At 39.5% G+C, this 117799-nt stretch overlaps 7 protein-coding genes and 1 long non-coding RNA gene across 13 annotated transcripts; 4 read left to right on the top strand and 4 right to left on the bottom strand.

Moving 5' to 3' along the window:
* The first annotated feature begins 14016 nt into the window (after nucleotides 1–14016).
* Nucleotides 14017–18012, top strand: LOC122652723. The gene is made up of 3 exons (XR_006331637.1): nucleotides 14017–14071; nucleotides 16950–17023; nucleotides 17922–18012. It is a non-coding gene; the product is annotated as an uncharacterized LOC122652723 (long non-coding RNA).
* Nucleotides 18013–24272: 6260 nt separating this feature from the next.
* On the top strand, nucleotides 24273–30721 carry LOC122653095 (mitochondrial pyruvate carrier 4-like). Its single transcript, XM_043847023.1, has 5 exons — nucleotides 24273–24378; nucleotides 26635–26733; nucleotides 26848–26900; nucleotides 29655–29728; nucleotides 30645–30721. The coding sequence occupies exons 1-5, from the start codon at nucleotides 24273–24275 to the stop codon at nucleotides 30664–30666; spliced, it is 354 nt and encodes a 117-aa protein (XP_043702958.1). The 3' UTR covers nucleotides 30667–30721.
* Nucleotides 30722–30979: 258 nt separating this feature from the next.
* Nucleotides 30980–33273, top strand: LOC122653087. Its single transcript, XM_043847017.1, has 6 exons — nucleotides 30980–31353; nucleotides 31439–31546; nucleotides 31765–32089; nucleotides 32188–32240; nucleotides 32345–32384; nucleotides 32857–33273. Exons 1-4 carry the CDS (start codon nucleotides 30980–30982, stop codon nucleotides 32218–32220), a joined length of 840 nt encoding a protein of 279 aa, XP_043702952.1. The 3' UTR covers nucleotides 32221–32240; nucleotides 32345–32384; nucleotides 32857–33273.
* A 2202-nt stretch (nucleotides 33274–35475) lies between these two features.
* Nucleotides 35476–45028, bottom strand: LOC122649846 (B-cell CLL/lymphoma 7 protein family member A-like). 2 transcript variants are annotated; one of them, XM_043843096.1, is made up of 3 exons: nucleotides 44689–45028; nucleotides 36914–37084; nucleotides 35476–35895 (listed from the first exon to the last, which is right to left on the bottom strand). In XM_043843096.1, exons 1-3 carry the CDS (start codon nucleotides 44992–44994, stop codon nucleotides 35746–35748), a joined length of 627 nt encoding a protein of 208 aa, XP_043699031.1. In that variant the 5' UTR covers nucleotides 44995–45028; the 3' UTR covers nucleotides 35476–35745. The 2 variants fall into 2 exon arrangements, with proteins under 2 accessions (XP_043699031.1, XP_043699032.1); XM_043843097.1 differs by having other exon boundaries at nucleotides 36914–37069.
* A 3466-nt stretch (nucleotides 45029–48494) lies between these two features.
* Nucleotides 48495–56363, bottom strand: LOC122649704 (probable methyltransferase PMT11). 2 transcript variants are annotated; one of them, XM_043842944.1, is made up of 9 exons: nucleotides 55704–56363; nucleotides 54601–54750; nucleotides 54218–54488; nucleotides 53508–53618; nucleotides 52995–53154; nucleotides 50752–51009; nucleotides 50478–50600; nucleotides 48888–48965; nucleotides 48495–48719 (listed from the first exon to the last, which is right to left on the bottom strand). In XM_043842944.1, the coding sequence occupies exons 1-9, from the start codon at nucleotides 56361–56363 to the stop codon at nucleotides 48512–48514; spliced, it is 2019 nt and encodes a 672-aa protein (XP_043698879.1). In that variant the 3' UTR covers nucleotides 48495–48511. The 2 variants fall into 2 exon arrangements, with proteins under 2 accessions (XP_043698879.1, XP_043698880.1); XM_043842945.1 differs by having other exon boundaries at nucleotides 54601–54773; nucleotides 55704–55792.
* Nucleotides 56364–61724: 5361 nt separating this feature from the next.
* LOC122652228 (ultraviolet-B receptor UVR8-like) lies at nucleotides 61725–72144 on the top strand. Of its 2 annotated transcripts, none has more exons than XM_043845914.1 (11): nucleotides 61725–62082; nucleotides 62365–62438; nucleotides 62534–62618; nucleotides 62815–62946; nucleotides 63035–63271; nucleotides 63409–63648; nucleotides 63944–63987; nucleotides 68549–68731; nucleotides 70262–70352; nucleotides 71764–71807; nucleotides 71905–72144. In XM_043845914.1, exons 1-11 carry the CDS (start codon nucleotides 61872–61874, stop codon nucleotides 72025–72027), a joined length of 1464 nt encoding a protein of 487 aa, XP_043701849.1. In that variant the 5' UTR covers nucleotides 61725–61871; the 3' UTR covers nucleotides 72028–72144. The 2 variants fall into 2 exon arrangements, with proteins under 2 accessions (XP_043701849.1, XP_043701848.1); XM_043845913.1 differs by having other exon boundaries at nucleotides 63403–63648.
* A 444-nt stretch (nucleotides 72145–72588) lies between these two features.
* On the bottom strand, nucleotides 72589–83153 carry LOC122652226. Of its 2 annotated transcripts, XM_043845909.1 has the most exons (10): nucleotides 82733–83153; nucleotides 81688–81894; nucleotides 79910–80000; nucleotides 79768–79809; nucleotides 76255–76314; nucleotides 74546–75820; nucleotides 74353–74454; nucleotides 73486–73626; nucleotides 72870–72995; nucleotides 72589–72776 (listed from the first exon to the last, which is right to left on the bottom strand). In XM_043845909.1, exons 1-10 carry the CDS (start codon nucleotides 82828–82830, stop codon nucleotides 72687–72689), a joined length of 2232 nt encoding a protein of 743 aa, XP_043701844.1. In that variant the 5' UTR covers nucleotides 82831–83153; the 3' UTR covers nucleotides 72589–72686. The 2 variants fall into 2 exon arrangements, with proteins under 2 accessions (XP_043701844.1, XP_043701845.1); XM_043845910.1 differs by lacking the exons at nucleotides 81688–81894; nucleotides 82733–83153 and adding an exon at nucleotides 77217–77300 and having other exon boundaries at nucleotides 79910–80001.
* An 8980-nt stretch (nucleotides 83154–92133) lies between these two features.
* LOC122652227 (transcription initiation factor TFIID subunit 12b-like) lies at nucleotides 92134–115659 on the bottom strand. 2 transcript variants are annotated; one of them, XM_043845911.1, is made up of 9 exons: nucleotides 114880–115659; nucleotides 114003–114224; nucleotides 101365–102015; nucleotides 100803–100877; nucleotides 94898–94976; nucleotides 93714–93778; nucleotides 93487–93522; nucleotides 93162–93382; nucleotides 92134–92399 (listed from the first exon to the last, which is right to left on the bottom strand). In XM_043845911.1, exons 1-8 carry the CDS (start codon nucleotides 115525–115527, stop codon nucleotides 93200–93202), a joined length of 1959 nt encoding a protein of 652 aa, XP_043701846.1. In that variant the 5' UTR covers nucleotides 115528–115659; the 3' UTR covers nucleotides 92134–92399; nucleotides 93162–93199. The 2 variants fall into 2 exon arrangements, with proteins under 2 accessions (XP_043701846.1, XP_043701847.1); XM_043845912.1 differs by having other exon boundaries at nucleotides 114003–114231; nucleotides 114887–115659.
* Nucleotides 115660–117799: the final 2140 nt, after the last annotated feature.

Raw genomic sequence — 117799 nt, 5'->3', positions numbered from 1 at the left:
GCGAAGATGAACAACCTTGCTGTCCAAAATCTTTTCAGGCAGCTCTTTATAGGACATGTCGGCCGCAAGTTCTGGTAGTTCATGTGTCAATACATGGCTTGGATCATGGACATACTTCCTCAACATGGACACGTGGAAGACGTCATGCACACCTTCTAAAGATGGAGGGAGTGCTAACTGATATGCCACTGGTCCAATCCGTGCAAGGATCTCAAAAGGTCCTATAAATCTCGGACTCAGCTTGCCCTTCTTGCTGAAATGCATCACCCCTTTGGAGGGTGATACCTTAAGGAACACTTTATCGCCGATAGTGAACTCAAGGTCTTTCCGCCTCAAGTCTGCATAACCCTTCTTCCTGGACTGAGCCGCCTTGATCCGTTCACGAATCAAGTCCACCTTCTCGCATGTTGCCTGAATCAACTCGGGTCCAAGAATACGCCGTTCACCTACTTCATCCCAATATAACAGTGTCCGACACTTCTTCCCATACTGAGCCTCAAACGGTGCCATGCCTATAGTAGCCTGGTAACTGTTATTGTAAGCGAACTCAATAAGTGAGAGATGCTCGTCCCAGCTGCCCTGCATATCAATGGCACAAGCTCGGAGCATATCTTCCAATGTCTGAATAGTCCTCTCCGACTGTCCGTCAGTCTGAGGGTGGAAGGCCGTACTGAAACTCAACAGTGTACCCATTGCCTTCTGAAAACCACCCCAGAACTTAGATGTGAATCTGGGATCCCGATCAGAGATGATGCTGACAGGAACTCCGTGCAGACGAACTACATTATCAATGTACAAGCGAGCCAGCTTGTCCATCGAATAGGTAATCTTCATGGGGATGAAGTGAGCCATCTTTGTCAATCTGTCAATGACAACCCATATGGTATCGACACCTCTAGGAGTGCGGGGCAACCCGGTGATAAAATCCATGGTAACATGCTCCCACTTCCACTCTGGGACAGGCAATGATTATAAGAGGCCATGAGGTCGCTGTCTGTCCGCCTTCACCTGCTGACAAGTAAGACATTTTGCCACATACTCAGCCACATCCCTCTTCATTCCACTCCACCATTAATATTCCTTCAGATCTCTATACATCTTCATACTACCTGGATGAATAGAATAAGGAGAGTCATGGGCTTCAGCTAACACTTCCTTCCTCAACTGAGGGTCACTAGGAACACATAGCCGCTGTCTGAACATGAGAACACCACTCTCTGTTAAAGTAAAGTCCAGTTCCCGCTGCGTGTCCCCCTTGATAGCCTCAATAACCTTTTGAATCTCCTCATCAGAAGCCGGGGCTGATTGAATTCGCCCTACTAGTGTTGATTGTACTGATAAAGCTGATAGAGATAAGGTAACACCTTCAACCAGTAATTCTAGGTCCATTCTTCTAGCTTCCTCAATGAGTTTCTCACTGACTACTAGTGATGCCAGTGATAAGGACTGAGATTTTCGGCTCAGTGCATCAGCTACTACATTTGCCTTGCCTGGGTGGTAATGGATAGTACAATCATAATCTTTCAACAACTCCAAATATTGAGCTCCTTCTGTGTAAAGAAGTATTTGAGGCTCTTGTGATCACTGTATATTTCGCTCTTCTCACCATATAAATAATGTCTCCAGATTTTCAGAGCGAAAACCACAGCGACAAGCTCCAAATCATGGGTCGGGTAATTCTTCTCATAGTCCTTCAATTGCTGAGAAGCATAGGCCACTACCTTCCCATCTTGCATTAGAACACAACCCAAGCCCATTTTAGATGCATCACTGTAGACTACCATCCCTCCAGTACCATTAGGAATGGTAAGTACTAGAGCGAAAACCAGCCTCTGCTTGAGCTCTTGGAAGCTCTTTTCACAGCTATCAGACCACTCGAACTTCACTCCCTTTCGGGTCAGTCGTGTCATAGGAGCGGAGAGCCTTGAGAAGTTCTCAATAAATCTCCTGTAATAGCCAGCTAGTCCCAGGAAACTACGAATGTCTGCCACATTCTTGGGTGTCGCCGATCAACTCATCGACTTCACCTTGCCAGGGTCAACCTCTATACCCTTACCGAAAACAAGGTGTCCCGAAATGCCACTGTTGTAGCCAAAACTCACACTTACCGAATTTGGCGTACAATGCTTCTCCCTTAGGCGTTGCAATACTAGGCGAAGATGGTCGCATGCTCCTCCTCGCTCTTGGAATAGACCAAGATGTCATCAATGAAGACAATGACATACTTGTCTAGAACATCGTGGAACACCCGGTTCATCAACTCCATAAAGGCGGCTGGGGCATAGGTCAGCCCGAAGGACATGACCAAGAACTCATAATGACCATAGCGAGATCTGAATGTTGTCTTGCTGATATCACTATCTCTGATCTTCAACTGATGGTACCCTAACCGGAGATCAATTTTCGAGAACACCTTAGCACCCTGTAGTTGATCGAATAGGTCATCGATCCTAGGCAAAGGATACCGGTTCTTGATTGTCAATTTGTTGAGCTCATGGTAGTCAATGCACAGACGCATACTACCGTCCTTCTTTTTCACAAACAACACAGGTGCTTCCCAAGGAGATACACTGGGTTTAATGAAACCCTTGTTCAACAGGTCATTCAACTCCTCTTGTAGCTCCTTTAACTCAGTTGGGGCCATCCTGTAAGGTGCCCTGGATACTGGGGCTGCACCAGGAATCAGATCTATCATGAACTCTGTCTCGCGATCTGGTGGCAGCCGCGTTAGATCCTCAGGAAAGACATCTGGAAAGTCTTTCACCACGCACAACTCTTCCAAAGGCCTGCCTTTGGCTTCAGTGTCTATCACAGATGCCAGATAACACTGACATCCCTCTGCCAACAACTTCTGTACTTGGAGGGCAGAGATGATAACCTTCTTGGGTCTCTCCCGCCTAGTACCCATAAACACAAACTCTTCACCTTCAGCTGGTTTGAACAGAACCTTCCTCTCTGAACAGATTAGACTGGCCTTGTGAGTTGATAGCCAATCCATTCCCAAAATCACATCAAAGTCTTTCATATTCAGCAGTACTAAACTTGCTTCGTGTCCGTGACTACACACACATACCGGGCAAGGATCATAAATCGAGTCAAGTTCAACTTTGCTTCCCGTTGGTGTACTGACTATCAATTTCTGGGCCATTAGCTTTGGTTCAATGGACATCTTCTTAGCAAAACTAGGGGACACAAAAGAGTGTGATGCCCCCGAATCAAATAAAGCATAAGCAGGCTGAGAGCAAACAAGAACCACACCTGACAAGCAACAGACGATCAATCATAGAAACAAAAGCTATAAATATGCACATCTTAAGAGTAGAGTGCATTACCTGTAATAACACTAGGATCGGCCTGGGCCTCTTCATTTGTCACAGAATACACCCGACCTTGAGATCTATGGTCCGGAGCAGGAAGAAGAGAACGCACAACTGCCTTGGCTTGGGGTGCCTTTTGTGTAGCTGCACCTGGAGGACCTATCATCCGAGGATGAGGACAGTCTCGAACCATATGCCCTGACTCCTTGCAATTGTAACATATAAGAGTCTCGGGAACCATAGTGAGGAGTTGATGTAGGCCTGGTGCTTGCACCGCATCTCACCTCCGGATCGGACCGGAAAGCGATGAGTGTAGGATCCTCTCTTTTGGAATTTTGTGGATCCCCTAGGTTCATGAGAGGTCATGGGCCTTTTACCAGCCTGAATGGCCCTGTAATTCTCTCTCTGCTGGTCCTCAATCACCTTAGCGGCCTGGACCGTCTCAGCATAAGTAGGGTACTTGTGCAGCACCACAGAAGTACTAATGCTAGGTCTAAGCCCCTTCTCAAACTTCCTAGCCTTCACATTCTCGGCCTTCATGTGTACCGGGGCGAAGTAAAACAGCTCCTCAAAAGCTTGCTGGTACTCAAGGACCGATTTGGATCCTTGAAAGAAGCTCATAAACTCAGACTCCTTCTTATCACGGAAGTTCTGAGGGAAGAAATTTTTGAAGAAGACTTCTTTGAATTGAGCCCAAGTTGCCTCTGGGTGAGTTGCCCAAAAATGGTCTTTAGAGGAGAGCCACCACGCATCAGAATCACCCCGGAGCTGGTAGGTAGCACACCGGATCTTGTCCGTGTCATTGCACTGTATCACTTCAAAGATCCTCTCAAGATCCCTTATAAATGTTGCCGGGAAAAAGGAATCATGGGCCATCTTGTAGAAGGTTGGAGGGCGATGTTTCTGAAATCTTTCCGACAGCCTAGCAGCATCTACCCAAGCCGGAGCCACTGGAGTGGGAGGTAGAGTAGGTGCTGGCACCTCTTGTGTCAAGGGAATTTCGACAGTAGCTTGAGCCAGAGGAACACTAGGTACAGTAGAACCCACAGGGGCAGGTGGGGGGAGGATTGACTTGTACAGGAGGAGGCATTGGCTGCCTTTCCCTAACAAAGTCTTGGAACATAGCAGTCATATTTTGCATAAATTGGCGCTACTCTTGTTATGCCTCCCTATGCTCTTGTTCCATGGATTGCAACCTATTGCTCAACAAAGCGGCAACATCCGCATTATTACTAACTGGCGGTGCTACCGGTAGAACCGTATTTGAAGCCTCGCCGGCTTCTTTCCTAGCAGGGGAACGGTTGGCATTTGACCGTGTATTAACCATGGTTCACACCTGGTTATAGTCAACACCCACAGTTATAGGCACAATAGTAATATTAAGCAAACCAACCAAAAATTGATTTACAAAAGTAAACACAGGGTACACGAGGGGTAAGGGAAGTAATAATGAGGGTAATAAGCATTAAAAACAAGTCGGTTAAGCAAACAGGGTCAAAAAACCCTTTCTGGCCGGGTCGGTTTTAGGTGCGGTTTCACTAGGCTGCATCCGAGTGTAAATCCGAGATTCACAGAACCAAAGTTTAGTCTCAGGAAAACCGCGGATTCATAATCGGTTTCATAATTTTGCAACCGAGTGTAAAACCGCATGGCCCAAAAATTAGAATCTCTAACTCGAAATTCTTTCAAACCCATTTCCTATTTCTAAAACACACCCTACGCTCTGGAGAAACCCAAAACCGCAATCATCCTTGCTCCATTTCCCTTCTTGGTGGATTTTTGGCACTCCAACTCACTCTTCAACAGATCCGATCGAGTTCAGGTATGACTTCTTCCCTCTCTATCGATCTATCTCTTTCTCCCTTCGACTTCTCTTATGGAGAAACCCCAAAATCGATTTCGGGTTTACAAGGTCTGGGGTTTTTTTGTTTTCTCCTTGCTAAATAGATGGATTATGGTCCATCCCTCATTCGTTTCCCATCATATGCAACCTAGTTGAGGTATTTCCCCCAATTTTGTACCTTCATCATGGGTTTTGGGTTGGATTTTGGAGAAATCCCAAAACCCTAACCGAAAATTTTATTTTATTTTATTTTATTTTGCCCAAATCAAGTTCGGTTTTGCTAGGTAGGCTTGGTGTATATAAATTTGGGTTGTCTCAAGCCATAACTAATTTACTTCTTGCATTTTGAACTCCAAGAATCACATCTGAAATTTTCTTTTAGAGATTCAAGCATGCCTCATGATCGAATGCACCCCTTGCTTGTTTGTATTTATCATTTCATATGAGGGCTTAATCCCAAACATAACATGGCTATGAATAGTTGTCCCTATGATTTAAAATCCATGCACCATATCTGAAATTTCCTTTCTTTGAAGTTCTAAGCATGATTTACTACAAATTAGCTCCATATATTGCTTGAACTAGGTATTTGGTATAAAACTTCATGTTTTAGGTATAATATGGCCATGTATTTATATTGTTTACTATGCCATTCAACTTCCAAACACAAGTCTGAAAATTCCTCTTTGGATTTCTTAGTATTTTTCTTATCAAATCAGTCCAATTTTGTTTGAGCTAATTGCTTGCATAATATAATGCTCTCCAAGCATAATGTGGCCATGCATTCCCCTTTTTCCTAACTCCTTAGACCATTCACAACCAAATTTTCTAGTAATTTCCTGCTGTAATTTGGTTAATCTATTGTAGGAATCAAGGTCTAGGTTCTAATTCCTTATCTCCTTTCATTGTATATCTGCTTAGGCCTTAATATCCAAGCATTGACTTAATATGTTTCTGTATTCTTGGCCTTCCTTGGTTGCAGGTTAGGGAAATAAATGGCTCCTAGAACAAGGCGTGCACGGGCCGAACAAGCTGCCCCAGCTGCTTTGGATGCACTATGGTTCCAAGACCTAGAGAAACAAGAGATGTACCAAGACTACTTCCGCTTTAAGAGTATCTTGGAGGGAAGAGATGTAGTACTGGAAGACCTCAAGGCCTACAAAGTAGGGCCGAGATTTGAAGCACTGGGGTGGTCCAACCTCCTCAACCTTCCAGAGCCATTTTATCCCAAGCTCATTCGTCACTTCTACTCCAACTTGCACACCGAGAACCTAGGCACGCGAGATTACCGGATCATCTCATATGTCAAGGGAGTCACTATTTCCTTCACAGGGGCACAGTTGGCAGGCATCCTCAATGTAGCTATTTGGGGAGAGAAGACCTACTGCGCACCATGGAAGAATCCCTACTCTTTTCTCAGGAGAGAAGCATACAGGGAATTATACAGGGAGATTACACGTGGGGCATTCGAGAAGAAAGTGCCTGAGACTTCTTTTGCTAAGTCTCCAAGGATATTGAGCCGGATTGTGCAGCACAACATCGTGCCTATAACAGGTCACCGCACCATGCCTTCCATCTTCGTAGGCTATGTGGCCTATCACCTCTACAAAGGCCTTCCCATCTGCCTACCCTACATTATCATGCGGACCATGGATCATGCGGGGCGAAATCCCAGGAAGAACTTAGATTTACCCTATGGGAGGTTGCTCACCACTATATTCTAGCATTTTGGAGTTGACTTGAGTGAGGAGGATCAAGACTTAACTAAAGATCCACCTCTAGATCGTAATGCAGTGGCGAGGATGCAAATTGTGATGGATGCATATAGTGATGGGGAGCCATTGGTCCCAGCAGAGGGTCACGGGCCTGAGCCTCAGGTACAGGAGCCTCCTCCTCAGCCGGCTGTACATGCGGCCTCTTCATCCGGCACTGCTCCTAGTGGGTCTGACATCGACAGAATTCTTGCAGCTCTGGGCCAGATGAGCACCAGCATGGCTCAGGGGTTTGAAGGAGTGAACACTAGGCTCGATGCATCAGACGGACGCATGGAGAGCTTCGAGCAGCAGATGGAGGACTTGCACTCCTACCTCCATGATGAGGGCACAGAGGATGAGCCCAGCAGTGATGATGAGATGGAGCAGTAGACCTCCTGTCCATTCCCACCATATTCTCTATGGACTCTTAGTTATTGTCTTTCCATTTAGTATTTTTAACTCTTTCTTGGTTGTAAGAAATTGAAGTCTACAGTTCAGCTGAATTTTTTTGTAATCACTCCTTTGGCTTATGGAAATGTATTAACAGCTGAAATTAAGGAATATATATATATATACATATATACACATGTCTTTCCTTCCACTGTTGTGCCTATTATTTGCTATTGTCTTCGGCTTTCTCCCTAAACTAGTCTTCTCCCTAGCATTCGCACACATTCCAATTATGCATTGTTGGAAGCTTTTAACTTAGCAACCTATTGTGGAGAGTAAATCACAAGTCCGCTAGACTGTGGCTGGTGCAGAGCATCTCGCTCTGCTACCACGCTGTCACGCCCCTATTCCAGCCAAGGAACATAATATCATATAAAGGGTGACTAGGATGACGCGTGTCATCCTACTAAACCGCCCGGATCACTGACACAGTATCCCAACGCACAGTCATAACCAATATTAACACAATATAATATTAGAATGCGAAAAAAGGGAATATTACATTCCAAGGATCAGTAGTATTGCGAAAGCGTATAAATCGAATAGTTACAAGATGTTCAAAGGCTAGATGATAAATACAGTAATTAGTTACATTTCCAATGACCATCTAATAACTATCAAAATGGTATAACAGTAAATATTTCAACATAGGCCTTAGCCTCAAAAGTAAATCAAAAAGGGATCAAGTCCCGAATATCCTCACGGCCCGTAGGCACAATCATCGCAAGGACACCCGTCGCCATGTTCCTCAAACACGGCCTCTGGTTCCTCCTCACCAATCTCATCGTATCCCGAGGGCTGAACTCCAAGTCCCGCGAGATATCCATCACCTGCATCATAATCTAAAAAGTGTGCGCACGAGGGGGGTTAGCTCCACTGAGCCAGTGAGGGGATGGGGATGCACAACACGCAATTCACATAGTCCAATGATGCATGCACATGTTAAGTCCATTTTTCCACCTAACAAACAACTAAGTCAATGGCATATGCTACTGTGACAACTCGGGAGACACTGTGGGTCACTTAACTTATCGCCACAATGAAACCTCAATTGTCACGTGGGACCTACGCCGATCGAAGCCTCCAAGACCACTCTGGCAGACATCCGATAACCAATACTACCATGATCGGCCTCTCCCACCTCCACGAATCCGGTATACTGATTACCCAACACCTAAACCCCTGTTGGTAAGGGTCGTAGCATAAGGGTGTGAAATCCTAGCCACAAATATACTACATGCAAATCCTATCGTCCCGAGAGGTAATCCGGGCGCATCAACTTTTCATCCGGTTTAGTGCCGTTACCAGACAAAGACGGCGCATACGATTCAACATGACATTCAACATAATTTTTCATAAATGTATATAGTATTCGGGTTCAAAGACCGTACCCACCGGCACCGAGACCCATCCAAGTACAACATCTCCAATCACATTATAACAATCATATATAAAATATGCAATATGCGCAAACATGCTTAATAATTATAATGATTACATAATATATAATAATATCAAGCCCAAACAACCAAACCCACTCACTATGTATATGCCAAGCACCAAGATTATCAGTTGTCGCCTCGATCAAGCAATAAGCCACAAGATGAATATATTAACCTAAACAAAGAGTGAAATAAGGTTAAACGAGCGAAGGGAAAGGATCCCCAAAAGGTCTCCCATAATCACTTAAGTATAAGGTTTCAGAAACAAAGTGGTTGCAGGAGTGGTTTCATGCCCAAATTCTGCAACCACATGTAAATCCTAGGAAACCAGGGGTTCAGGACAGTTTTAGTCAAGGTCGGTTGCAGATGTGGTTTCATGCCCAAATTCTGCAACCACATGTAAATCCTAGGAAACCAGGGGTTCAGGACAGTTTTAGTCAAGGTCGGTTGCAGATGTGGTTTCAGAAAAATGAAACCGCCCATAAATCCGAGCTTCCCAGGGGCCTTCTCAGGGAGGTAATTTCAGGGTGGTTTCTTGCAGGTCTGAAACCACATGTAAATCCTCACACCTTCAGGTCCAAAACCCGAAGGATCCCCCTCCAAGGACTCTATTTTCAAGTGGTTTTAAAGCATAAGAACATCTAGGAAACTCCATCCTAAGCTCATTAGGGTCCTAAGACCTCTCTAGGTCCATTTAATCACAATAGGTTCAAGAGAAGGAACCGAGAAGAACCTAACCTAAGCATAATAGGGTCCAAACCTCAAATCTCTCAAATGGAAATGAGAACCCTTACATTAGAGCTCATAATGGAGTGAAATAACTCCACCATAGCTTAGGCTTTAAGGCTCCATCGACTTCCTAGGTTCCAAGAGAGATCTAGGTCAATCTCTCCCATTACCCAACCCCTTTTAAAATCCGAAATAGAAGAAGGAAGAAGCTTCAATAGCTTACCTACCCCCAAGATGAGAGAGTTCCACGATTTATGGCCCAAGAGATGGGGTCTCCACCTTCCACCAAGCCTCTCCACCTTCCTCCTCCTCTTTCTCTCCTCTTTCTCTCCTCTTCGTCTCCTCCACGATTTAGGGTAGATGAGAATGATGAAGGAGAAGTAAATGTTCTCTCTCTCCCTCTTGGACTCATTTATAATAAATGAGTATTTGGGTACCTCTAGTCAAATGGGTCATGAGGTTTAATGGGTCGACCCATTAGTTCTATGTGGGTAAATGGATGGAATCACCCATCATTGGGTCAATAGGCTAAATGGGCATGCCCACAACTTTAATTAGGGAAAAGCCCATCTTAGATGGGTTCATATGAGATGGGTATAAGTCCCCAATGTACTTTCCAAAGGTAAGTGGGACCCGAACTTAAAATATTCCCTTCTCTCATGAAATAGCTCGAGCGGTTCAGGCCTGGACCCGCACTTCGAGGTCACCAAGGGAAGAATACATAATAAGACTTGAGGCTAGAACTTACTTTTCCCCTGTCATGGTTTATCACCCATGACCCCGAATAGCTTCGCCACGGCAATGCCAAGGTCATTGCTGAACGAATTATCCAACTGAGGTGACGGTCCAGGATGCTCTCTCCTAAACTCCTCGCTTCCCGGGCTGGTACTTGGAGGATAGTCAACGAAGTCGCCGTCAACGAACTTTCCCCACTGGCGGTTGAGGAATCTTTCCTCCACAGGCAAACCCGTACTGTGGTCAACGATTTTGTAGCTAGGTTTGACCATCATGGAGAACAGGTCACCAGCATACATGGCAGCGGTATCTACACGTCACGAGAAGAAATAATATTTAATTATATCCCGGGATACGGATATAACACTATGTCTTGGGAAACCTCTCCCTTTACTAAGGGAAAATAATCCCCACCATGCACTCTCATATTCCATGCCATGGATGATGGACTTCATATTCTACCTCCCCGTTAAGAGAACAAGGTTACTACATTACCCTTAAGTAGATTCCTCTATACCTCCTCACATAATAAGCAATGGGACTTAAACCGACATTTCTCTCTCTTATCTTGACCATGTGGGTCCATTAAATCCCATATAGATGAGACACTATTTTCTAACCTTTCATTGGTTGTAGTGTAAGATTCCTTCATTCATTGCCCATGCAGGAAACCAACTCCCCCACATTATGTACGTTGAGGCCCGTGGCGGGAAACTGAACTGACACCAATATCGGGAGGAGTTATTTGGACTTGATAAAATGTAATAGATCGCACTCTTTGGCACAAAGCGAGAGGTTCACGGCAGAAAGAGTAGACGGAGCGACCGAGAAACAAATAAGAGATATTTCATGGCGGCTTCTAAGCTTCAGGCGCTATGGAACCACCCCGCCGGACCTAAAACCAGTTCGTCTACTTTCTGCCATTGCTCTTTATTTTTATTTCTCTCTCAATCCGTTCATCTTTTCTCTGCGTTTATTAGCAATTTTATTTTTTTCGCTTTCATTTTTGTTTTGTTTTGTAACCCCGCCCTTAACGACTTAAATGGTTGCTGCTGCATCTTTTTCTGTTCATTTTTCGTTGTTTTTTCCATTGCGAGATTGGTCTTCTGTGGTCGTAAACTTATTTATTGAGGAATTTTCGATGGCTTCTTCTTGATTGATCGGTAGACTGAAGACTAGAGCTGATAATCGAAATATTTTATTTCATTAATGAAATGGCAGGTGATTAAGTTTTCGGAACTGGGTACATGAAATTTTATCAAAATAATAAACATATAATTTCGCTCAGCAAGTACAAATTAACGTGTTAAAGGCTCTGTTAATTGATTGTGTGTTTGGGATAAGGTTTAGTGAATTGAGTTCAGGAAGGAGAAATAGACTCTGTTGTGTGTGTTTGTGTGAGAACGGTATTAGTTAGAGACCTTCTCTCCAGCTGGATCTGGGAAGATTGAAATCTTCTTATAGCCCTTGGCTCATGGTCATGGGGAGGAGTATTTCTCCTAATGTGTTACCAAAAAAGAAAAATGTAAGGTTTACTTGATTTTTATAAAATTAAAATAGAAAAGTAAATTCTCACACTAAACTTATTGGCAGATGCAGGGCTTGGTTAATTAAACTTATTGGCAGATATAAGTCTTGGTTATGACCAAATATTGACAGTATGCTTGAATTACTTGACAAAATAGATAATAAATGCTCTTTAAATATCCTGCATTTCTACTTACCTCCTTGAGACCCCTAAGCATAGATCTTTTATTAAACCTGCAGAAGAATGATCAGTTTCTGAGCAGCCCCACACAAAGTCCTTCTTTCGTTTCTTGTATGTTCTAGTGTAAGATATGTTGATGTTTTAAGGTGCAGCGGAAAATAAAATTTATTCTTCTAATCTCATTAGAAATCAGGATCACACCATTTGCAAGAATAGGGATTCCAAAACCAAAATTCCGTTACATGGATTAGGTGAACAATTACCTTTAGTGTCACAAATGCAACACTGCCAAGGGATTGTAGCTTTCCTCAATACAACAGCTAAGAGGCAATGTACTCCAATTGCAACGCTTGCCAGTAATAGTTCAACACTTGAACTTGAGAGAGAGAGAGCTCTATCTTTCTTATGGAGAACCCATCTCCGTTTCTTGAAGATAACTCTTTGTTCTTTTTTTTTTGGTTCCAAAGAGTAGAGCTTCTTCACCAAGAAAAAGAATACTCTCCCTCTTTTTATATTATTTTATCAAGTGAAGAGTAGACAAGGGTCGATATATTTCGTGAGAGACCATTACCCATTCTTATTATATATATATATATATATATATATATTTGCCTCCTTTATCCTTTATTTGTTATTTTTAAATTATATTTTACCAAAAGAATGACATGGAGAGGTTGCTGCTCTCATCATTATCTCCAGTTGTCCATTTTATATTGATATATTAGTCAATCTCATTGACTAATCAAATGAAGACTCTAATAATGATAACACTTTATTAATTGATAAAAATCTAAATCTCAATCTCTCTCTCTCTCTCTCTCTAATATTAATAATAAAAAATAAATCTTGCGGCCATACAACACTCAACAACTGACATTGGAAAATGAATGATCCCAATGGGAAAACCTATTACAGATGCCTATCAGATAACATCGATGATTCCTAATTAAAGGCATTTACCAATAAGTACTTTAAGAGTGGATGTAACTCTTATTCTTTCCAAAGTTGAGGGTAGTTAACTCGGTTTGTCCACTTGACAATATCACATGGCAAACCTCTAGGCATGGAAATAATAGTTGTCAGTCTTGTCACAACCTAGGTTTATTGAAATGGCATACAGAGAATTTGAACTTTCGATTGGGTATCTCAAAATGTTTTCAAAACCTTTTTGAAAATAAATATTAATACATATTAATATTTTTGAAAAGTTTTTAAACATTTTACAAAACGTGGCACTGGATCCATATTTTCATCCAATCATGTTCAGATATTCTCTCTCTCTGATATTCATCAAATATGAGAGTGGATCCCTTGTTGATGATCTCTTTCGTCCACAGTCAAACACCATAAATCTAGCGCACCGATATATAATACAGGAAACATCTACCGCTGGTACACCAAAACCCATAATGCCTGGTCTCAATGATAAAGACCTTTCAGGTTTGGAGATCGATCGAACGACTACCAATGAGAATCTTGTCCTCAAACAACTGACAGTACTCCCTTTCAAATTTTCATAGACCAAATCCAATGTACACAGAATATGTACACTCAATTTTGCATCCCTGAATCAATATTCGTGAGCACACAATGCGATGACCGTATGAACAGAATGTCCAGTTCTATCCCTAGTCATGGAAAGATTCAAGTTAAAAACCTATGGACAAGTGGACAACCACAGCCCGTTAATGTCATGTAATCATAATCATAAATAAACAATTTATTTATGGATTTGATGGATACACTTCCAACAAGATATCCATGTTATTGCTTCTACATGTATGTGTAATGTACCATCTTCCTGATTGGAGTTCACTTCTGGGCCCCGACATGTAAATGGGTTATCAGCTTAGCAAATGTGGCTGACTTCTCAAAACCGCCTGAAATTATATCTTATCCTCAGCAAACAGGCAAGTAACATTCAAGATTCCTAAAAAATTCATAGCTTGGGGGGGGGGGGAATTGACTAAAAAACGGGGGAATTTACATCCAGTTTTATTTGTATCGAAGCTATCCTAAGTCCTGTCTTATGGTTTCCAGCGGTTACTTGCACTGGACTTATCTGGTCACGCTACAGCTTAGTAATTACGCCGGTAAGGTTGACTACTTGGAAAAAATAGTCCAGTTTATCTATGATGTTATGGTGCAATACTTATCAAATTTGTAGAGTTTGTTTACGATACAGTATTTGCAATGTTGTTGATTTCTTTCCATGTCATTGTACATAGGGAAGAGCTTTAGGCCCTACTTGGTACAACATGTCTTAGTTGCTAATTTGTTCAGTCAAAAGATTGTAACATGAGCTTGGTTTGCACATATCTTTACTTGTAAGGTTCATGTTCTCAGTTTCCGAAGAAATCTCAAGTCGATGGTGATTCTTTTCAAGATATGGTTCTAATTTGATACAAGTCTTTGAAGCTACTAAGCAGCACTTTGAAATTGACTAATTGGTTATCCTTTTTTGAATCATCGGTCAACATTTGCATTACTCTTGATGTTGAAACAATCTTGTCACTTTTATGTTCCAGAATCTCAAGAATTACATTTTTCCAAAAATCAATTTGTGCTCATCTTATTATGGGCATATCTATTGATTATTTTGATAGGAGTGTGTGAACCAGGTAGATGAGGATATGTAGGAGATCAGCTTGAATGTCTCAAAATATCTGGCACTAGAGAAAGTAAGTAAATAGTTATATAATGTTTAACTAAACAAATAGTTAAATGAAGTAGAAGAAAAATAATAAGTTTCATGTACTGACAAACATCCTGTTGGATTAAACAAAATGATATCCATGGGAGAGGGGAGGGTCAAGCAAGAAAACACCATCGAGAGAAAAAGGGGCAATTTAAAAATTTAATTTATCTACATAAATGTTCGATATACCAATACATGAAGGCATTGTTTCTGAACAGTTTCTTTGCCAGCTAGCGAGTAAGGTATGAACTCCACCTTTATCATATTGATTCCTATGAGACTGAAGATTTGAAAAAATTTAGCCTTCTTTCAAGCACTTATATCTTATAAGATTGTGGCCCAAGTGTTAGCCTTTTGCTTTAAGGAGGTGGTGAGGAAGGTGGTCAGGACAAATCAAAGGGCTTGTGTGAGAGGTGCACTAGCTCTGGATGGATTATTAGTTGCTGATGAGTACAAAAGTTGGAAAAAGGATGGTGTTCTGATTACAGAATGGATCTTGAAAAAGCTTTTGATCTTATCGAATTGCTCTTTTGTTGATGCTTATAGAGCAATGGACATTGGTGATAATTGGTATCGGGGATGTATGGCTTTGATTTTTTGGTTTGAGTCATTGTCTTGATTAATGAAGCCCTACATGAGTAGCTTCCTAGCAGTAGGTTTTTCTGATGAGTAGAGCACACTCACCTATCTTCATTTTGGTAGAGGTTCTGAGGTAAGTGTTGACTAAGTTGGAGAGTTGATGTCTTGATGAAGGAGGTCTACTGTATGCTGATAAGTGAAAATACTACAATTTCTACAGTGGATAAGGAAGGCTTGGGTGGGAAGGCAAAGGCTGAGGGTGGTTCTCTAGGCTAGGAAGCTATGGCGAGGGATGTGGCCTTTGAACCAGACAAGCTTGTGCCAGAGAACGGTAGGGGCATGGGATCTAACAAAATTCCAGGCAGATCTGAAGCTAAAAATACCGTTAGAGGAGGGGAGCCAAATAACCTTATTCTCATGAGAAGGGGGGGGGGGGGGGGGGAGGGATGACCAGATCTGGGAAAGGATGGGAATAGGGGGGGGAGGGGGGGACCCAAGAACCTTGAGAGATAAGGGAGGAGAGAGGGGCGGACTTGGGAATGCCGGAGGAGTAGATTGCCCTGGCCCCAAGGAGATTATAAAGAACCCCCATAGGGTGCCAGGGATCAAGCCAAAGGGAGGTGAAATTAAGCTTGTTGCCATTGTTATGAAGATAACCTTCCAACCCTTTGGTTAATCCCTTCGTTCCATTCTATTGTGACTTTCCAATATTGACCCTCATTTAATCAGCTACATTCTCACCCCATTTCAGTTTCTTGTCGATTCTAAAGTTCAAGTTAATTATGGAACTGCCAGCATATTCTCATATTGAGAATTTCATTGATTAGGTGGCCCATTAGCAAACCCTATTGAGTATTTTGTGACCCGGGTTCTGCACCAAAGGGTCCATGGAACCTAGGTGGTAAGGAATTGGCAGTGAAACAGTTGTAAATTTGTGTAAAGGGAGTTGTAGTATTTTGTGTATACTGGTTTCGTGTGTGTGGAACATAAAATTGCTGTTGGGACTGGTCCTTTTAAATCCTACTTCAAATTTCAAAGATCGTGAATGACTTAACTGTTTGGTTGAACATTGTAGAAGTTCTTGCAAGGAAGAAAAAGTATTGTGGAGATCCTAATTGCATGCTCTCATCTAGGAACATTTCGATCATCTAGGCTCCATTTGTTACAACGGAAAAATAGTTACTGGAAAATAAATTCATAGCTATGACATTTTTTATGGATAATTTTTATGTTATGCCTTCTTATTTTGTATTTTTTTTGTCATTTTTTCGGGGAGGGTATATGGGCAATGATTGATTGAGGAAAGGATCCAATGATACAATGGGCGTGGTGTCACTTCTTCTTAATGGAAAACTATATCGAGAAAGCAAATTTCTGAATTGCATTTCAATAAAATAAAATTTTCCTATTGGGGGACCTATAAAATATTTTCCCTCTGAAGGTAATTTTGTAAAATAGTTTGACATTTGAAACAAACCGAGCCTTAGGGAACAGTGTCCAGTACACACAAGGAGCTCAGCTTGTCTATTTATAGAACTTTGTGGTAATCCGTGCTTATTGTATTCCTGATGCACAAGCCACTCCATGTCACAACTCTTTTCAGTGCCTTATGAAAGAAACCTTATCTTCTTTATTCTCTTGTTTATCTGTGCCGTAAATTCTAATTGTTGAATTTATCAATACTGGTTTTGCAGAAAAATTGGAATCTTTTTAGTGTAAACGTTGCAATGGCTGCTACAGGCATTTACCAACTTGCACGCAAAGTTCAGTAAGATTTCACTTTCTGATTCCTTGTTATTTGTCTGCATAGATGGTTGTGTGATAAATCATAAACATGGATTAATTTAAGCCACTGAGGAGGAAAGGGTACCCTTTTTTTTGGATGATACAAAGGGTGATTGAAAGGGGAGGGGGGGAGACATGTTGAGGAATAGGAGGTTCGAAACCGAGACCTCGTGGGAACCAAGTGCTCTACCATACCGCATGAGGCTCAATCCAACTGTGCCAGCAGTTGTCCTCAAAGGGTACTTCTGCTTATGAGTTTTTACTTGATGGGCCAGCCACCTTGCTTGAAGGATATTTTGGTTGGATAATTGAACCTGCAATTCGATATCATTTTTAAGGAAAGTAAATGAGAATAAAGGGTCATAGGGTGTCCAAGAGATTGGCATTGATCATGGTGTTCTAGGTTCCCCGATTTCTGATACAGATCGGGTGTGTATCGGCCAAAAGTGGATCAACCCAGCCAAAAAGGTATGGATTTGTATCAGCTGATAGGTTTTGGTATTGCCAGAGCCATTACCGATACAGATCGGGTATATCAGCCAAAAATTGGATCAATCCAATCAAAATAGTTCAATCGGCATCCCGATCTGTATCGGTATCATATTCATATCGGACTTGACACAATATCGACTACTTAAACCCTCTATTGATCTGGTGTTCAGGGTCATTCATTGCAGATGTTAGTGAATGCCCCAAGGCAAGAGGTCACATGATCATATTTACCTTCAGGATCAATGAGGTGTCAACTGGAAGGTTGACGTTTATGATTGTTTACATTGCAGGATGTTTACTTGGCTTGAGAAGTTGAATACTTCTATCACTGCTCCAAGAATGTGGCTTTAAATTCTATAAATTCTGATCATCCCTTTATACTGTTTCAGGCACGATTACTTCTCTGAGAGAGAGGTGGATGTTGCAGAAGAATAATGACAAAAATATCTGAATTGCATCTTACATCTTAGATGTAGGCTCATATCAGAATATATGTTCAGAGAGAGTGTTCTTTGTTCTTCAGTATGTAACTATGGATTTGTTATTATTATTATTTCTTTCTTTTTTAGAAGACTTGGGTGTATGGGTGGGTGGGTGGGAGGGAGGGCGGATTGTAGAACACAGACTTCCTGGTCAGGGGCCCTTTTGAGTGCAGTCACTACCGGTTACAGTCATGACCATGGAAGCCTCAACCAACTGCAGAACCTTCATGCTTCTCTTCGTGTAGATGATGGTTTCTTTTGTAAATAAAATATAAGTGATGACATTTTTGGAATTTTGGTCGAAATTGTGAGGTTCTTGAAATGGTCTTGAGATTTTCTTGAAATGATGAAGACATGATCACGTTCGTAAACATATGCGCAAGTGAGAACCTACGATACATTGCAGTAATCGGGCAACATTTACTTTTTCTTTTTTAGGCCTTTCAGAACAACATGAAGAGGAATTCTATGTTGTTAGCAGTGGTAACACTCTCAAAGGCTTGGGAGCAAAATGCCAGATCAGCTTGCCAGTGCACTTGCATCTTCGGTTGCTGCTGCTTACAGCCGTTTTGCAATTGCATCCACTAGTAGTTCAGAAGGATATTGGAGAAAATGTAGAACTTCATTCCGATAATTCTGGATTGATAGTACATGAACCTGATCCTGATGATTTGGCAGTGAAGGAAAGTATGCAAGTTGACAATCCAAACGAAGCAGACCGTAATTTTGAGCTTGATCCTGATGATTCTCAGGGTGATAAAGTCATTAAGTCTGAATCCTTTCTAGGAACAAACACAAACAGGATCCCTTCTGAGCCTTATCCTGATGATCGTGAAGTTGTACAGTATGCACCTTAACTTAGGAACCTATGGAAAGTTTGTGGGCTCTAATAGCTATGAAGAATCTGATCCTGATGATTCTGAGGTAAATGGAATTGCTTCAAAATGTGGAATCACTGTTCAGCTACGTATGGATGATGATGAGGGAAATGGAACTTTGGACAATGGTATTCAGCATAAAAATTCCTCTGAGGAACCTGATCTAGTTGATTCTGAAGTTAAACAGAGCATCTTGGAATATGGAAATAATGATGAACCTGATCCAGATGGTTATAAAACTATTAAAAATGTAGAAAATGAGGTCCAACTGAGGAAAACTGCTGAGGAACCTGACCCTGATGCTTCAGGAGCCTGTTTGGAACATAGAAGCAGAAGTGAACTCGATGACTCTCTAGGCAATGGAATTATGCAGTTAGAGCCTGATCCTGATGACAATATGGAGAACTCCATGGGAAGTTCTAGAATTCAAGTTGATGAACCCAATCCTGATGATCAAGAGCTGCAGAGAATCCAAGACCCTGTTTCTGTTGTTTGTGCTCGTCTTCAGAAAGCCATACAGATGCTGCGATCTGAAGTTAACTCCACAGAGGCTACTTCTGTGCTCCAGACTCTGTTCAAGATCATTAGGTGAGTTTATCTAATTTCGCGTGATCTCTCTCCATTATTATATATCTATGTTTCATGCCTGGATATAGTTTGAGAGGAACTGACATATTTTCTGGCAAGAATGTGATTGAGAACACCCAGATGAGATGAAATTTAGGAGGCTACGGAAGGTAGTTCATCTTTACAATGGATTCCATTTTATTTTGTATTTTCATTCCTATCTTGAGATTTGGATTTGCAGATGCCAGGTTTCTGCCCTCATCTTATCTTGCAGGCCAATCTGATTGTTTTTCTATCGGTTTCATAAAATCCTACACCAAAGCCAAACCAATAAGGATTTAATTTGGCTTTTTGTTTTTCTGTTGATTTTGATACGTCCACCCGGTTCAGGATGGAAAAGTTTTTTGACACCCCTAGTCTACGTATCACCATAAGAATAAGATTCCCTTTTGCCAATCAGAACGTGGTAGTATGCGTCTTGAGGCAGTGATAGTTTTGTCCATATTAAAGGAATTTAAGCTTTCAGGTGTACTTTTAGCAATGTAATACTAGAATGAAAAGGAAAAGAAAAAAAAAATTTCTCACCAAGGATGCATAGAAATTATTTAAGAATAGGGAATAGGGAGAAAGAATGCCACCCCGTCATGCATTTGGGCGTGTACCTACACTCAGACACAGTCAAACACAAAATGATCAGCCCAGTCCCATGGAAAGCTGGGGTGTGCCGGTCATTCCGCACCCAACTATGTCTACCTGTTTGGGCGCAAGTACATGCCTAAATGCACGACCGTGTGGCATTCTTTTTCCCTTAAAAATATTTCAGTAAAGATAAGAGAATGTTAACTAGTCGTGTAGCCCCTACACTAGGATGGTAGTCAATGAAAGTAGGCAATGATGCATTGGTTGGGATATGATTTTTTATTTCACGGAGGGCTGAATAGTCATTTAGTGCACAAAAGCATTGGTTTGTGTCCAAACACAAGAAGCTAACCATTAAACTGGTTACCGTTCACTTTCCCTTTCAGTAATTATACTTTTTAATCATTTATAAATAGATAACCATGGATTGTTATGCGATTTGATGATTGTCTACACGATGAAAGGTTTCCTATTGGATTAATCTCAGATAGAAGCTCAGAGTTTGTAGGGCTATTACTTTTATACGAGATGGTTCTTCAACAAGAGGCATAGGGGAACAAGCCAATGATAGATATGAAAACATAAATAGGGGTAAAGAGGTCATTTCATATGAGAGAGTGAGAGAAAGAAGAAGAAATTACAGTCTCACCCTCAATATTATACAAAAAAGAAAGACAAGCGTCCTTACGGGTTTTAGCGGGTAAATGGGATACCCGTTGGTCATGCCAACATTACTTGTGAGTTGTGACTTGTTAGTAATGGAGATGTAAACAATGAGGTACCCAACTGGGTTTGGGTTTGAGTGTAAACAATGGGGTATCCATAGGGGTTTGGGTTTGAGGTCTTTACGTGCCGGCCTCCGAGCAAACCCAATGAAAAAATCGGATCATAATTATGTTGAGAAATGATTCTGATCTAGGTCATAGCCTGTTAGAAGTAAAAGGTACCTATTAGAAGAAGACTATTCACTAGTGAAATAGCAATGTCTAGACTCTGCCCTTTTATTGATACACCAAACAAGCTCCTCTACTTCTGTTGGAGTTGGAATCTCTCACTTTTTTATGTTTAGAATGCAAGGGGAGAAATAGAAAGAAAAATTTTGGAGAAGAAATGAGAGATAAACTCATCATTTATTTTAGAGAAAGAGGCTGGACACAGCCCTGGTGTACTTGTTCTTTCTCCTTTAAGATGACCCCTCCCCTCCTGAATCCCATGCCCCCCCCCCCCCCCCCCCATTGGTGTCACCCACTAGTTTATCACACGACTAAATATCTATTTCAGCAAATGAGCGATGGGCACATCTATTTGTCATTTACAATGGATTGCCATCCAAATTAGATTTTCTTAGAATAGCTTCCAATATTCTACATAAAAAGAGTATTGCATTAATAAAAAAATTGGGTTATATATGATATGCAATCTCGATCAAAATAGATTCTTGTTCTAGAACCCATTTTGAGATTCGGTTTTTCTATATTTTCTCACTTCCAAAATACGATGTAGACCCAAAATCAATTCCAATAATGCATTACCAAACACAGCCTTATTCAATATTGAGAATCCAATTTGATTAGAGAATGGCACAATGAAAAGCTTCTCTAAATGGTCCAACCATATTGAGCCATGTGAGGAACTACAACGCCATTCCAACCATGGATAGATAGGGGAACTCTAGGTTACTTACACCTCAAATTTGGTTGTAACTTATGTATTACAGTAACACATTTGCATTTTCCCTTTAGGATTCAAACCAACAACCAGTTTCCCAAACAACTGGAGGTTTGTTTTTACAATATTCATGGAAGAAAATATTTTATCATTAACAATATAACATCAGTGACTGAAAAAGATGTTCTGTTACCCCTCAACATCCCTCAGAAGACTATGCAATCATCCAACTAATTAAGGCTGTGTTTGGTATGCATTCTTGAAAAGCATCCTAGGTCGATGTTGCATTTTCGACGATAAAAACTATTTTTAGCATCCGAAAATGTAAAATCGACCTAGAAAGTGTTCCAAGAATGCATACCAAACACAGCCTAAATCAACTTGGCACTAGAATCCTAACTCACTATGGGCCAACTATCTAAAACCTTACCACACAGCAAACCCACAAGGATCAAATCGAAGAGTTCAAGTTGCATATTAAACCAGATATATATATGTTAACTGAATATTCATCCAATTTCTTATCTTGATGGCAATTCCTAAAATGGCATTGTTATGCGAGTAGCGGCCTGTATTTTTAAAGTATTTGGCTTGCAGCTTATTGGCATCAAGGTTGAAAGGAGATGATGCAGTATCGTAAGTTTCATTATTACGACCCGATTCAAGTTTAGAAAAGTAGAGAGAGAGAGAGAGAGAGAGAGAAAATCAAGCATAGGGGCTATGGACTCAAAATTTGCGTAGTCCAAAATCATAGGAAAAAAACGTGTGAAAAAACCCTAATCGCTATGATCTCTGCAACTTATCCCGCCGCTGCTTGCACCATCTCTACCCCTGCCATTTGCTCTCTCCGCCCCTGTGGCATGTAAGTTCTCCGCCCTAGTGGCATGTCTCCTCCTTGTGAGGTCAGGTTCAATCCACCAACCATGACCTTGGACGACGACGACGATCCTCCACACCCCCCTTACCACCACCCCTACCCACTCCATCGCCACCTCCATCGCCCTCAGCAATGCCCCCTGCTCATTGCCTCCATCCTCCACGCCGTTGCCATTACTATTCACATCCTCCACGATTTAGCCCTAGATGTACCCCTGTCCATGTCACGCTTTCTCACTGTCACGACCCCCTCCTCTCCCATCGCCACTGCCCCCTCCTCTCTCATCGCCACTAACCCCTCCCATTCCCCTTTTTCAGGCCAATGCTCCCTCCACCTACCCTTTTTTCCGGCCCATCTACCCTCCCCTTTTCTTTTTCTTTTTTTGTTTGTTGTTTTGCAGGTCACACCGGTTCTGGCGTTGGTGTCACCATGGCTATGGCCGACTTCGTTGCCCCTTTCGCTGTGCAGATCTAGTGGCATTGTCACCGTTCACCGAAGCTCCTTTCGACGGGATAGTGTGCCGGCTCGTGTGGGCATGATAGCACTGATCTTTTCGGCACTTGTGGGGTCTTTTCTTTTGGCACGAAAGTGCATGCGCTTATTGGTTGCTGTGTCGACAGCTCTGTTCATGGGGAAATGGCTTTCAGCCATCCCCTGCTCTGGATGGCTCAGTCTTTGGCATGCGAGACCGGGTCGATTTTCGCTCTGTAGTTCTAGGCTTTGTCTACCCAAACTACCTGTTTGTCATGCTACCTATCCTTTTTCGTATCTTTTTGTGTATCGTGTTTTTTCTGTTGGCGTTGGGCATGCGTGAATGAATAGCCCTGTTATCTATCAAAACAAAAAAAAAAGCATAGGGGCTATGTAGATTCCATCACACGACCTCTCCATCCCATTTCATGGACCCCATAGTCTCTCTCCACATTCGATGCCCCTTATACAAACCTTTTTCTGTAATACTTATTACTGGGAAACCACACTCTAGGGTGTGAGAAACCTCTCCCCTTTAATAAGAGAAAATGATCTTGAAACAGCAATGTACAGATTCCCTCACACACCCTCTCACATTCCATGCCATGGAACCCACACTCGCACCACATTAAATGCCTCTCATACAAATCATTTTAGGCAGCACCTATTAGTGAGAAATTGTAGACAGATGTCATGGGAAACCTCTCCCTTTAGTAAGGGGAAATAATCCCCACATGCACTCTCATATTCCATGCCATGGACCTCATATTCTACCTCCCCATTATGAGAAAAAGGTTGCTACACTGCCCTTAAACAGATTCCTCTATACCTCCTCACATAATAAGCAGTGGGACCTAAATCGACATTTCTCTCTCTTATCTTGTCCATGTGGGCCCACTAAATCCCATATAGATAAAGACACTATTTTCAAACCCTTCATTGGTTATAGTGTAAGATTCCTTCATACATTTGTCCATGTAGGAACCCAACACCCCCACATTATGTACGTTGAGGCCCGTGGCGGGAAATTGAAGTGACACCAACATCGGGTGAAGTTTTTTGGACTCGATAAAATGCACAAGGCGACACTCTTTGGCACAAGGCGAGAGGTTCACGGCAGAAAGACGGAGAGAGCGAGAAACAAATAACAGAGATTTCATGGCGGCTTCTAAGCTTCAGGCTCTATGGAACCACCCCGCCGGACCTAAAACAGCGGCTTCTAAGCTTTATGCGCTATGGAACCACCCTGCGGGACCTAAAACCAGTTCGTCTACTTTCTTCCATTGCTCTTTATGTTTATTTCTATCTCAATCCGTTCATCTTTTCTCTGCGTTCATTAACAATTTTATTTTTTTCGCTTTCATTTTTGTTTTATATTGTAACCCCGCCCTTAACGACTTAAAAGGATGCTGCATCTTTTTCTGTTCATTTTTCGTTGTTTTTTCCATTGCGAGATTGGTCTTCTGTGGTCGTAAACTTATTTATTGAGGAATTTTCGATGGCTTCTTCTTGATTGATCGGTAGACTGAAGACTAGAGCTGATAATCGAAATATTTTATTTCATTAATGAAATGGCAGGTGGTTAAGTTTTCGGAACTGGGTACATGAAATTTTATCAAAATAATAAACATATAATTTCGCTCGGCGAGTACAAATCAACGTGTTAAAGGCTCTCTTAATTGATTGTGTATTTGGGATAAGGTTTAGTGAATTGAGTTCAGGAAGGAGAAATAGACTCTGTTGTGTGTGTTTGTGTGAGAACGGTAACAGTTAGAGACCTTCTCTCCAGTTGGATCTGGGAAGATTGAAATTTCTTGTATGTTCTAGTGTAAGATATGTTGATGTTTTAAGGTGCAGCGGAAAATTAAATTTATTCTTCTTATCTCATTAGAAATAAGTATCACACCATTTGCAAGAATAGGGATTCCAAAACCAAAATTTTGTTACATGGATCAGGTGAACAATTACCTTTAGTGTCACAAATGCAACACTACCAAGGGATTGTAGCTTTCCTCAATACAACAGCTAAGAGGCAGTGTACTCCAATGGCAACACTTGCCAGTATTAGTTAGAGAGAGAGAGCTCTAGCTTTTCTTATGGAGAACCCATCTCCGTTTCTTGAAGAGAACTCTCTCTTCTTTTTTTTTGTAGGTTCCAAAGAGTAGAGCTTCTTCACCAAGAAAAAGAACTTCATATCCTTTACTCTCCCTCTTTTTATATTATTTTATCAAGAGAAGAGTAGACAAGGGTCGATATATTTCGTGAGAGACCATTACCCATTCTTATTATATATATATTTGCCTCCATTATCCTTTATTTGTTATTTTTAAATTATATTTTACCAAAAAGATAACATGGAGAGGTTGCTGCTTTCATCATTATCACCAGTTGTCCACTTTATATTGATATATTAGTCAATCTCATTGACTAATAAAATGAAGATTCTAATAATGATAACACTTTATTAATTGATAAATCTCTCTCTCTCTCTCTCTCTCTCTCTCTCTAATAATAATAATAAATCATGCAGCCATACAACACTCAACAACTAACATTGGAAAATGAATGATCCCAATGGGAAAACCTATTACAGATGCCTATCAGATAACATCGATGATTCCTAAGTAAAGGCATTTACCAATAAGTAAGTTAGGAGTAGATGTAACTCTTATTCTTTTTTTCAACCCAAAAAAAAAAAAAAAAAAACTCTTATTCTTTTCAAAGTTGAGGTAGTTAACTCGGTCTGTCCACTTGACAATATCACATGGCAAACCTCTAGGCATGGAAATAATAATTGTCAGTCTTGTCACAACCTAGGTTTATTGAAATGGCATACAGAGAATTTGAACTTTTGATTGGGTATCTCAAAATGTTTTCAAAACTTTTTTGAAAATAAATATTAATATTTTTGAAAAATTTTTAAACATTTTACAAAACGTGGCACCGGATCCAAATTTTCATCTAATCATGTTCAGATACTCTTTCTCTGATATTTACCCAATATGAGAGTGGATCTCTTGTTGATGATTTCTTTCGTCCACAGTCAAACACCATAAATCTAGCGCACCGATATATAATCCGAGAAACATCAACCGTTGGTACACCAAAACCCATAATACCTAGCCTCAACGATAAAGACCTTTCAAGTTTGGAGATCGATCGAACGACTACCAATGAGAATCTTGTCCTCAAACAACTGATAGTATTCCTTTCAGATTTTCATAGACCAAATCTAATGTACATAGAATATGTACACTCACATTTGTATCCCTGAATCAATATTCGTGAGCCCACAATGCGATGACCATATGAATAGAATGCCTAATTCTGTCCCTAGTCATGGAAAGATTCAAGTTAAAAACCTATGGACAAGTGGACAACCTCAGCCAGTTAATGTCATGTAATCATAATTATAAACAAACAATTTATTTATGGATTTGATGGATACATTTCCAACAAGATATCCATGTTATTGCTTCTACATGTATGTGTAATGTACCATCCATCTTCCTGATTGCAGTTCACTTCTGGGCCCCGACATGTAAATGGGTTATCAGCTTAGCAAATGTGGCCGACTTCTCAAAACCGCCTGAAATTATATCTTATCCTCAGCAAACAGGCAAGTAACATTCAAGATTCCTAAAGAATTCATAGCTTGGGGGGGGGGGGGGGGAATTCACATCCAGTTTTATTTGTATCGAAGCTTTCCTAAGTCCTGTCTTATGGTTTACAGCGGTTACTTGCACTGGACTTATCTGGTCACACTACAGCTTAGTAATTACGCCGGTAAGGTTGACTACTTGGAGAAAATAGTGCAGTTTATCTGTGAATGTTATGGTGCAATACTTTATCAATTTTGTAGAGTTTGTTTACGATACAGTATTTGTAATGTTGTTGATTTCTTTCCATGTCATTGTACATAGGGAGGAGCTTTAGGCCCTACTTGGTACAACGTGACTTAGTTGCTAATTTGTTCAGTCAAAAGATTGTAACATGAGCTTGGTTTGCATATATCTTTACTTGTAAGGTTCATGTTCTCAGTTTCCGAAGAAATCTCAAATCGATGGTGATTCTTTTCAAGATATGGTTCTAATTGGATACAAGTCATTGAAGCTATTAAGCAGCACTTTGAAATTGACTAATTGGTTATCCTTTTTGGAAACATCGGTCAACATTAGCATTACTCTTGATGTAGAAACAATCCTGTCACTTTTATGTTCCAGAATCTCAAGAATTACATTTTTCCAAAAATCAATTTGTTCTCATCTTATTGTGGGCATATCTATTGATTATTTTGCTAGGAGTGTGAGAACCAGGTAGATGAGGATATGTTGGAGATCAGCTTGAATGTCTCAAAATATCTGGCACTAGAGGGAGTAAGTAAATAGTTATATAATGTTTAACTACACAGATAGTTAAATGAAGTAGAAGAAAAATAATAAGTTTCATGTACTGACAAACATCCTGTTGGATTAAACAAAATGATATCCATGGGAGAGGGGAGGGTCAAGCAAGAAAACACCATTGACAGAAAAAGGGGCAATTTAAAATTTTAATTTATCTACATAAATGTTCGATATTTTTAGCCTTTTGTTTTAAGGAGGTGGTGAGGAAGGTGGTCAGGACAAACCAAAGGGCTTGTGTGAGAGGTGCACTAGCTGTGGATGGATTATTAGTTGCTGATGAGTACAAAAGTTGGAAAAAGGATGGTGTTCTGATTACAGAATGGATCTTGAAAAAGCTTATGATCTTATAGAATTGCTCTTCCGTTGATGCTTATAGAGCAATGGATATTGGTGATAATTGGTATCAAGGATGTATGGCTTTGACTTTTGGTTTGAGTCATTGTCTTGATTAATGAGGCTCTACATGAGTAGGTTCCTAGCAGTAGGTTTTTCTGATGAGTAGACCACACTCACCTATCTTCATTTTGGTAGAGGTTCTGAGGTAATTGTTGACTAAATTGGAGAGTCGATGTCTTGATGAAGGTCTATTGTATGCTGATAAGTGAAAATACTACAATTTCTACAGTGGATAAGGAAGGCTTGGGTGGGAAGGCAAAGGCTGAGGATGGTTCTCTAGGCTAGGAAGCTATGGCGAGGGATGTGGCCTTGGAACCAGACAAGCTTGTGCCAGAGGACGGTAGGGGCATGGGTTCTAACAAAATTCCAGGCAGATTTGAGGTTAAAAAGACCGTTAGAGGAGGGGAGTCAAATAACCTTATCCGAATGGGAAGGGGGGGAAGGATGGCCAGATCTGGGAAAGGATGGGGATAGTGGGAGAGGGGGGGACCAAGAACCTTGAGAGATAAGGGAGGAGAGAGGGGCGGACTTGGGAATGCCGGAGGAGTAGATGGCCCTGGCCCCAAGGAGATTATAAAGAACCCCCATAGGGTGCCAGGGATCAAGCCATAGGGAGATGAAATTAAGCCTGTTGCCATTGTTATGAAAATACCCTTCCACCCTTTGATTAATCCCTTCGTTCCATTCTATTGTGACTTTCCAATATTGACCCTCATTTAATCAGCTAAATTCTCACCCCATTTCACTTTCTTGTCGATTCTAAAGTTCAAGTTAATTGTGGAACTGCCATTACATTCTCATATTGAGAATTTCATTGATTGGGTGGCCCATTAGCAAACCCAATTGAGTATTTTGTGACCTGGGTTCTGCACCAAAGGGTCCATGGAACCTAGGTGGTAAAGAATCGGCAATGAAACAGTGGTTAATTTGTGCTAAGGGAGTTGTAGTATTTTGAGTATACTGGTTGTGTGTGTGTGGAACATAAAAATGCTGTTGGGACTGGGACTTTTAAATCCTACTTCAAATTTCAAAGATTGTGAATGACTTAACTGTTTGGTTGAATATTGTTCTTCAATCACTTTTCATGGTTCTTGCAAGGAAGAAAAAGTATTGTGGAGATCCTAATTGCATGCTCTCATCTAGGAACATTTCGATCATCTAGACTCCATTTGTTACAACGGAAAAATATTTACTGGAAAATAAATTCGTAGCTATGACATATTTTTATTGATAATTTTTGTGTTATGCTTTCTTATTTTGTATTTTTTTTGTCATTTTTTTGGTGAGGGTATATGGGCAATGATTGATTGAGGAAAAGGATCCAATCAAACAATGGGCGTGGTGTCAACCATGGTGTATGATTAAGCAACAGACCATCACTTCTTCTTAATGGAAAACTATATCGAGAAAGCAAATTTCTGAATTGCATTTCAATAAAATAAAATTTTCCTATTGGGGGGCCTATAAAATATTTTCCCTCTGAAGGTAATTTTGTAAAATAGTTTGACATTTGAAACAAACCGAGCCTTAGGGAACAGTGTCCAGTACACACAAGGAGCTCAGCTTGTCTATTTATAGAGCTTTGTGGTAATCCGTGCTTATTGTATTCCTGATGCACAAGCCACTCCATGTCACAACTCTTTTCACTGCCTTATGAAAGAAACCTTATCTTCTTTATTCTCTTGTTTATCTGTGCGGTAAATTCTAATTGTTGAATTTATCAATACTGGTTTTGCAGAAAAATTGGAATCTTTTTAGTGTAAACGTTGCAATGGCTGCTACAGGCATTTACCAACTTGCACGCAAAGTTCAGTAAGATTTCACTTTCTGATTCCTTGTTATTTGTCTGCATAGATGGTTGTGTGATAAATCATAAACATGGATTAATTTAAGCTGCTGAAGGGGAAAGGGTACCCATTTTTTGGATGATACAAAGGGTGATTGAAAGGGGAGGGGGGAGGGGGGAGGGGGGGAGTCATGTTGAGGAACAGGAGGTTTGAAACCGAGACCTCGTGGGAACCAAGTTGTGCTCTACCGTACCGCACGAGGCTCAATCCAACTGTGCTAACAGTTGTCCTCAAAGGGTACTTCGGCTTATGAGTTTTTACTTGATGGGCCAGCCACCTTGCTTGAAGAAGGATATTTTGGTTGGGTAATTGAACCTGCAAATCGATATCATTTTTAAGGAAAGTAAATGAGAATAAAGGGTCATAGGGTGTCCAAGAGATTGGCATTGATCCGTGGTGTTCGAGGTTCCCCGATTTCTGATGCAGATCGGGTGTATCGGCCAAAAGTGGATCAACCCATCCAAAAAGGTATGGATTTGTATCAGCTGATAGGTTTTGGTATTGCCAGAGCCATTACTGATACAGATCGGGTGTATCAGCCAAAAATTGGATCAACCCAATCAAAATAGTTCAATCGGCATCCCGATCTGTATCGGTATCATATTCATATCGAACTTGACACGATATCGACTACTTAAACCCTCTATTGATCTGGTGTTCAGGGTCATTCATTGCAGATGTTAGTGAATGCCCCAAGGCAAGAGGTCACATGATCATATTTACCTTCAGGATCAATGAGGTGTCAACTGAAAGGTTGATGTTGATGATTGTTTACATTGCAGGATGTTTACTTGGCTTGAGAAGTTGAATACTTCTATCACTGCTTCAAGAATGTGGCTTTAAATTCTATAAATTCTGATAATCCCTTTATACTGTTTCAGGCACGATTACTTCTCTGAGTGAGAGGTGGATGTTGCAGAAGAATGATGACGAAAATATCTGAATTGCATCTTACATCTTACATGTAGGCTCATATCGGAATAGATGTTCAGAGATAGTGTTCTTTGTTCTTCAGTATGGAACTATGGATTTATTGTTATTATTATTTCTTTCTTTTTTAGAAGACTTGAGTTTTCTGCAGAACCTTCACGCTTCTCTTCGTGTAGATGATGGCATCTTTTGTAAATAAAATCTAAGTGATGGCATTTTTGGAATTTTGGTCGAAATTGTGAGGTTCTTGAAATGGTACTTGAGATTTTCTTGAAATGATGAAGACATGATCACGTTCGTAAACACATGCGCAAGTGAGAACCTACGATGCATTGCGGTAATCGGGCAACATTTACTTTTTTCTTTTTTAGGCCTTTCAGAACAACATGAAGAGGAATTCTATGTTGTTAGCAGTGGTAATACTCTCAAAGGCTTGGGAGCAAAATGCCAGATCAGCTTGCCAGTGCACTTGCATCTTCGGTTGCTGCTGCTTACAGCCGTTTTGCAATTGCATCCACTAGTAGTTCAGAAGGATATTGGAGAAAATGTAGAACTTCATTCCGATAATTCTGGATTGATAGTACATGAACCTGATCCTGATGATTTGGAACTGAAGGAAAGTATGCAAGTTGACAATCCAAACGAAGCAGACCCTAATTTTGAGCTTAATCCTGATGATTTCGCAGGATGGTAAAGTCATTAAGTCTGAATCCTTTCTAGGAACAAACACAAACAGGATCACTTCTGAGCCTGATCCTGATGATCGTGAAGTGGTACAGTATGCACTTAACTTAGGAACCGATGAAAAGTTTGTGGGCTCTAATAGCTATGAAGAATCTGATCCTGATGATTCTGAGGTAAATGGAATTGCTTCAAAATGTGGAATCACAGTTCAACTGGGTATGGATGATGATGAGGGAAATGGAACTTTGGACAATGGTATACAGCATAAAAATTCCTCTGGGAGGAACCTGATCTAGTTGATTCTGAAGTTAAACAGAGCATCTTGGAATATGGAAATGATGAACCTGATCCAGACGGTTATAAAACTATTAAAAATGTAGAAAATGAGGTCCAACTGAGGAAAACTGCTGAGGAACCTGACCCTGATGCTTCAGGAGCCTGTTTGGAACATAGAAGCAGAAGTGAACTCGATGACCCTCTAGGCAATGGAATTATGCAGTTTGAGCCTGATCCTGATGACAATGTGGAGAACTCCATGGGAAGTTCTAGAATGCAAGTTGATGAACCAAGTCCTGATGATCAAGAGCTGCAGAGAATCCAAGACCCTGTTTCTGTTGTTTGTGCCCGTCTTCAGAAATCCATACAGATGCTGCGATCTGAAGTTAACTCCACAGAGGCTACTTCTGTCCTCCAGACTCTGTTCAAGATCATTAAGTGAGTTGATCTAATTTCACGTGATCTCTCTCCATTATCAGATAGCTATGTTTCATGCTTGGATATAGTTTGAGAGGAACTGACATATTTTCTGGCAAGAATGTGATTGAGAACACCCAGATGAGATGAAATTTAGGAGGCTACGGAAGGTAGTTCATCTTTACAATGGATTCCATTTTATTTTGTATTTTCATTCCTATATTGAGATTTGAATTTGCAGATGCCAGGTTTCTGCCCCCATCTTATCATGCAGGCCAATCCCCTTTTCCAATGAAATGTTGCAAATTATAAAGGTTGGTATCTTTTTTACTATTTTATGGTTTTGAGTTTCAAAATAATATTCATGATGATGGATCACACCCCATCAATATGATGGGGTTCAATGGCTTAAGAAAATGCTGGTTAGACAGATCTCAAATCTATGACTTTTCCATATGACCCATCCAAGAGATGACTGAATTGATGAATTTGTGCCATGGCTGTTAATTCTATTGAACCAGATGAAGCCAGGACAGTTCACCAGACTGCTGTAGAATACCTGTTTACATTGGATAAGGTGGTGGAAATTGGGGATCATGGACCTGTCTGTTATGACTCCAATTTAATTCCTGACTAATCAGGATTTAGACTTCCAATCCAAATTGTGTGAGTTTGAATCGAGCATCTCAGCTTGTAGAATCCAATCTGATGGGTCATGTTGGACGTTAAATCATGAATTAGTAATCCTTAAATGGGCTAATGGTAGTTTGCTTCTTATGTTTACAGCTGCTATGGAGGTTCTTTTCCTGGTGGGTTTCATCGAGGATGTTGTGTCAGACGAAGTCGGGACAGCAAAGACTTTTGTAGTGTTGAAGAGGAATGATCCTGGCTTACTGTGGCTTGCCAAGTCATCTTTAGAGAGATGTGTATTGGTTGCTAGTGTAGGAATTAAGAAAATTGGGACCTTAGGCTAAAGATGGCTGCTTTCTCATTATCATTCTCTCGTCTGTGTGCATGCGTGCGTTAGTATATGCTTGGAGCCTTGAATTGAAAATCTAAATAATAAATGCGACAGAGAAAAAGAGTGGAAGGTAAAAGACTGTGTCAATGGATTGTAAGAACATGAAGCGATTTATTGAGGATTGTAAGTCGTCTTTGACTGTAAATGAAAATTACTTGTAAATAAATGGGATTATTCTGTTAGTTGAGAGTTAGTTTCATTTGTTTATTGATGGTTTGAAGTTACTTTTTTATTTTTAGGAAAATGTTTAGTAGTACAGTTGGGCTCTGTATGACAACCTTTCTATGTTTTTTGAGTGTTTCTGGGTCCTGTACAATTTTATGTGTTTCTGTTCTGAGCGTTTCTGGATCATGAAATGCTGTATGGTAAAACTGAAAGCGAAAAAAAAGGTTTTTGTAAATAAGAAAACACACAAACCTGAATGGGAGAGTGTTTCAGGGAAGGATGGGTGTGGCTATCGCAGCCTCACAACCTTGTCTGATCTTAAAACCTCAACATAGGGAGAACAAAAGCAGCAGTTTTCCCCAAACCCGTTTCTGCAATCCCAATCACATCTCGTTGTAGCCCAAGTGGAAGCAGCGTCTTGTACCCTGCCCTATCCACAGCCTTCAAGAGCTCCAGACTCAACTTGCTCTCATTGCAATTTCGCATAGGCCTTGGAATCGTCGATCCCTTATAGGAAATATTGAAATCCTCCCTGAAAATTCTCCAATCCCTCTCCGTCATCTCTTCAAGCTTATTCTCTGCCAGTGTCGATCGACCCTCATATCGAAAGTATCATACGAATCCGCCGCCGCTTCTTTCTGCCGCTGCGCAGCAGCTTCCTCCGGCTTCTCCGCAATCCCTTCTTTCTTTTTAATCTCATCTCGCATCTCCTTCTCCTTCTTTGCAGCAAGCTTTTTCTGCTCTCGCCGATCCATTACAGCACGAAACCCTCTACCAAACAATAGTCGATTTCGTCTAACCGTCACGGGGAGGGAAAATTATCTCCTGCAATTTGCTGCCCGCTCCATTTTCTGCAATTCCTCTAATAGGGGGAGTGAATCCCACCTCGGGCAGTGTGTTCAAACAGGGGATAAAATGGTCATTTCAATTCCTTCACCCTAATGAAATGAGAGGAATTGTAGAAAATGTAACTGGCAGGGAATTGTAGGGGATAACAATTCCACGGGGAGAAGAGGGGAGGGAAGGGAAGGTAATAAATCCCATCTAAGATTCATGTATCTAGGTACCAGAGTATGAGAGCAAAGTCGAGAGGCATTGTTATGTTTTAATGGTAAATACCATAAATACCTTTAAACTTTTAAGTGATGCGTTTCACTGCATTTTTTACAACAAAATCGTTTCTAAATTTTCTCAAATGAGGTTAAAAAATGTACCAAGTGCTCGTTTGTTTTAAAAAAAAACAGAAAATCAAACCGGACATGCCACAAATTTTCACCTTGTTTCTGTTTAAAAAAACAGAATAGAAAAGCAGTGGAATCATTTTTTTTAACATTACCATATAGGCCAGAAGCTGTGGAGTCTAAGGCTGTGTTTGGTATGCATTCTTGAAATAGATTATGGGTTTAGAACACATTATGTAGTGAGAAAGTGTAGTCGTTACACACGAAGATCCAATCAAATTCCCTACTATGAAGTATGAACTGGAAAAGGAGGGTAATAAATTTCCTCAACTGTACCGAGAGCCTTACCAAAAGGCTTGTACATTTTTGCCACAATAAAAGGCTCCCGCCACAACGGGGTTTGGGGAGGGTCATAATGTACACAGCCTTACCCTTGCTTTTGCAGAAAAACTATTTCCAAACTCGAACCCGTGACTTCTTGGTCACAATGGAGCAACATTAAACGTTGCACCAATGCCTGCCCTCTATGTGTTTGATTTCTCTCACCCTAAATTGGGGTCTTGTTCAGGGATCTGAATCGACTACTGAAGAAGGCTTGGAGTAGTACCACAAGTTAGTGATGCCCCAATGCATTAGATAGTGTTTGGTATGTATTCGCAATCTCATATTGTAGAATGTATTTTTTTTTTAACTAGAATGAGAAGAGTGTTTGGATGTATGTTCAGCTAAAATGCATTCTTGATTTTAGGATTATCCCTTTTGGGTGAACAATTTTCCTTCATCCACGGAGGAGGAAACTTTCTCCTTATTCAAATACCAGCCTTCATCTAAATTCTTAAACAAGAGAACTGTAAAAGGGAGAGGCATTAACCTTCTCTACACCTATCTTTTATGGATGTTTTTCTCATCCGAACTGCAGTATAGCAGATCTGGCACTCAAAATTCTTTATGGTGTTCTCTGTAGCCAATCAGTGACTGGGCTCCCCCATTGTCTAAACAAGGCAGGCAAAGCAAATGGCGAAAGTGAAAAAAGAAGTAAATATTTGGCTCCACAGATCAAGAAAAAATTTCACCTTTTTATGCAAAGAATCTATGCAGTATGCAATCAGAGCAGCAAAGAAGCAATAAAGGAACAACAAATGAGGTGTTAATAAGATTTCAGGCAAGCACTTCCCCAAGAGACAATGTGGGAGCAGGGAAAGCCAACAATAATACTTTAGATGCCATGGATTGGCCACTTTCTGAGCTGTTTCCTGCAGTTAATGATTTGTTAATTTGGGATTAATCATCTCATGTCCCTACAGCAGCTCAGCTGACTCTCTCTGGTTGGCCGTCTTTGCTCTTTTCTCTTTTCGGATCAGCATCATGATCACCATCATGGGCTTTCAAACCCAAACTCAAATCCAAATTGGTTTCACTCAATTCTTGAGGTGCTGGTTGTTGATCCTTGACTGATGCCTGAAATTTAAATATACAAAAAAGCTTATTCAGGAACCTGTAGAATCAAGATTGGAAGTTATGTAGATTAATTGGAAAGTACCTCAGGAATATAACAGGATAATTCTTCAAAGATATTTGATATAGAGATAGCAACAACGTTAAGGGTGTTCCTTATTTAAACATGCAAAAAGCAACATTAGGAATAACAAGCTATCAATCTGGACCATCCAATAAATGTTAAAACTGTTGTCCCAGACATCAGTTTTGGGGGCCAAGTCAGTACGATTAAATTAGAATAGGGTTCAAATAGATGAGTCTGGGTACATGAGACTCATTACTGAAGGTATAGGTTTTATAATACGTGAGACCCATCGTCTGAAGATTTAGGTTTCATCTGTACCCTTTAATTTTAGTCTTTTCGCTAATGTCAACAGATGAGATAGAGACTGTAAAGGCAAAACTTGGTCGATGAGACTCTCAATTCTGAGCACCAAAAAATTACGGTTTTAAACCTTGGGATTCAATCAGGCAGATTGGCCAATCTGGATAGGGATCAGCCAATACTGCTCCCGCCAATACCCCTTACTGTATCAAATAATGGCCGATAACAGCTAATATTGGGCTGGATTGGGATTAACGTCCAAGAACACTCTGCTTCAAAGGACAACGGAAAGGGAAAGCTAAAAATGACAAAACAATTACTGGGAGGTTCTCATAATGGACACTGATGGAACTTTATTTAAAAATAGAAAGGAAGACAAGGCTGAACTTGTAACAAGAGCTGCCTAAATCCCAATCCGTATTTCTTGATCCTGATTTGGATTGACTCCAATGTCCAAATAGGATATACACAAAATATCCAATTCAATGGCAAGATTGATTGATACACGGAAAGATTTTCTGATCCTCCCAAAGGACAATAATACAATCCCTATCCAGATTAGGATTAGCTTGGACCATCAATCCAACTCCCATCCCTTGAACCATGCAGAAAGGAAAACAAACAAATATCAGAAAAGTTTTGCTTTGACTTTACCTGAGCTTCTTCCATTGGCACATCATTAATGTCAGGTTTTCCATTGGAACCATCACTCTTGGCCTCCGCCCCAGCAGATGGATCAGTGTCGCTTGGTTCGCCCTCCTCATCAGCCTTTTCTGCTGCTTCTCTATTCTGTTCCTCTAGTACAGCAATCTGCATTATCAAGTATTGAACAATAAACAAAGTCCAATAGTCATCACCACTACTTAACCACAATTCAACTGACGAGAAGAAATTACGAGCATCAGCACAGGTAGCAGTGTCATTAAAGATCCTCCCGAAAGGAAAATGTAAAATACAATCCAGCATTTTTCCACAGGAGTACCAAAAATCTCATGCTCCTTAACGAAAAAAAAAAAAATAAGTGCTTAATAAATTACCCACCACCTTTGGAAATTGGAGCCCTACAATATAAGTAGATGGATAACTGAAATCTGGACAAAGCAGTCTGGATCAAAAGCTCTAATGAGATTTGCACAGTTAATCTTCAGAAGAGAGGCTTGGCATTACTCCAATCAGTACTGGATTTGATCCAAATAAGGATCAGATTCAAGCTTGAAAGCATAGTTCGAAATTTCGATTGAAATACCAAAACTTCGACAAAATATTTCGGTTTTGATACTTGTCGAAATGAAATGGCATGCACGTTGAGGGGTCTTCAATGTTTCAGTTTTTTCACTGAAAGAACCAGATTTTAATTTCTACCATGGTCCAGTCAAAACCAAAATCTTAAATCTTGCTTGAAAGATGACATAAAAAGGCACATCATGGAGAAGTAAGGAGGGAACACACAAACCAAGGAATTAAGTATTGATACTTTTAAGTGTGTCAGTTCTATGGGTGTTAAGTGTATCAGTTCTCTTAGGGGTATTATTGTAATGGTTTTATTATTTAAGTGCAAAGTACACTTATGCCCAGTCTTTAAGTATTAAGTCTAGTCATTAGTTGCATAGTTCGAAATTTCATCTTGTCTCGCCATTTCGGGCTCATTGAAATTTCCGAAATTTCGGCGAAATATGGTATTTTTTCTGCCATATTTCGGCACTCTATCTCGGTGGGTTTTTGGCCATATTAAGGCCTAATACTTCATGTACACCATTTTTTAAGCTAAATAAACACATTTAAACCTTCATATTGCAAAAAAATGAATTCAAAGTGGTGTTTTGGGTTTGCACCCTTGATTGACAGTATACGGTCGGACCCTGATGTATAAATAGTTAAATACGCATTGTTTAAGTACTAAAAGACATAATAAGAAATTTAAACAAAGTAATGAAACAAAAATAAAGTCAAATGTAGCCTTTAATTTAAACTCATAAAGTCATAAGTTCATAAAATCAATTTTTTAAATCAGAAGATAAAAAAAAATAAAATACATATGAAAAAAAAATTTCGACATCGTGAGGTTGTAGATCGGCCTCCGGTGTCTAACATATAATAACATCATCACCATCCAACAAGTATTGAACATAGTATTTTCAAAAAAATAGTTTTAGAGAAAGAAAAAAAACCTTAAACATGGAGACGACGAACCACTGTCTGTTGTATGGTGGTACGGCTACTAAAGTATGGGGTTATTTCTCCAGGATTTTTGACATCACTTATGTTCCCTACCCGAATGTCAGGAGTCGAGTCTCTTTGTGGCAGAGTTCGGCAAGCTGTAAAAGCCTGAGTGCTTACATTGCAAGAATACTGCCTTCATTGATTGTCTAGGAGCTCAGGAAGGAGAGGAATAATAGAAGGCATGGGGAGAGTAGGCGTACTGCAAGGTCAATAATGGAAAAAATAAAAGTTTGGGCGAGGGAAATCCATTTACCCCCTAAGGTAGGGCGCTCAAGATCCTTGAGGGACGGGCTTATTTTGTAGTGCTTGGGCATTATTCCTCCAGCACCCCCTCTGAAGCGCCCTCTGCCTGTTTACTGGTGCCCACCTTTGCCTCTATTAAACTGAATGTGAATGGTGCCAGTAGGGGAAATCTAGGGGATGGAGGGGGTGGGGAGTCATTAGGAACCCGAATGGTGAGGTTCTGGCGGCCTTCGCTAAATTTTATGGTGTTTGCACTAACTCGGTTGCCGAGCTTCGAGCATTAAGGGATGGCTTGCTCTTGTGCCAGGATATGGGTATCCTTGATGTTGTGGTTAACTCAGATTCTACTTCCACGGTCAGAATGGTTAGTCAGAGGAAGTGTAACTTATGGCAAGGTTGGTATTGGTTCCGCGAGATTGTGGCCTTGGTTTCTGCTATGCGGGCTACTATGACGTTTGCATTCCAGGAGAGTAATAGAGCGGCAGACTGGCTTGCCAACCTGGCATGTGATACAGGGGATTCTGCCACATTTCAGCAGGGCTGCATGCCGGTGGGAGAGTTTCAGGCTATTCTACGTGAGGATAAGGCAGGTCTGCCCGTCCTCAGGAATTAATTTCCTGTTGGGTTCCAGGCTTATCTACTGAGAGTTCTTGAGTACTTTTGCTCTTTGGCATTGGGGTAAGGTGGCATGTCCCCCCCATGCATTCATTTATTCTTTTGAGGATTGTAATAAAACACTAGGGGCTGCCCCGGGTCCCAGCTAAGTTCGGGTTAAAAAAAGAAAACACCTTAAACAGTGAAAAAGCCTTCACAAATGTGCTAGGAGCTATTTCCAACGTGTTTCCGGCGACAATCCGTCGAAAATGATGAAGAACAAGTGTTTCCCCTACAAAGAATGGCTTGGAAGACAAAAAAAAAAAAAGCAACAAAAACACTCTTTGCAAGGTCTCGGTCGAAATTTTGACTGAGACCAGCGAGATGTTGCTTTTATACTTAAGTTTAAAGAGTCACATGCATAGGAATGTAGCAGTTTCGGCGATATTTCGGTGACGTGCCAAAATATACCGAAATTTCACGAAATTTCGACGATATTTGAACAATTTTCATTTCGGAAGCCCATCTCGTCTCAGTAATGTCGAAATTTTGGCGATATATCGCAAAATTTTGAACCATGATTAGTTGTGGACCCGGTGGTCCTATTAGAATTTGTTTCCTTTATTCAATATAAATACAATCCCCCACCCATGGTTTGAGCATTCTGCTCACTACTCAAACTGTGGGCTGTGTTCTCTTCCCTTCCCTTATCTTCTCTTTGATTGCTTTCTTCTTCTCTCGTCTCTTCTTTCTTTCTTATGACCAGATAATGACTCAGGTTCTGTTACATGGTACACACACTTACAGATAGGTATCGGAAAACCAAGGTACTGAGATGATACAAACAGATACTATACTTAAAAATAAAAAAAATAAACAGGGGGACTACTTGGAACTCCCATTTTTTGCTCGATCTGAGCATGGGGACTCCTTGAAACGAACTGTTATTGAGAGCTCATCTGTGACATCATCTTCCATTTTTTGCTCAATCTGAGCTTGGGGGACTCCTTGGAACTCCTATATGATTCTGTAGAAGCAGCCTCTGTTGTTGTCACCAACAATTAGAGAAGAAAAAGATTGCAGCAACCGCAGTAGCAGCTGCCGACAGCAAAAGAAGGGGAGGAGAAGAAGAAAGGGAAAAGGGGGGAGAGAAAAGATAGCAGTAGCAGTCGCCGCTGGCAAAAGAAAAGTAGAAGTAGCGGAGAAAAGGGAGTGAAGAAGATCACAGCAACTGCACTAGCACAGCAGCCGCCAGTGAAAGAAAAGAAGGTGAAGAAGAAGTGGAAAATAGGGGAGAGAAAACACATTAGCTGCAGTAGCAGCCGCCTCCGGCAAAAGTAGAGGAGGAAAAGAAGTAGCAGAAAAAGAGGGAGAAGGAGATCGCAGCTGCTGCCGGAAAAAGAAAAAGAGGCATTCCTGTGTTTGGTCTTCTGTCCTCCTTCGTCCTCTTCTTCTTCCGTTCAACGTCGGTGTGAGGCTGTAGGCAAGGAGCCAGAAAGAAAAGGTGAGTGGAGATCTTGAAGCAAGATTGGGGGGGGGGGGGGGGAGTGATGGGAATAGAGACGAAATATGATAGAATTAATGAAGGGCCATGGCTGCCACCATCAACTCTAACTAAAATCCATCCATATAGAATCAAAGCCTGCTGGAGATTGATATTGAGATTGAGCAGTTTCCCTACCCCAAGAACCTTGTAGAGCAACGACAGAGCCAGTGCAAGCTGCATCCTTACAGATCCGAAAGTAAAGTCAAATCAATACCTTTCGAAGCAAGACCCTTTTGAAGTTAAAATGTCTTTATTTTATACATTAGTCCTTCCATATTGTAATTAAAAGGAGTCAGACTTCTTAATTTACCCTCTTCAAAGTTAAAACTAAAGAGAAAAACTCTAATATTTTACCCCAGCCCCCCACTGATGCAGTGAATGCGCTCCATGGCCAGGGATGGGATGGGAGTTTAGTCCCACATCGGTCAGGTAGTGTGTAACAGTTTGGCTTATGACCTTGGAAGACCCTCTCCACCCTGAAGCTCGGGCTTTTGGGTTGGACGCCATTACCCACCCACCTCCCCTCAATTTTATATGTGATGCTTCTCCTGCCTAGGCCCTGAGGCGACAAGGCAACCATCCACTGCTAGGCTCACCTTGCTGCCATGACACCAATGGTTAGCCCATTTACCAATTGTGACATTCTTCTAAGCATGAGTTCAGGCAATTGACTCATAGTTTCTTCTTTTTTTATACATGATATATCTTTACATATTGCTTATTTTTGGTGTATTACTTCAAAACAATATTCTTCCAGCATGATGTATCCTAAGCCCATATTCATGTGTTTCTTGAGCATTTACATGTGTATATTTAGTGTATCTTGCATCTCTTAGTGTCTCTCCGATACATTTCTTAAAACCACACACCCTGATATGCTGACCGATACCGATACCGATACTCAATACCTTGCACATACACACATAAGGTTGATCTCGAAGAAATGTTTGACTAATATGGACAAGTTTGCAATCAAGCAACTGCTGATTGAGCTCAATGGAAGGTCAAAATCAAATTGAAATTAGTTTTGAGAGTAGAGGATGACAAGCGGGAGAGGACCACATTTTAACTTGATTATGAAGATTCCAAATCATAGCAGCTGTTGTTAACATGTTTTCTTTAATATTTAAAGAACGCCTTTTACATCCTTCCTTCCCCATGCTTGGGATTGTTATAGTGAGTTTGCCAAAACATAAATTGCATGAACATGCTATTTCAAGGATCCTGCACTATCTTAGTGGAGAAAATATCTATCTTGAAAAACCACATCAAATCCCAATTGTTCGAAAGTGATTGTCCTAAAGCAAACTCCATTTTAATATTTACTAGTACATTTTTGCAGAATCCCATTCTGGTACAAAGAAATGACAAAACACATTCAGGTGCACAGTGGTACTTCAATTTTGTCTCATTTCTTGACCCTCATAGGGGAACCTACAATGTGCCCAACAAATAAAAAATGCACTATTCCTCTAGCCCATTGGTGCCTTGGAGTGATCTACGTCTTTAGTTCCCATGTCCAGAGACCCCCCCCCCAAACTATATATTTCAAGCAATCATAAAAATCACCCCTTGCTTTACCAATACTGCTTCTTTTTAGCAACCGTCATAAATGACTGAAGTTTACTTCACTGATTGCAAACACATGAAACTGATTAAACATGAAACTTATGAACAGCCACGAAAACTATCAATTGAAGACCTTAGAAACTATAAATCTCTAAGATTTCTTTAGAAACCTGCCCTACCTGAACTCAAATTGTTGGAGGACAATGAATTATAATCTATGAACTAGCTCCTAATGCACACCTATCTCCTTCTTTTCTGTTATAGATGTGCCTATTTTATTTGACTTAATAAAAAAACTTGATAGAGTTAGAGAATTTAGGAAAGATATGGGCAGCAGGCAGGGTGAGATCCTTACAGATGGGATTCTCCCTCCTCCTTCAAGGGATATCTATCACATATACTCCCATACAGAAATTCCAAATATCGCTCTGTTACATGGGTTTAAGCATGGGCATCAGCTATGAGTCACTGTCTAGGAGTTAGATCCTGACAGTATATCTTAGAACAAGGCATCCAGGTTTATATGGATCTGACAACTGGGTATAGGTACAGGGACACATCATAAATAATTTACATACAATCTCTGAATAAGGCAACAATACTTAAACCTAATACCTATTTCATAGTTTTGTATTCTCTGCTTTTTGCTAATGATCTGACAATTTTCTGCCTGCTAATGACATAAAACTAGAAGTGTACAATAGAAATAGAAATGAAGGTTATGCTTGATGATCAAATTACTCCAAAATAACCATTTCTATATCTTGGTTTAATCATAAGGAGAGGGAGAATCATAATGGGGTGGATGGAAGTGGAGAGGAACTTTAGGAGTGTTGTGAGGTTATAACATTCCAATAAAATTGAAAGCTAAACTTTATAAGACGGCTATATAACCAGCAATGCTGTATGGAACCGAATGCTGGGCAAAAAAGAAACAACTTAAACTGGGAGTAAGTGCAATGAGCATGTTGAGATGGATGGTGGCAAGACTAGGAAGGGTGATTAGAAGTGAATACATCCTAAAACTTAAGTTTTGCACTGATAGGTAATAAGATGAAATAAGATCGATTGATAATGGTCTGATCATGTGCAATAAAGGCCAAGGAAAGCACTAGAAAAAAGTGATATTGTGCAACTTAGTGGTGGCAAAAGAACAAGTATAAGGCCGAAGAACTGGATAAAAGTGGTGGAGGACGCAAGTGCATGTGTGTAACAGCTGCTAAGGTTCTCAATAGAGTGGGAAAGCATAGCAGGATCCGAGTAACTGATCCCAAGCACTTGGACGAGGATGAGTTGAGCTGAGTTGTACGCCTACACAAGAAGTCCATTGGATTCCCAACAATGTTCTTTTGAAGGAAAACCACCCAAATCATTGATGCTCTCCATACCATCTTACTAATCATGATGTTTTAGAGTGCACTAAATATGGTGGTACAACTTGTGAAATGTGTCCGCCACTTTGCTTATATTCTTCTTCTCTGTCTCAATATGACAGATTGAACAAATTTAGAAGATCTGTCATATAATAATTTTTTTTTTTTCCAGAAGAAATATTCTATGCTGTATACATAGAATAATAAACTAAAAGGATTTCCCTGAAGGAATTCCGAAAGGTCACCCTCCAGACCAGCTTGTTAAGATTTTACTCTTAACAACTCATCCAAAGTTCAAGCATTCCTCTTATCTTCATTGTTTTTGATATATCGAAAAGGCAGAGCTTACACCATAAAAGAACTACATTACTAGTACCATACGTTTGTCTTGAAATGCATTGAACCAACTACTTCGTTTCCATCAATTGATAATTCCCGATTCCCACCATACAAGAGCCTACTCTATCAATTCCCCTTTCCGTTCTTGGTAATCTCAACCTGTGTTTGCTAATCTCTCAAGATTGCTTCTGTTGCATAATTTGAGAGATCTCTCACAAAGCACAATTTTCATGATTTTATCAATATAGGCATCTCAAGAACTATAATTCATCAATAAGTCTCAAGCAAAACACAAAAACCCTAACTACGGAAGCCAACCCACAGTATCAATCAATGTTTAAACACCAATCCAGGTCCCATATCAAATAATTCAGGAAATCTCCTCAACAAAGCAAATTTCACCTAAAACCATAGCCTCAAATTGAAAGCCCAGCCTAAATTACCATAATAACTCTTAAGATCACACACAAAAAAAAGAAAATCAGAAAACAGAACTCAAAATATGAAACAACGAAAGAAGCAAACCGCAAGATCAGTGTCAATACCGGGACGTATCGAAATTTCCTTCGAGGTGGCTCTTCCAGTGCAACAGCAGCAGCGTTGTCATCCTTGGAAGTAGTCTTATCGCCATTGTTGCTGTTATTGTTGCTCTGAGAGAGGGGAGTCCACTTGTAGAGGAGGAGGTGAGAGCCGTTAGTACCGTTGGACTGAGAAGAATGATGATTCGCAGTGTTAGACGGTGACACGTGGATCCACTTCTTCTTCCATTTCCTCACTGGACCACTGAACACGGTCGTTGGTCCACCATACCGAGTCGACGACCTTCCGAGTCGCGCCCCAACTCCCTCCATTTCTGTGCTATGCTTCGGTTGATCGCTTAGCGGGACTATGTAGCGGATCGGCGAGGTTTCAAAATCTCTCTCTCCCCCCTTCTTGCGCTGCGACTTTATAGTCTTCTGTTTTTCTCTCTCTCACTTATAGATTTCAACCCCACCAGTCAGCATGATCAACGATTCAGATTGAGTTATAGAACAAGCAATGGTCTTATGGTAAGTATTATAGTACTAGAAGCTACACAAGGTTAAAGCTGGATCTTTATCACCTCCAGTTTGCTGACCGGCCCAGTTCCTCAGTTCCTCTAACAAAAGGGGGCTGAAATGACCTCTCTACCTATGCCCAAACACCCTGCCCTGGTGGGGTCCACCATCCCCCTATTAGAGGAACTGGGGAACTGGGCCGGTCAGCAAACTGGAGGTGATAATTTTCCGTTAAAGCTTGGGTTTCTAGTTCTTGGAGCTACAGTCCTTATGTGGAATTAATATCCTCATACACACAAAGTTCTTTTGTAGGATTCATATCCCTATACACACGAATTCATAAAGATTTTGCATACCATTTACATAAAAGGAGAAGAAAATCCATCGTTGATTGATACGAACAATGGAGTTTCTAGAGATCTCTCTTTATCTCCCACAATGTCTCCCAGTGATTGTGTCGAAATGAAACCAAAATAGTATTGAAACTTCTCAACAAAAAATGATTATTGAGTAGAGACTCTATTTTCCATAATGCTAAGATTGGTTTTTCAATTATAAATCCAATTACTATCAATAGAGAATAGAGATACACTTTAAGTCAATTAATTAATTGATGATTCGAATATGATATTAGAAATTAATTAAATAATTTCCTACATCTTAATGCATGTATTATCTATGCTTTTTCTCACTGAGCTATCGAGCTTATCCCTTTATTATAAAATGACTCCTTAAACACAGATGATAAAACATGTCAGCGCAAGGATTGAACAGATGGCTAGGAGCAACAAGATGTTGATTATGATGCTTGATAGATTTCTACATTTGAATAATGGACGTTAAAATATGTTATTATTGAATTCAGATTTAATGATTGGATGTAATACAATTTGACTTGGATGTTAATTTATTTTATATTAGCTCTTATGTTTGTTTGATGAACATATAATGTTCATTTAAATTTCTCATTGGATATGAATGAAGTCACATATTTACTCTGAATTTGATGATACGTTGTCCGACAATCTTCCGTGTAATTAGATAAAGAGGCATGCTTGTACGCTAATGAAATAAAAAAATATATTCAACCAATTTTTAGACACATGTTAAATTAGGAAATCGATCGTAAGATCATCGCCCGCGAGGGTTGTACTCTTATCTCTATATTGGGTTTTCGTCTTTCACAGTGTGCAATCCAAAGTCGAAAGAAGTAGAATCTAAAAGGGATATTTGTGATATTTTTAATTATAGTTGAAGATTTTATCAAATAAAAATATTATAATAAAAATATGGGAAAGGAATGCTAATCAGTCGTACAGCGCGGCATGTGTCTGCACCTAGACATGGTTGTGCGCAAAAATGACGGGTGCACCCCTAGTCCTTTCTGCCTTTCTAGAGGGTACGTCAGTCATTTTACGTGCAATTATGTCTGGGTGCAGACACATGCCGCGTTGCACGATCGGGTGGCATTCTTTCTCCCTTAAAAGACCAACCTATTTTAATTTCTTAATAAATGTCATACACAATTAAACTCTTTATTTGCATATAAGACTCTCAACTAAACAATATCTCATGATGAATTATAAGGTAAGTAATTAAATACTGTCAAACTCCAATTCATTTTACATGTCATTAATCAGAGATACTGTGATCATAATCAAACACCTAAAAACGCGATCGCTGAATAATACACTAATATAGACTCGATAATAAGAAAATAATTTTATAAACAATTTACAAAAATACCACTGAATCTAAATTCCAATCCAGATTGATCACAAACTTTCTCTTTACCTGATATTCTTCAATTAAGGGTTTTGGATTCCATGTTGAGCATCTCTTTCGTTCACGATGCACAACGACGAATCCAATACACCGATATATAGTCCAAATGACATCAACCATTGGTGTACTAAAACCTGTAACGATAAAAATTTCTTAGGTCAAAGGGTCAACTGGTGACAAATACGCATCTTGTCATAATACAACAAGTAGTAATACATGTGAGAATTGTACCAAATTCTTTTTGATACACTTACACGATGTGTAATTATATTTATGCCATAAATTATTCATTTCTAGTGGTATACAATGTAATGACCATAAGAACAGGATGCCTGGTCCTATCCCTAGTTGATAAATATTTTTAGTGAAAATCCATGGAACAATCTTATAAGTCTGTAAATGAAATTCATACAATAATAAAAATTATAATTGTTTATTTCAAATAAATTCGAGTTTGATGGACTTACTCCAAGAGTATCGGATCCGAATTGAGCAAATATTAGAAAATCAATCACAATTTTCACTTTTTACCAATACTCCCAATCCATATTGGTGTTGTATTGGGTAGTAGTATTGGCGACACATATTGGCTAAGTACAATACCAACACCTTGATTCAACAACAACAACAATCATCTCGGACTTATCCCAACTTAATGGGGTCAGCTACATGGATTCAAATAAAACAAAGGAAGAATGTTCTCTGTGTCGGGGGCATAGGCTGTGCCCAGATAAATGGGGGTGGGCATAATGACCACCCTACCCCCTAAGTGACAAGCTCATATGTCTAAGCACAGCCTGCACTACGACACAAGGAACATGAACCCTAAAACAAAATAAGGGAAATTGAGGTCTACACAAAAAAAAGGATAAAGAAAAGATGGAGAAAAGACCGTATTTCCCTATCTACCATGGATCAAGCTATTGCCAGCCTATACGTATCGCTATTACCGGTATCTGATACCAATATAGATTAGTATCATTGGCAAAAAAATATGGAGTGTTATTTTAACACCGAACTCAGGGCTCAAAAAATCCGATACATACTCTATCAGTATCAGTATTAACGATGATTGATACTAACACTGATACCGATACCTATAACCTTGCTAATTGCTATCTACCTATAAACTTTGAACCAAATCCAAGTTCGGTACATGAAAACCAAAACACAAAAAAGCAAGTTTATAGCTGCAATTCTCAAAACACTTACAGAAGAGGACGAAAGGAATTATGATTTTGCAATATAATAATTTAATCAACTAAAAGTGTGAGGAAACAGCCTCCCTACGAAAGTAGGGTTAAGGCTGCGTACATTATGACCCTCCCCAGACCCTGCACTGGCGGGAGCTTCGTGCACTAGATACGCTGAAATTACAAATGGACTTGGGAAAGAATGATAATCTAACTCGATGCATCCATGAGTGGATTTGGCTGGCAATTCCTTTGATGGAACAATTTTTGCTCATCAAAGTCCTTATGATTGCAAAGCATTACTTCGAGTGCTGGCATTGATCATTTCCTTTCACTTTACAATCTTCACTCAATCAAGCATGCAAAAGATATTTGTCACACGTCAAGATCTTCCAGCTTGAATACGGACCCTCAGATGTATCGCGTAGCATAGTATGCCACCCCATGGTTTTTCCAATCTCCTGAACTTCACCTATGACTGATACAGTATCACGGATGTACACATGCCCCCCAGGTCTTAGAATCCGATCCATCTCAAGCATGATAATGGAGATGTTGCACCTGAAACATTTATTAAAAGGAGACAACTTGTTTAAATAAGGATCTTGTGAGTAAATGTAAATGCGGCAAATGTAGAGTTGAGGTTAAAACTCTTCCAAACCAAGAATTGAGATAAATCTTGCGATTCGAGAGCTATTTATCTAACAGTAATGGAAGATGTTAACATACCTTTTTTTCTCAATGGAGAAGAGACCGGCTGCATGTAAAAAATCATAAGTTCTTGGATAAGTATTGAATGGCTCACACCTGAGAAGGAAGATTTCAGCATTAAATTAAGCCAAAACGATGAAACTTGGTTGCAGCAATAACCAGAATCAATGGATAAACCACTTACAGACAATCTCAATATCTATTGGGTAATGTGGATTAAATGAGAATCTAAGCTACACCTTGAATGTAGCTACAAACAGAATAGATACAACTCAATTCATCCTTATTCCAACTAAATGGGGTCGGCTACATGGATCCTCATTCGGTAATCATCTCTATTTAAAGTTACGCAAGTCCTAAGCTACACATGTCTTTCCTCACCATTTCTCCTAGAGTCATTTTAGTTATATCCTCTTATAGAGACTCCAATCTGAATCATATCACTCCTCCTAGCCAGAGCACTCAAAGGTCTCCATTGCATAAAGAAAACTTAATAAGTGCAACTACCTGGTGTATTGCAAATAAGGTCTCCTAACAGCAAAAGCTGATCTCTCCCACATATGCATAGGGAACTAATATTTCATGCAGAAAACTAAAGTACAACCACCTGATGTATCTCAAAAAGGTCTGCAAACAGCAAATGTGCTACATATACAAGGAAGATGGAACCATTCTGTGAGAATATCAGAAACTGAAACCAGTAACCACAATCAAGGAGAAGAGAGACTACTAAAACAGAAAAGCAGTCAATGGCTTTCGGCAGTCCCCTCACTTTGTATATATATATATATATATATATATATATATATATATATATAGAGAGAGAGAGAGAGAGAGAGATATAGATATAAATATATATATATATTAGTTCAATTACAACACCACAAGGACTAGAAGACTCTTCAGTCCTTGTGTTAATAAAAGTCTAATAAACTTAGCAATAACAACTAGAAGACACTTAAACATAAAGACTAACTCAAACACTTCACAACTAACATATACCACGATAGGGAAACTCCCCCTATAGTGGTCATTGACACCAAACCATTGTACCTCAGGAGTGTGACAATAATACCCTACGGTACATATCTTAACACATCAAATAAGTCAAAAGCTGGCATTATTTGACACTCGGCACAGTATAACTAGCAACAGAATAAAAAAGATGGAATGGTTACCAAGATTGATCAGACTGGCATAAGACTACGTAAGAGATCACTTAGGTAGAACACTTTCACTCGCATAGACACCATGTAACTGGGAAATTGGTAAACTATAGTTGCATTCCACTAGATAAGTTCAATCACATCTGATTTTTAGGATTCAGCAAAAGCTGGCCATAACACAAATAGATTGCAGTACGAATAAAATATGTACAATTACATAACATCAATACACTTAGTGTAGAGATTTCATACACTGAAGAGCCTTTCCATACTAATTTTGTTTTTACAATTTTTCCTTAAAGCTAATTAGTCTAAAACTGATTATTCCTCTGAAAATCCAAGAATTGCAATGGTGTCCATTCTTGCATACTCAACAGTCAACACCCGCAAACTACAGGAACAATAAAAAAGATTAATTCATAAAAGATTGCATGGGCAATACCAATCATGTGTAACTCCTATAAGTCCACGATCATAAATAACAGGTAATGTGTTGGGCCCACTAACAGGAACAACGTTCATCACCCAGCAATCAATCTGTTGGCCAATTAACGCTGCTGCAAATCTGTTGCACCATCAACAACAATCATCAAAATGGTCAAAATGCAGTTCCATGTTTAATGAGAGAAAACAATAATTTGCAACTGGAGATTTTTTAATTCATAAACATCATATAGTAATAAAAGGTCAGTCAAAAAGGAAGACATATAGAATACCCTCCAAACCCAGCTCTCATGTCCATCACATTTCGGAGCTTCATTTTTTTCCAACGAAAAGCACGAACATAACCTCCTATTATATCATTCCAGTAATTTGACTCTGCCTTGAAGTGTTCATTTCTAGATATGTAGGCATCCATTTGTATGGTCTGAAGCCTATCTGGTGGATTCTGCAGGCGTGCAGGCCACATTGGAACATTTGCTCCATTTCCATTCTCCGGTAGTCGAGTGATGCATGCCTTCAGACCAACATACCTGCAAAGAATATGGTGAATCTTATCCTATATTATAGTACAATAATAAACTTCTTTACTTTCTTGAGTCGCCTGAGGGTGGACCTTGGTGCAACGGTTAGGTTTCTCCATTGGTTCGAATCTCTGGAAACAGCCTCTCTGCGGAGCAGGGGTAAGGCTGCATACATTATGACCCTCCCCAGACCCCACAGCGGCGGGAGCCTCGTGCACTGGGTATGCCCTTTTTTTAATTTCTTGTGTCGCCCACCAGAAACATTAGTATGAGATCAAACTCAACTTTGATGACATTATCACTGAGTTTTAGTTCAGGGGGGGAGGCTCATAGGGATCTACAGGTCCACAACCCTCCAGAAAAGTCGAAGAGGCAGAATAGTCAAGCAAAAGCATCAATTTGATTGCAACAACAAAGAGGTGCTCACATTGAGCTCCTCTAGACTATGGCCCACTCATGGAGTTAAGAGGATAAAATACCAGGAGCTACTTTAATGGTTAGTTGAATAATTGCTAGCGTTTGTAAGGAGAAGGTGCAATAATGAGAAGCAATTGATTGGTTTTGGATTTGTATGGACTGGGTTGAACTTTTACTCATTTCAGAAACACCCAACTATGATTAAAATGAATGCAAATTTTAGCTTTAGCTTTGAGCTACTGCCATATGGATTCAGACTCCTTTGAAGGTGGATTCCTAGGTGAGTTATCTGTTCTTATCCATCTACCTTTTTTCTCTTCAAGGTGCTATGTTTTATTTCTATTACATTAGTTCTTAAAGCTCTGAAACAGCTTCTTTTCACCATTTTCCTACACCTAACTCTCACCAGAACACCATTTTAACCATATTCTATGATTTCTATCAAACCACATCTTCACCTTTCATCAACCATCAAAATCCTAGCCCTTATTTCAGCCTAAACCCTAAATTCCCTTGCTGTGTACATTTTCCATATCCGAAAACAGAAAAAGGGCATACCCAGTGCACGAGGCTCACGCAGCCTTACCCCTGCCCCTGCTTTTGCAAAGAGGCTGTTTCCAGACTCGAACCCGTGACCACTTGGTCACAATGGAGCAACCTTACCGCTGCACCATATCCCAAAACAGCAAACTTTCTTTATCATACTACCATCAAAATCTAAGTTAGTTGGGACTTTAACCCACCCCTTGGAGACACTCTTCATAGAACCTAGTCTACAACACTAACCAAGCCCAATCGGGCCCAGACCGAATTCTGCCTTGGGCTGGGCTACATAACTGTTAACAAGTTGGGTTCACCAGGTCCAACCGAGCCTGACCTCACATGTTTAAGCAGCAGATATTAATGAAAACATAGTGCATAATTGCATATATGTTATATAAGACTACATGTACATAAGGCCCTCTTCTCATCATTATTTTATAAAAAGATAAATCAGACTTAATAAATCATATTCTGCAAAACCATATTGATTTCACAGTTTATAACAGGTTTTTATACTAAATACTCTCATAGGCATGGTTTGAAGAATCGGTATTGGATCGGCCGATTCATATTGGTATTGGCCGGATCGTCCGATTCACAAAATAACTTTTACCGAGAGAAGTCCAAAATACCCTCACCATGTAGCTACTACAGAGTAGGTCTCTCAAAAAGGATAAATATAGGTTTGGGTTTAAATGAATAGAAGAATATTTCAGTTATTTCATATTTGTAGAATTGAAAATGTCAAACAATCTAAGGTTCTTTAAAAAACTAGAGATGGAAATCTTGACTTTTCCTTCAGATGTTAAGCTAGACATGCTAAAAGAAAAAAGGAACCACCAAACTAGGCAACACCTGGTGCTTTTCCCCATCTCTTTTGGCAGAGTCCTAATTTATGGAACAGAGATCTGGAAATATAACACACATACCAATTAATAAACTTTTTACTGTTTTTTTCTTCCTATATACAGTTAATGAACTTGTGTTGCATACAACATTTTCCAAAATTGAATAGAGTAACGTAATGGAGATACCAAACATTGTCTGGGTCATCATCAGGATCACATAGAGAAGGTTGGGCTCCAGGATCGCGACTGACATAACAGCTGTCATTTATAGGTTTCCGCCAAATAGCAAGACAACCCTCCTCCTTCACAAGCTTCCAGCAAAGACGATCAGTAAGGTCCACCATCTCTGTGAATGATAACAAAGGCCATATCATTGTCGTGAATTGTAGTAATTTACCCCCCCCCCCCAAGAAAGACTGGTTATAGTTGCAAGACAAAGCACCCATCCAAAACCCATGGTATTGAAAAGTTGAAATTGAAAAGAGTTTTAGTAGTTTCCCAATTAATTCAAAAGTCCTTGCCAGTCTATGACAGAACAAATTCAGTAGTGGTCTAGTGTACAGTTTCTGATACAGAATACGACATCACGTCATGAAATGCAAACCTGTTTAATTGTGGATACGCAATCTTTGCATGGGAATAGATAGGATATGATAACTTCTCAAATAATTCTTTGGATTTCCATCCAAATGATTGTACCTTTCCATTGTTCGTTAAGATTCTTTTCATGCTTATAAACTTGCTCCGCTGCCCAAACAAAGTAGCCTCCAGCCCTAAGCATCCTATTGGCCTCAAGAAGCAAAATTCCATCTTTGCAAACAAAAAAGAAAAAAACACACATTTAGAAATGAAATTTTATGTGTATCAACAAACTCTAGAAGCATTATACTGACTACAAACCATCAGAGACAACATACTTTTTAAGAAACAAAAGAAGTTGAGCAGATGATAATTCTATTGGAGTTAAATAGCAGATCCTGAAAGTAAAGCAATTTGTTGTTCTATGAGAGTAAGAAATAGAAAATACAATACTTAAAACGATGGGACTAATGTTCACTATCTTTCTAAATGAACTAATATAGAATAGGTTTACACTTGAATGCAGATCTTGACAAGGAAAAGAATTATCAGTTCACTATATAATGAATTGGCCTTTCTCTAATTTGAAATAAGCAATTCTAAGGAGATAGAGCTTGTTCTGGTTTCCACCTGACCAAACCTAAGGAATGTAAACTAACTCTATTGTTGCAACAGATTCCTGGAGTTGCTCAATCCAAATGCAAGGCTGAGTAGGGTGGATCACAGAAAGGAAAGGTCTCCCTAGCCTTTTTATTTATTCATTTCTCTTTTCTTTCTTTTTTTTTTGGAAGGAGGGGGGGGGGGGGCGCATAAAACAGAGAAAAGCATACCATCACGGGTCCAATTAATTCTACATCTTGAACAATGTATCAAATCAAAAGCCTGGCTTGGATACAGCAAACGATGAGTTGCAAATGCTGCCACCATGGCAGGTACACCACGCTCAAGAGAAAATTGAATCTGGTTCTCATGAACATCTTTCGGTGCGATGGACATAGTGATCACATTCCGCGAAAGAAGATAAGCACCAAAGCTTGCTACTCCACACCCTACATCCAAGGTGACACGAGTATGACGGCCAAATGCAATATCAGGAACCATCTGCATGTTCAGGTGAGAAAATGAGAATCTAACTTAAAAAGAGACGAGGCAGAAATAACTGAGCATTTTTTTCCTTACACCAACAAGAATCAAATTTTGAAATGCAACAAACCTGTACAATTTTATTCAAATATGGATCAACCCCATGTATAAACTGGGTTCCACCTCCTGGAAATTTCAATTTATCCTTCACTCTTTTAATCCAATTCTGACCTTTTTTATCTTCAACCAAACGCGTATGAGGTACATTGCTGAACCACACCTGTAACGATATCATTTTCAGGTCTTAATTATGATCTTTAACTAGATATTGACAATGAAAAAGTCATTTGTTAATTTATCATAATAAGATCTTCAGAAAGCATAAAACAAATCAGTTACGTATGGACAGTAGTTCACTCGTCACTGGAACCAAGTAAGCCATCTTACTGTAAAAACAAAACATAATTATGATCTTTAACTAGATAGTGACACTGAAAAAGTCATTTGTTAATTAATAAGATCTTCAGAAAGCATAAAACAAATCAGTTACGTATGGACAGTAGTTCACTCGTCACTGGAACCAAGTAAGCCATCTTACAGCAAAAACAAAACATAAAAGACTGAGAATCTCACTTAAAGAGGAAGCCTATGATATATAAACGAACCAGATGGTCTACATCTATGAATTAGTATGAAACTATGTGAGATGAGTGTAAGATGCTTCGTTGGCCTTTGTACTGGAAAGGTACAAAGCAGCACAGAACACCATCTAATGGTTGAATCGGCATATACTAGCCAATTTACACATATCTACATAACAATAGGATTCCACTTGTTCACTCTTGTTCACTAACTTTATCCGGTAATTTGGTAGGCAACATGACTACGTTACTAAGCAGAGAAAAACACAAACCACTTCAGGGAAACTCCAGTGTGATCTTTTATTTTGAACTCTGGGCTATATCAAAGTAAAATCAACAGGGAAGAGAAATAATGTAATGGAAGAAGATACTAACAGCATTTTCCAGCAAGCCCAGTGGCACTTGCATACATTGGTTTTACAATGTCAAGGAAACACACAGAATCTTTCATGATGTAGTCAAACTACTTAAATAGTAGATCATTCCCAGATGTAGCATACTGGTTCCAAATATCAAATGTAGTACTCTAGCTAGTAATTCAAGACTTGAATCAACTTAGAGTACAATTAAAGTAGAGGGATTACGGAAGCACCTCATCCCTGCTTCTCGGCCACGGAATTGGAGTCTTGTAGTCCTTCGGTGCCAGAACCAAACAATTCAAATTTCTACCTTCCCCAGGACAGTGTCGCTCGAACTTCTCTCCCCTCTCCGTCGTCTTTAGTTTCTTAATCTCATCGACATTATCCAGACAAGGTATATACTCTCTCATGCTCGCCGGACAAAACGCGAATCTCTTAACCCTAACCCTAGTACCCTCACTCTGTCTCTCTCTGATTTCGTTATCGTTCCCCCGCTTCTCAACCATATCAGGATCAAATTCACCGATCTCGAATTCCTCCGTCATCGCCCCATTCTCATCTACAATACCTAATCTCTGCAACGACGCTGGCGGCAGAGGCAGAGACGGTGGCGGATCGGATGGTGAAGAACTCTCTGGAGGTGTAGAATTCAAAGGTAGTGTTCCATCGGGAACCTTGGTGGTCTGGTTGGCTATAAGAATCCATAAATCGAATTCCTTGTTAGCGTTGGGAGAAAAATCGACTGAAATTGTTTGGTTATCGCTACTAAATTGTTGGCTGTTGAAGAACACTAGCTGTTGGTAGCCATCAGACCAATGCTTGCCGAGATAGAAGAACCCGACGGAGATAAAAGCGAAACTCAAAATCTTTATGAACGATGGGGCTATGACCATAACTTCATTGTGGAAGCTTTTCATGCTTGCATTCGAGGAAGGCAGTCAAACATGCTTTTCATGCTTGCATTCTTACTCCACTTTTCTGTTCTGGAAATAAAACTAGAGTTCTTACTTCATAGTCCTCCAAGCCTTAAGAGTTCTGCCGTAACTACTGTTTTGTCTGGGTGCTAGACTCCCACTGTGCTACGCCTACGTTGCAGCAGCGACTGGCTGCGCACGACACTCTCTAACTTTTACTCTGTGTTATCCACTTATCCCGTGCATGGCACTGACAGACGTGGTGGAAACTAATCCGGGTTTTAAAACCCAGTATCGGGTAAAGGTGTCAACACCGGATTGGTCTGGTTTTGGTTTTAATTGAGAAACTGTCAGTTGCAAACTGATAAATTAATTGAAGCTTTAAACGGATAAACCTATTAATTATTATGATATTCTTTAGGGAAAATTACATTGCGACCCCTTGAGGTTTGTCTTAAATATAGAATGAACCCCTATATTTTGAAAATATGCAGCCACACCTCTTGAGTGGACTCTGTTAAATTATACACTTGCTCTCTTCTAATCTCATTAACCAAAAACTTTTAAATAATACAATGTAAAATATCAATTTTGCCCCTCTTCGAATCCTCTTTCCTCTCTAACCCCTTCTAATTTTTTCTTCTTCTGGATTATCTCTTCCTTCGTGTTGCTGTCGTTGCTTTCATCACTGCCATTCCAACCAACCCAGCAAATCCAGGCTTCTTCCAAGTACATATCGGGAGTGGACAAATTTTTTTCTTTTTTTTTTTTTAAATTCAATTTTTAATGGGTGAAACTCTTATTCTGAGTCTGTATATTTCCTAATGGCAGCGTTCATGCAGTTGAAAGGGTATGAGTACTTGGAAAAGTGCTGCCCTTCACTACTTTTTGAGCTGTTGCGGGGGGGGGGGCGAACTCAAGCTTGCTATTGAGCAGGAAGAGGGGTGGCACCAGCAACATTGGGATCAGCTTGGCAACTGAAGGAACAGTTGCATTGGTTGATCCAGACAACAGGCGCATGCGGAGGAGGCTCTTGTTCTCTTAACACACTTGCATTAATGTGGCCGTTGAGGGCTGGTGTTATGGCCTTCCACTATGTTAAAAGAAAGGGGAATCCTCTCTGGAGCTAGCTCATTCTTCCCCTTATCCAAAGAATAGTTGGTTAGTGATTCCAGACCTGGGTACTGGATTCATTAACCAGTTGAAGTGCCAACATAACAGTGGTATATGTGTGAAACTAATGCATGGTTATATTACTGGTTCACAGTAGTATCCACCTGCCTCTGCATTACGCTCAATGTCAATTAGTATTCTTCTCATCCACCTAATATTTTGTAGGAAGGCAATGAAGAGTAACCCTATAAAGCTAGGGTGACCTCTACTTGGAATGAAGGGAATCATCAAACTCTAGTGATCTTCACAAGAATGCTGCTATTGTGGGAACACCCCTTCTAAGGTTTGATGACAATGAGAGGCATTTCATTAAATCTAACTTCTATTTAGAGGTCCAGAAAGTAAGAACATTCCCTTGGACTCTGTCTGGTTGCAAAGGAAATAAAGGTTAGTTAAGTGAAATTAAATTAGAAACTATAAAAGAAACTTTCTTAACATGATTTTTGCGACTAACTCCAAATCATTCCAAGTTTGGTTATTAATTATTATTTTTATTACTTCGCTATCAATTCCCTTCAATTTGAAAAGTAAAATAGGGATAACATCTGAAAGTATTAATTACCTTTGTTACAAAAAAGAAAAAGAAAATACTAATTACCTTAATATAGTAAGAATTTTAAGTAGCTTATACATAGGTAATGCAGTTTAGTTATCCTAATTTTTCTCCTCTCAGGTTCCCTGTCCGGTCAGGTTCGTAGGTTCCTCTCATAGGGAGGGCGGAAATGACGACCTCACCCCACCCGGGCAGTGTGTTCGGACAGGGGGTGAGGTCGTCATTTTCGGTCCCCTATGAGAGGAACCTACGAATCTGACCAGGTAGGGAACCTGAGAGGAGTTAGATTCTAGTTATCCTCGTCAAGCCACTTACTTGATGTCTAGCTTCCCAACTGGTAGACGGTTCCTTTTCCCACAAGATCATTGAAGAAGGTAGAAGTCAGTTGATTCTTCCGAATATCAGATTATCAAAGAAACCCTCTTAACATGATTTTTGTGACTAATTCCAAATCATTCCAAGTTTGGTTATTAATTTTTTTTTTTTTACTTCACAATCAATTCTCTTCAATTTGAAAAGTAAAATAGGGATTACATCTGACAGTACTAATTACCTAAATATAGTAAGAATTTTTAGCAAGATATACATAGGTAATGCTTACAAAAGTTTTCTCATACTTAGTAATAAGATGATATCTCGTATGGACCATAGGGAGTTGTGGACTTGAGGTCCCTATGTCATATTTTGTGTTATGGCCTTATTTCTTTATTTTTTTTGGTAAACTCGGATGGCTTTATTTCACAGTCTACTCCCTTTGGGTGACAAGCATGTTGTAGTCTTCAAGTGCAACATTTGTTAATAGAAATAGGACCATGACATGGGCGGGGCTTAAAAACTTGGAATCGGGTTCGGTCCTAGCCAATTTTGATCCGAAGCAGATCAGAATTGGTCTAGATCAGTGAGGTCCGGTCAGAATCAGCCCAAACGTTGACCTAACCCCCTAGATTTTTAAAGGGGTCAGTCAGAATTGGGATCGGTCTTTGATTCTGCATTTCCATGAGGGCACGAGGGTCATTCTGCATACCACTATGCCTGGGCTCAAGGGCAGCGCATCACACACGCTCAGATAGCATTGTTTCTCCCTTATCATTGTGTTACTGTCAAGAACAGTTACTGTCTTACACATTTTCAAGTACACATCTGAAATGATAGGATTAACACTCCTTGAAAAAGGGTGTTATACTAAAAAGCAAGGGCAATGTTACAATTCCTTTCTTACTAATTTTGGTTACAACAAGATTTTTCTTTATATTTGATCTAATTTTTATTTATTAAAATTGTTGAAATCTTTTTTTTTTTTTCCATGAAAGTTTGGAAATTGGAAGTTACACTAGCTAACAAGGAAATTATATACATCTTTGTTAAAATTCTAAACACATACTGAAAAAGGAGAGGGTTTGAAATGGGGTTGGAATTTTAACAAAGATGATATGGAATATGTACAAAATGTCCTAATCTAGGTGTTGGTCTAGAGATCCCTATTCCATTCATTTCATTGATTTGTAATTGGGGAGAGGGTTTTCCATGACACTCAAGTATTAATTCGGGCATATAGGAGCCACCCATTACATATCATAAATAGGGAATTTTGGAAGAGAGGGTGTGGGGCCCTCACGTATTCTGAGAGGGCATGCGAAAGAATGCACACGATAGCATCGTGTGGATCTCTTCCCCTTATTATTATTAAAGAAAGAATTTGATCACGCTTTCTTCTCAATTGACACACCTATTTGTATCATGTGGAGGGTTGATGTGGCAATTAGAACTATTGGTTAACAAAAGAATGATTTGGATTGGTCACATGTCAAATTTCATACTCAAATTCTACCGATATGTATTGACATCGCCATAACCCAAATACAGATATAACATCAAAATGGATCAATCAATACAACAAAAAAAGTGAATCTTTTAATATAAAAAAATGACTTATCGATCTCCAATTAGACCAATATGAATCAATTCAATCGATATGTATCTATTTCGGTATCAGTTGAGATCGATACCGACACAGATAGCTAACACCATGATTGTAAGAGGCCAAAAGTAATACTATTACTATCATAGTTAACATTGGGCCATTGAATCTTGCATGTGGGCTTCGATATGAAGCCCATATATATTGGGTCAATATTCAGGATTTCACTGGTCCCATTGTACTAGTGGGTTCCATCAATACGGGAAAAAAATCCTCTGCAGTGTCCTAATCTGACGGTGCACTGCAGTGCGGGCATGAGAGCTCAACACTTGGAAAAAAAAAACTGCATTGCATCGAGTTCGCGCAGTTGGATGAAGCTTCTTCCACATGTCGAGCTCTCAGAGCTGCACTGTAGTATACTGCCAGAGGGCTTTAATCCTCTCCAATTCTTTAAAATGTGCAATGCGGCAGTGCAGGGTGGAGATGTCGACACCTGGTAGTTCGGACATCCAAAGGTTTGAGCTCATTGACTTCGTTTTTTGTTTCTTCTCAAACTCGACACCATTGTATGTCCAAACTTCCACATGTCGAAATCTCCACCCCGAACTACGGCACTGCACACTTTAGGGAATTGGAAAGGATTATTTTCCCACCACCAGAGTCCGAATTTTTTTCCTCTCAGGTTCGCTGCCTGGTACAGTTTTCCGGTTCTTCTTATAGGGGGCAAAAATGACAACTTAACCTCACTCGATCAGCGTGTTGGGGCAAGGGTTTAGGCCGTCATTTCCGTCCCCTATGAGAGAATCGGACAACTTTACTAGGGGAATCTCGGAGGATAATGATCCCCAGAAGCCCACACTGCTGAGAATTTTAATCGTCAATCCTATTAATTTTTTAAACAAAAATTCGCATCTCTCAGAGTTGCACTGTAGTACACTGCCAGAGGGCTTTAATCCTCTCCAATTCTTTAAAATGTGCAATGCGGCAGTGCAGGGTGGAGATGTTGACACCTGGTAGTTCGGACATCCAACGGTCTGAGCTCATTGAGTTCGTGTTATTTTTCTTCTCAAGGTCAACACCGTTGTATGTCCAAACTTCCACGTGTCGAAATCTCCACCCCGAACTACGGCACTGCACACTTTAGGGAATTGGAAAGGATTATTTTCCCACCACCAGAGTCCGAATTTTTTTCCTCTCAGGTTTGCTGCTTGGTACAATTTTCTGATTCATCTTATGGGAGGACAGAACTGACAACTTAACCTCACTCAATCAGCATGTTCGGACAAAGGTTTAGGCCGTCATTTCCGTCCCCTATGAGAGAATAGGACAACTTTACCAGGGAATCTCGGAGGATAATGATCCCCACATGGCCACACTGCTGAGAATTTTAATCGTCAATCCTATTAATTTTTTAAACAAAACTTCGCATCTCGAGTTGTTGTTAATACGTGGTGACGTATCATTTGTTTGAAATTTCCCATATCAACACGTGGCTTAGAAAGAAAAGAAAACGAAAGCTCTATTGGTGGGACTCACGAGAGGTAGGACCCAACCTTCCAGAAACTTCTAGGGAACTCCTGGCTATTAATAGCCGAGGGCATCTACTGGTCATCCTCACGCCACGTGTCGAAAAGAACACATTGGTCCGACTTGGCAACTTCCATTCGCTTAGAAATGATACGAATCAGTGTAGTAAATTAGGGCACTTTCTCTCTGTAACTGAACTCTGGAGTGCCGAAGAGTTGACGCGGAGAGAGAGAAGACACCTAAAGCCACTACACCAGAGTCCACAGAGAGAGGGGAAGGAAGAGAGCTTCTGTAGTCTATTTTCTCTTGAACCGCTATGAATGGCGAGGGGGAAGGGAATGAAGCCGTGGAAATGGAAAAATCAAAAGAATCTTTAGTCTTCATGATGGGCTACCTTCCTGGAGCTTCACCACAGCGGTCGCCCCTGCTTTCGCCGGCAGTCGTTCAGTCACCGGATTCAATCGGTTCTGGAGATTCCTGGAAGGATGTTTGTGGTGGTGGATGTGGATTCGCTATGGCGATTTCTGGTGATCTCTTTGAACTTCGATTTGGTTTTCTGGTTCCAGTTTCTACATCTGCATGTCTTGCTTTTCTCGGCATTGAAATGAAAATGCTTCCAGCTGTTTTCAGTGACCGTTTTCTTCTTTCTGGACTCCCGAATTTATTTTACGAGAAATTTCTTTCTTTCCCTCTATCTTCTTCTTTTTTTATTTTTTTGGTAGAGAGTCATCCAGCTTGTATCCTTTTCCTCCAAATTGTTATATTCTTTTGCTTCGACTTGCATATGCTTATAATTTTAATCCGATCAGAGGCAGGAAAGCTTATAACATGGGGCTCAGCAGATGATCTAGGTCAAAGCTACGTGACTTCGGGAAAGCATGGGGTAGTGTGGATCTTTTGCTTCTCTAGTTCATTGAGTTTCTTTTTGTGATTCCTCTCTGAATTTGTCGTTCATGTTCTTTTGTGGCTTTTGTTAAGGAAACTCCGAAACCCTTTCCTCTGCCTACTGAAGCTTCAATAGTGACGGCTGCAGCAGGTTGGGCCCATTGTATCTCGGTTACAGGTACTGCTTACGTCTTGATATTTAGAGTATTAGTAAGTATCTGTTGAAAGGATGACCAACAAGGAAGTAGCTCAAGTTTAAATTCCTTGTCACCCAACAAAGGCAGGGTATGCCATTTCCTGTAATGTTGAATACAGTATTATCAGTCTGTTGGTTGTCTGGAGTCGTGGAGTAAGTTTGGTTTCTGAAATTGCAGACAGGGGAGAAGTCTACACATGGGGTTGGAAAGAGTGTGTCCCCTCTGGAAAGGTCATTGGAGATTTGTCTGCCGGGCCCAGCACAGAGAAGGATGTACTTGAAAAGCAGAGTTCAATGTTAACTGAGCAAGGTAATTTCCATTACTCTACTTGTCATGGATAATGAACAGAAGCTATTATTTCCTCATCTGTTAAATACTAATGTAGTAAAGATGACAGTAAGCCCTAGATCTCAAGGTACAAGATCAGCCTCTGGAACAGTATCTGGTTTTGACAACAGGGGAAGTGGAGAGGAAAGTACAAAGCGAAGAAGAACATCATCAGCAAAACAACCAGCTGAAAGCTCGACATCTAGTGATGAGACTCTCTCAGCATTGCCATGTCTTGTGACTTTAAGCCCGGGAGTGAGGATTACCACTGTTGCTGCAGGTGGACGCCATACATTAGCATTGTCAGGTATGTTCACTTCCTCCAAAGCAACCACTGCTGAACTCGAGCCAGAATTGTAGAATGTAGGCCATAAGGGACACTGAGCCAGGGAAAATATATTAAGCAAGACACTGATGTATCATGCTATTTCCCCGAAGTTTCAGATATAGGACAGGTGTGGGGTTGGGGCTATGGAGGAGAAGGGCAGCTAGGTTTGGGTTCTCGGATCCGTATGGTGTCTTCTCCTCATCCTGTTCCTTGCATTGAGCCCTCTGGTTACGGAAAAGACAGATCTTCAACGGCTCCTCCTGGAAGTATAAATTCAGAGGGACAAGTCTATAAAGTTCCAGGAACCTATGTGAAGGGAATTGCCTGTGGAGGCCGACATAGTGCTGTAATAACAGGTCAGCATCTGATGATTTGATTTTTAGACCATTAAGAAGGTTTTTCAGAGAATGATGTGGAAACTTATGGGATCTAGTCAAGCAGATGCATATGATTTCTTTTATGTCTTTGTGTATCATGACATCTTTGGCTTATAGTAAATCAAATTTGAAGTCCCATTGACTGATAGAGCATTCCATTCGACTGAACTCTCTCAATTCATTTCATGCCTGATTTTGACTTTTAATTCACTGTGTGGACAATAACATCCATTGCTTATATGTCGTTATTGTTTATTATTTCATGCATCAACAGATGCTGGTGCACTACTTACTTTTGGTTGGGGACTTTATGGACAGGTGAGTTTCATTTGCCAGTTGATCCTTCTAGTGAAGGACTTGCCTTCTCTGCGTTGTTTATGATATCTGTGAAATGTGTTATCAGTTTGTCTTAACCATGCTGGAGAAGGCTAGTTTGGCATGATGAGTTTGTCCATGACGCATTCTATTTCTTTGTTTGGTTGATCAAATAGTAACTAGCTGTACTGATGTATTCTCAGCCATGCCGGTTGAGCCTGTTATAATGTATTACTATTGGACCTCAAAGCATTGAGCAAATTACGAATAAAGGAAAGTACCATTGTGGAATGTGGAGAAACTTTTCTTAGGTAGGTGTTCTGTAGGGATGATTGTTGAAGGTCAGAAAATATCATAGCTAAATTTGAGGAACTGACAGCCTTGAGTCGTGGCTGGAGGAGAATCCAATCTGAAACCTAATAACTGACAGTCTGTCCTGTTGCTGACCCAACAATGGAGTTTTACATAGATTTCCAACTGCAGCTCAGCTTGACCCGGGCTGCATACTTCCAGGTTAGGATTCAGGAATAAATATTATGCTTATAAGAGGTGAAACTTACGCTCCCAAAAATTTCTTTCACATTCTTTCAACATTCTCCATTCCCCTCGACTTTCTTTTTTGTTTCCATATGAATGCATTCAGTGAATACGGGTTATCTAAGTGCATGGTACAAGTAGGCATATGCTGTAGTACTCTATGTATATTGTCCACTTTTGTGGTACTTGACATGAAATGCACTTGTAGTCTCTAGAGTTGTGAAACAACTATCTGGAAATCTTATGGAAATGTAATGAAATATGCATAATTTCCTGTGTTCTACTATTTAAATTGTTGCTATTGTCTGTTATGTGATTGGTTTTTCTTTCTTAAATTATTTTACTTTACCATGTTTTACGCCGAACCAAAGATAGTCTCAAAGATTCATCGAAATAACTTTAACAACTCTGCCACATTAAGTAACTGTTTGATCCCTTCATCACTTACTAATTAAACCCTATGATCTGAAATAAACCTCATCCCACTGGGTCCCATTTGGGGCTCAGCCCAAAGGACAAATAGATGGCTAGAGCTGCTGAACCTGCTGGAAAGCCTGCAACCATTATTGGTGGGTCTGTTTGTTTCAGGTCGTGTGGGCCTCAACTTGGGCTTAAACATGACCATAGGTAGAAGGTTTTCCCAAGTTGAACCATAAACATGAGTGAAATTCTTGATTATTTAGTACTTTGTGATTATATTAATTAGAGGTGGTTTATGCTTTACACTGCACGTGATCAACAATAAGATGTAGGGAGAAAGAGGACCTAGACCAAATTAAAAAATCATGATTATTGGATCCAGAAGAGCTTCCATTACTAAAGCATCTCTGAGAGTACAACCACCAATGCTGCCATACTGTGTAAAAGTCCATAACCCACTCATGAAGTGTTGTTATAAGGGTAATGAGTCTCAGGAAACATGGAGCCCTAGATTTCCCATGAAGTTGGCAGACTTGTTTCTTGCAGAGTGGTCAGAGGTGACTTCCCTACTATGCATATCTCTAACATCATATCGGAGCACTCAAAAGGGTCAACCTGATTGAGAGGGCCTCGAGTTCTTGATAATTGATAAAAGCAGCTGTCAAATCGACTTTCACAATTAGTCATTAGAAACCATGAATGCCTTACAAACAAGAGCTCATCTAATTAGTCTGTGCAAGAGCACAGATAACTTGCTGATTTTCACCTGCAGATTCTGATTACTGAAGGAATCACATTGTTGTCAAAAACAATTTTGATTTTCACAGTAGATAAATATTTTTGTTTGGTTAAACAATAATGGATGGATTTCAGATATATATCTAACTGGTAACTAATAAGAGGGCGGGCCTTGGTGCAACGGTAAGGTTGCTCCATTGTGAGCAAGTTGTCACGGTTTGAGTCTGGAAACAGCCTCTCTACGAAAGCAGGGGTAAGGCTGCATCCATTATGACCGAAACCCCGCAGTGGTGGGATCCTTGTGCACTGGGTACCTCCTTTTTATCTAAATGGTAACTAAATGGTAACTAATACTAAATATTTAGGGTTCAAAAAATTCTTAAAGAAAATCCTAAACAGGTGTAAAATTATTCTGATGAAATTGTACAATTTATGACATTACAAATGTTAAAAGTCTGTCGATGTTTACTGTGTGGTGTTCTCCTCTCTGCTGCCCCCTCCCCCCCCCCCCCCCCCCCAAAAAAAAAACATCTCAAACAAAAAAAAGGGTCTTCTATGGTCTAATGTATAGAACAGGAGCTATTGGTTCCTATGTAGTCCACCTAGGAGGCTACATGGCCCAAATATCTGCTATTTGGCAGTTTAGATGGGGCCCAAATTTTGTGGACAGGTAGACCTCAAGGTCCCCTGCTCACATGTCGAATTTCAGCCCAAACAGAGTTTCCACTTGGCAAAATAAAGCTTTAAAAATCATGAATTACCAAAAGGGTGTGCACCAAGGCATAGACTACTAAGAGTGTTAGATCCTGATACAATGATGCATGGACATACATGGGAGAGAGTACATCACTGAATTAGGTTTTAAATTCAACAAATAGCTAATCCAGACAATGTACTTTCTATCCAACCGTCAGAAAATCTATATTTATTATTATTATTATACATATACATTTTTTTTTTGTCATAATTTTTCATTTTTTTCATTCAAGAAGTTTGACCCCTCCCTCTGAGAGGGGCTGATTGGGATTGTTTGAGCAATTCACACAATCGTTGACCTCTTGCCATTTGATTCTGAGTAGCTTGAATTACTATATCATCTGTCAGACCTTTATCTGCTCCATTTCCTGGGCAGGTCCATTTCCCCAAGTTCCTCTAATAGAGGGAGTGAAAATGACCACCCTACCCCTGCCTGGATGGGGTCCACCCCCCTCTATTAGAGGAACTTGGGGAAATAGACCGGGCAGGAAATGAGGCGGATAAAAATACATCATCTGTCTGCTGCATGACTTAGTAGGGGGGCCGTGTAGGAAGCTGCTACTTGGGCTGAGCTAAAGCCTTTTTGCTGTAAAATAGTTGTAGTGTGTTTCATCCAGTCATAAGCTTTGATTGCAAGGCTGTTACTGTTAGCCAGATATGCCAATCCCTTTGAAGTAATGCATCATTGGCTGTGTACTTTTCTCTTTCTTCTCTCTTTCACTTTTAATTGGTTTGTGTAAAATTTGAAGTCAAATCAACAAGATCATAAGACTGAGTTTTGAAAAGGTTAAAGGGTTTTGCAACCATGAATCCTGTGTGTTTTGCAGCTTCCATTAACTTCCAGTGGAAGTTCAAATGCAAGCATAAGAAGAAAAAATTAAATGAAGTAAAAAACATAAAGGAGAAAAAAAATGTCACCGGTGTGTAGTCCTGAAATTCCTGCAAGAGTTATTTTATTTGTTAGTCTATGGATGTGCGTACCACATGGTTGTCTTTTAGTAGGAAGTTATTATCTGGGACACCAAAAGATTACACCCAAAAAAGAGAGAAAAAAGAAGAAACCCAAAAAATAATACTATATAGAAGTAAAGGGCAGGATAGCACTGTTTTCTTTGACTGAAATTGTATAATTTTTTGCCAAATCATACAATTTTAGATGAGTGCAGGTGGATGGGATACCACACAAAAAAGACAGCCTTGGAAGAAAGCATTGGCATAATATTTCATACCATTGAATACCCAAAAGAAGTGAAATGGAATAAATGGCCGTCCAGTCCTCTCAAACCTGCATGAGCCAGAGTTTCGTAAGTGCCCAAAGTGTCTACCTATAAGGTTGGGATATGGTGCAGATTGGCCTTTCCTAAAAGTACACCCTTTCTGTCTTAATCTCCCCCCCCCCCTTTCTGTGGATTGATAGTTTTTTTGTCTTAATTCTTGTTCTAACTATTCAGATTATTAAAATTCTAAGAAATCATGCTCGAGGCTGTAGAATATTTTTTCATTACAATCATGATTTTCTATTATTTTTAGTGGCATACTACTGGCACTCTGTTTATGATTGTCTTAGACTGGTAGAACTAAAAAAAATAAAAATAAGGCATGACCGAATTAGAGATAATTTAGGAGAAGCTCTGCTACATGGTAAGTTGATTGAAAAGCATTTGAGGTGGTTTGGAAATGTGCTATGTAGGCCATTGAATGCTCCGTTAAGGAGTGATATGATTCAAGATTGTAGGAACTAAAGAGTAAACTAGCCAAGGGTAGGCCTAATATGATTCTAGAAGAAGTGGTTAGGAAACATGCATGGGTTAGGATTGGTAACAACTAGGACTTTGAATAGAGTTGATTGGCAATATAGGATCCTTGTACTGACCCCATTTAACTGGGATAAGGCTGTTGAGTTGAGTAATCTGAATCTTTTTCCAACTTCTGACTACTCTTTAGCGTAAATATGTTGGAACTGAGAAAAAGATGGAGAAAAAATACCTTTAAAATGTTCAAAGATGAGGTTTACTGAAAAGGGAATTTGGTTTTCAAGTTTTGGGTTGTGGCATTTTCTTTTCCTTATTGCTGAAGATGTTAGCTGCTTTTCTGATGTTGTATTTTGGTCCAGTGTGGGCATGGAAGTACAGACGATGAGTTGAGTCCAGATTGTGTGTCAGCTCTCTTGGGTATTCAGATACGAGGAGTTGCTGCTGGACTGTGGCATACAGTTTGCATTTCAGTTGAAGGAGATGTGTATGCGTTTGGTGGAAATCAGTTTGGGCAGTTGGGTACTGGTGCTGATCAAGCTGAGGTACATTCTGAAACATTGATAACTGGCATTAACTGCTTCTTTTCTGGTTCAATCCAAGAGATAGTAAAAGGCCTCTAATTTTTAGCTACAAGGATAGACTACCTCAGGTATGGCAGTATGTATTGCACAACCAATGGTTTGGGATGATAAAAGTTGTCGTACTCATGGGAACAAAGCATTTATGGGAATAACTCAATAATTCTTCCTTTAATGTGTGTAAAACTTAAGATAGAAATCATGTGCTTGCATCGTAGAACAAAGTGCTGAAAACGAACTTCAACAAGAGCATGTGGCTAATTTTTTTTAACTGATTAAGTGATTAAGAAGAGAAGATGGACTAATTTTGTGGAAAAAATCATAGAAATCCTCTAAAAAGTTGGATAATCAGACAAATCACATAACCCCCCTCCCCCCAATTCTTGAGTACTTCCCTTTCCATTATGTATCTAAAGTCTGGACTCTCTTCAAGTTAACATAGTTGTCATGACACCAATGCACTACTTGGCACCATGGTGACACCTAGGTGAGGCCATGGTGCCGAAGATGTTCATGAAATTACAGGTACAGGTATATTTGCCAGATTCCACGTATTTTCTCCTATCCCACACATGTTTTCATATAATTGGTATATGTCCTTCGTCATCTGCATATAGGCACCTCGAAACATAAGGCGAATGCTCACCTTGGACATCAAGGCATGCTTTCTCACCTATTCATTGCCTACACCACACCTTGACACCTATGGTAATGAATGAATGTGGTAATCAATGCCAATGGTGTCTGGAGCCTCATGCTCTGGGAACGCCCTTTTATTTGTGGGCTTTCTGTGGTGGGGTTTGAATTTTTTTTAGAAAACAACCTAGTTGAATAGGAAAGAGGTGAAATGCAAGTATGTCAGTTCAGAATGGGTGGTTGGTTTAGAATTAAAAGCCAAAAAGTACTTATTCATATCATAAATTATTTGTAAACTATTGCTGGTATGTATAATACTGATTGTCTTGCTCACGATGACCAGTGAATTCTCTGTGACTATTTGGCTGCCAAACCAATTAATTAAATAGGAATTCTGCTATTCTGGTTGGGATTTTCTATTTTATTCATCCCACCTGAGATCTATAAAAAAAGGGCGTACCCAGTGTACGAGGCTCCCGCCACTGCGGGGTCTGTGGAGGGTCATAATGTATGCAGCCTTACCCCCGCTTCGCGGAGAGGCTGTTTGCAGAAACTCAAACCCGTGACCACTTGGTCACAATGGAGCAACCTTACCGTTGCACCAAGGTCCACCCTGTACTTGAGATCTATAAATTAACCTGAAATAAATGTGCCTAACTGTTGGTGTGGGCATTTTACCTGTGCCCTTTGAATTTGGATGTGTACTCTAATAAAATGTCTGTAGGACTGCCCAATCAATTGGAGATCAACTGCTTGCATCTCTCTCTGTTGTGCCCATTCATTTTTCATCTTAGACTGCCTTTTTTTTTTCTTCGGTGGAAGCTCTTGAAATTAAAACAAAGTTCCTTCATGAATCAGACTCTTCCGAGACTCTTGGATGCCCCAAGTTTGGAAGACAAGCATGTGAAAATTGTTTCTTGTGGGGCTCGCCACACTGCTGTACTCACAGGTACGTTACCTGATTATTTTCCTGATGAATTGCACCCCGTTGGGCTTTAAATTATAGGCCAATTGTTGTGTACAGAAATTTAAGGTGTTTCATTATATTCATTGGTGGATCAATATCATTGGAATAAAGCTTGTTTTTCCATTGCACTCTATCTAGGAATAAATCTTTGCATTAAATCATTATAATTCGTCTTTCTGCTCCATAAGCTGTCTTAGCTGCTTGTAAAGCCAATTTTGATTGTATGAACTGATCAAAATGGAATCCCGGATGCACATCTTTATTAAATTCTTTTTATAATTCGTTTAATTCTATCATAGACTGACCTGGGAACTTAGCAAATGACCTCCTAAACCTATCAATTGATAAAGTTAAGAAATAAATGGTGAATCCATGTTTTTTAATTTGATTGGCTTAACCAATTTAGGTAAACTGAGCACAACTGGTATCAAAATGTGTGAACTTCGCACATTTAAGCTAGATTATTGAAGTTCATGTCATGCCAGCTGCCTCAAGGTACCCTTACAGATAAAAGGTAAAAGTTTCAGTGAATCCATGTTTTTTTAATTGGATTGGCCTAACCAATTTAGGTAAACTGAGCACAACTGGTATCAAAGTCTCTGAACTTTGCACATTTAAGCTAGATTATTGAAGTTCACGTCATTCCAGCTGCCTCAAGATACCCTTACAGAAAAGGAAGGTAAAAGTTTCATTATGTTCAGTGCAGGAGCATTGTCCTCGATTAGTGAGTTAGACCACAGAAGACTATCTTAGGTTTGTTTACTGTGAAATTCTTACACTAACTTGCAGGGAAACCTTCATCATGCAGGTTACCTATAAAAAAAAAAAAGAAATCCATGTTTCCTTGATTTAATTACTGGCATGTCAGTGATTTTGAAATTCACTGTTTATTAATCAGTTTGGTTTTTGCATTAAGAAGTGAAACTGTTTAAACTGTTGGTTTTGGACTGGTTACAATGATTAGAATGAGTATGATATTGACTGATTATGCATACTAAATCCGTCCTGGCATTCAATATATGCTCTCTAATGTCTTTTTAATCTGAAGTCAAAATTTGAGCTTACATGCCGTGGTTCAAACCCAGTAGAATCAGATTTCTTTATTGGGTTTCAAAAATAGGTTTGTTTCCAATTGGATTCAGAACTGTTGATTCGAATCAACTACAAAACTGAAACCAATAAAAACCATGTAACTGAAATTGTTTATTAATTTATTTCAATTTGGGATATTGAAACCATTTAATGAACGGTTCGGTTTTAGTTTTTACCTTCCAAACTTTGAACCCAACCAAAACCAAACCGATTAGCTGAAAGATCTCACATTATATTCTCTCGGAGGCTGTAAAATTCTAAGTGTATCTGACTTGACATTCTTATTTTGTGGATTTCCTAGAGGATCGGAAAGTCTTCTGCTGGGGGTGGAACAAGTATGGCCAGGTATAATTTTCAGCCTTCATGGTATACCAAATCTAACCTTGATACTCGTTTCCTGGGAGACATTCTAATGCAATGTCTATCTTTTTGGTGTACACAGCTTGGTTTGGGTGATGTCATTGACCGCAACATTCCTTCCCAAGTTAACATCGATAGTTGCCTCGTAAAGAATCTTGCTTGTGGGTGGTGGCATACATTATTGTTAGCTGAACCACCTACTTGAGACAAACTTCCTCAAAAGGAGCTGGCACAGTTTTGTAGGATAGTACTCTCTTGATTGATGCGGCTGTTTTATACCATTTACCCAACATATGAATTTTGTAAATACAAGTTCCATGTATTTTTTATATCAGTGTGTAAAAACCGGAATCGAGGAATTGGAATTTGGATCTGGATCGGTCCAGAATAGTCTTCAAAACACACCCTCAAGCTTAGTTTCCATACAGAATTGGGATCTGCTGGAGATTTTTAAATACTGAATTCACATCAGTCTCAGGAATCAGATTTAGCTGATCTGAATTCCTCTTATTCCGGACCAGCTAATTCACGCTACGTTTTTCAAGTTCAGGTGGAGGAATATTAACAATTCAAGCCGATTTGGGCCCTGATTGATCCCAATTCCGAGTTTTAATAGCATTGATTCATATAGGCATTCTTTCACAGTCCATGGTTCATTGCTTAACTGTTATGGGGGAAAGTATTTTTCTCAGATCTACATAACAAAATGTTTCTCTGCTGAATAATTTATTTGACACAATTCATCAGTTGTTCTGTACATATGAGATTGCTTCCATTCCTTCACATAAAAGGTACATAACACTTTACGATATCATGAATCAATTGTTCATTCACATTCCAAAGCAAATTAAGACAATGAAAGCATCAAAACTTGGTTGAGATGGATTTTCTGTTCCTTCGTAACAGCAACATCAGTGGCCAGAACACCTCCATCCTCTGAAACCCTCGTGAAGCCTGTGTGCAATGCAAATGAATTATCATATAACAATGGTAATGATAATCACCTCTTTGTTTCAGATTCACATGTGAAACTAAAATGTCTCTTACCTCCACTATGAAGTGAGCCCAAATCTCACCTGCACGGGTTTCCATCACCCCTTTCAGAATAGTCAACTCTAAATGTCCTATGATTTGTGCAATTTCCAAGAACACACCATGTTCCTGGCATAACATCTGCATCAGTGGAATAACAGGGCAAATAAGAATGTAATTTGGTAATAAGCGTTGCTGGGAAATTGGAGAGGGCAAGGATTTAATATCCTTGCTTGTCAAGAGAATCAATGCAGTGTTTAAAATATAAATCAGAATTGGGATCCAGATCATAATAGCCTGAATCAGTAAAGAATCGGCTTTAAAACACCCTAACCCTAGTTTCCGTACAGAATTTACTCGAGCCAGATCGGCTGATTAATCCAATTTTTAAATCCCTGAATCATTGGCTACACCTCAAGTTGACAATTTTATTTTCTAGAGGTGATGGGAATCCAAGTTGTTGATTTGATGGTCGCAGCTTGCTTAATTGGCTCCATAATTGTAAGAATCATACTCTCTCTAACACACACACACCCATGTGGACACAATATTAAGTAGGCTATCATGATGCTACCAAAATATGACAAATAATGATATATGAATGGATTTTTTTAAAAGTAGTGGAACAGACCTCTATGAGCAGGTGTCCTGGATGATCAAGGTCTTCTACAATAATGGGAGGTACCCCAAGTTTGCTTCCCATCTCAAAAGCCCAGCTCATGCCATTCTGGTGACCTTGCACTCCAGTGGATTTCCAGTTCATTTTACCAGCCTGTAGGGAGATCCAGTTATCTTTAGATTTTGAGAACTTCCAATATATATATTCACTATTCAGTACGATGAAAAAAATGACACGAAGAAGTTGTCTTATGCATTGAAGTGTAATGATTTTCTCTAGGTATGAAATAATGTTCATGGACTGGTGAAAACCAATGCTAGCCGCTTATCAAGTGCAGTTAATTGTTACAGACTATATAAATCAGGAAGTAATTTTCTGTCAGGGAGTGTGGCCAACACCAGCACTGCCATGTGTCTATCTCTCTCTCCTTAAAATAAGGGGGCATGGATGTCTTTTCACTTGTCAATGGTCAAATTTGTTACAAGAAAATCCATTGGTTAGTAGGACCATTGTCAGTGATTTTGATTTGTCATGTGTAGGGGTAGAATTCTTATTGTTACAATCATGAGGTTTCTGAGAAGAAAAATATGGGCACAAAAATGGATCCTCCATGATGATGTGTCAGGATAAACATGAAGCACGGCATTTACTGATCCATATAGTTCATCAACTCATTTGTAATAATTGTGATGTGAACATGATCAACTACATTACATGTGCAGTGGGAGGAACGGAGAATATCTCACTCATGTATGAGTCAGAACCTGAGAGGCATTAAACCTGTTTAGTAGAGTATCATATCACAGGTTCAAGTGGAATCACTTAAAGAATTGGTTCAAATCAAGAGGATACAAAGAGAAACATGGTGAAGATACAAACCTTTTCATGGGCACACTGCCTCAACTTCTCAGCTTGGTCAGTAACATTTCTTAAAAACATCAAGTGTTTTACGGTTCGGTCCAACAAAGCATCAATGCTACACTGTATTTACAGCAGAAGGAAACTGAGTGAATGACAAACTAATGTACATTAATAATGTAAACAGGAAAATAGACATTAAAACCATACCTACCTTAGCACCATTTGGTACAAGCTCCCGCAACTCCTTGACACGGTCTTGGATCATCTGTCTATCCCTTGGCCTCGGTCTTGGCCCTTTAGTTCTATCAGACCTTGTCTTCCTAGTAACATGCGACAATTTTGCATCTTTAACACCAGACTGCATGTTTGCACATACTTTTTTGGGTTGCTCCTCATCTATAAACGTGCTCATCATGCTCCCGAATGAAGCCCCAGTTTTATTGATGGCTTTCTCAGCAACGGTAACAGATGTGGAAGTCGTGTTATTCAGTGAAAGTGGATCACTTTTAACCAAGATACTTCCTTCAGATTGATTTTGTGTTTGGCAAGATGCCGTGAATCGCCCTGATGAGACAATTGGTGAGCTAATAGGATTAGGTATATCAGGTGTAGCATCATCTGAATCACCTTGCACATTTGCAACCACAGTATCGAAGAGATGTCCTGCATCCTCACCCTTCCTACACCATCCAATGGATTTCCTAGCTGACAGCTCAACACCCACATTGAGATCTCCATGGCATGTAAGGTCTAACAAACTGCCACAGACAACCTCCTCAGAAATAGTGGGGCTGCACAGAAATCTGTTGCAGCCTCCCTTGCAAGTTTGAAGTGCTTTGGGTAGTTCAAAGTCCACAGGGAATCCTAAAAAACTATTGGCACTTCTATGATTCATCTGATTAATAGTCCCTTCTCCGAATTGTTGATCTGTGAAACCTCCTATAAGGTCAAAATTTATGTCAGTTTGCTTGGAAGATATCCCCATGTCAGAACAATTACAATCAGAAGAGGCATGTAGTCCTTTTTCAAAACAAGTGAAGTCAAATACGTCTCCCCTCATCCCCAAATGGTTAGAAGTCAGATTGGAAATCAGAGAATGATTATGTGAAAATGATACTTCAGCTGGACCAACTGATAGAGCACCAAAGCCAGCTTCCTCCACACTTCCTGGAATTGGCTGCAGATCTTTTCCAAGGGTGTGGAGCTTCACCGGAACTGTCAAAAGCGGTGTAAGCTGAGGGCCTATCATTGGGAGATCATTCTTTGTTATCTGGACACCATTGAGCTCCATTGGAATTGGATCCAGCAGATTACCAATAAATGATAATGGCTCAGCTAAGTTATCCAAGCAAACAGATGTCAGTGATGAAGGTGGAAGAACTAAGAGATCACTGCTTGATGCTGAAGGTATGGAAACCCCACCACCGTACTGAACAGTATTGAACATATCCTTGATATGAGTGACTAGCATCGGATCCTCATTGACCTGCATGACTTGATAGGGGAAAAGGCCAAAAGTAAGAAAAATCACTTGCACAAGTATCAACCATACTCAACCTTGTGCAATAACATGATACATCATCTAAGCATTTGGATCACTCCAAGCTTGAGTACACTTTTGCTTCAGCGAGGCATGAAATTGTGATGAGTTGAAGCATGTTAGGCCGAAACACCACACTAGTGGTTTTAATGATATAGGTCCTGGTCTATCACAAAATGGTATTCTAAGTAGGTAATGGATGGTACTGCATTGAAAAGATTCATCTGCAATAATATATCTTCTAGACAAAACAATATCCAGGACTGCAGAGTTGGAATGAGGGGAAATGACAAATAAATTATAAGGTGTCTCTCAAGCTAGATGTGGGTTGAGTCATTATTACTATAATAAATCTACGAAGCTTGTAATACTCAACGCACCGTCTCCAAAGACCCAAGCTGCAGTACCCCATGCGGAACAACAGGTACAAGCAAAATAGTCTGCAAAGAAATGTCTACAGTTAGTTTAATCATCTTTCAACCATATGTATGTAAAGGGTCAAGTTTACAAGGGTTATGGACATGTCAGAAATTCTGAGCTAGGTATGTGTAAAGGTCTTCTTTTCCAAAATAACGAGCAAGAATTCTTGTCAACAAATACCTGACAAACAGGGAAGTTATCCAACATAGTGCCTAGGGTATCTATTTGAATAAAACAGGTCAACAATAACATTAGGTGAAGGATAAGCAAATTAAATCACACACGAATGTTAGACTATCCATACATATATAAATGGATGGAATTGATGGGGAGTATCCATGTATCAAATAAATGTAGAAGGCAGCAGCTTAGTGGGCAGTCAAACAGGTCTCCACGAATCAGCTACATCACCCAGTGTTCGTGCTAAATTTCAGACCATAACACCTAAGAAAGCATGGGCCTCCTTTAGGGGCACTGGTTAATAAAAGTTTAAATCTATGATTGCCAATATACCATGGAGACAAGTGTAAGGCGAGGCATACATTATTACATTTAATGTAGGCCTGTGTATGATGCATGACTGGGTCTCAGTGTATGTGTGTTGGGGGGAGGGACAATTTGATAGTTGGGTCAACCAGCAAACTGATCTAAAACAAGCCAGGGGTATACTGTTTGGTATTTGAGCTGTACTCAATGAGATCCACAAGTAAATGACATCACACCCTTCATGCGGTAATTTAAATTTAATAGCCCCAAGAATTGAGTTGGCAAATGAAACCTTTTTTGGGGCTTTTTTTCTTAATGCAAGAACTTGAAACCTCAGTCACTTGTAACAAGGACGAGTCTATACAAGGTGATCATACAGCTGAAACTGGCAGTGTTTATAGACATGACTCCTATGGCCAACCAAGAGGATCCCTACCTGAAGGATGGTCAGTATCTGCTGCATCATCCTCCACATCAGCTATGGCCCACCGTGTTTGGTAGGCCCGCTTTCAACTAATAACTGTAGGGGACACAGATAGTCATAAAGTATATTAACACTACAATTTTTCATTAGCAAAAAAGGACTCCTTTCAGAATTTTCTTGGGAGGACCTTTTCAAAGAATATTTCATGTCCACATCTCTGTTTTTTTAGTTCCACTGATGCTATCCAAAAAAGAAATCCTCAATTCAATAAAACTTGGAAATAAATAGGCGGGTGGGGTTGCAAAACATCTCATATATGACAAAATTGTCATCCAAAATAAAAATTACTATGACACTAAAATAAATATGTTTTTTTCACAGTAATGGATGTTTGGCACTTTGGCTTGTTGGTGTTGTTGATGATTCATTCCTGTAATGTGCTTGCAATTTTTATTCGGGAGAAGATTCCACTGGTTTTTAGTTAAGGGAAATGAAGGAAGTGAAGTTACTTTTTTAAAAAAACAAATGGAACTTTTGTAAACATGATTGTGTAATTAACTTTAAATCTTACCAAGGTAATTAAACTTTTCAAGTGGATTTTTCAATAAAGTGAAGTTAAATCTAAATACAAGATTAAGAAGGTTTTTGAGTTAGCTACATAATCAGTGTTGGTAATGATTATTAATATTTTATTTGAGTTTTAATTTCATTTCCTCTCCCTTCATTTCACTTCTAATCAGCAGGCAACCAAAAGGAAAGTCCTAATATTTTTTACTTCATTAATTAAGGGCTGTACCCGGTGCACAAGGCTCCTGCGTTTCACAGGGTCTGGGAGAGGTTAGATGGTAGGCAGCCTCATCCCCAACGGAGAGGCTGATTTCCAGGACTCAAACCGGAACCGCGCCACTGCGCTGGCAGTAATGAGAATAGTAGTAGCCTATTATGTTGAGGGAGTTAATAATTGATTCATAACTACATATATTGCATAGTAAACTAAACAATATACAGAACATTAAAAAAGTATTTTAAACAGTATTATATATATTACAAACAATATACAGAACAAAATAAATACTTGAAACCGAATCCTGTAACTAATAACTACTAGAATATTCAAACATGATAATTTGTTAAGAAGATATGGGGCATTACTAGTTATGCACAGTAGAATTAAGTTAGTCCCTTGAAATTTTCAGGTTAATAGCACATAAAAGGAATAATTTCAACCGACATATCCTGACTTTTTGTACTGATTTTACCTGCATATTTTCCTTTTACGTGCTTTTACCTGGAAACAAACTGACCATTAGGGACTATCAACTTAATTTTCTAACTTTATTTATCCACACATGCATGCAAACACCTTCCAGTCCCCGTCCCACCCAGAAAATGACCAAGAAATCTCCTAGTGTTAGCTCGCTTCTAAGCACAAAAGGGACAACATGCCCATTACTCCAGCCACTCCTAAATTAAGGGGAAACAAAAAAAATTCAAAACTTTGATGGCTGATATTGTAAGGAAAGGGCTCTAATGCATTTTCACCTGTACGGCTGTGGTGGATTACGAAATTTGACTTGCATTAGGAAATGGTTTCCCATGTGCACCTAGATTTCTTCACTACATGAACTCTTTGACTTCAGCCATGTGGAGGGATGATTTTGCCAACTTGGGACCGTCTGTTTGGACGTAAGATGTGTTCAGGTGGTGAATCCTTCTCATAATAACCATTTTGGTGAAATTTTTTATTCATTCAATAGCCTCTTCAATCAAAACAATTTAATCAATTTATCATTTATCCTAGTATTCAAGGTGGTAATTTAACCTTCCATTCTGGTCAAAAAAAAAAATTTTAACCTTCCATTAAGAGTATGATATGCCACACTCCAGAGAAGTCTCTCATTAGATTATTTATCTTCTAATTGTCTGATTAGATTAATTTTTCTATCCAAAAAATAGATTAGGTTAATTTTCTGTCAGTTAAATTGATTAAATTAATTTATGTGAAGGCAACAAGAAGGGGGAATTTCCCAAAAACTTTGGCTAATTAAGATAATGAATAAGCATAGCAGGAGATGCCACCATTAACTTTGTGGTAACGTTACCAACTGATGATGAGAGAGACTGGGGATTGAATTCCCCCCTCATGTGGTGGGATTGGGTTGGGTGGTTATTACAGGTCTTTTAGTCCTTACAATTTAGGGATGCCTTGATATGTGTTTTCTATCTTTGTGGACATCTGGTCTAGGGTGCAAGTAGGACCAGGAGAACCTGAGCCTGCCTGAAAATTTCAAGGCCTGGGAAGGGCTTTTCAGCCTGTGCGCTGGGCCGAGGTTGGGTTTTCCAAGCCTGGGGTTGGGCCAGGCCTTGGTTTGAGCCCACCCTGACACAGTCCAGATCTGCCCTATATATATATGCATATGTCAATATTTGTAAGCACTCCAGAGAAGTCCTTCAGCAGTTTATGTAACCACTTGTAAATTGTCAGTAGTTTTGAACCAACTAGCCAGATCATACATATGAACTTCAGTTTCTATTTACAAACTCTCCATGTGGAGGAAGCTACCTTGATGCCTGCTGCAAACTGAAGTAGCCACTCATCCGGATACTGTAAATGGAAAGAACTGCATCAATCTGGTCCTTTGAGTAGGACAATGGGAAAATAGTCATATTTCTAGATTCAAAAATTTTATAGCCCAGAATCTCACCCCAGGAATTAGCTCAGAGTTGATACCAGCAGAGACACTATCAGAAAAAACCCAACAATACTTTGCGGTAGATGCCACTTTACCAACAACCCTGCAGATAAACATATTATTAGTCATGCAGCTACAGGAATGCTCCCACAGCTCATAGAAATTTCTGGAGATAAAACTCAATTCAGGAAAAGCAATACCCAACCATTTGGGATAATTTACAACTTTGTTTTGTGAAGGATTCATATAAAAAAAATTCAATCCAAAATAATATTTTCTCTAAATTGATTAGTGTAAACAGCAAGCCGTCTGAGAATCTGAAAGAAGTGATACCATGACAGTAAGAACAAGTTAATAGGAAGGGGTGAGATTGCAACTTTATTATACTTTGATTGCTTAAAACCAAAGCCAGGTACCTCATATAACTTCCACATGATTTATTTTAGAAGGTTATAACCTTTACAAGGATTGGTGAACTTAACAAGTTCACAACTTGCTACTTGGCAAGCAATTAATCAACATTTAGGTGGGCCCATGTTATGAAGGGCTCTTCGCACATCTCATTGGTCAAACTTCAACAGAAAATAAGCATTATATATGGGTTAAAAGTGTCTCCAAAAGTTGTAGAATTACTACTAACCTCCATCATTACATATTAGAGGTTTATGGCATTCTTTTAATTTTTCATAACTTTGAACCATGATTTGACCCACATTATATTTGTATTGGGCTGATATTTTATCAGTGAAATGGGAGGAGGATCCTCTATAACATAGACCCACCCATGTCCACCATCTCTTGCCACATAGCAACTGGTGAACGTTAACAATTGTCTTTATTTTAAATCACCATTACTTGACACTTAAATTTTATATGTCATTCTATGGTAAAACATAACATGCAATTCACTGTTATTGTTATAATCTTCAGAAAAAAAAATGGTCTTATTGTGCATGACATATAAAATTTGGTCGTATTGTGCAAGATTTCCGCACAAGTGTGACTTATGTTACACATTCACATGTTGAGCCATTAGCCATTTACTACCTGAAAAACCATTTTCAATCTACTGGCAACCAGACTGATCTGCCTGGCACTGTCCCAGTCATGGTTTCAAGTATCACAATCAGATCAGGCAGCTTGGGCCACAATTCCTAACCCCCACAAAAATCAGCTGACGAGGTGTGCAACCAGCTAGTTCCTGCAAACTAGGCCAGGATTGGAAGGATCAGCTGAGTCAACTCGACGTCGGATAGTCCAACACAATCCAGGATCCTGAGTTCTAAATCCTTAGCCCTAATTTTTGTATTTCCTTTGATGGTTACACGCCTATTGAAAGCTAAGCAGTGGTAACTCTAGATATACCCTATGGGAAAATACAGATATATCACCTACACTACTTGTTTTGCATTTCTTCAAGACCAATGGAATGAGATATTCCTATTAAGGCAATGGTTCTATCTTGCACTCGGATGAGTTGTCACATTTTTCAACAAGATTATAATTAGAACAAATAGACAATAAAAAAAAATTACGAAAAGAATGAGGGATAAGGTCGAGCATCATTGTTCCTCACTGACCCCACGTCCAGACTTCCAGAGTAAACTAAGTCAGCTGAAGGATTACTAGGCCAAACCTACTATTACCAATGGACTAATTCAACAATAGATTTTAAGTTCACTAGCTAGCTGAAATCCAATGTACCTAATTTTCTAATACAATTCCCACAAGAGCACTAGTAAGAGCGAGGAGTATTATATTTCTAGATTTAAAGCTGTTCATAAACATACCCCTCTCCCATTGAGTACAGCAGACATGACATATTTGCCACTGCCAATTGAATTGGATATCCAACAGAACTTTCATTGCCTGAGCTTGTTTCATTCCCAAAGAGCACATTCCCGTCCATCTCGCTAATCCAAACACTTTTTAACAAACTTTGTGCAGGCTCGCCACATCTTGAGAAATCACAATATCCATCCTCCCAAGTCAAAAGCCTAGAGAAACAAGAAATAATAGGAAAATCATCAGAACATTGCTCACCATTCCTAGGAGTATATCAAATCAGGAAGTGCTTTTAAAACCCAGAGTCCTATAATAAATGTCCATGCCCTCATTAGACACTAAAATGCTATTTTATTATTTAGTTTCTTTTGTTTTCAAAATTCTTATGAATAGTTCTATTGAAGGAAGAGTAATATGGATAGAGGGTGGTATGTCCGACCAAATATAATCAGGAGCTATTTACAGAACTCCTGGCCACAAGCGCTTTAACCTGTTAATTGAAAAGATGCTGACTGTCTAAGGGTGCTGTCTTCTCACCTTGAAATTGCTTCTCTAACCGTAAAAATGATAAATTGATTCCCCAGAATTTTCTGTAGAAGATTATGATTTCTCTTTCCCACTAAATAAGAGAATTACAGCATCAAAATGAGTCCCCCCAAGTAAAACATAACTCAGGTTAACATGTCTCGGTGCCCGCTATATAGACACCAGAGTCAATATAATTACTTCCACTGCTTTAAAAACTGTAGAGATCTTTAAACTGCGATGCTAATGTTAAGCATAGCATCGAGGAGCACGAGAACATGAATCATATATAGAATCTAAATTGTATATTTTTATAAATTTAAAGTCCATTCCTGACTTCTCCTTTAGAAGCCATGTCTCACATTCAGTCATGCATATATCCTGGAGAACCATACGTTTAACTTTGCAAAGTTGGGGGAAGCAATTGTCTTACCCTCGATATTGACCAATTTTTGGGCGCATTTTTTCCAGTTAGAAAGTCTTGTAACAAATTCCAACAACATAAATGGTGGGAAAGCAACTTACATTCGATTGCACTGCTCAAGCTTCCAAAAGACTGCATAATTCCACGGTGAATTGTGGCAAAGGCTCCTCAGCAATTGTCTCAGGATAGAAGGCCCCATCAGATGAGTACCGAGTAAATAACCACAAGTTAACAAAAAAACTATATTCGTCAAATTAACAGCACACGCTCCCCTAGCTGCCTCTGTACGAGCCTCGCCCCGCTTGTTTTATGCGCAAACCAGCTCTTCGTTTTATTGGTGGCCCGGTAGAACCGAGCAGCAAAGAACCCATCGCCGTCCCCCCTTCCAAGAAAAGAAAATAAGGTGGTACTAGTTTGTGCTCGGAGCTATATGTCAAGACTCAAAAGAGTTAAAGAATGCAAGAAACGTTAGAAAGCTCCGCCTCCATATCTTCCGCAGTTTGGAGAGAGAAGTCTGCCATAAATTACTGCAACTCAAAATTTACACTCAAACAAAACCAACTAAGTATGAAAGATGATCACTGGGGACTTCGAATCAATAACTGCAACTCAAAATTTACGTCACACTGTCTTCGCGAACACAATTGAAGCAATTTTCTTCCTTCTAGCCCCTACTAGATCTCATCAATTTTAACAAATTTTCCTCTCAAAGTACAACCATAAACAAATCGTTCCCACGGTTCTTTTCAAATGGCAACATTCTCGCTGTTGTGAAATTCTTCTTAACACAAGAAATGTGAAATTTTCAGAGATCTCAGCTTACCAGCACTGTTTCTGCTCAATATATCGTCAAAGTTCAACAGAATTAGGTACATGCACGATATAAAAATCTAGAAAGCAGAGAAAAAGGAAAAGAAAGGATCACCATCCTCACCTTACTTTACTGTTTCAGGCTTTCAGCTTTAAAGAGCATCATAAACCGTCGAAGTCTTCTACACGATCAATTCCATCTTTCTTCGAAGCTACGAACTTGTGTCAAGAAGATGAAAAAAGTTCTTATAACTTCCGCAGATTAACAGAACCAGAGAATTTTATGATCTTCGAAGAGAAATCGATCTAATCCACCAAGTAGCACCAGAGAAAGTAGAAAATCTAATCTACTACAACGGCGAAGATCGGATCCAGAAGTTCTAAGGAGATGAGAAGGAAACAATCCCTATCCACTCTTTCCACTCCAAACTCCACTGAGAAATTACAGAATGGCTGAGCCTTTAAAGGGTAAGAGCGAGAGCGAGAGCGAGAGACCAATGGCTTTACAGCTTCTCTTACCGAGTTGTCAGAGGTTCACTGTCCAAGTGCGTATCCGTATTATGGGGGTATGTCTGCCTCTGGCCTATCATTTCTTCGGATTTCAAATTTGTCCAAAGCTGGATTTCATAATTACCTTCCTATCGATGGAAGCCGGCAGAGAAGGTCAGTGGGATTCCGGACCCACTTCGACTTTGATGACAGATCAACATCTAAATGATGTGTAACTCCACGTCAGCGTCAACCGGTTCAACATCAAACCAATCACCGGCCAAATAAATCTTTTTTTTTTTTACTAGAAAAAACGCTACGTAGACATGTGCGGTGCGCTGCTCCTATGGCCAGACATAGGGCACACAAAATGGGATCCAGATTCTTTATTGCCGAGCTATCCGGTAGGATCGTGTTGCCCAGACACAGTGCCGCATGCAATGATTGCCTTACCCCCACTCGAGCAAGACGTTTGGGCAAAGGTAAAGCAGACATTGCATGCGACACCGTGTCTAGGCAACACAGTCCTGCCGGGTAACTCAACAATAGAGGATCCAAATTGCACAAAATGACCGTTGCATTACATGGAAAGGCAGAGAATCCCAAGTATGTGTGGTAGTCATTTTGCCTGGACGCAAGGGCAGCATTGCACGCACCTAAAAATTACACATCACCCCTGGTTTTCAAACGAAACTCAGATCACCCCCTGATTTTTGAAAAAACTCAAATCACCCCCTGGTTTAGACCTCAATATGACAAATTAGTCCCTACTATTAGTTTTATGTTGTTAAGTGATGATGTTAGCCAATTAAATAAATTTAAATCTCTAAACTACCCTTGACCAATGTTGAAGATGAAGGAAGGGTAGTATTATAAATATAATTCTAATGTTTTAGTACAAGGGTAAAATAGTCTTTTCACACCAATAACTAACAGCAGACTAACATCATTATTGTAGAGGGGGTGATTTGAGTTTTTTCAAAAACCAAGGGGTGATATGATTTTCGTTTGAAAACCAAAGGGTGACTATAATTTATCCTTTTTTCTTCTTTACGGAAAAGTGTCTTTGAACCATGCACCAAGGTATACTATGTGGGCTATGGTTTTTAGAAGTCTAGCATCGGATTGGCCAAATTGCTCGTGAACTCATGATCGCCTATGGATTCTGCTTCATTTCTAGCTGATTTTGGTTGATTTAGATTAAAATCAACATTGATCGATTTGATTCTTATTCTATTTTTTGAAACATTGTTTGCGACCCTCTTCACCTGAATTTTCTATTATTTTTTGTCATTTTAATAAAGGCAAGAAATGCTACTTACTCGTGTGACCCTCCCTCGCACCAGTCCGAGAGTCATGGAAGCATGTGTACAAGCATCTCAAGATTGGAGATTTTCGCTTTTCCATTGGAGTAGAGTGATCATTTTATGCCCAACTGTGTCTAAGCACAGGGACCACGTGACAAGATAACCTTATTTTTCTCAACAAATAAATAAACAATTTCATGTTAGAACTTAGAATACTTGGGAGGGAATAAGATAACTACAGCTCGGAGAATCCTTGCCCTTTAACTTTTTTTCTACTTTTACCCTTTTGGGAACAAGGATGCGGCCATGGAAATATCGGAATTATGCATGTTTCGGTCAGTTTCTAACATGAATTTAGGAAGAGGAATCAGAATCGAGTAGTCTATTCATGTTTGAAGAGTAGCCATCTTTATTTGATTATATCTTGAAAATCCATAATAGGAGATCTCATTTAACCGTATAATCTACTAGAATAAATGTCCATGTGAGGTTGAGGGAAATCCCTAAAGTACACACATGTTAATCCCCAATAACTTTTCTTTAAAACAAGCACTATGTTTGTTAGCCATTTTTGGATATATTCTTTCACCTCTAAGGAATTGAGATTGAGTTGCTTGGTACGTGGTAAAATTAGGGTTGTAACAAGGCCAGGTTGGGTCAGCCTTTTTAAAACTCCGGCCCAACCCTAAGTCCCTTTAGTTGGGCCCAGGCCCAACCCGATCCTAACTCAGGGCCAGAAAAATCCAACCATGACCCGCCCTCAGGTCGAGCCGGGCTAACCCTGATTGGCCCTAACCATGGGGAGGAAGGGAGATGCATGGGCCGACCAAGCTAGGAAAGGGAGATGCATGAGATGGCCTGACAAGGTCGGGTTATGCATTAGTCGCTCTATATTTCAGCTCAGCATATCAACACCCTCTAAGATCCCTAACTTTACAAGCTTGAATATCAAAGGGCAAGGAGTTGAAAGTATATTCATCACCGCCAATGGAAGGTGGCAATTTTGATAGATGATTTTTGTCACTTGGCTTTCTAGTACAATCAACTGACCACCAGCATTGCTAGGGAGCCGTCGACCGTCGTGGTCCCTTTGATAATCAATAGCACTACTTCAATCGAAGCGGACATACACATATTCAAATCCTGCAAAGACCATCTTTTCAATGCCAATGAAGGTTGTGTTTGGTATGCATTCTAAGTCAATTTCGCATTCAAGGATGATAAAAATAATTATTTCCGTTATTTTTATTGTTCAAGAATACAAAATCGACCTAGAACGCATTTCAAGAATGCATACCAAACACCGCCTAACACATCCAAGGCTAGCTTGTCCTTGTTGCAAGGGAGCCATCACAATTTAAGCTTATCCAAATGGTCTAAGGAGTTTACCAAAAAAAAAAGGTCTAAGGAATCTTCTGGCTGGTACCTTCCCCCTCCGCCTAAAAAAATTAATAAAATAAGGGTTAAATTACACATCACCCCTGGTTTTTGAAAAAACTCAAATCACCCCAAATTAGCCCCTATCGTTAGTTTTATGCTGTTAAGTGATGATGTTAGTCAGTTAAATAAATTTAAATCCTTAAACTACCCTTGACCAATGTTGAAGATGAAGGAAGGGTAGTATTGTAAATTTAATTCTAATGTTTTAGTACAAGGATAAAATAGTCCTTTCACACCAATAACTAACAACAGACTAACACCGTTACTGTAGAGGGGGTGATTTGAGTTTTTTCAAAAACCAGGGGGTGATTTAAGTTTCGTTTGAAAATCAAAGGGTAACGTGTAATTTACCCTACAATAAAATAAAAAAAAAAAAAAAAGAGGGTTCCCAATAGGAGAATTGGACCGAGGGGTGTTTGAAAATAGCGAGAATGTTCTAAGAGCTGCATACGTCTCTAGCCTTGAGGCTATCAAGAACAGTGAATGTGATACCTTGCAACCGCCCTTTGACATCATTTGATAATGTGGTTGATGTAGTGACGAGATAGTTGATAACTTATGTGAATCCTCCTATCTTTTTCACGCCAAAGGTGATAAACAATATCACAAAATGACAATTTCAAGATGTAACTATGAACAAAATTCATGAGCCCAATTTGTGTTCTGGAAATTACTGCGAAAGTGGGAGCTTGCACTTTATTGGAAAGACAATAACCAACTGCACTACTACTTGTCTTCTTCTTCTGACTTTACATGGTTTATAACTTCTTGTAGATATAGAATCCCATTTTACTCGAATTTTCAATTTTTATGGGAAAAAGATCTCTACTTGGTGGTGTTTTCTATGCCCTCTCATAAGACACCGTAAAATGACATCTCTGTCCTCTGGGTAGATACCTAGGGATTGAGCTCCTCTCCCACGCGGGGACGATGTCCGGTGTACATCGTCCAGCTGGGGAGGCCTCAAACCAGGCGCTTGTGCATCGAGATGTGTGCCATGGTGTGGATCGCAGCCCCAGCCGCACGATGTGCACTGGATACCGTCCGGCGCACAAGTGCGCTAGAGAGGAGCTAGATCCGATACCTAGACGTGCTCGATCCCCCATTGACCCAGACGCTTATGTAAAGACCATGCGACCAAGTAGAGATCTCTTACCCTGTTTTTATAAATATCTTTAAGCATGACGGTGTGTGACGATATCTAGGTGGAAATGTTTTATAGTTACCTAATTCCATTTTGACATGAGCTTAAGAAGAATAAAATTTTTGTTGCATTGACGTTATGCCAGAAAAATACTAATAACTCCAAATGATAGTTACACTTATTTATGTTTAATATCTTTGGCTTCTTCATTGTTATCAAAGGATCTGGACTTACCCTTGAAGAGGTCTCACCAAATTTATAATTTACTCTCAAATTCATAAGCATCAACCAATTTTCAACTATGTAATTTGTTGTATTCGTTTAGATGACCAAATGACCAATCAAGGGACTATTTGACCATACAATTTCCATTGTTGGCAATCTTTGACATGGAATTTCTTCTTTGGTAAACTCAACTATAAACATATTTTTCATAAATTAAAAAAAAAAATAGGAAAAAATATACAACGTCAGAGTATAGATTCCATTATACCCTATCTTACATATTAAGTCATGAGGTTCATACTGACACTCTCTCTCTTGTTTTGATTTTTGATCCATTTTGATTTTATGTGGATGAAATCATTTTCTATAACATCATTGGTGCGGTGTGTAGATTCATCGCCCTTTGGCATCGTGGGGAACCCTCTCCCTTTTTAAAAAAAAAAAAAATTAAACAGCATTGGAGTATCCGATTCAAAACTTAAGTCATCAGGTGGAAAAAATTCCTCAAATATATAAAATCACAAAAAACTTGAAATGTTAGACTGTAACTCTTAACTCTTAATACTCCTCTTTAAATATTGTGTAATGGTCTCAACTCATAACCTTAAGACATTAGATGGGAAAAGCTCTTCAAGTGTATAAAAACACCAAAAACATGATCATACAAATGAAAAAATTAACATGAAAAAAAAAATCAACGAATCATAAGCTCTCATACCATGTTAAAGGGTTCAATCCAAAACCTAAAGACATTAGAAAGCTCTTCGAGTTAACTATGTTTAAAGCATTCTTCTATAAAAGAAATAGGAACCTTCTGAGAAGGAGAAAGATAAGAAGGATTGGAGGGAGAGAGAGAGAGAGAGAGAGAGAGGGAGGAATTGGCGGCACAAGTAACCAAATATCCAAGTATCTTTTCTTTTGATACGCAACCTAATTCGTCATATTAGAATGGTGGAAGCAATGAACTGGTCGGCTTCAATGTGTCATTGCTCTACTCATCATTTACTTTTTTTCATATTATACTTACTTTTCCTCCTCCATTTTGGTTCATTTTTCATTTAAATTGAGAAAGAAATAAAAGATTATAAACTCGAAATTGGGTCGAATGGGTACCGATCGATTCGGATCAGGATTGATTTCGATAAAAAGGTGGTACCCAGTGCACAATGCTATCTCGTTTAGTAGGGTTTAGAGAGGGTCAAATGTATGCAGCTTTACCCCTGTTCCTAGGATTTGAACCTATGATCAAGTATTCAACAAGTGAGCACTTGACCAACGTGCCAAGCACAACTAATCACACGATGCGATTCCAATTTTTTAAACCATAGATTTATTAGGTTTTTTTTCTTTCTTTGTGGGGTTCAATAGCATTATTTTTTTAGATTTTTATTGTTTATTAAACTTTTTTATTTCCTTATTTTAAAATTTTCCCCTTCTAATGATTTGCACCAAAACGTCTATTTGTGTTGCTTTCATTGACTATTAAGAGCTGCCCTGCACAAATCATTGATTGCTAAACCAATCACTTTATTGTGAATACATTATATGCCTTAATATTTTACATATTCAGGTTTGCTATATTCAACAAAAGAACAAAAAGGGCACCTACTCAAATGTATCCATCCATGAACAAAGAGATGTGGAAAAAGATGCAGACAAAGTGGAAGGAGTAGAATCTAAGGAAGAACAAAAAAGAAATGATTTTGTTGTCCAAATCAGAGAAGTTAAATATATTGTCTTTCCTCACCGAAAGATAGTCAATTTTAATATAGAAAGAGATGGAGATAGGCACCAGCTTTCCATTGAGAAATAGAAACTTCTCCTAAGATAATGAAATGAAAACGACCTCATAAAATTGATAAGTGCAATACCTCATTTGAACATCTAGGCAAAAGAAACAGGAGAATAGAGGGCTCCACACCTGCCCCTTAAAGCTTGAGAGAGTTAATTAAATTTGGAGTTTGCAAAATTTTCTTCCATAAGATCCAAGAACCAAGTGAAGTAGTAGTAGAAATATGTTTTGTGTGAATACACTTTCATAAAAAAAAAACTGTGCTATGTGTGTTGAGTGTGTGGGTTTAGTCTCACATCTGGTGTGTGCGGGTGGTATGTGTTGTGTATATTCACCAATCCATAGTCCTAAAAGTAGGTTAACCTTTTGGGATTGGTGTGTGGTTTGTGTGATTACATTTTCATCAAAAAAAAAAAAATGAAGTTCTATCAAAAGAAAGAGAAATCGATCATATACGTCTAGATGAGAGAGGAGTTTGAGTGGGTGTTGATTCGTATATAAGGACAAAACATATTAAATGAGGAGATAAATGAGAGAACCTACGAAGCGGAGTGTACATTGAGGTAGCATGCCTGTCTTTTTCCCTAAAATAAAGTCTTAGACACCTATCATTTCCAGCCAAGTGGAGTAATAGTTTGGCAAATGGTTGCTGAAGAGTTATGAGAGGTTTGGTACTTTCTTTTGAGGTTGGCTCAGGTTTTCGTACGTGAATTCCAGCAGCAGTCCTTTTTTGATAGCCCACCTAGCCAACTTGGTGACTTGTTTCAACCATATTGCTTCCACCGTATATGAGGGTTTTTCGTAGTCCTATGAATTTTCAATTTCAAATTCAATCATAGTCACTTATGTAATGACATATCTTCCTATGCATACCCTGTGAATTCCCTCTGTAATGACATATGAGAATGTAACATGGATGATGATGAGGACAATATGTCCATTGAATTAATACTCTATCTAATTCAAGTAGAGTTGGTTTAATGTGAATCAACTTGAACCTAATTCAGTACAAAAGATCGATTCAAATCGCTAGAATTGGTATCAGATTCTATCAATTTTGATCCCAAAATCCCAAACACAATGTCGTCAAAGCAAATTTGACCGCTGTGCCCCAAATGAAGTCATAAAAAGGATGCACCTCAGTGGCTGCAGATGTACTTGATCGTGCCCTCGATAATAACAAGGAAAATATTCTCTGAGCGGCTAGGGCAAGGTACACTAGCACCTCTTTGTGTATCTCTTTCCTCCTCATTTGAAAGGACCTCGAATGCATAATACCGTGTTGTCACAGCTCATTGGTGCAATTCTCTTAGCCGCTTGCTCAAAGAACCTTCTTACAAAACTGATTTTTGGGAGAGATGCAGGGGCCACGCCACGTGCGCCAACCAATGAGAGCATGCGGTGGCACAAAAGGAAGTGGAATTTCCGCCATACATGGGGGCATGATGATCATTCCAACCCCTATTATGAGTGGACGTGACCCAACATTCTCCTTAATAATAATAGTAGGGCAAAGGTTCCCATGCTGACATGAGGTACTCTCTCATGTCAAGCCAATTAGCACATGACAATTAGTTTCTTCAATGGGGCCCACAAGATTAGGGAGGGGAGAGAAAATATAGGTAAAAGAGTGTGTTCCTTATATGTGAGAGAGAGAGAGAGAGAGAGAGAAGTATCATTGCCATGGTTATAGGCTAGCGTGTAGAACACTTTAGCCTTGGTTGCAGTAGCCCTTCTCTTCCTCCAGTTCCCATCCAAGTAAAAAGGTAAGAGAATAAAAGCAATGGCCATCTAACGCAAGGCTCGCTGGGACCATAAAGGGACGGCGATGGGTTCCACCGGACAATGACACCTCCTGAAGTGGTGGAGTGCTGCTGAAGCATCACACAATGCACCATAATCAATCTCTCTCTCTCTCTCTCTCTCTCTCTTTCTCAGCTAATGATCTTACATCTTTCCTTCCATTAAATGATAATACCTGCAAAATGCAAGTATCAAACAAACCAGAGTTGCAGATACGCCTGGAAACTAATCTAGCTTCTGCCTTGTAGGGATGATATGAAACTTTAATAGCAAACCTCTTCGGGAAAATGAAAATGTATGACATGTTTATATTTATATCATAATATATCATTTAATACAGGAGCACTTGAAAAATCTAACATTTAGTAAGGCCTTGATGATAAAACAAACCAACCACACTTCTACCAGTTAAAAGCCCCTTTTCTTTCCATAAATATAAAACAGAACTCACAACAACAATTTTATGCTTCCTTTTACATACCCTATTCCTAATTTCCTATCAATCAGCTTTTGCAGAAACAGACCCTTTTCTTTACAGAGAGGCTGCATAAGTGCTCCTCCCGAACCAGTAGAGCAAGCAAAAGATAAAGGATCACAATGACAAATGAATACCATAGTCTGATAAATATGGCATAACTTAAGAGTAAGGGTAAAAAGAAAATGTATTGAGGACCATCAAGCACGCATGCATCTCTCATGGAAAGTTGGTATCTAAAAGTCTCATCAATAATAGAAGCTGGAATTTTCATCAATCCAACCTGTGCAAGGGCAAAACCAAAGCCAATTGAAGTCAGGACCAAGCAAGAACTTGAATCAAGAAACAAAAACATTAATACAGAAATGAGAAAGCAGTCATATATATATATATATATATATATATATATATATATCGGGTAGGGAGGAGGGAAGGATCTATAAACCAGATTGTTGGGATCATTTAAACAGAGTCAATAATTGGTCTAAGGGTGATCAAAGCACGGTTATGCACCAAATACATGGAACAACATATAGAGGGAAACCCCCCCCCCCCCCCAAAAAAAAAAGAGATGCTGGGAGTTCCTCTTTGACTACAATATAAACCTGGCAGTGCAAATTTGTTTCAAGTTTATTATCAAGGTACACAAATGTGAAATGCTGTGTGTAAATGAGATATCAAGTCATCTGAAGCAGGTGGTCTCTGTGGGATGGGTACTGACAATGGAACCACCTAGAAGATCTATAATAGAAAATCTTTATGGACAATTTAACACTCGGTATTCTTCTTTTTCTCTCTACAAAGAAAATGTAACAGCTAGTATGGCTATGAAAACTCATTGGTTGTTCTTCTCAGTTCAAAAGTAGAAGAATTCTTATGCTAAAGTAGTACAACTAGTCCAAATATTCTATCCATTGTTAACAGCATCACATGGATTGATAAAATTATTTAAAGACTGTTTATCCCATCTAATAGTACTAGCTGTGGTCTATAGAACCAAGGAAACGAGCAAGTAATTATAAGTGTGCACAGTAAGGATGCTTACCAATAGATCCACAAAGTGAAGCTCAATCAAATGGCACATTAATATCGCGGAACTTGCTGCAGCATTGAAGGACTGATGGATTGTGAAACCAAATGGTCTGAACCGGGAGGCGATCTAATTGGGTGGTTAACACCAACTGGGTTGCTGACACCCGGTCTGTTCAGTTCTTTAGCATTACTTGCATTCATTTCAGGGTGTGAGGATTCCATTAATGATCGGATCTGGTCAAATCACTCACATTAGCGATTTTCTAGCAGTAGTTGAATAAGGTATAGAATGAGCAAAACAATTTACTTAAAAGCAAAAAAAAAAAAATTAAAGTCACCATCTCAAGGCGCTTCTTGTGGAGATCCCCTGGCAACTGCATGAACATTTGAAACACATGGTGCTTCTAATTAGATTTGCTAGATTCTCCAAGGAAGACAATATCCAGAAAACAGGAAATGCCAGAAGAATATTCTCAGAACACAGCTCTACATATATAATCTAATCATTACTTGAATAATCATATCCCACTTCAAAGTTCGAAGGACACAAAGGGAAACTTCTTACAGATTTCCTTTGGCATTTCTGCTCCTCACTTGTAAATCCTGGAATCTTCAAACGCCAATTCTTTTCTGCACAATAATTTTCTGAATTATATTCTTGGAATGAAAATCCACACCTTAGAACATCACCATGCAGGTAGAATAAAAACTGCAACCATTTCCATTAGATATATTTCATAATCCTAACACATGAGGGCTAGGAAAAGTAGACTCTCCTTAAGCCTGCTAGACACAAGATACCCCTCCAGCTTAAACTCCTAAAGTGGATCACAATCACATCTGGGGGATCACCACTGTCAGAAATCAGATGCCTCTAACTATCCAACAATCACATGCCTTCAAATGGTTAATGTTGAAGTTGATATGTCACAAGCGCCATCGTATTTGGATTGGATCCAAAGGCTTGAGTTAGGGTTCTTTTTTAATCTTACTTCCACTTGGAACAAAAATGGGATACTTGCATATTAAGAGGCATAATTATGGATCGAGATTAGGTTTTTCTCTTTCACATTTTCGACTTTCAAAGAGAGGGGGGGTTGACACTTCACAGCTTGAGAGTGAATTATGAGTGCAAGGAATCTTAGGGTTCGCATTTTTGGGAGTGAGTAGAGAAACAGAGAGACCATGGTAATTCAGTTAGTTTCATAATAAATAGGAGACAGACAGAGCCTCTGAGAGATTGGGATGTAGGCTAATAGTTGAACCACATATGCCTTGCTTGCTTGTGATTGCATTTTTCTCTGTTTTCTATGTCATTTCACCAGCATTCACTAGAATCTTCCTGATATTGATACAGCTGGGTTCTGACACAGGCATCCAAGGAAGCCATTCCTTAAAGATCTCCTAACTCTGCCTATATGGCAGCAAATTTGAAAATTAGTCATTTTTGTCCACTGCAGTTAAGGAAATATTTTCCCAAGTATGGATGCATATATGTGTGAATAAATAAATATGGGAACACGAGTGAGTGGATAAAAGGGGTGCACGTGCACACTTTATTTATTTATTATTTGTGTGTGAGTGTGTGCCTGCGTGTGTGGGGCAGTGTATACAGGACAGACACAAGTGAGGAAACATCATCCTCCACTGCGCATGTAGGAATTATTTTACAAGTACGTATGTATTATGCATGTGCATACTCCAATAGGGGTGTGTTTGAGTGGGAGCATGTGTGTGTAGAGGACAGACCCAAATGCAGCAATACATCCTTGGATTCTAGGGTCGAAGATTTCCTATGTTTCGCCAGATTGCACGCAAATGTTGTAACCTGCAAGAAGATCACTTCTGTCAGGCCATCCTGAGATAAGTTTGTGTTAGAATTCTTTGGAAACAAAGGCAGAAAACCAGCAAATATTATTACAATGAAGAAATTCAAGATACCAAATTTGTAAGACTATATGAATGCATAACAGCCCATCTGGCTGATATGCACGAGGATCAATTCACAATTTCAGGGGTCCCATGAAGAAAATCAACGTCAAAATTCAACACAATTAGAGGCTAAAGTAACCATGTGTTTTTAGTTTTTTCTCATAACTGATAATAATTCTGTTCAACCAGCTAAAACAATGTGAATATGTGATGGTTGCTATGTGCCCACAAGAATGATATATATCCCAAATTAACGGTTGAGTGATGGCAAATCCATAAATTCTGAGCCAATTAGGACCCTTTTGAAAGGGTTAAAGGAGTCTGGGGCAAAACAATAAATTAAATTTTAGGAAAAGGGCTTTTCTGAGAAATAAGTTGAAGTGGGAAAACAAATAAAAAACCTATTGACATGAGGGCCGTTGTGGAAATAACAGAAGTTGTGCCTTTAATAATAAATAAGAAGATGAGAACTCTTCCTCTTCCTCACAGTAGAAACTGCTAAGGCGAAGGACAAGTTCAGTTTCAAGTGAGAGAACTCTCTCGTGGGTTCTTCGATTGACCTGAAACTTCCGAGGAGACCAACAACTCAAGGACCTGCTGATTCCAACCAAGCACAGTCCAAATCATAGTTCAAAATCTCGTTTCGTTTCAGTCGAAATCTCGGAAATTTCAAGTATTTCGGTCGAGCCGAAGCGAGATGGCACTTCGAATTGAAAAAATACAATGTTTTGGTCGAAATTTTGGCAAGATGTCGAAATTTCGACTGTTTGTAACATCTCGCCGATATTTTGGCCACATGTTACAAACCCCAAGCATAAAAAGGACATATCCCATCAGTCTCGGTCGAAATTTTGACCAAGAGCTCTTTGGAAGTGCCATTTCGTCATTTGAAGCTGGTTTTTCATGCTTTTTTGCTTTCTTCTTCAATTCTTCGCCGCATCAATTCCCAATTTTGAGTACGACTCCCACTCACAAAGACGTAGTGGATCGTCTTGTGTAGATGACATCTTCTCCTACCCAACCCACCAGCCGTACCCGTACATGCTCCTAGAGCCATCATATCACAGTGGATCAGTGGGTAGTTCTTCACACCTTGGTGACCCATATCCTAGGATAGGTTACCTTCAACATGTCGATGATGCAATTTACATGGAAACTGTGGAGGACTATACTCGTTTCTTCTCCCAGAATATGACGTGGCATTCATATGTCCTACAGTCAGAGGACAATGCACGTCGGCTCCATCGGACTATGAGTAGGATCAATCTTGGATAGTGCAGTGAATCAATGATTATTATTAGTAGACACTTGAGTCACTTGACTAGTTGAATTGTATTAGGAGAATATATTGATGTCATCCACATTATGTACTTAATATTATGACTTATGAGTCATTGACTTGAAGTTAGGCACAAAATTTACTTGTTAAAATTACTTATTAATTATTATGTCCTCTACTACTTAAAGTCTTAAACAATGTGTATGTATAATTAACTAAGTTCACTTTTTGCAATTTGAACATTTACATGTGTTTATATAGCCTAAAATGGGGTTTCCATGAAGTTTCAGGCCTTAATTTGGCCTAAACCCACCGAAATGACCAACCAAAACCCTACAGGAAAATTACCAAATTTCAGTCGAAATATCCAAAATTACGAGTATTTCGGATATTTCAGTCAGACCGAAACACCGAAACGAATCAAGATTTTAAACCTTGGTCCAAATAGAGGTCAAAGATCAAAGGAAAAACCCTGCAACTCAGATCTGGCAGTAGAACAGAACCAGATCCAAACTCTGTGCTGGATCTCACAGTAAAGAGATCGATTGGAAACAAAACTGGTCACCTAGACTTATTCCCATCAAAATAAGCCTCTTTTGGTGATGTATCTGCATCACACTGACTTTGTTATGTTGATCCAATTTGCAAACATCAACTTTCATCATTGAAAACCCTTTTCATTTTTTACATTTTATGCATCGGCAAGCGTACTATCTCAACTCTACTAAGTCTCATCCCGACCAATTAGGGCCGGCCAGACGAATCTTGTTTTGCCATTCCAATCAATTTCAAGCCATAGCAGCTACCAAATCACAGGCACTTATTCCCTCTCTCACCACTCAAATCAGGTTGTTTTTGCCTTTCCCTTGTCCTTTTACCACATTCAATTTACATCATCACTCATTATTAGTGCATTGTGGATCTTCTTTGCACTTGTCCTAACCATCTTAGTAGGCCTTCACAATTTTTTCACCTATGGCGCAACTCCTCTATTCCCTTAACTGTAATCCTATCCCTTCTAGTCTTTTCATTTCTAATTCTATCCTTCGTTGTACTGCCACTGATCCATCTCAATTTTACTCATCTCACGTATATATCATTATTTTGTTGCCTAAACTCAAGCAGTATACAGCACATCAGATCTTAATAAGATGCCTCAGTCACACAACACTTCAAAAGCTCCTACCTACTTTGTACACCTCACTTTTAATTATACAAACATCTTCTCCATTATATCCCTTGTTCCTTATGATTGAGCCAAGAAAATGAAAAATGATCAATCTAGGTATCTCTTAATCATCAATTTAACCACTCCATTTCAGTTGCTGTTTTTACTAAAATCCAATCATTCCTTGTTAGTAACTTTTTTCAAACCTTTTTTATGCTAAAGCATCCCTTCAAAACTTAAACTTGGCATTTACCCTGTCTAGTTTCATCAATTCACCATAAAACTTGATCCTGTATATGTGTAGTGAGCTAATCCATAACTGATTTAAAGATGTCGACTCAATGCTGATCCCTAATTTAAATAACTGTGACAGGATAACTTACTCACCTCTCCCTGAATGGGTTTAATATTAACAACAGATACAACAACAACAACAAACTCAGCCTTATCCCAACTTAATGGGGTCGGATACATGGATTCAAACACAACAAAGGAAAACTGAGTTCTAGCAAAAAAGAATGGGGAAAGAGAAGAGAAATGGAAAATGAAAAATGGCAAATGACAAATGAAAGATAGTAAGAGGGAAGAAGCCCAACCCAGCACGGCAGGAGAAACTCAGCTAAATGGGGTCTGCTACATGGATCCTTGCTCTCCAATAGGCCCTATCCGAAGTCATACTTGGTACTAGACCTAGGCTATGCATGTCCTTCCTCACCACTTCTCCTATGGTCAGTTTAGGCCTACCCCTAGCTCTTTTAGCTCCTCCAATCGGGATCATATCACTCCTCCTTACTGGGGCATCCCTAGGCCTCCGATGAATATGACCATACCACCTTAAACGACTCTCTCGGAGCTTGTCACTGATTAGGGCAACTCCCACGTCCACTCTAATACGTTCATTTCGTACTTTATCCTTCCTTGTTTTCCACACATCCATCTTAACATTCTCATCTCTGCTACACAAAGCTTATCAATGTGACACTTCTTAACTGCCAAGCATTCTGCCCCATACATCATAGCCGGTCGTACAACAATTCTATAGAACTTTCCTTTAAGCTTTAAAGGAATACGTCAGTCACACAACACTTCAGACGCACCTCTCCATTTCATCCATCCCACTTTAATTCTCTGTGAAACATCATCCTCTATGCCACCTTCTTTACTTATGATTGACCCCAGATATCTAAAATAGTCACTTTGTGGTATCTCTCCATCCTCAATTCGCACCATATCAATATCCATCACAATGTGACTAAAATTACACATCATATACTCCATCTTTGTTCTACTAATCTTAAAACCTCTTGTTTCCAAGGTTGACCTCCAAAGCTCTAACTTAGAGTTAATCCCTTCTTTTGTCTCATCCACCAAAACAATATCATCAGTGAAGAGCATACACCACGGGATCTCATCTTGAATGTTCTTCGTTAGATCGTCCATGATAAGCGCAAATAGATATGGGCTTAAGGCTGATCCCTAGTTTAACCCAATCATAATTGGGAATTGCCTTCCCTGACCTCCCACAAATCTCACAGTAGTCACCACGCCTTCATAAATATCTTTTAATAACATCCACATATTTGCTAAAAGCTCCTCTCCTCAGTAGGACACGCAGGATTAAATCTCAAGGGACTCGGTCATAAGCTTTTTCCAAGTCAATAAAGACCATATGGAGATCTTTCTTGCTTTCTCTATATCTTTCCATGAGCCTCCTCAATCAGTAGATAGCTTCTGTCGTGGATCTACCTGCCATAAAGCCAAATTGGTTCACCGAGATATGAATCTCTCTTCTCAAACGGGCTTCAATAACCTTCTCCCATAGTTTCATCATGAAATCTTTAATTACACCAAAATACCTACAGCCCAACTCAATTAAGCCTATTCCAAACTAAATGGGGCTTTGTCTACATGGGTCCTGTTTCACGTTCACCATTCCACCCCGTTTAAGCCATGTTTGTGGTCGACCAAAAGCTATTCATATCCTTTCTCACCACTTATCACAAGTAATGTTTGGTTTACCCCTTGGTCGTCTAGCTCCTCTAATTTGCCTCATATCACCCCTCCTTACTAGTGCACTCAAATCCTTTGCAAATGCTCATACAACATCAAATATCTCTCCAACTATCTTCTATCAAAGCCAGTCCTAGATCATCTCGAATTTTTTATTGCTTATTTACTCTTTTCTAGCTTTTCCACTCATCTATGAGTGGTTTCTTTATTGCCCAACATTCAGCTCGATACATCATTTATGGGCTTATACCTCTCCTAAACAATTTTTCTTTGAGTTTTAGTGGGATAAGCCTATCATATTACACTCCAGAAGCACCTATCCACTTCAACCACCCTACTCTAATTCTATAAATTACATCTTCTTCTACTTCTCCTTGATTTATGCCCAAGCCTCAGTAGCAGAAAGTATAATTTAAGGTATCTCCCAACTATCTATCTTAATTACTTCAATTTTGCCCCAATTTTTACTAAAGATACACTCCACATATTCTATTTTAATGCTACCTATTTTAAAATCTCTCGATTCTAAAGCGTTCCTCCATGATTTCAATTCACCATTCACCCATTCTTTTATTTCTGCAACCAAAATTACATCATCAGCAAACACCATTTTCCATGGAACTTCATCTCGAATCTGCATTCATGCATTATTAAAGCAAAGAACTGGTCCTTGAGGTTATCCTACTATGATTGGGAATTCAGTTGTTTGCCCTCCAATGGTTCAAACATTAGTAACACTCCATAGTACATATCCTTTATTACATCAATTATCAATATACTTGCAACATTTTTCTTCTCTAGACCCACCAAATAATTCTCTAGTTAATCTATTAAATGCTTTCTCTAAATCAATGAAGACCATGTGAAAATCCTTCCTCCTCTCCCTAATTACTTACAACATCTTTTTTCTTTTGGAAACCCCTCTGAATGATGTTTCAAGATATCCGACTAATTTAAGTCAATCAAAACCATGTTAAGATCTTCCTGCATCACTCTAACTTTTTCCAAAGATTGGTTAAACAAATAGCTTAAATAGCCAGTCTTTACAGCATAGTTCTGCATTCTGATATAAGTTTTGTTTCTAAGTCTTTCTCAATCTCCCCTCTAGAGCTTAATTACCTACGCAGTTACATTCATGTATAATATGTAGATGCATATATGTGTTTCCAGACATTTATGTGCATTTATACAGACATAAGCATATGTGCAAATTACTCTTATCCAGCCTCATAAGGGAAAAGCACATTATGATTTATGAGCATCACCGAATCAATGAAGTCATCAGCTATCTCTAGAAGAAGGTCTTCGACTTCAGGATCCAACTTCCCCTGTAAATTCACCTACAGTGTAGTCAAAGACCATCATGATAAATCAAATAAATTAAATAAAGGAGTTGACATTTCACAAAAGGAACATCAAAATGGCATAAAGCCATAACAAAATGTTTAGTTTGTACATAGCTTAACAGAAAATTAAAACCCTAGTAAATGAAACTAAAAGTATCTTTGTATTTTAATGGGAAGCAGGGGAACTTTTACGACATGCCGTAAAGCCTCCCCATGAAACAGCACAAAAGTACATGTCAAATACATAATAAATGGCTGTTCCACAAACCTTTTGTGATCTCCTTGGGGAAAACCCATGAAATGATGGGCAACATGTACCTTTGTGCCGTTGGTAGATCACCTCTCATTTACAATTTTACTAATGGTAAGTTAGACATAATTTTAGGTCTCCAAACAAATCATAAATGAGGAACAGAACTGGGAATCGGGTGCAGAATCTGCAACCATGGATTATAGTATAGAGTGAGAACGCAGGAAAGACCTGTGAGACCAGATCCTGTATTTTTCTCTTTCCAAGAAGTTGATTGCTCGTTTCTGTTCCATGGCTTGAACTCCCCCCTGGTGTAGTTGTACCAGATGCAGGAGTGTCAGGCTGTGATCCAGTCAAACTCAAAGATTTCTGGACAGCGGGTCCCGACATCCTTGGAGACTGCTGCTGCTGTTGCAAAGGTTGTTGTAGTTGTTGCGGTTTCTGTTGTTGTGATTGTTGCTGTTGTTGTTGTTGTTGTTGTTGCTGTTGTTGTTGCTGTTGTTGTTGCTGCTGCTGCTGCTGCTGCTGTTGCTGTTGCTGCTGAAGCTGCTGCAGCTGCTGCTGTGTACCCAGCTGTGGTGGCTGCTGAATTAGTTGAGATATTTGTTGTGGGTTCAAGGCCATGGATTTCTGGATCATTTGAGGCGATGAAGCAAGTTGTTGTTGCAAGAAAGCTTGCTGCCTCTGATGTTGCTGTTGTTGCTGTAGATGGTATGAAGGAGAGCCTGGAGCAGAAACTGATGGTTGCATTTGCTTCAACCACTGCTGCTGCAATAAGGTATTTTGCATCACAGCCGTTTGCCCATTTTGACCTAAACCAGATAATTGTGGGTTCAAGGATGCAAGTGATGATGTCCTTGGAAGGCTTTGAGCCTGTAGCTTCTAAAAACAAAAGGAAAATCAGAAAGGTAAACCCAGAAAAACTGACATAGTATATTATTTGATACTATTTGACAATATATGAATTAAATACATAATGGAATGGCCAAACAGGATTCACGTAGCCACCTTATGATAAGGCTTAGTTAGGTTGAGTTGCATTGACTACATTTCAACAAAGAAATAATATAGGCTACCTAATCTTAAGGGGGGTGATACTGAAGTAAATGCAACCAAGAAATCTGAGGTCAAGATTATTAATGAATTTGTATTATTGACTATGTCTTGTTTGTAAAAAATAAATGAAAGAAGTTTATTGGAGGTAGCTTGTTACTACAGCAGAAACCCTGCTGCAAGAACTGATCCAAGCTATAACCAGGGTTTGTTTTAGCGACATAGCAGCCATTCTAAGATCATTTATTACATGCCCCAATGCATTTCATTGAGAAAATTTGCATCACAGTCGTAAAATAGGTTCTGGGGCCTAGTTCTGAGCATCCCTCAGCCAGTCGAACATCCCAACTTGGAGATTGGCTCTCCAATTTGGGAAATACATGTCCCACAATAACATAAGGATCTTTGCACGGAAGTTGACCAAGAAAAGGTTAACAATGGTGATTAATAACAACGTAGAAGAATTGCGATGCAACCCGGGGGTCAAAAAACTGATTACGGGTCACAATGGACCCACCCAAGTGCTAAATGGCTAAAGGTAATGGGAGTTCTGTATTTCTCAGCATGGTTAGGAACATATGGGAAGTAATAAAAGACGCTTGAGGTAAACATTAACTTAGATTTGAAGAGGGCTTTTCTGGGATTTACATTGGAGTGGGAATAGGATATAAGAACACCATAGACACAAGGGGCTTTTATGGAAATAAAAGTTCTGCCCTTAATAATAAATAAGAAGAGGTCTTTTTCCTCATGTTAACACAGGAAACCAGCGGTACCCAAACTCTTTTCGAGTGAGAGAATTCAATCCACAGGAGGATTGATTTAGAATCTTAGGGGGAGATCGCAAACTGGAAGACCTATGGATTCACACAATAAGCACCCAAAAAACAGAGATCAGAAGATGAAATAAAATTTCTGCAATTCCAGTCTAGCGGAAGGTAAGGAACCAGAGATGGATTTTGAATTGGAACTCTTTACTCCAGCAAGCTTTCAAGCTGGGATTTTGCAGATAAGAGTCGCACGAACCCAGAATCTGAGTCCAAAGAAGAGGATTTGAAAGAGTTTGGTTGATTGTATATGGGCTGTAACTATCTCCCAGAACAGGGTAGCGGCAACAGAAAATAGTAGAATGAAGAATAGAAAAGGAAAAGAAGGGAGGAGGAGGGAGGCTCACCGCTCACCTGATCATGAGGGATCAAAGGAGAGAGGACCACAGCAACCAGTCACTCCGAGGACATTACACATACAAAACCACTCACTCCCTGAGTGACCAATCTAAACTTTTCAATATTCAACTCTGCCCATTAGGTTGGATTGCTTACATATATAAAGAAAAGACTCCTCACAAATTAGGAACTACTAAAACAAACTATTCTCAAACTAAGAAGCCAGAACAACTGGACTCAAATAAATAAACCAATAGAACTGAATAAGGAAATAAAATAATAATAAAAGAGGATAACATCCTATTTAGATCCCCAACGATCCTGGTTCAAGGAAACCAGAAATATCCAACAGATATTTCTCTTCTTTTTGGCTACGAACTACATCAAATTGGTTCAGTGTTTGGCCTTTGAGGAATCCAGTGACTATTTGTTCCACTATTGTCACTTTGCCACAAGAATGGCATCATTTTCTCATGCTGTTTATTCTGGACTAAGCTTTTCCTTCGGAGTTTGGTCATTACTTCCGTGATGAGATATTGGCAGGTAGACCCTTTTCCAAAAAGGGCAAATATCTATTGGTATGTACTCTCATAGCCATAGTATGACCTATTTTGCACTTTTGCAGGAGTACCCACCAAGCTATTTCATGAATCCATATCATCAAATAGAAATGGCAGACGAGTTGGCTAGGTAGAGAGTGATAAACTGAGAGTATATCATAGTTCTAAGCATCCATTATAGCATGTTCAAACTGGAAACCTTTTCTTATCCTTGAATAACCTTGATCAAGGCAGCACTTCCTTTGTCACTTGGGTGTGTGATTCTACTCCTTTTCTATATCTAATAAAATTCTTTATTCATATGAAGTGCTGCCTTGATCGAAATCGGTCTAAAGTAACAAAAACCCCATTAAAGCTGGATCGGTTCCTGTATCGTTCAGTATTGGTCAAAATAATAATAAAGAATTGAAAGAAAAAAAAAATTTCCAAAAATTCCAAAGATCTTGCCTTAGATGGAAAAAATCTACACCCATTGTAACCTGATTCATGTATATAAATGGGAAAAAAATCAAAAACAAAGATGGGAAAAACCTTGAACTCAGTTGGGAAGAAGAGGCGGCTGAAGATGACTCTTGATCTCTAAAATGAGCCAATCTCTCCCAAAGATCATGCCTTAGATGGATTACCCACTTAAAAATGGTAAGCAAACCCCACTTTTCGTGGATATTATCCTCCCAAAATGGGGGAAGGGGGGGGGGGGATCAAAAACAAAGATGGAAAAACCTTGAACTCGGTTGGGAAGGAGAGGCGGTTTAAGATGCCTCTTAATCTCTAAAATGAGCCAATCTCTCCCAAAGATCTTGCCTTAGATGGATTCCCCACTCAAAAAGGGTAAGAAACCCCCATTTTCTAGCGAATATTATCCTCCCAAATTGCCAAATCGAGCCTGGCAAGAGTACACGGACAAAGAACATGGAAAATCTGGGTTTTAAAACACTGTTTTGAACCAGTCACGCGTATTGGATCAGATTGGGAGATCCGACCAGATTTTCCCGATTCATGGAGCGACCCACTTAAACAGAGCAGGACAGGCCACATGTCAGGATCAGTCACGGCCGATATTGGTCCGATCCAAGATTACGAACCATGGTCTTGATTGGTTCATTACTGGCATCTAAATTGGTCATCCCCAACCTTGGATTCAAGAACAATATCTAAGCGGTAAACCTAAATCGAAGCAGATGAGAGGGCTCTCTCAAATTAACCCTGATCGAAGTGAAATTTCCGTACATGGTTTCCAACTCATGGACCTCTTAAGAATGAACAATAACAGGCCCAAAAGATGCTGTAGTAAAATATTATCATGTCTGTTACTAAGCCTGGCGGTAAAACAGCAAGCCATGCCTGGGTTTCAATTTGGGACTTGCTGTACTGTGAGGTTATCAGACTGGGTATTTGTAAAGAAGATCACCCTAAAGCAGTGACTCCATTACCTGACTCTGAGGTGGAAACAATAGGACCAGAGAGAGATCAGATCCTCTCATACTAGCTCGAAATTAACGTTAGAAGAGGGTCTAACCGCAGTGAGAAACAACAAGAATATTTAGAAGGAATGAGAGGAGAAGTAAACAGGAAATAGAATGAACCAAAAAATAAAGGAAGAAAACCAGACTTAAGATTGGGAGGAGTAGAAGCATACCAGAGAGCGACGTATTAGACGGAACAGCACAATGGTCTCCAACGAGAGCAACCAGCAACCATAACAACCTTTTATTTAAAAAATACTCCAATCCCCAAATATCGATGGATACATTCTTATATAGATAAATAAATGAAACAAAGACTCCTAATCTGAAAATAGAAAGTGTAGCAATTAGGAAACTGAACAACTACCAAATCCCCTATGCATATCCAACTTCCCTAATATAAAAAATATATATATATATATTGCAAAATTTACAAAATAATCCCTAGTCTCTTACGTGTAAGTACATCATATACAGAAGCATTGTCCTCAGCAAAGACAGCAAAACAATAGAAATGTACAAGAACCCCTCTTTAGAAAGATACAGAAAAAAATATATTATCTCCGTATCTCGTTTAAATCACCCCTCAAGGCAGTCTAAGGTGGTCAGATACCTCGGTGCCATAAATCAGAAGTATAGCACCTGCAAAACCTTCTTCCTTTTTTTACTCGTCCTATAAAGAATCTTAGGAAGCCTCCTTTGGAAGAATTTCCTAGGCTTATACATGGCATCCTACGTGGTAGAACAAATCCTTTGTTTTTCACATCATCCTCTCATCATGTCAAATATTTCAGGCCCACAGCACAAAAGCAACCAAACACATAACCTTGCCCCCACAAACAACAAAAACAACAACTCAGCCTTATCCCAAGTAAATAGGGTCAGCTATACGGATCTTTACGAAGATAAATTATCCAAAAAAAAAAAAAGGAAAAGAAAAGGAACGCAACAAGAACTACAAAATAGACCTATCAAAAAAAAAAACAAAAACACCTACAAAATAGTCTTATACAAACTAACTGGGGTCGGCTACATGGATCTTTGCCCTCCAATCGGCTCTATTCAACGTCATACTAGAGAGAAGACCTAAACTATGCATGTCTTTCCTCACTTCTCCTAGGGTTATTTTAGGCCTGCCCTAGCTCTTTTAGTTCCTTCAATCTGAATCAAGTCACTCCTTCGAACTGGAGCATCCGAAGGCCTTCGTTGAACATGGCCATGCCACCTCAGATGACTTTCTTGTATCTTATCTTAAATCGGTGCTACTCCCAAACCAGATCTAATATGGTCATTCCTTACTTTATCCTTCCCAGTTTTGCCACTCATCCATCTCAACATCCTCATCTCCGCTACACTTAGCTTACCTTATGATGCTTCTTAACTGCCCAACACTCCGCGCCATACATCATAGCCGATCTTATGACTGTCTTGTAAAACTTTCCTTAAAACTTTAAAGGGATCCGTCGATCACATAACACTCTGGATGCCCCTCTCCACTTCATCCACCCTACTATATCCTCTGCGAGACATCATCCTCTATATCACCTTCCATACACAGCCGGTCATATGACTGTCTTGTAAAACTTTCCTCAAAGCATTAAAGGGATCCGTCGATCACATAACACACCGGATACCCCTCTCCACTTCATCCACCCACTTTTAATCCTCTGTGAGACATCATCCTCTATATCACCTTCCATACTAATGATTAATCCTAAATATCTAAAATGGCTACGAGAAAGTCATTTGAGGTGGCAATGGCCTAATATAGGATGACACAATTTAGTTATGACCATAGTTCAATATCTTGCGATATATCGGTATCTCGGGCCTACCGAGATATCCGAAATATACCCAAATTTCGCCGAAATATGGTATTTTTTCTGCCATATTTCGGCACTCCATCTCAATGGGTTTTTGGCCATATTAAGGCCTGATACTTCATGTACACCCTTATTTAAGCTAAATAAACACATTTAAACCTTCATATTGCAAAAAAAATGAACTCAAAGTGGTGTTTTGGGTTTGCACCCTTGATTGACTGTATACGGTCGGACCTTGATGTATAAAATGGTTAAATACATATTGTTTAAGTACTAAAAGACATAATAAGAAATTTAAACAAAGTAATGAAACAAAAATAAAGTCAAATGTAGCCTTTAGTTTAAACTCATAAAGTCATAAGTGCATAAGTCATAACTCATAAACTTCATAATAGTCAATAGTTCAATACTCAATACACAAAGTATTTCTACGAAATTTACCGAAATTTACCGAAATTTACTGCTCAATACACAGTATTTCTACGAAATATACCGAAATTTCTACGAAATTTGAACTTTTTCATTTCGGAAGCCCATCCCGTCTCGGTAGTGTCGAAATTACCGAAATTTCGGCGATATATCGCGAAATTTTGTACCATGGTTATGACAACTCCAGAGAATCGCCTGTTAGACTGAATGATCTGGCCTCAACATATTATCCCTCTGTGTGGCTAACTAAACAAGGGATGTTAAATAGCAAAGTACATGAAATGACCTGTGCACTGAACACTTAGCTTGAACTTGCCAACAAATGTTCAACTACCATAGGAACCATGCCTAAGTTTATGGCAATTTTAAGATATCAAGACGAAAGTGGGGAGCATGGTACAAGATCTCGGCAAGATCTTGCTTTTGTCTCGGTTACATGGCCGACCGAGTTGAGATGCATGGCAATATATAAAAGATACAATATCTTGACCGAAATCTCGCTGTCTCGGCAAGATTTCGATCTCAGTTCATTTCGGTAGAACCAGGCCCAATGACTTAAGTATATATACCTAATTTTGATCCAGAACTCGACATATCTCACCTCTTTGGTCTGAAAACCCCCTCCAAACTTGTGCTTTTCACTATTTTTGCTGGGAAATTTCACATAAACTGCTGGAGATTTAAGATTGAAGGTTGGAGATTGTTGATTAAAGCTTCAAGAACAATGGAGTGCATTTCTTCTCAAAAACAGTGTTAGGTAAAAACTATTCTTAAAAACTACTTTTTGCATAGATTCACCATGAATACTTGTTTGTTGTCTACATGGTTTTTATATGTGATGTATCTTACACTGATCTATAGTTTGATGGAGGTAGATTTATTTTTCTCTTTTTAAATTATTTATTTATTTTTCTGTAAGATATAATGGTTTTCTTGAAATAAAATTTGAAAAAAAATAAGGGATCTACTCATTGTTTGGAACCCATTATTATATATGTTGGATACTATTGGCTGATCTATGACCTCATGGTGTGGGTTTTTTTTTTCTCACCTAGTAAATTATTTATTTTAATTTCTGAAATTTAAAAAATATTTTAAAAAATACAGAAAATCCAAAAAATAGTGAAAAATATCTGTTTTGTTTTGAAAATTATTTAAAATTAATGAAAGCATTGTCCATGTATTTTAATAGGGAACATGATGATTCTTGTTTCATCCATTATAATTTTGTATTATTTATGGTATGATTATTTATGAAAAAAATACAAAAGGTAAGGGGAGAAATAGGAAATAGCTATATGATTAATTTAGGACTTTAAAATGATGTTGAATAGCTAATAATGCATGCATTTGATGATGTAACAGTGTGACAAGGTTTAAAACTGCTGCACAATGGCTGACAGTAGAGGTGGAGATATAGCATGGCTGCATGGAGAGCCAATAGGAAATGACAAAAAAAAGTCAAGATGTAACTACTGCAGGAAGATACTAAATTCTGGAGGGCTACCAGATTAAAGCAGCATTTGGCTGGGTGGTACAAAGATGTGGCCAAATGCCCACAAGTTCCTTATGAGGTGCAATAAAGCATGTCCAAACACTTGAAGGGCGGAAGACTAAAGAAGGCAGAAAAACAAAGGGCAGACAAAGAGTTTGATGAAGCAGTCTTAGAGAGACCCACAAGGTGATGAGTACATTTGGCCAAGCATGAGGATTTGAGACACAGGCAGAATGGAGACAATACCAGAAAGATGTAGCTGAGAGCCGGATGACAGCTGAGATGGAAAGGGTTAGGGCTGCCGAGATGTTCAGAGGAGCAGGTGGCTTTGGTTCTACACCAGCTGGATAGATGCACGACCAGCAGGGGAGATGAGGAAGAAGTGGAGACGGGGGATTTGCCTTTCAGGAAACCCAGAGTGTGAGGGGAGCCACACCCTCATCCTCATTCGCACCCCCACCAGTCCATGATGATGATCCCATTGAGGTTCTTTTACAGGATCCCCTTATATACAGGCACAGCAGGACACCAGACAAAGAACTATAAAACAAGTATGGGGTGGTTGGAAAGCGAAACTTAGTGATGCAATGTCCAAGTTCTTCTATCATAGCATCCCAGCTAATGCTGCTTAGGGGACATACTACCAAGCTATGATTGACATTGCTAGCCTGATTGACATTGCTGGGCAGGCGAGCCCAGGAGTGAAGGGGCCCACTCCATGGAAATTGATGAATGTGAATTTCTCCAAGCAAAAGTAGGAGCTTGAAAAGTACATCAACTCATTATTAAGGCCGAGATGGGAGAACTACGGAGTTACTATTATGTGTGATGGTTGGACTGGACCCACTAGACAGTCCATCATCAACTTTGTGGTCTATTGTGATGGCTAGACCGTATATATATATATATATATATATATATAGAAAGAAATTGTGGAAGATGTAGGGCCACAAAACGTTGTCCAAATAGTGACAGATAACAGGAGTAATTTTAAGAAAGCATGAGAGAAATTGATTAATAGGAAAAGCAAGATGATGCATCTTTTTTGGACACCATGTGCAGTCCATTGCATTGACCTCATGCTTAAAGACATGGGTGAGAAATCCTTGGTAGCAAGTGTGGTTGAGCGAGCAAGACAAGTGACCACATTTCTATATTAACCATAGATTTGCTTTACAATTATTGAGGGAGAAATGTGGAGGGGATTTGGTGAGGCCTGGCATTAATCGATTGCCACCAACTACATTGCATTGCAACGCTTTCAGGCGAAGATGGTTGGCCTAAGATCTATGTTTGCTAGTGAGGAGTGGTTTGGTTGGAGAGAGTCAGGTTCACCAGGGGGCAGGGCAGCACTGGCTACCATCTCTACTGACCAATTCTAGCATGATTTGAAGAGGGTCCTTCTTATATTGGATCCAATGGTAAGGGTCCTGAAGATGATAGACATAGAGAGGAAGCCGACCTTGCCACACGTGTATGCTGCCATGGAACTAATGAAAGAAAGAGTGAGAGTAGCAATACCTAGAGGTGGGAAGGGCTATATTAAAATCATTTAGGACTGATAGGAGAAGTACTTGTCCCATCCACTACATAAAGCTGGTAAGTATTATATGTTTAGTCTAAGATATTTAATTTACATTTGATTTACAATTTTACATATTCATAAACATTGACCAGTTAGATATGGAATTTTCAGCATACTATCTCAATCCAAATTGATGTTCAAGCATAACCTTGGGCTGGATGATAATCTGCTAGAACCAGTGGGGTCAGTGGTGGCAAAGTTGGTCACTAGAGCATCTAACCGGTCAAAATGCAACAATGAGGTGAGAGTTGGTACTTGGTAGTTACTTATTTATAGTAATTTACTATATTGTGATGCATGAGCATTGCCATCAAAGAAGACCAAGGGTCTAACCGGTCAAAATGCAACAATGAGGTGAGAGTTGGTACTTGGTAGTTACTTATTTATAGTAATTTACTATATTGTGATGCATGAGCATTGCCATCAAAGAAGACCAAGGGTCAGCCGGCCCCTTGCTGGTCCAATGTGACCTGATAGGCCCTTTAAATTCCAGCCTAGCCCGTCCCTTCACCTCCCAAATTATGGACTCCTAGAGCAATCAAAATTCTGGCAGATTCTTTTGTGCCTCTTCATATTCCAATGCAGCATTAAGTACCTTTTCCATTATCAGTTTTCAATATTTTGATTGTAGTTTCAAACTCTTGGGAACAGTTTCCTTCAATGTCTTGAGGATAGTTTTCTATGTCTAAGAATTGTTATCTATGTTTGGGAATTCCAAAGGGGTTTTGGAATTCTAAGAGTCTCTTTAATGTTATTTTGTTGCACTCAAGTTTTTCACCTCTATATAATACAAATCTTGGCCGCTCTCAAAGATAGCCATCGATTTTATAGCATACTAACTGAGTATTTACTTGTGTGACTCAAGTGGGCTTAGGTGAGACTCCTACAGCGGGACAACTAGTGGACTCTAGCTTGTCGAAGTTATCTACTATCTTCAACATTCAGCTATCAACCTTCCATCACCATTTGCCCCTATCTCTATTCTCTACCAACCTTCAATCTTGGCATGCCAGCCTTCTAGGTCAACACCATATTGTGTGCTAATCCAAGGCATGTTTGAAATAAGCATAGATAAAGTAACTTTAGGGATGCAACCAAAAGTTTTGATCGTGTAGCTGCAGTGGATGGTAGACAAACCACAGACCCTAGTAGGTCCATTGCATTATTTGTCATCTTGTCACCATTTAATTCGTACCTATAAATAATCCTAATATTCTAAAAATCTAATGCAGGTGAATGGTGGGTCCTTCATGGAAAGGATGTACCTCACATAAGAAGGATAGAAATCAAGGTGCTCTCTCAAACTTGTTCCGCCTCAGGATGCAAGCGCAACTGGAGTACATTCTCACTCATCCACAACAAGAGGGGGAACCGACTGGGTCACAAACGATTTGTGCATTACAAAATGAGATTAAGGATGCAGCACATACGCTGAGGTATGGAGGGTGAAAACGTGCCAATTGAGCATGCCAACATTTTCCAGATTGACTCTGATCCCTTATAACAGTGGGTGAGGGATCGAGGTGAGCCAGTTATGGATTAGGTTGGGGGTAGGCCCCACCCCAAGATAGCTACTCAAATGGGTACTGACATGGACGAATATATTTCGTCTCGCGAGGGCCATGTGCATTCACAGACACCCAGACCTTTCGAGTCTCAGACTGGTGGGGTTGATGAGGAGAACCCTGAGTTGTCACTTGTTAGGTTCCAGTACTACCTGTGGGTGATGATTATGGTGGTGATGGTGATCGTGGTGATGGTGATGGTACTGATGATGGTGATGTGGGTATGCGCGAGAGGTATTTATTCTATTCCGTTGGTAATAATGGAACACGTAGGAACAAAGAGAAGCAGATCTATTCTATACCCGATAAGTACCAATACGCAATGGGGTTGGCCCCCTTTTCTATGAGCGAATGCGTAGATACTTGCTCATCATTCGAATAACCATTCATAAGAATTTCCTTTCTTGCAGAGCTGTAGCCTGAGCTTAAGCCTGAGCCTATGCTTGAGCTAGTGCGCTTCCCAAGAGAGACTCAATACACTCATGCCACACAAGATGAGGACAAAGGTGGACTTACCTACAGGAGAGACTCACGTCACTGATTCACACCATCAGCTAGGGAGTACCAAGATTGCATGGCTGACATGATCAGGAGCTTGACTGACACTATTGGAGGTATGAGTATGGAGACAACTATGGGGTCAGGTTTTGTGGAAAGCATCTTTGGGTTCTCGGGCCCCCAACCATATATGTCGGTGCTAGTTCCGGCTCCACGGGCACCATCTAGTAGCGGTGGCTCTTGATCTAGTTCCTTATGTTTCAGAGATATATACCCTAGGTTAGGGTACCTCCAGTATGCTAATGATTCCATTTATAGGGCTGTGGTGGACAACTTCGAGCGTTACCTCCAGCATAATATGCCATAGCCAGTGTTTGTTATTCAATCAAAGCAAAGCTTGATTTGACCACAACAACAACAATATGGTCGTTTTGATGATCCAGCCTGGCACTCGTTTCAGTACTAGCTAATTTACTAACTATTGTTAACAAACCATGTATGATTATGAATATGATGCCTAATGCATTAAGTGGTTTATGATTTCATGTTTTTTAATTCCTAATGCTTAATTAAGTTGTTTTACACCTCTACTTTAAGTATGTGTTCTACTAGTACTAAATATTGTGTGCAATAGCATAGGGTAGAGCTCACCTACATCGTAGACTACCAACCTAGGGTCCGAAGTCAAAGTACCATTTTGGGTTTGAATTTGTAAAAACAAATGTTTCCATTGTGTTTAGAAGGCCTAAAAAAGGGTGGATGTCAAGTTTCAAGACCTATCTTGGCCATATGGCCACCGAAACCCACAACCGAGTCTTGACGGGCAAAAATACAATAAGTTGCCGAAATCTCGGCAGAACTAGGTTTCGTGGCTGGTCAAAACCATGGGCAAAATCGAGTCCTAAAACCTTGGTAGGGAGGTGGAAGGATATAATTATCAGCTATCTTGGTTAAACATAATGCTAGAAGTTTTCGTCTGCAATAAATGATAATAGAATTGCAGGATTTCAGAAGCAGGTCAACCAGAAACACTTGTTCAAAAATGGCTTGACATTGAAATAGACACAAGTGAAACAATAGAATTAGTCATTCCATTGGGAAAAAGTAACTACAAATTTTTGCCGCCAAGAAAGATGAATACATTAAGGATATATAAAACTAAAACTGCAAATACTTTCGTAAGAACACGATTGGAAACAAAGAAAATCAATTGAAAGTGGGACTTATACCTGAGGAGAGGTAAGCGAAGTTTGTTGAGACAATTGTTGAGGCTTCATTTGGCCTTGATTCATCCGTTGTTGAGCATATGGAAGGGCCCCATTTGCTCTTAGCTGTGCACTCAGACCAAGTGACCCAATCATTCCCATTGCCTGCATTCCTTGCAACGTCTGACCTGGATTATTACCAGGAAGAAATTGGGATCCTTGGACTAAACCTGTCTTCTGCCTCGTCTGCATCCAGAAAATTTTTTTTTTTAGGTGAATTCCATAATTTTTCTTAAAACAGGTATGCATTTTCAAGAGATCAGAAGTGCTTCATGGAGTTGAATGCTAGGGTAATGAAACAGAACATGCATAGGAGTGTAAATATGACTGTGAACAAAAAAATGCGTTTCAAGTACAACCAGTAAGTGAAATATAAGTCTATTGGAATGGTTCACCCATGTAAAGCAAAGAGCAATGAATGCACCAGTGAAAATGATCTTGATGAAAATTGAAGGTCATTTGGCAAGTCAAATCTGCGAAAAAGAGTGATGGTGCTTTTGAGTTAAAAAGCCAATATTGCCTTGAATAGAGTGGAATTGATGTGGCTGACCCCACTTATTTGGGCAAGGTTCAGTCAGTTGAGTTGAGTTGGTATCTATTGTCAAGAAGGCACGAATAAGAAGGTAACGACCAGAAATCGAATCTGGAATCTGGAGGCGATATTAAATTAATCAAAAAACGGAAGCATAAAATCATAATAATTAACGATAAGCTCACGTACATCAGTACATGGGCATACAGACATGAAAGTAGAGCCACAACCACCAAATCCTAAACATATAATTAACTAATTAATCAAACAAAATAACTCGACCCAACTTCAGAAGTTCAGCTCACATACCTGAGCGAGTAACTGGGGCTGCAAATTGAACTGGGCAGCTGCCGCCGCAGCTTGTCCTGACAGCATGGGCAGGTGACCACTAACTTGCGAGCCCTGCCCAATCAATGCCGACCGCGACAAACTGCCACTACCCATCTGCTGCTGTTGTTGCTGTTGTTGAAGGTGGGAACCACCAAAATTCATCTGCCCATAAATTCCCGCTTGTGATCGCATCCCACCAGCGGCTGTACCAAGTTGCTGCTGTTGTTGGATCTGATTCATCCGTGACATCGACGTTGACCTGTGCATACTCTGCTGAATTTGGAAATTCGAAGGAGAAACTAAATTCTGCTGTTGTTGCTGCAATTGCTGCTGTGCTTGTTGAAGTTGTTGATGTGGTTGTTTCTGCTGGTAATCCAATCCAACCGTGGGGCTCATAATCTGCTGCTGTGATGGGGTTAATGGAGATTGAACACCACCGGCTGCAGCAGTAGAAGCAGTTTGGGTTAGCGGAAGCTGAGGGGATGAAATTTGTGATATTTCCAGTGAAGGGGAAGGAGAAACGTTCGCCGGCGAATGAAGGTTAGGGTTTGATGGATTCTGAGCGATCGAACCAACCACATTCGCCGTCTGAATAGACATTGGGGAGGACGATGGATTTTCTGCCATTTTATCTGATAAATTCTGATATTCAAGGTTCGACGAGACAAAGCTAAATCATTGCGAGAGGGGGAGAAGAAGCGAAAGAAACGATTAGAACAGCTGAGGCAGAAGAGAAGCAAAATTATCGTCTGGGTTTCCTTTCTTCCGTTGGAGTGTCGGAAAGTCGAAAGGGTATCAGAGCGAGAGGAATGCTGTTGAATAGTTTAGTATTATTACATTTTGGCCCGCTAATGTTCACAAATTCAAATTTCTCTCCTCAACTTCTTAAAATACTCCTGACCTCCCTATGGTTCTTTTTACGAAAAAAAAGTTCTTATCACTGCTCTATATTTAGAATTTTTTGGGTTATATACACGTTACCCGCTATAATGCACCCAATATTCCTCATGCCCTCCTAAGGTTCTAATAAATCCACATACACCCCCTCAAAAGTCCACAGGGGCAACCTACATTAGGAGTGTCAATTCCAGGCCTGGCCCAGCAGAACCGCCCGACTAAAGACCGACCCTGCCTGACACGTTTACTAACCAGGCGGTCCTGGTGTAGGTTTCTAACCCGTCTGGCGCTTGACCGGACTGATCGATTGTAGGCCTAACCTAGCCTGACCCTTTAAATTGTAAACTGTGCTATGGGCTTGGGCCCTGTTTGATTTATTGGCCCAAATCTGTTTATGACATTAACTTTCCATTGGGCTGGGTCTTATGTATTCGGTATATTTTTATGACATTTTCTATTGGGCTGGGCCTGATTGATTGGGTATATTTTTATGATATTTTTTTTAGCTTCAATTTATATCATATACAATATGCGGTGTCTTAAATCTTAAATGTCTTTTCCCTTTTAATGATCTTCTTCAATTCTCTTTTTTCTATTATGTAGAGAAGCAATAGATGTGTAAAACTTGATTGAACTCCTATTGATTTCCACTTCTGGACCTGAATTATTCCATCTACTTGTTTTGTTAATGTCTTGTACAAAGATGCTTCCCCAACCCCGCAACTTTGTTTTTTTTTTAATTTTTTGTATTGATGTGAAGGAACGAGAGGAAGGAAGCACTAGAAGATGGGTTTTTTTGGTGCTGGTGCTAATCTTGTTGGAAAGGGAAGAAGGATCCAAACCATTCTGTGGCTGCACCTTTAGAGCCCGGTTAAGGCCTGTTTAGTGTTAAACATGCCCATAGCTAGGTTAAGGCTCGATTAAGGACTTAAGGTCCGATTACACTAGCCCGATTGTAGCCCGAAACCTGACCTAGCCCGACCAGGCCTGGCCCAAAGACTTAAATGGGCGATCACGATGCAGGCTTTAAGCATCGTGAGGCTTGGTTAGACCGGACCGAATCCGACCGAGCCCGACCAATTAACAGTTGACACCCCTAAGGTCCTACATGGTTAATGAGGAGAGAGAAATGTTAGGTTGGTGAGGCTCTTGCCCTCAAGTGTTAAGCTTGGTACCTATCAAAAAAGCCAAAAAAAAGTGTTAAGCTTGGCAATTAGTCAGCAGTGAAGGTTGGGTTGAGCCGCGTTGCCATTCATTCGGATTGTCAGGTTTTAATAATCCAATGTCTTTCTGATCCGGCTTCCAGTCCGTTGGCAGAGTTGATTCTTCGGACATGTTTTGATTTATGTGTTTTTATTCATGTCCCTGGGCCTATTAATGTTGTGGTTCAGTCTTTATCTAAGTGGGTAGTTAATTACCCCCACTGGGTGTTACCAAAAAAAATATAAAATACCCCCACTGAGATTATTAAGAGTCAATTTTCCCTGAGGACCTAGTTGAACTTGTATCTCATTTTTTTGCTCATGGTGGTTTAATAGATCCCCCTCTCTTTGGGAGTGTTTGCACCCAAAAAAAATAAAAAGAGAAGAAAGAAATGTTAATTAAAGACAAGGGGCCTTTCTCTTTCTTTCTAAATTTCTTTTTCTTCCTCGGATCTTTCTCTTCTTTTCACCTTCCTTACAACATGATGAGGGACTTTTCTTTCTATTCTTACTCGTTTTCTTTAAATTTTCATCTAATTCTTCGTGTAAATTTTCCATTTTGCAAGCTTGAGGGTTCATGGAATGTTGAGGTTTTTCATATCTTGATTTTGGGCTCTTTTAGAAAGCTTTATTTGGCAAATGAAATTTAAAATTTGGGCTCTTTTGGGAAGCTTTATTTGGCAAATGAAATTTAAGCTCACAAAAAAGAAAAAGAAAGGGGTGGGGAGGGTTGACAGTGTTTTCTCTTCGAGATTATAACAAAGGACAAATCTCTTCAATCATGGGATCTAACATTTTGA

Source organism: Telopea speciosissima, chromosome 2 (assembly GCF_018873765.1).
Source record: "Telopea speciosissima isolate NSW1024214 ecotype Mountain lineage chromosome 2, Tspe_v1, whole genome shotgun sequence".
In the NCBI taxonomy this organism is placed as follows: Eukaryota; Viridiplantae; Streptophyta; class Magnoliopsida; order Proteales; family Proteaceae; genus Telopea; species Telopea speciosissima.
The sequence above is the reverse complement of the archived record's forward strand: the minus strand, read 5'-3'. Positions and strand labels throughout refer to the sequence as shown.

Bases quoted from the DNA above. Each gene is read 5' to 3' on its own strand.
- LOC122653095 (XM_043847023.1), top strand. From the start codon at position 24,273: ATGGCGGCTTCTAAGCTTCAGGCTCTATGGAACCACCCCGCCGGACCT. The intron at 24,379-26,634 runs GTTCGTCTACTT...TCCTGATTGCAG, and splicing joins CCCTGCGGGACCTAAAACCA to TTCACTTCTGGGCCCCGACA. The intron at 26,901-29,654 runs GTAAGGTTGACT...CTGGTTTTGCAG, and splicing joins ACAGCTTAGTAATTACGCCG to AAAAATTGGAATCTTTTTAG.
- LOC122653087 (XM_043847017.1), top strand. From the start codon at position 30,980: ATGATCACGTTCGTAAACACATGCGCAAGTGAGAACCTACGATGCATT. The intron at 31,547-31,764 runs TGAGGTAAATGG...TGTAGAAAATGA, and splicing joins GAATCTGATCCTGATGATTC to GGTCCAACTGAGGAAAACTG. The intron at 32,090-32,187 runs AAGTGAGTTGAT...ATATTTTCTGGC, and splicing joins AGACTCTGTTCAAGATCATT to AAGAATGTGATTGAGAACAC.
- LOC122649846 (XM_043843096.1), bottom strand. From the start codon at position 44,994: ATGGAGGGAGTTGGGGCGCGACTCGGAAGGTCGTCGACTCGGTATGGT. The intron at 37,085-44,688 runs GTATTGACACTG...TTTATTGTTCAA, and splicing joins GGAAATTTCGATACGTCCCG to TACTTGATAATGCAGATTGC. The intron at 35,896-36,913 runs GTAAAGTCAAAG...TTTAAATTTCAG, and splicing joins TGCCAATGGAAGAAGCTCAG to GCATCAGTCAAGGATCAACA.
- LOC122649704 (XM_043842944.1), bottom strand. From the start codon at position 56,363: ATGGTCATAGCCCCATCGTTCATAAAGATTTTGAGTTTCGCTTTTATC. The intron at 48,966-50,477 runs GTATTGCCCATG...CTTCCTTCTCAG, and splicing joins ATAGGAGTTACACATGATTG to GTGTGAGCCATTCAATACTT. The intron at 48,720-48,887 runs GTATGTTAACAT...TAAATGTTTCAG, and splicing joins TTCTCCATTGAGAAAAAAAG to GTGCAACATCTCCATTATCA.
- LOC122652228 (XM_043845913.1), top strand. From the start codon at position 61,872: ATGAATGGCGAGGGGGAAGGGAATGAAGCCGTGGAAATGGAAAAATCA. The intron at 62,619-62,814 runs GTACTGCTTACG...CTGAAATTGCAG, and splicing joins CCATTGTATCTCGGTTACAG to ACAGGGGAGAAGTCTACACA. The intron at 63,988-68,548 runs GTGAGTTTCATT...ATTTTGGTCCAG, and splicing joins GTTGGGGACTTTATGGACAG to TGTGGGCATGGAAGTACAGA.
- LOC122652226 (XM_043845909.1), bottom strand. From the start codon at position 82,830: ATGGGGCCTTCTATCCTGAGACAATTGCTGAGGAGCCTTTGCCACAAT. The intron at 80,001-81,687 runs GTATGTTTATGA...GTTTATCTGCAG, and splicing joins CTGTACTCAATGGGAGAGGG to GGTTGTTGGTAAAGTGGCAT. The intron at 74,455-74,545 runs GTAGGTATGGTT...CTGTAAATACAG, and splicing joins TTGTACCAAATGGTGCTAAG to TGTAGCATTGATGCTTTGTT.
- LOC122652227 (XM_043845911.1), bottom strand. From the start codon at position 115,527: ATGGCAGAAAATCCATCGTCCTCCCCAATGTCTATTCAGACGGCGAAT. The intron at 102,016-114,002 runs GTATAAGTCCCA...TTTTGTTTTTAG, and splicing joins CTTCGCTTACCTCTCCTCAG to AAGCTACAGGCTCAAAGCCT. The intron at 100,878-101,364 runs GTCTTTCCTGCG...ACTACACTGTAG, and splicing joins TACAGGATCTGGTCTCACAG to GTGAATTTACAGGGGAAGTT.